Raw genomic sequence first — 108,556 nt, 5'->3', positions numbered from 1 at the left:
TAAATATTTAAAAATGAAAATGTCTTGTTGATGTTAGAGGAGAATAGCCAGAGCACTTTGAGTTGATATAAAGGCAACATTAATTCGAATAACCACTTGCTTTACCCCAAGGTATGTATAGGGGCATGTGTTAATGTACATTGGCAGAAAATCACTTTAGGTGTAAATTCCTATATTTTATGGAAAATAAATTCGTGAATAGAATATAGTGTGGAGCTACTACTATTAGTTATGTTATGCTCCGACTTTCCTTATTAGAATATCCAAACGTGTACTTTGAATGTTCTTAGTTCTTGATTTTAGAATGGTTCATCAATTACTATCTATTATCTCTTAACTCACTTTACACAAAAGGGACGAATAAGTAAATCCAAGTCTTCTCATACATTTCTCAAAATAATTAAAGGAACGCTTTTAAACAGAGTATAGCATCAAGTTAATTTAATTTCTGGGATATTGATCTCAGTTAAGCAGCAGAGAGGGTTTATTAATGATATTAACAACAGGTGCCAATGAGACAACCCCACCAGAAAAACAGGAATGGTTTTATAGGTGGAGGCTACTGACATTTTTCCCTTCTCATTTTTGCTGTGTCTCCCAGCACACCCTCAAGAGCATGGAGTACTCCAGGAGACAGGCAGATACTGGAGGAGAGCTGAACAGAGCTGTAGAAGAGCCTTAAACCATTAGCAGGACAAGTATTTGCTCCTTTGTGGAAGGAGGAACAGGATGAGCTCAGAGCCCTACAAAATGACCTCCAGCAGGTCACAGGTGTGAAGATTTCTGACCAAACAATTAGAAGTAGAATTCATGAGGCTTGGGGGTCACACATTCCTCTAGAGGGCCTTGTGCTCACTGCCCAGCACCGAGGAGCTGGATTATCTTTTGCCATATACCAGAAGTGGCATCTCCACCACTGGCACCCTGTGCTTTTCACACATGTGAGAAGTTTCACACTGAGCACATGTGACAGACATGATCGGCTCTGAAGAAGTGTCATGCTGCTCCTAACATTGTTCAGCACGACTGGTTTGGTGGTGGTCTGGGGAGGCATATCTATGGAGGGACGCACACACATCTGCAGGCTTGGCAACGGCACCCTGACTGGCATTGGGTATCGAGATGAAATTCTTGGACCCATTGTTAAACCCTGTGCTGGTGCAGTGAGTATCGGGTTCCTCCTGTTCCTCAGTTGGGTCCTCCCCTCATGTGATGAGAATATGCAAACGGTTCCTGGAGGATGCAGAAATTAATACTATTGATTGGCCCCTGAGCTTGGCTTACCTAAATCTAGCAAACACCTCTGGGATATTCAACACTACTTAACACTGCCAGTGTGTACCTCAGGACACCATCCGTCATGTCATTAGGAGCATGCCCCAACATTGTCAGGTTTGAAGTAACAGTAAGTGGGGACCATACAACCTACTGAATATCATTTTGTGTTCCTACAATGAAATTTTGGCAAAATGGGCTCGTTTCTTCACCTTGATTTTCAGGTGATCTTTGAATTACGCCCTTTGTAGGTTGATCATTTTAATTTCCATCAAACAATGCGGCTTCCTTTCATTCCATAACAAGTTATCCTGTCCATGTCACTGTAGATATCCAGCATGATTTTTTCCCTATTGAGATCTGATGTGTTTTCAAAGTGTCCCTTTAATTTTTTGAGCAGCGTAGTTGTACCAGCACGAGGCACCAACACTAAGCGTACACACTGTGCTTTTCTTACCTGTAAAATTACAATTGAAATAGAGTTCCTGTTTGTTGTGTTAGAGATGAAAACAAAAATGCAGGTTTTCACTGTAGCTGAGACATTAGCTGAATCATTTTGTTGCTTTTCAAGCCTCTCAGTTAGTTTTAGCTCCTGTAGGTCAAGGCAATTTTATCGAGAAGCTTACGTCATCAGAATAAAAAATGACTCATAGCAGAATTGAGGTAAGTCAGAGGTATTATTGATGCATTTTTCCCTAGAGTGGAAAAGAACACTAGCAATGCCACCGTTAATTAAAAATCAAGAGAGTGATGGTTGTATAAAAATACAACATAGATGTTTTTACACTGAAGCACAGAGGGAGCATATCGCAAAGAAGATGGTCAAACCTCTACATCATCACTAGATACATAATAATTTCCTTTTTGTTGCTGATACATTTGCTGTATATTAGTTTTACATGTTTAATATGGAGTTCGTCTTTTTGTTACTCAGCCAACATTAGCGGATCTGTAAGATCCACTGCATTATTGGCTTATTAAATCAATAAAGTCATACTAATTTATTTACGAATACTTAACAGATGTTTGCTTTATCCCAGTTTGATGCATTATATATTCTATATATATGGTTAATATCAGGAATTCCCATCTGATAAAATGTAATTTAAAGTAAAACAATCATAACCATTACATGGTAAAAACAAACAGACAAACAAACAAAAAACGTTTATCTTGAATCAAGGTTTCTAAGTATTGATGCTTCTTTGAAATGAATTACAAAATTTACTGTACTCTTGAAAGTATAGACTGCATCAGCCCACTGAACAAATGCCTATTCAGCCTATAAAACACGGGGGGGGGGGGGGGGGGGGGGGGGGGGGGGGGGGGTTGGCTTATTTTGAAGCTGACTGATGGTCAGCCTCAAACTTGTCTGCAAAGTCAACGTCAGACTGAGTTGTTGGTGTAGCTCACTTGGTTCACCAGGTGACCTACAGTGCTGTTAAAAAGTATTTCCCAAACAATATATAAGGTTAAAGAAGAGCCATGAATGTTAAACTGCAAGTTGAGATTAGTTTGGATAAAAGTTGAAAGGTGTGAATAAAAATTTATAAATTAGGGAAAATTGGGATAGGCTCCAGCACCCCCCGACCCTGAAAAGGATAAGTGGAAGCGAATGGATGGATGGATGGTTGAGACTGGATGATTTATATCCTGGAACTAAAAGAGCCTTTCTAAGGACTTGGAAACAAGAACAGCTACAATAAATAATGAAACCAATACTTCATCAGATAGTCGTAAATATGAAACCATGTCCTAGTCACCCTTGCAGTGATGGTATTGTAAAATTGCTTTTGTGCTAGTCTGACGCACAAGCTGCAAAAATCAATCTCAGAAAGTTAGACCAAAGGTCATGCTCACTCTGTGGATAATTGGCATGGCCTTTACAGAGAGCCAGAGGAGGGTGATGAGGGTGCAGTTAAATTTGAGTGAATCAGTTTGATAGTGTTGCTGGTATCCATCCAGCACTTGGCCCCTGACATCAGACAGCCCGCTGACTCTTGTGGCACCTGCTGAAAACAATTATCAACTCTGTCAACAAGGAACATCCAATCACTCCAGTATTTTCCACAGCAAACACTGTCCTAGTTCTTCTGAAGATAAATATTTTTTAATCTATTGCCAAAAAAAATCTTGTTTACTGTGTGCATCACCATAGAAACACACGCCTTTTAAATTTCTGCTTCCGTCTTACCCTGAAAGTCACATCACACTTCCAAAGCAATATCAGGATCTCGAGAGGCTCTCAGTGTTTGATGCTTTTATCTGTGCTTTGAGAATGACATTTTATAAAGGAATGAGCTATACAGTGACCATGGGAAAGAATTGCGGATGACGCAGACACGGTTAACTGCTGGAGGATGATTGTGTGAACCTGAAAACTGATCTTACAGCTCGGCAGAGCATGTAGGTCAGCTGTGGTGCGATATAGAATAATGTATGACATCAAAAAAGGGAAAGAGGCCAGAGGCAGCACAATGACCTCCGGCTAAGCAACGAGAAACAGAAGTAAAGACACCATTCAAACTCAAAGTGACAGGCTGTTGCAGAGCTGCACTGAAGCTTTGAAATGGACTTCGTCTTGCTCCACTAGACCAAGAGAAAGAAGACTTACTCAACAGATAACAAGGAAATGGTTTTACTGAACTCCCAGACAAAAATGAAGTGGGAAAATGTATTAAACAGGACACCATTTGATTTTAAAATGCAGATTTTATTTTCTGCAGGGTCATTTCTTACTTGCAAATAAACAAGTTAGAGATCAACCAGTGGCTTCTATTGATTTTTTTCCTCACCTAAATGCCAGCCAAATAACACACACCACCCTCATTACTCTTAAAAGCTTGAAGGGTATAAACTAAAGCAAGAACAATTAACCCATGAGCAAATGCCAACTATTGTGGATTAATAGTTCAAACATTTTAAAGCCAGCCTAAAAGTACTGATGCCTTCATAAATTGTCTGTGTAATAAATATCACTTGATTTTGAACCATTAAGACGACATTTACAGGAGTGAAACATTTTAAGGTTTCATTACAAACACCTAGAGAACTTAATGCAATCCCAAAAGAGCTGCCGGTCTACAAACTAGGAATTTGTCATTAACATAAGCTAGGGCATGAATGTAACAGCCCAGTATACACCACAATGACGACTAATGCTAAAGCCATTGTTAATTCTGAAACCAGAGATCATAGCTAAGCCTTTGCATCAAATTGCATTAAACTTAATCTGTGGAAGTGGCCACTTCCACAGATTTAGTGTAATGCATTGATGCAATTTCAACACTGAATTTTGAGAACCTTTAGGAGAGTTTGGTTTGATTTTAATAGCAATTTCTTTCTGTTCTGCATTTCTGTTCCCGCCTGTATGTGTATGATTGGCCAAAGCTGTCACATGTTTTTAAAAACGTGGCTGGTAGAAGTTACAGAAGCTCAAATATCTCCCTTCATGTAGGGAGACGCATCCATGTTATGAACTATTGAAGTCTTTATTGTGTAACACCATAAACCGCGAAGAACCGAGGTTGTACACTGGAGAAAATTAGTTGCAGCTCAACTTTGGACAGGTGGACAAATTTACTCTGTACATATAACTGCCATTCCCCTTTTGTGTAACCAAACAAAAAGGCCAGGCTCTAAACTGCAACAGCTTAACCTCCATTGTACAGATCTGACAGCAGACACTCATCTTTGTGTTCAAAGTCTCATCCGCCTCCAAAACGACATGCTGTGTGCATCAGTTCTTACTCATGTGCAGTGCTTCGTTCATATTTAATGAGCGCCAACATGTTCAGCAAATGTCAACTGATGTGTGCACCCGAAGCAAGCACAAAAGATAGATGCAGGAGAAGAACAGCTGTTTGAGTGTGTTCACAATGAGATGCAATTAATATGACTAAACAAATCTTGGTCCTTCAGCACCTGCCACTGATGGGCTGACCTTCAGCAGTTCACCTAAACACTCAAGCACTTAGAATTCAAGCACCACTTTGAGGAAACTCACAACTATTTTTATTGGGTCAAAAGCCATGTTACAAAATAAGTGTTTCAGCTGAGACCTGCCGTCTCCAGAATAAGACTCAAAAGCTTGACATCCTAATCAATGTGTCAAGTTACACTGCTTTGAAATTTAAGTATTTTAATGTATACAATCTACATTCAAAAGGAAAAAGACCCATTGTCTAAACAAGAAAAAAACAACAACTTTGGTTTAACTTTGAAACAAAGTACTAACTTAACCAAAAAGCCTGGAAGCATCCTTGTTTAACCTTTTACTGGCGCAATCTCGTTCTTCTCCAGAGCCTGATGCTGTTTGATCCCAAACAGGTTACGCAGATTGACTTCTGGGTCAACATAGTGATGGATCTTGCGCTCATTGAAGAGGCCTGAGAGGTTCGTTTCCACCTTGGCACGTCTGGAGATTCGCATGCGCAGAGCAAATAGGTGACGCAGGTTTTCCTCCACGAGTGGCAGATTTTGTCCATTCAGGCGTTTCTGCCAGGTTTTCCTGGGTCGCTGCCGTTTCTGTTGAGTCAGAAAATTGAAATGAACTTGGTTTAACTCCACATATTAAACATGAATGAATTAGTGAACCCCCAGATTTAGACCTGAAGAATTTAAATTGTAACAGGTTTGCAGAGAAATATGTAGGTGCTTTAGTCTACTTCTACACCATTAGGTCTTACTTTCAGAGTGGTAGCATTTGGGTCATGGCGAAGTAGGTGTCTGGTCATACTCTCCTGCAGAATAAAAACAGTCACTACACAAGTTCCAAAAAAAATAAATTGCAAATCAAGTTTATTATTAAAGCTACTTTAAAACTGGATGTTATGTTTCACTGGCATCTCTTTTGATTTAAAGTAGGTACACATTTCCAGTTTCTTGCTAGAGACCTACCCGCATAGCAAACATGCGAGTACAGTCAGGGAAGGAACATCTGTATTTGAGCAGCTCAAGGTGCACCTTGCGAATATGGTGCTGCAGGTTAAAGGTTGTAGAAAAGTAAGCCTGGCAGTCATCTCTGGGACAGACCAGCACAGGCTTGTGGGAAGCATGCGTCCGCTTGTGCCTCCGCAAAGAATCCACTTTCTTAAACTCCTTCTTGCACACTTGGCATGTAAATGTGGCTGCAACATAAAAAAACAATTAACTGGGCCATCCTTTAACCAACAAAGCACTGAGCAGGGAAACAAAAACTATGTACTATGGTCAAATTCACCTGGGTGTTTAATCATGTGTTTCTGAAGTTTCCCCCAGGTATGTTCAAATACCTGGCAATTAGTATGAGGGCAGCGGTAACCTGCAGAGACCAGACAAATGAGATCATCCACCATCTCCCTTCTGGGCCATGTTTATTTTGTCTTCAATGCATGAAAAGGTTACACACAAAAGCATTCAACCCCATTTTAATGAAAAAACTGTACCGAGATTAAAGACGACAAGTCCCCACCAAGATTAAACCAACCTGCATGCTTCTTCTCGTGAGCTTTGCGGGCAATATGGGAGTCAAATGTGGCAGCGCATCCATCCTTCGAACATCTAAGTATCCCAGGAGTAAAGACAGAAGTAAAAATTAATCACAGACACCAACCCCACATAGGCATTGGCAGCTCATTCTGCAGGTATAAACGCTGATTAAAGCAGTAAAAGTATCATCTTTAATACAGACTCATTTGACAGCTTCAGCAATTTCTTTAAGTCACACAGTAGTGTCAGTATATGTTAAAGCAGAGCAAAATCTGAACTATATTTTATATGAATCCAAGCTATTACATGGACTTACTTGAACTTGGCAACCATTTCATGTTCCTTCAGGTGCATCTTAAACAATCTGCGCTTTTTGAAGGTCAGAGAGCAGTTTGGGTGTTTGCACTACAGGACGGGAATGCACAAGTGATTAAAATGACAAGGCTTGAAAACCGGTTTATCTCAAAAGTAAACGAAGCTGGTGCAAATTATGTAGTTTTGGTGCCATCTGGTGTATAAGTGTATATTCACACAAACCTTGAAGTACTTATTTTTGTCTCCATGGGCGAAGCGCACGTGTCTCTTCAATTTGCTTGCGTTAAAGAATGTCTTTGTACAGGTCACAAACTTGCATCTGCATGAATCAGAAACCAAAGTGAGACGACAGCTGAGAGAAGGAAAACCGTGTTTGAGTTACTTACTTGAATCGCTTCTCCCCGGTGTGCTCAAGCATGTGGCGCCGCAGGTGAGAGCTTCTGGAGAAGCGACGACCGCAGCCGGCAACTGCGCACTGGCACGGGCGCTGCACGCATTTGTCATAGTTGTAAAGTTACTGTTTCTTACTTTATTTTTCAGTTTAAAGGGTTTAGAAAGAAAGGCTTTGGCACTGCGTAATTGAATATTTTCCTTACCGCCCCGGTGTGCACAGTCTCATGCTCTTTGAGTTTCCACTGCCTGGTGAAAGTTGCGCCACACTCGCCATGAGAACAGCTGAACAACTCCAGCGGTTGACCGCAGACAGGTTTCCCAGCTCGCATGTCATTCATTTTTTTCTGATATCTGAAAGTTACTCTAACTACAGAACGTTATGAAAACCGAGCGGCTGTTCCCTACCAGTCTTATACTCTCTGGAAAGCTTTTAATTAGTTAACTGGCAGCGTCCTGACACCAGGCGATGAGTCACGCTTTACTATACTCTAAGAGAGAACCTGAAACCAATTAACTGCTAATTACCTCATTTTCCGCCACTTGGCCCAGCTGTAGTCACACAAACCTGGGCAAACCAGCACATCAATCAGCTCGTCACGTTGCTGTCCATGAGTGTTGCTATACTTTTTTTTTTCCTGAAGTGATACAATGACGGCTAAAGAAGACACATCAGAGATTAAAAACAGCAAACTGTGATGTTAAATTCTAATAAGGAGGCTATATTGTAAACATGCCTTCATGAAATTGGCTCATACTTAACAATAAGGATTCTTTCAACAACACCCCTTACTAACACTCCACGCTGAAGCTCTTCTTGATTACATAGGTAATCAGAGTTATACCTGTGGCAAGAGGTACCATGGGAAATATACACTCACTGCCCACTTTATTAAGCACATCTTGCTACCAGCAAGTTGGATCTTGTTTGTTTTTGTTTTTTGTTTGTTTTTTTTGCCTTTAGAGCATTCTTAATTCACCATGAGACAAATTCAACATGGTGCAGAAAAAAACTACCCAGAGATTTTGGTCCAAATTTATATGATAGCTTAACACAGTGGCTGGAAACTTGTCGGCTGCACACCCATGACACAGACCTCCAGTTCCACCACATCCCAAAGATTCTCTATTAGACTGAGATACAGTCACTGTGAAGGCCACTGGAGCACAGTGAACTCGTTGGTATGTTCAAGAAACCAGGTGACGGTGATTTAAGCTTTGTGGCACGGCACATTATTCTGCTGGAATCAACTATCAGAAATGTACATGAGTAAAAAGATGGACATGCTCAGCAATAATATTCAGGTAGGCTGTGGCATTTAAATGATATTCAGTTAGTATTAAAGAGCCAAGAAAATATCCCCCACGTCATTACACCACTAGCCTGAGGAAAGAACAGAGAATGAACAGAGGATTTTGAGTTGTTTACACATTTTGAATTTTAACAGTTGGATATTTAAGTTACTGTTGCCTTCATATCAGCTTGACACAGTCTGACCATTGTCTTCTGACATCTGGCATCAATGAGGCATTTTCACACAAAGAACTGCTTCTCATTGGATATTTTCTTTTTTTTTTTCCATTCTTTATAAACCCAGAAATGCCTGTGTGGGCAAATCTCAGCAGATCAGAAGTTTGCACCGGCCCATGTAGCACCAACAATCATGCCAAGTTGCCAAAATGCATTGAGTTGCTGCCATATGGTTGGATAATTTGCATTAATAAGTAGATGTGTGCTTAAAAAGTGGCCAGTGAGTGTATTTCTACTACGCTTCAGTACACCTGAAATGGGAATAGCTTTCCCATTTCTTCTTATTCCAGCTGAATGGACTCAGTTACAGAGAATTCAGCAATTAAAGCGCTGACTGTGATACAGCACAGTCCACACCAGAGGGTAGTGTGTCTCTATCACAGTTGGCTCTGCCATTCAGATTCATGCACAAACTGTAAAAGTATTAGGGTATTCCCATTTATTTACTTGTGTATGTCCTGCATTCTGAAACAAATGCCTTCTGTTTCTCAACACGTCCGTTGGATTTTTAATGAGAATCATTGTAGAAGCTGGTTGAGACTTTTCCCCTGTTTTAGCAGAAGGTGTTAGACAGCTTAACAAGACTTCAAACATTTATATGCTACAGAAGGAATCCCCCTTTATATAACACGTATGGGAGGTGTATAGTGATGGATGCTGATTTACTGTGATTCCACCTGTGCTTTTATTACTGTGACATATCAACATCGACTGTCTATAGTACAAGTTTTGATTCAGGACTGGCTGCTTGAGAAGAGTTGTCTCTGTCAAGCTCTGATATAAGAGGGTTCAAGATTGTGATTATTATACATTACTTACATTTAAGTGTAACCTGAAATCTTAAAAAAAATGGAATTCCTCATATCCTTTATATTCACCCTAAAACCAGTGTGACCACTGCATCCCTGCTCACAGAGCCACCTTTGCACTACTTGCAACTCAGCTGTCTTACTGCAGAATACTGCATCAGCACTATGTGACCACTTACCAGATCACAGTGAAGACTTTAGTGTTTGAATCAGAAAGCCAGCAGCAAAGTGCAGACTAAAGTCAGTGTCTGTTTAAAGTTTTAGAACTGCAATATTCTGGCAGCCATCATTTTTTATTTTATTTTATTTTATGATATTTTATTTTATTTTGGCAGGGCAGGAGCATCTTTAGCTTATGCTGCATTCCTCCTGATACTCCCACCTCCATCTCTTCCTGCTATTCCTCCTTCTCTGCTTGTCTCAAAGGGAGGTAAATGAAATATTCAGAGGGGGTGCCGGTGCAGTTTTTCTCCATTAGTTTGATGTATTATAGGATGGCTGCTGAGATTGGGCTGCACCAGGGAAGCTAAACCCAGCAGGTGAGAGACAGCAGAGAGACTGCAGGTTTCAGCGTCCATCTCCATTAGCGGCTTCTGATTAGGAGTCATAAGCAGTTAAACTCATACATCCCTTTGAACACAGCATGTTTTACTGATCACTGGGGCCAACAAAAGCTTTAGAGTTACTTTAGTCAACATGATCATGTAATGTTCTTGTAGGGACATTCACAGTGGTCAGTTGGAGTTTTTCATTTCACTGACAGCAGTGTGTTTGGGCAGTATGCTCTGTGTGATGCTTGATTCAAATAAAAAGACTTAATCAGTCCCTGATATTACACTTTAGTAGCAGTCGTGCATATTCACTTAGCCGCTCTGCTGTGGTTAAGTAAGTACTCAGTGGACCACATGTAACATTCATTTTTTTCCAGCATTAATATTACGTTTTCTTCTTTTGCTACATATTTCCAGACCTATAAGCTGAATGTAACACTGGCTCTTAAAGTGAAAACCAGCTTCTCATTACAAAAACAGTGATTTTTCTAAATGTTAAAACAGCAGGATGCATTCAAACAGGTTAAACATTTGGAGATCCCTGTGATTAAGTTTATTTTTATGGCATTTGGTATAACTTGCAGTGCTGAAATGAATAAAAATGAATCGTAAGAATATCTTGAACAGTTTGAGCTGTTTAAGGCAGAAACAAGGTGTGAACAGTATGGCCTCTGCTGTAGCCGGTTTGTCAGAGGGTGTCTTGGGTTCATAATGTCTCTCCTCGGTCGGGACCACTTTCATCCCCTATAGAGCTGTGATCTTCATGTCAACGCTTTCCCGGATACTCCTGATTAACTCCTTCATGTTCAGAAAATGAATGAACTGCCCATCCCTGATCCCCTTTCGAGCTTTTCTCCGGCTGGCGGGCTGTCGCATCCTCTTCTTGCGCAGAGCTGCATGGCAACGGGAGGAGGAGGCAGCTCGGGATGAAGGAGGGTACCAGCGTCCCACGTGTCCTCCTCACCGCAGACCCAACGCATTGCTCTTCGGTTTCCCATCCCTTCGTTTCCGCATACTGCAGATTCGCATATACACACACATACAACCTCATCCATACACCCATACGCACCCGCGCAGGCTTGCGGAGCTATGATTCCGCGGTGCGCACTCTCCCGTTCCACACTATTTCTAAACTGATCACTCTCTAGGCCTGTATCCATCATCTCCGACAAAGGCCTGTCACTTCTTTTTTTCATCATTCTGATATGCAAATCCAAATTCTCTGTAGCAGTGTTGACCGGAGCTGAGAGGGCGAGTGATAGAGAGGGGGAGAGATGAGAGGAGGCACATCGTCAGATGTTTAGTAGATTGATTTTGGATCCTCGCCATCATTTGTGTGATTTTTTTAGTCTTTTCTTCACTCCGTCTGCCGGGTTCGTGACATCCTGCGGCTCTCCATGCTGTAATCCGGGGGAATATGTGAAGATCATGCTGGCGGTGTGGTGCTTCACGGTCTTTGCTGCAGTGGGCGAGAGGCTTGCAGTCTCAGGTAAGAGAGAGAGAAGCGAGCGAGGGGGTTTGGATCGAGAGAGGGAGAACCCCTTTCGTTTCCTTTGCATCCACTCTTTTTTTCACCGTGAACAGCACTTTTCGAACCCCGGTGTAGGCTCGTAATTTTACTGTAGCGGGATCTCGGTGCCAAACAGCCCACTGGCCTGAAAGCACAATTTGCTGCATCAACACATTCCCACTGCAGCCTCATTACCTATAACGTATCCATAACCATTTCAGACGAGCATTTAGGAAGAAACATCTACAGCACTAGAATATAACTACATTTTATTGCCCTGGGATGACGATTTGTGAGCCTTTCATTTGTATACTCACAATATGCAGGCTTATATGAGCATCCCTATTGTAGATAATTTAAGTAATGACAAGTATTCTAATTATTTTCCATCAGAGCGTGCACATCTAGCTATATCCACTATTTTTATAAAATACTATTACGGATAAATAATGTTCACTGTTAAATTAGGTCACCAAACCGTGAGCTTACAGATGAAGACGCTCACAGGCTGATTTGTTTTAAATGTGCATTACTTTGTGCTTGTTTTTTATCCTTAAAGAAATCCCCGCTGCTCTGTTTGGGCAGGTTCACTTGTGTTGCTAACTTGCAGTGCCTAGTGGAAACACACTGTGAGAGTTTTCCTCTTGTATTACATACAGGTGTTGACAGGAACCTGGAGCAGGATGGAAGCATGTGGGACTGGTTTGCCCCAGTGGGCCGGGCGGAGAGTGGGGACACTGCAACCGAGATCATTTATCCAAAGCGCCTCGTACAGCAAATCAAGTCAGAAGAAGAAATGGCTCATGACTACTTGGGTACCAGGGTGAAGAATAGCACCGGGGACACCTTGGTGAGCTTACATCCTTAATTCTGTTTATTCCCATGCTGTAAAGGATCCCAGACAAGGTTTTAGGACCCTTCCTAAATAAAAGAAACTGATACATTTCACTCTAAATTGAACAAAAAGAAACTATTCCACGTGAGTAATGCATAAATACGTTTCAATGAGAACTTAAAAACATTTGCCCTGCACTAAAATCAATCATTTCCTGCATTTATCGAGGCATAAATGCAGGAAATCCTTGACCATTTCGACTGCAGATAACTGCATGCGTGTACAAGGGTGTGACAGCACCAGGACAGACTTTTATTTTGTTGGTGTCAACCTCCTTTTCCTCCCTGTCACTAAAACAGTGCAGTGCTCAGCTCCCCACTGCTCATGCGGCTCCTACACAGAGATAACAGCGCAGGGCGGTGTATTGCAGCAGCCTCTACTCCTTGCGATTTTGACCCATTTAGTCAGTGAAAATCCCTTTGAATGTGAAGTGAAGCAGCGTCCGGTGGGTGTTACCAAGAAGAGTTGTTGCTTGAAACTATTTTTCCCTTCCCTAAATTTAAGCTGTAACCTCTAGCAACAAGTTATGAAACAACACTTGGCTTTCTTAATACGCACTGCTCAAATGCTGGTTAATCAAAGAGCTGTTTAAATGCCGCGCGATATATGAAGCGACCACCATCTCCACAGGACAAAGGTAGACTCTCTTGAAATAGTCGCATCATCTGATAACTCGGATGCCACGCTGAGTCTCTGACTTCTTTATTATTCAGTAGTGTGTTGAAGTATGTCCCATTAATTATAGAACAGGCCTGTGTAAGAAGTGCTGGATGGTCCAAGAGGTCTGAGCACTCTCCCCCATCCACTGTCTCTCCCATTCTTTCTCTCTCTCTCTCTGACAGTATATTAGGCTCAGTACACACACCAGAGTCACATGCTTCAAGATTTGACTGAATACATATGCTATAATCTTGGGAAGAGATGGTGTCTTAAATAAGCATAACTATAATATGTTCATAAAATGGTTTTCCGTAGACAAGATTTCAAAAGTCTCAGCTGCCTCACTTGCTGTGTTTTGTTTTTTAAATATTTAAGATGCTCGGAATAAGAGACCAGATAAATTTAGAAGCAGTGGGGAGGGATGAGCTGAACTTGTTCTTTTTTTTCTGTCACATCACACTGTGTTCAAAAATAGATGAAGCAACATTTTGGCTGATTTGATTTATTTGGTTTTGCACATTGCGTTCATTTCGGCATAGCTTAAACTCTACAGATTATTAGATGAATATAGATTAGCATCTAGAATCAGATGTTCTCAAGGAAAAAGATAAAGGTATCATAAAGGTATAAAGTTATGGAGCAAGGCAGTTTGTGTGAGAGCAATGCTAGCATAAATCTTACAATGTGTTGTTTGAAGTGTTATTTTATGCAAGAATGTATATTGAACTTTAAGCAATTTACATTTCAGTATCCACAATGGCTTTAAAAGATCTGTAGCAGGTGGGGGCTGCTGGAGACGAAAATAATGATGTGACACAATTGAAGAGGAGTTTCTAAAAAGGACCTTTTAGTGTGATTGTTTCGGCTTTGAAACCAGCAACAATGAGAAAGCGACTGAGTGACAGATTCAGACAAATATGAACTTTTTTGATATTAAGTCTTTGTGATACCATCAGCAGCATCAGAGCAGCTACTTTGTCTTAAAAATAATGTCTTTCAGCCACGTCAAGAACAGTTAAATAGAAACAATCTAAAGCAGTAGAGCAGTGTTACTGTACAGGGACAGAGGTACCAAGCTGCAGCCTCTCCAAGACAATAGTAAGAAATCTGTTGTCTGTACTCAATGGAGGGAATAATTTCTGCATAGTGATGCGTTTTATTGTAAAAGCCCAGTGATTCACTGCAGCCGGTTCCTCCAGACTGAGTTCAAAGCCACGCTGGCACAGTCGAAGCTGCTGAAGAGACATACTGTTTGGTCCGCAGTAAATTTCACTCTCTCCTGCCCCTGCGGTGTCCTTACGTCCTCAAGCCTGGCAGCTGACCATCCGGGGACACAGCATGGCTGAATACATAGGAGTAACGCTTTCTCCTCTTCCTATCCTCCTGTGAAGACCTCCTCTATTTATCCTTATCACGAGACTCCAGCTTAGCTCCTAAACAGCCATAGCTCTGTGGAGTCAAGCTTGCCTGAAAGCTGGCAGCCAGTGCTGATCAATGCAGACTTTATAAATCATAATATCTCAGCTGCTGAGATGCTTTTAGACCTTACACTGTATTGATTTTGCTGAATTATTCATGAGACTTTTTCACAACCCTTCTGTGGCTTTCACAGAGTGACACATCTAACCACAATTGTTTTGTTACACTTTGTTACACACTGTCAAATCCATCTCTCTAGCGTTTTTTTCTTTTTTCTTCTTTCAGCCTGTCCACTTGGCCCAGAGCTGTTTCCAAGTAGAAGCCTTTGGACGCACCTTCACTTTAGACCTGGAATTAAATCAGTTAGTATTACCCTGTAAATTCATCAGATCTGCTTTTTTTTTTTGCACATTTTGTATCAGTGGGTGCTCTTAATTTACTGCAGCTGTTCTAATTAGCATTTCCCCACACTTAAGCAAATGCACTTAGCGCCTCTATTATGTTTCATGTCAAGATGGGGAACACCAAATAAATTTGTGGGGAGAACAGACAGCAGAAAAAAATCCCAGTTTATTATTATTATTATTATTTCTGACTAGAAAGGATGCTGTTGCAAGTATTTATAATATCTTATCTCTCTTTGCAGCCATCTTCTGTCTTCAGATTATGTAGAACGGCACTTTAACCAGGATGGCAGTCCCTTTCAGTCTGTGGTAAGGTTTTCTGCATAAGGTGGGATGCTCACATGATTTCAGTGCATGAACGTGATTCAAAGCAGCATTATCAGCATATTAAAGAGAGTGACCAGAGCAGCAGTGCAACACTCACTTAAAGTTTTGCTTCCTCCTGACAATCCTGAACTGATATAGATCAGATTATATAACAAAATCCTTCGGCTCAAACTGTATTTATTTTTATTATTCTTATTTTAGAAGTAAAACACACTTTTTAAGCCATCTTTTTTAAAATTATTGTGCTGATGTTTTCTACTATTTGATCACAACCTCGTGCTTTTATCTATTTATGGAAAGTGCATTTCGTCCTCCCTGCTTTAGAAGTAAGCTCGTGAACATTACCGGTCTGCACATATGTGGGTTTGCCTATCAGTACGTATGCATGCCTCTCTGCTTTTCTCAGACTGCTGAGAAAGAAAGGAAGTGATCGCCCGTGGTGTAAAATCACAAGCCCACGGAGAGAATCGTCGAGCGAACGTGGAAACGGGATAAAACCTTGACATCTAACGATGAGCTGTGTGCTTGTCAGGAGGGACCAGTGGAATGTGACTGCATTGTGCAAGCCAGGAGGGATGGCTAATGTTTGTTTTTTTTCTTCGCTTTTTCGTGGACAAATGTGCCACTCACTGCCCCCAGCACCCACCCACCCACTCAGCCAGCTCTCACATCCCCACCCACAATCATTTCGAACTCTCCTTCGGTCCTCCTGACCAATCACAAGCCTGTTTCCATAGCAACCAGTTAGCTCAGCAGTGTCATTAAGTTCTTGGCAGCGAAGAGAATGAAAGAAGACCGAAAGGGAGGGAAGAGCAGATCTGGAATGAGAGGAGGAGGAGGGGGATATATGGAGTAAAATGCCAGTTAATACAAAAGCAAGATGAGCTTTGGGATTGGGGAGGAGTAATTCTGGGGGTGTATGTGTGTTCACAGGCAGTCAGATTGTGCCTGGAGTGGTGAAAAGAGAGAAGGGGCGTGCAGGGTTGAGGCTGGAGACCTGTGGTTAGACCAGATTGTCCCTCAGCTGGATGGAGGCTTCATGTGATGATGCCGCTTCTTCTGGACATAGCAGGCGTGATGCATTCAGGGCAGCACTTAACCAGAGTGATCCCTGTGATTAAAATACTTTCAAGTTCAAAGGCATTGTTTCCCTGAGCTGCTGTTGTGAGGTCAAAGCGCCCTGCTGAAATCAATTTAATCCAGGTGAATCAATGGTTCTCACATTTCCCGCTGGTTCTCTTCACCGCTTTAACCTTGCAAAGCAGCGTCAGTGCTACATGACAAGAGCAGATTCCTCTTTGGGTTTTTTTGCGTTTAGTCGCAGCCTGTTTGCTGTACAGTTACTCCACATTAAATTTTAAGAAATAACTGTGTGGGCAATGTTAGTGTTGATTTATTGAAGAGGTCCTTGGGCATGGTGTACTTCCAGCTCTATTGTCAGTAGAGTAAAGGAGTGGAGAACACGATACAAGTAGGTCATAAACTGTGCCACTAACATCTTAAAACAGGAAAGCACGGAGAGGTTTTTCCTCACTTCTCACCTATTGTGATATCAAATGATCTATGAAATTGTCCCTATGAAGCTGAGAGTGTGTCAGCAGAGGTTATTGTACTAAGCAGTGGTTCTTTGTCCTCACAGGGAGGGGAACACTGCTACTATCAGGGAAGGTTAAGAGGTTTACCAGAGTCCTGGGCAGCTGTCTCCACATGCCATGGCTTGTGGTGAGTTTGACAGTAGACCTTGTCTGTAACTTCAAATACTAACTCCCTGTGTGTTACAAATTAGCCTCCCAAACTCACCCTTTATTCTTCATCTTGTTGGTGGTTCTCAGTGGCATGTTCTCTGATGGCTTCTTCTCTTACGGTATTGAGCCCTTTCACAATGACAGCAATCAGGTAAATGACCTGTGACTATAATACAGATTTTTATAGTTAAACATTTTTGTTTTAGGTCCTAATCTTAATATTTTCACTTTAGTATGATGGTGCTCACCTAATACGCAGGATGCCTGATATCAGACTTCCGGCCCATTGTCCAGGTATAAAGCCACACTTATCTTACATTCATGACACATTTGACTTCATTTAGGAAAGAACCTATGCCAAGCGCAATTTTTCAAAAGTCTGAAAATAAATGTCACTTTTTGATTCACAGAAGCTGCTCAAAAGCAGCCATTTTCAAAAATACAAAATCATTTCATAAAAATAGATCAAATCAAATTCATAAGAAATGGATAAATAAGCTGGGTATAATTAAATAATAAGAATAATTTTAAATATATTACATTCACAGTGTTCAAAAGGGAACCTGTTTTGTTCCTTTCCAACCTTGTTGTTATGTTAAATTGCAGAGAGTAGCTTTGTATCATTCAAAGTTTGTGAAATAAGCATTTTTAGCTCCCTTCCTCCAGCCTTGAAGTCAACCTTCTTCTGATTGGCTGCCATTCCTGAACAGTAGTTGGGTCATAGCCCGAACGTCCTGGTTTGGATGACCACATTTGGCATATTTGCTCTCAGTGACATCACACAGAGCCAAGTGTAGAGAAAACATCTAAACTGAGCATTTAGAGTAGTCAGACACAGAGCTTTTGGTTCATAGGAACTCTCTGCGTATTATTTGAAAAATTTGCAATGTTTAACATTATTATTTGCTCTTGTAACAGTACATATGTTTCAGAAAATGAGTAAAATTATAACAGGTCACCTTAAAGATTCGATTTTTCATTGTTTAAAGCCAACTTGAGCTAATAATTTTCTGTCCTCTATCTTCCTTAAAAAGTAATATTTCCCTCTAACTGCCTGCAGCTCTGCTTTTTTATGTGTCCAGACTGTACAGAGGACAGTGAGTGGGATGGCAGAGGAGGTGATGGTGATGATGATGACAGACCGGACCAAGTGAGGGAGCAGCAGGCGTCTGGGGGTCTGCGACGGTCCAAGCGAAGTGTTCGCAAGCCCTCTGTGCAGACTGAGACCAAATATATTGAGCTGATGGTGGTCAATGACAATGATATGGTGAGTGCTAAAGGTTCTTGGTAGCCTGATGACTGTAGTGTGTACTGCTTAACCACATACCCCATGGTTTGTCCAGTACTTCTCCTTATTTATTGTCTAAAATTTCAGTGCCACAATCAATAAGGACATAAAATCTCCCCAAAATTACAAATGTACTTGTACAGAGAGGAGCAGTACCTAAATATCACCAGGATTTGCATGGCTAACAGTAAACAAGAATAGCTGCAAATGCTTGTCTGATAGCAGTTTGTGAGTAAAAAATAGCAAGTTAAAAGATAAATCAAATACAGAGCCCAGTAACAAGTAGAAATATACATTTTATCATCATAATATCAGCATTTAAATTAATACCTTTTTTTAGTGGCCAGCTCAACAAAGAAGGATGACACACTGCCACTTGCAGAGCAGTGACCAGGTGTTCTGCAGTATGGCTAATCCCACTCAGCTCCACTCAGGAAACGCAAACAGAACCCACATAGAGCAACCCCTCAAGAGGGCCTGGGGCTGTCACATATTGCTAGTTGTACACAAACATATGAGCTTTTATTTTTATATAGCAACAAAGCTGCCAGAGGCCAGGCAGTCCAGTTTCATTAGCTCCAAGCTTACACTGACATCAGAATATGTTAGGACTGGACAGTGTACAGGTGTTCATATGCTAGTTGAACGTTTCTTAAAGGAATACAGACAAAGCAATGGATATGCAATAAGAAAAAAACTGTGACAGACTGACCTCCTTTGACAGGTAAGGATGGATAAGAGTCATGGTAAAACTATAAACATGAAGAGGCAGAGAGACTACAAACCTAGAAAACTAAATTAAAGAGAAATATCTGGCAGAATAGATGATATAGAGTGTAATCAAGGAAGTGGAAATAGGTGCATAATGAGACACAGGTGTAGACAATCAAGACAATCAAAAGGGGAACAAAAGACTCACAGGAAGACACAACAGATAACCCACTGCTGAAGTAAAACAGGGAACAAACTGAAAGGCACAGACAAACTACTAGGTACAGAGCTGATGCAAACTTACACTGAACAGAATGCAGAAAGAACATTGGGGGAACACACAAGTAACACACTGATGAAACTACAAGTCAAATACAACAGATTTCATTGTTAAGCAAAAAGCAATATTTGCATTTCATTTAATTAACCGAAACTTTGCCACTTCAGTTGACATTGGTCATGCAAGAAGTACATTGAAACATTCCATGTAACTCATTCCTTATATCACTTGGTCAGTACAAGTAAATCAAATTACATGTCTGATTGTGTATTTGTGTGTAGCAGAGCTGATGTGATCCATCTCTTAAGCCATCTGTGCGTCTTTTCCTCTACAGTTTGTACAGCTGCGTCGCTCAAGCAGCCAAACCAAGAACTTTGCCAAAGCTGTGGTCAACACGGCGGATACGGTAAGTGATCGGTTTGCAGGAAATTAATCCTCCTACTGCTAAACTCTGCCTTCTCACTTCGCCACCTGTCAATAAACACGTGTGTGTGTGGGAATGATCTGTCCCAGATGACACTTACAAAAAATCAGACCAAAACACCAAATGAAGCAGTGCACTGATGGGCATTTTGTGGTCCTCAGATCTATCAGGAACAGCTCAACACAAGGATTGTACTGGTCGCCATGGAGACCTGGACCTCTAAAAATATGATGCCAGTAGTGGAAGACCCATTGACAACGCTGCAAAACTTCATGAAGTACAGGAAGGACAACATCAGAGAGCAGAGTGATGTAGTCCATCTTTTCTCGTAAGACCGTCAAAATAAATAAATAAAATTTTAATGGGAACTAAAGCTTATGTGATGTCTGGACTTGCAACTTTGGCTTTCCTGTGCTCACAGAGGGCGTAACTTTCATAGTAGCCGTAGTGGGACAGCCTACACAGGAGGGGTGTGCTCTCCAACAAGAGGAGGAGGAATTAACGAGGTAAGGAAAATATAACATGATTATAATTTTCTATTACACAGATAGGGTTTATTATAAATTTTAACCTAAAATGAGTAATCCATCCATCCATCAGTTTTCTTAATAGCTTATCCATTTGATGGCCACTAAAGGTTATCTCAGCTATCATAGCGCGAGAGGTGTGGTGCTAACTACTGTATTACTGTGAATCTCTAATTGGACTTATAATATAAATTGAAATTTAGTTGTAAAGCCAAATTTTAAGTTTTTATGTATTTTTGTTGTAATATTAAAATCAAATCATCAATAAGTAGGACTAAGTTCTCTGATTTAAAACATAGCTGAAAATAATTTATATGAAGCATATATTTTCAAGTAGGTACAGCAAAAAAAGTTGCGAGACTGAACCTGCTCAGTGACTGGGGCTATTCTTTGTGCAGTTTTCATGCTCTACTCATGCTTATGTGGGATTCCTGTGGGTGCCCAGGTTTCCTCCCTCAGTCTAAAGATATCTGTGTTTGATTATCAGGCGATTCTAAATTGATTGTGTGGAGGTGAAAGTTGGCTGTGTCTCTGTGTTGGACTGGCAGCCTGTCCAGGCAGAGGGACCAGGTGTCCCAGCACAGCAGTTTTATCCTGTTTGTAAGTCGTAGAATCAGCACTGAGGCAGAGACGAGCTACTGCATAAGTTAGATGAGTGTAAGTATTCTAGGGTCTGTTGAAAAGTGAAGGACTAGTGGAACAGGAGACTGTTGCAGTAGAGAGAGGACAGAGGGAAAGTGAAGCTGTCAGTTTACTGGTCACTATAAGTTCCTACCCTCATATATAGCTAACAAGCTTTGGGTTGTGACCAAAAGAAATAGATCACAGACATAAGCAGCAGAACTGCAAGTATCTGTGTTCTCTTTTAGAGATAGCACGAGGACCTCAGCCATTTGGGAGGGACTCAGAGCAGAGGCACTATTCCTCCAAATTCAAAGAGCCAGTTGAGGTGGTTTGGGCATCTGGATAGGATGCTTGTTCAGTGCTTCCTAAGTGACGTGTTTTGTGCAAAAGCGTGTAACTATTGCAGTTTGTACTGTGCATTAAATGCAGGAGTTGTACACGGGGCCACAGGCAACAATGATTTCCTTTGTCATTTTGTGGTGGATAAGCTCAGTCTCTCACAAACGTGCTCCTGTGATTAGCCAGCACGTCATAGAGTGGGTGGGAGGTATTGTCCAGCATTGTCCTTGTCTTGGACAACATCCGCCTCTCCGGCAACACCTTAAGGGAGTCCAGCTCCATTCCCACAACATTAGTGGCCTTACCAATCAGTTGTTTTGAGTCTGTTGGCATCTGCCACTGCTGAGATTCCTGCCTCCACAACACAGATGTAAATGACAGGGGGAGGATGGATGGATGGATGGATGGATGGATGGATGGATGGATAAACTCAACTTATGTGACTCACAATAAATATGTGTCGCAAAATATGTGTCCCCACTTCACAGCAAACTTTTACATGCATTCCATGTGAATTTGTTTCAGTATGGAAATGTAGGTGCGATGGCCATCACTTTGTGCCAGAGTCTTGGCCAGAACATTGGGATGAGGTGGAACAATGCACGTAACTCTGCAGGTAAGATAGAAGAAAAGCTTTATTTACAGGGAACTGTAAACCCAGCACTGGAGTGAATAGATTAACAAAGTAAGAGAGCAACATTGGTGCTGGTAGGATTAAGGCAGTGGGGGTGGAGGTGTTAGTGTCCCTGTCCAGCAGTTCTCTTCTGTAATTATACTCCTTCATTAGGTGATTAGTCACCTGCTTCCAAGAAGGAGGAGGTGGTGGTTAAAGCATCCTTGCCACTAAAGAATAGGCTCTATAACCATCAGTTGTATTTTTCAATGCCAAACACATAGATCTATACTGTATCTCTTATCTTTATTTGTTATGAGTACAAGTTCATAATGTCTTGCAGCAGCATTTAAAGCGTCACAGCTTAAGTTATAAATGAAGATCAGTGCATTATTTTATTCCTTTAGTTTATGTCTGTCATCTTTGCCGTTCTTCACAGGAGACTGCAAATGCCCAGATGCCTGGGTGGGATGCATCATGGAAGACACAGGGTAAAATCCCTTTAAGCTACAGTTTTGTCTTACTAATTTCCCTGACTTAAAAAATGAAACACCTGTAACAGAGAGAAACTTTAAATTTTACTGTCTTTCGATTAGTCAAGCCAGTGATAATCACCGATGCATTTGATGCTTTGTGCAAATTTGCTGAAACATAAGACATCAGTGTGCCGGTCACCGTGTAAGAATTACAAATGGTGAATTGAAAGTATTTACTACATGAGTGATTTGGATTTAGCTCCCCTTGCCAGATGGAACAATAAAGATTTCAATTATTCATTTGAGTAATATCTTACTACAGATGGTAACATTTCTGTCAGATTGCGACGTGATGGCACAGACACCCACAATGGATCTGGCATTCCTTACTGACAGAAAAGTATCATGCTGTTTTTATTTTATTTCCTTGTCATGTAGTGTCTTGATCTTCCTTTGTGTTTTTTTGTCATCACAGATTCCATCTGCCCAGAAAGTTTTCTCGCTGCAGCGTTGACGAGTACATCCAGTTCTTGCTCCAGGGAGGTGGCAGCTGCCTGTTCAACAAGCCCAACAAGGTGAGGGCCATGTGGATATGTGGCCTGTGAAATCTTTTTTTAAATCAAAATACATATTTAATTCGGAGTCGCACATTATTTTTTTGCTTTAATCCTTTGAATAACCTTTACTTAATCTTTTACCTTTGTCTCTTTTAGCTCTTGGACCCTCCTGAGTGTGGGAACGGGTTTGTGGAGCCAGGAGAAGAGTGTGATTGTGGATCCCAGCTGGTAAGTAGCTGGCTAGACTGGTTAACCTACTGGAAACAGGTAGCGTCTCCACATCATGTCTATGTATGGGCCCCAAATGGTGTCTTGTTTTCTGGAACTCAGCTGTTTTCATGTCTGTGGTGGCAGGAATGTGCCCGTAGGGGAGGAGCCTGCTGTAAAAAGTGCACCCTTACCCATGATGCCATGTGCAGTAACGGACTCTGCTGCAGTGGCTGCAAGGTGAGCAGCCCTGTATTACAAAGAGCCTGAAAAGTAAATTAAACTGACTGAGTGAAATTTGAACATCAGGTTTACTTTGTCAGAGCATTTATAGTATTTTTCTCCTTTATATGTTATCAAAACTTCTGAAATTTAAAAGATTCAGAAAGTCTTAATTTATGCTGGTGCGGTGACAAGAACAAGAAGTGTGTCATGTTTCTTATGACTCACAACATTTTCAGACTTCTCAGCCTGTATGGTTGCGCGGCATGCATTAAAAATCACCCATATGACAACTGATTGACATGTTTGTCTGATGCCTTTTTTTTTTCTCTGATGCGTGTTAGTATGAGCAGAGAGGCGTGGTGTGTCGACAGGCTGTGAATGACTGTGACATCCCGGAAACTTGCACTGGAGACTCTAGCGAGGTAGCACTCTCTGTACACAACACTGAAAACTGTAAGATCACATAAAACGGCTTCCAGTTCATGATGTACTTTCCTACTTTTGCAGTGCCCTCATAATGTCCACAAGCTAGATGGATACATGTGTGATAATAGTCAGGTAAGAGATGGTTTTGGCTGTTTTCTAATATGCAGTTGAGTTTGTGGTACACTAATTAGCACTGTTTCACCCCTTTAGGGACGATGTTACAGTGGACGATGTAGGACACGTGATGGACAATGCAAGGGGCTCTGGGGCTATAGTATGTGTTAAACACATCCACAGCATCTCTTCCAGCATATGACATTTTTATTTTACTAGTTTAGTCTGATTCTGATAGTTAAAATATGAATATGTATATTTGTTTGTTTTTTCCATCTCAGATTCAGCAGACAGGTTTTGTTATGAGAAGCTGAACGCTGAGGGGACAGAAAAAGGAAATTGTGGCCCCGGTCCTGATGGCCAAGGCTGGCTCCAGTGCAACAAGCCGTAAGTGGCAAATTCCCGATTCTCTTTTTTGGTTTTCTTGCACTGTATGTTAGCATTTTCCTTATTATTGCACGGTCTGAATTTCAAGTGTCTCTTGAATGGTGGCCTTATTTTAAGATTTTCCACCAATTTCACTGAAAAGATTCAAAAGATTCAAACATAAAGAAAAGTGAGGAAAAATGGGCACATGCAATGCTGCCGGTATGGTCATCCCAAGACAACAAGCAGCTGGACAGTGTCCAGAGAGACAACAAAAAAGGCTCCACAGAGCCTGACCCTTCCAGACATCCTGAAAATAGCAAAAGTTCGAAAATTAGAGGGATTCACACACCCCCAAAAAATCCACCCTGGCTGTGGCTCAGGAGATAGTCTTCCACTAATTAAAAGGTCTGTGATTCAATCTCTGAATCATTCAGTCCTCAAAGGGTCCTTGTGTGCAATCTCAACCAATTTACTGATGCATCAATCAGGAAGTCATTCATAAAGTTCTGTAAGGATGGAATAAAAACTCTGTCTATATGTGTATGAATGTGAAAGAGTCACCTGCTCATTCTAGGCGTGACCTGAACATAATCCTCAGTTGGCCTGTCAGTAAGGAAAAATAAAACTTCTATAAATGTATAGAAATCTATAATACATTTATGAATTGCACTGTTGGTGAAATGTCATGTTCCTTTTTTCTTATTGCATCGGCTTCTTTTAGAGATGTTTTATGCGGGTTCCTGTTCTGTGCTAATGTGACAATGAAGCCAAAGTTTGGAGACCTCCAAGGTGAAGTGACCAGCTTCACCCTCTATCACCAGAACAAGTACTTGGACTGCAGGTAGTCACATTAAATTCATCCAATCAGTCACAAAGGCTGTTGTCCATTAGTATCCCTTGGTGTTGTAATTCTAACTCTGTCCTATCTATCTCTCATGTTTGGATGCTTCAATTAGGGGTGGCCATGCTCTGCTAGAGGACGGCACAGACCTGGGCTATGTGGAGGATGGCACTCCATGTGGTCCCAACATGATGTGTTTGGAGAGACGCTGCCTCCCTGTGGCTGCATTCAACCTCAGCACATGCCCAGGATCCAACTTCGGACGCATTTGTTCTGACCATGGGGTAAAAGAAAAAAAGACAAAGCTAATATCTTCTCATTTTAGAGTGACACTGTCGATTTTTTTCAGTCTAAATTTGAATGAAAAATTAATGTTTTTTTATGTGAACTTTAACTGTTTCAACACCCTTTTAAGCATCACACATAGGACCTGCTTGAAGAACAGGCTTACGTTGATTATGTTGATCAATACCAAATCATTTTAATGTTCTTATATTCAACTGCCCCGTCTTTCTCTTAGCAGATAGCTAATTGGGCCTCTCTCCCATCAAATCTCTTGCAGACCTGCAGTAATGAAGTGAAGTGTATCTGTGATAGGGACTACACCGGGAAGGACTGCAGTGTCTTCGATCCCATCCCTGAGCCCACGGTCGCAACAGGCCCAGAGAAGAAAGGTCCATAGCAACTCTCACCCTGTCCATGTCTCTCTTTCTGTCTGCCTCTCACATCCCCCTCATAGTCTCTACCCATCATCCCTTTAGCTTCTTCATGTACTGAAGTCGACTACCTCACATTGGACAAAAAGGATAGTTTACCTGAATATTGTGAGGAAGTTAATTTTTAGACCACACAGTGTTATCCTTCCTGCTGAGTCTTGGTTTCAATGTTGGAAGATTGTGTGGGTGTGTTGAGACACATTTATCCATTAGAGCATGTGTATGTAGTGAATGTGTGTGTGTGGTGGTACTGTGTGCTTTGCAGGCACTGCGATTTTCAAGTGTCTTCCTTACTTTCTTGCAGTCTGCCAATGACACAGAGCAATTGAGCAGCTGCTGCTCTTATAGAGCCAAAAAAGCCAAAGCCACCCTGAGCAGGAGGGTGTCCAGCTGAAAGAGCAGGAGAGGTGGAATGAGAACAAAGTAATAAAACACTCTCTCCTTTGTATTTTTGTTACTGTTGTCTTCCTGACTTCCCTCGCTCACCCGCCTGTTCTCCCATCTCCACCCCATGGGCTGGTTACTTCCTCTTTCCCTGCATCTCTCTTTCTGTCTGCAGGTATCTTGCCATCTTTCTCTCTCTCTTTCTCCCTCTCTCTAGTTGATGTTGTTGATGTACAGTGTTGATGCTGTCTTCTGACGTGTGTTTTTTAGTGGTGTTGTTTTGTTTCTGCCCCTCCTCTTCCTCCTCCTCCTCCTCCTCCTCCGCACCCTTCCTTCCCTCCTCCTTCCTCTGCGCAGGTCCAAGTGGCACCAATATCATTATAGGGTCCATCGCAGGTGCTATTCTCCTGGCAGCTATAGTCCTAGGGGGAACAGGATGGGGATTTAAGTAAGAGTTCTGGCATGCCTTTCTGTACCTGTCTGCTTCTACCTAAAGGACGTCCCCGCCCCTCCCACTCTCACGTTTATGAACTAGATGCCCATTTGCAACTCACTGCCCAGCCCAGGGGAGGGGAAATGGGGAGTCAAGTCTGAGACGTGCTAATGCTTGAACCGCTTTTGGCTTTTAAGATCCATACAAAACACAACTACGCTGTAATCAACTCTGAGCTCCATCCTGCACCTTTCCTCCCTCTCCATCCTCTTTCCAGACCCATTTTTTTAGTAATGACAGGGCAAGACATGTTTTTTGCCAGGAACCACTACAGCCCTTTTCTCAAGTCTACTAGAACAGACCTGACTTACCCTACTGGTGCCACATTTTCCCCCACCTGTTTACTCTCCATGTAAAGACTAAAAACGTTTTTGTTTTGTTTTTTTGACACTGGGTTTACCTAAGCATTCATTTTGTCATATACTCTTACGTTGGTGCTTTTAAACACCTGCATTATCCCTTTTCTCTGTAGGCAGCATCCTAACCTCAAATGCCCTTGCTGAAGTGCTCCTTCCGCACTATTCCACCTATGCATGCTTGCTATTATGCACTACTTATGGTCTGACCTAAAAGGACTACTGCTGCTCTAATAGACAGTCAGTATATATGATATATGATGTATATGATAATTCTTTGATATATAGACAACAGTAAATTAAGAAGCAATAAGTGATTCTTAGTTTATAGAATGCAGTCAGTCCTTTTGGGGCCAGAAGTGTCTGTGCATGTGTGCATGTGTGCATGAGCCATAAGCAAAGTTTTCTCTTCCTAATCATACTGCTGGCTTACTGGGTAATATTATCAGGCATAGCTGTGGCAGACTTCTGTAGACCTGCTGCATGTGATGTGATCACTACAATGTGATGAAGATTTAGGGAAGGACTGGTAGATGAATAATGGATTGAGTCATTGTTTGAGTCATGATGGAGCTAATTCTGACTTGACTTGAGGCAGTTTGACAAGAAGGAAACTCATTTTTTTTTAAAATCCTTAAGTCCACTCTAAGTTGTGTTTACTTGCTTTGCTACTTACTTTGCTTTTTACATAGAATTATAACTTGCAAAGCACATTAATTCTTATTTGTGTGTCATGAGTTCTTCATTTCTTTTATCAATACTGACTTAAGTATCTCCACATTTTGTCTTCTCTCCTGGCGTTCTCATGGGATGCAGGAACATTCGAAGAGGAAGGTATAATATATCACCATGTAATCTGTACACAGAGCTGCATCCTAAAAATATCCCACTATCTCATCCCAAACTCACTCCGCATGGCTGCTGACACAGTAATCCACCATCTGAAAATCATCTCCACAGAACTTATTCAATCCTTTCCATTTCAGTTCTCTCCTTTTTAAAAAAAAATTTAAAAATACTTTAGATCATTCCTATTACACCAGCTACAAAACAGTAAAGCAAAATAGCTTCTCTCATCGTCATCTCCTATCACCTATATCAGCATATCTATATTAATAAGTGCTTAATTTTCACTTGTCTTTCAGATCTGGTGGAGGATAAGATCTGTCTGTCTTTCTGTCTCTGTGTCCTGTCCACTTCTGTCTTCCTCCTCGCACTGTGTCATTTCACGTTGAAGAAGAGGGGAACAAAAAAAAAATAGGTCTTCCACTACTGTCCCACAATATCTCCAAAACCTCTTCCGAGCATCGTTTCCTCCACGATCGCGTCTGCTCCTTTCGTCTGTCCTCCTGGGACCTGTGGAGCTCCTCTCACCATACCAGCCAAATCATACTCATGTGGCTGCTGCCAGCAGGCCACTGAGGATTACGTCCAGGCCACGCCTAGAGCAAGCAGGTGGCTCTCCCTGTGGGAGACACCGGGGTCTTCCTCCAGTCCAGTGGCTATACGAATGTGCTTTGGTGTCTGTGTACCTCTTCTCACGTCTCGGACAGTCTGATCAAGAACATATCAAAGGTGGACCAAATGAGACACGTCTTTCCAATGCCTGCCTGCACATAAACTAACCCGGCCGTCACTTGAGTAAATGCTGGACTAGCACACACAGACTGAAATAACATAACAGGGGCTGTATTGTTTCCTTTTTTTCTTTAAGGAAACAGACCTAAGATACAGTTCCTCCGAGGTCCAGACGTTGACAAGGTGCATCTTAAAATGGACAGAAATTAGTTTTTAATCTACAACATTTGGCAACGTTGAGATAACTTTAACAAAAAGAACACTGTTGTTAGCATGTTTTCCAAAGAAAAGGTGAGTAAGGACTGACTGATCGTAGAAGCTGTTTGTTCTGGATTGCAGTTTGAGTCTTAACTTGAGGCATCCTACCTGCCCACCAATCTCCCACACCCTCAAGTTTTCAGGTACAAAAAAAGGAAGCTAGGTGTTGTGGTTTTGGGATCATTAAAAAAAATATCATATATATGAAGCAGCAGAGACCGTAACTTAGTGTTTTCGATGACAGACCGACCAACATACATTCCACAATATCTGTCTGTGCGTGTTCACCACTTTTGGGCCCAAAGTTTGTACGCTTAGGAAGTTTACTATGTCTGTCTGCTCAGGAGTGAATGTATGGGTGTAAGAGGTTTTTAAAGAAAGTAAGAATGTGTGTGTTTACATTAATGTTATGGGGCAGTTGTGTCTGTGTACACCTGAACATTCCTCCCATCACTGGTTTTTACCTCTAGCAGATCATCTCTTTCTACAACCTGTTGTGCGCTGCAGCCACGCACCCTAAAGGCAGCACAGAAAGAATTCAACATGCCATGTATCTACAAAAAAAAATGAGCACTAGCCAACTGTATGCACACCTATTTGTAAATATGTGCAAGATATACTGAATGTTAAATGCAATGTATGAAGATTTATTTAAAACTATGCTTAAAAATAATTTATCTGTTTGAGAAAATTTATAGCTATCCATCTCCTGACACGCCCTGCCTCTGCAAATCTCTCCTGTAGACAAAGCTGTCCATGCATCTTTAAATGTGGCCAAAAAAAAAAAAAAAAAGCTACGCTTGCCATCTCATCATTTCTCTTGTAGTTCTAACTACCACTGAAATGAAATGCCATGAGTCTTTTGTACATTTGTTGATAGCCCTGATCCCTGGGTGAACGCCTCAGCCCAGAAACTTTGTAAATGAGATTAAAGAGATCTGGTTCGGGGTCCAGAATGCAGCTTGTCTGATGGCGTATGCGGTCAGTTTGGTTTGTTTTGAGCTTTGCACTATGGCTAATGCACTATTGTTATTAATACAATATATACAGAGTGGATATCAAATGCAATCGGGAAGAAGAAGGAAGAAAATGAGATGCGTCTTACCCCATATTTTTAGAGACTATCTTTTTTGAAATTAATCAATGAAAAGGAATGAAATCAAGACTGCAAATGGATTAAAATGAAGGGAAAATAAAATATTAAAACACGAAGCCAGAACTCTTACTCTCGCATGTCACTGTTGGTATTTCACAGCTTTAATCGATGGTTAGACTTTCTGCTTTTTTCTGGTTCTTAATTTTTTTTAAATATAATGATTATATGAAACTATCGTAAGAAGGTAGAAAAGAATCATGCAAAACATTGCGTAAATTATATGGCATTAAAGCTTTTATCAGAGCTATTTACACTACTGTGCAGAAGTCTGAAATCGCTCATTTCTTTATATTTTGTGCACGAGGCAGACTTTCTCCTAATTTTTGTTGAAGTTTTCTTGAGCAACAGTTTTCCAGGATTTCTGATGGATTTCAAACTTTGGCTTTGGGCAATACCTTAAAAAAAAAAAAGTCATATGCTTAAAAAACTGACACCTCATCAGAAATGATCTCAGTGGAACAGTGACTGTCAAGAAGCCAAAATAAAGGAAGGGAAACTGGCAGAAAAGACTGAGGTATGCCAGGTTACACAAGAACTGGACTGAAAATCAGTAACAACAGGTCTGAGTGATGAATTCAAATTTGAAGTTTTTCCCTCAAATTATTACCAATGTGCACAGAGGAGGTCAAGAGAGATAGAGTCATCTGTAAAACACGGTGGAGGCTTTGTCAAGGTTTATTGCTGCATTTCAGCCAGTGGTGTTGGGGATCTTGTCAAAACTGATGGAATTACAATGGAAGAAAAATGCCATCAGACTTTGATCCATCATTTAATACCATCTGGAAAGAGCTTAATTGTTTAACAGAGATCCCAAACACACTGCCAATGTAGTAAAAGCCTACCTAAATAGAAAAAACACAGAGTAGGAAACTACCAGATATGCACCAGGCTCCTCATGCCTGGTGCTTAACGGTTTCAAAGCTCCAAAGAAGAGCTTTGAATGTCCTTTGAGAACTATTTCTGAACACTACTTAAATAAATTATAAGAAAGTTCAGGATGTGCTGAAGAAAACCATGATCGTATAGAAAATATGTTTTTACACTCCATTTCTTTGCCTTTGCATGTTTAAATAAATTGCTCCTCTTTCCCATTTTACTAACACAAACTGAATAAATGAGGGGTGGCTCGAGACTTTTGCACGTTACTCTACATGGAGGGCAAAGTGGGTGAACCATGCAGCAAGAGCTTTGTGCTATATGGTGATTATTTATCTCAGGTTCATGAGCGCAACTACATCCCAAACACTTGCCTTCCTGTTGTACATCTAAAAATGCCCCACACATCTTGCTTTCATGCTCCGCTGTTGTCCCCAGAGTCGCCACAGATCTTCAATGAGATTTTTTTTCATTTGCTTTTGTGGTTTGGGTCCTTGCTAAATAAGATTAACTGCCTTTTTATAGGGTAAATCCCATGTTATAATATAAACTGGATGCTTACATTTTTTCAAGAGACCAGGTCGACCTCTACATTGTCTTTTTTTTTTTTTTTTTTTTAAATCAAGCGTCAAATACATTTGCAATATAAAAACATTATTTTTAAACCTTAAATTTAATTTATCAAACATCTTCACCATATTAATCAAACTTGGTTCCACAATAAATTGATTAGAGTAGTAATGTAATCAAAATAGTTTTTACAATGCAAGTATATTTGAGCTTATTAAAGTAGTTATTTTTAAAAAATGTATGATTCCAATCAAAAAGAACACATTAAATTATTTTAATTAAAAGCATCTTATTACCAATATCTTATTGGTGGATGACAAATAACAACATAAAAGCCCCATGTCAGCATTGTTATATCACACCTCACAGCTTTCATTAAATAACAGTAAATAAAAACTGTAGAAAAGTCATTGGCAAATATCAGCATTGAGACCAATGATTGATTAGTCTTTCATACTGATCATCATGATGGGTAATTGTGTCCATTTAATAACCAACTAAGTTAAAATTAAAACAGAGCCCCCCGGTAAGATAAACCATGACAAGAAGCATGGGTTGAGTTAATGTAACTTGGATGAAATTTGATATCCTGCAGTAAGAGGGCCCTAAACACACAGGGTGCTTCTCACTCTGGGAGATTAGGGGGAGAGAAAAAGCTCACATAACAAAGTGAAAAAATCCAAATATATTCATGATTTTTCCCTGATAACAAAAGTAGCTTTCTATTTTGTTACCGTGCATATTTAAGATTTGTTCTCACCTCACAAACGTCATTTACTCATGGCTGTGCATGCACTAACAAGGCTGTGAATTTTAATCTTGTCAAAAAAACAGAAAAAAAGAAATCCCCACAATCAATCACCAGGGGGGCTCTGTGTTTTTGGTTTTTTTGCATAATACTGATAGGAATCTAGATGTTTGTCTGTAGATGGTTCATCATTTTTTGGGCATGTTTTCATGGGAGGTGGGACAGAGTTGGATGTGAAAATGTTCTGCTCGAAGATAAAGACAGATGTCAGTCTATGACTTCTCCAGTGTCCCACTTAGTTTTGGGTTCCTGCCACCAATCAGCCAGGAGGGACTCCTCATAATCCCCCATACCCTCAAACTCAGTGTCAGGATGGTTTGAGCGAGAGGTGGTCATTTCTTCTGGACTTACAACTTCCTAAAATGTAAAAGAGAAAAACAAAACAAATTAACAGAAAACTCTTTAATGAGGCTACATTCACACTGTTGCGTTTGAAAACGCATTGTTTTCTCTCCGTTTTGGCCTCCCGTCCACACTTTCCCCGAAGGAAAACGCTCTCGAAAACGAATACATTTGAAGACGGTGCTTTAGCGTCACAGTGCGGACAGCGAAAACGGAGACTTTCGAAAACGATGACGCATTTTAGTCATGTGATACAGTCATGTGACCAATTAAACTAAGGTAGCGGAGTTGTTTTGTTTGCTCTCAATTTTGACAGCCCTATTAAAGATTAATATCAGTTTGTACATGCTTCAGATAGCTTTTCTTCAAATTCTTTAATTCTCACTCGCTTTTGCAAAAAACTTGGTGCTTTTCCTCGACATTTTGCTGCAACGTTTCAATGAGCTGGAAAGTAAATAAACGGCAGACAGAAATGAGGCAGGCTGAATCTTCTTGTGTTTCACGCATGTGCAGTAATGGAACTTAAGCGTTTTCGGCCCTTTCAATGTGGATGCACAACTCTGTGAAAACGACTGAAAACACTAGTGTGGACGCGGAGTGTTTTCAGATGAAAAGGCCATTTTCAAATCTATCTGGGCTAGTGTGGACGTAGCCTTACTTACAGTACTATTCAGAGATTCACTGACACATTCTTCTTCTTATGTCTGTAAATCTGTCAACTTTTGCACCCTGTAATTCAGCCTGAACTTTCACAGTCCTCCTTTCCCCTTCTCAGGTCCAGGCAGTGTGAAGCTGGGAGGAGCCGGCCTGAGTTAAATGGATGTGGCACAGTCTCAGTGGCCAACACCTCCAAGCCACATACCACACACTGCTGCCGGAAGACAACCCCCTCCACCCCTTCTTCCGCAGCCTTCACCCCTGTTTCTCCCTTTCATCCTCTGATTTATTTTCCTTTGTGTTCTCTACATTTAGTTTGTTGGTTAATTCCCCCAAAGTAAAGGTCTACACTCCTAAAGAAGATATGAAGTTTGCATTTTGAAAAACAATAACAGTAAACCCCAGCTGGATCCTCCAAGTCAAAGACTTATTTTTATCCTCTGTAGTCCTGCAGAGAGTTTGGATTTTATCTGCTGAGGTTTTCAGGCATCTGCGTCTGATACCTCAGCCACTGTTCCAGCACAAAGGGGACCGGTGGAATTTTGTTTTTGTTGTTAAAAGAAAAAAAAAACATCTCAGAGATAATTATCTCTGCAAGCTTAGTCAGATATGATCATCGTAGCTGTATACCAGTAGCTGGATTATAACAAAGGATTTCTTTGTAGTTTAGATGAACATTTATAGTTACTGTTTTTGTAAGAAAATGTCAAATTGGTATAGAAGTCAGACTGTAAGCGTTCAGTGTTTTCCTAATGGACATTTAAAACAATACATATTTAGAGTCTCAAACTGGACTATCCCTAACTTGTAAATTAAGTGCATTGCCACTGTAGCAGCATATAAAAAGATTGGCATAGCCACTGTGACGTCACCCATTGGTTTGTAAAGTGTGGTTTTGAAGCGTCGCACTGATGTTTGGGCTTCTAGCCATCTTGGCTTCTTGAAACCAAAAGTCATGAGAGAGTGTTGGATCTGACCGGCAAACTGAAGTTACTGAGGAAATAAATAAATCTTTTCCCAGTCTTTGCCTAAAATAGGTTTTAAAGGCTTTCCCCCTCTATAAGCTATATTACTATGTATGAACAACATTTGGTAGCGTATATTCATCCAAGTCTTTACAATTCTAATGTAGAGGAATGTGCTGAAACTATTGTGAACCTCCACTGTGTGTGTGCTTGATTGAGACATTTCCTGTTGGAGCTGTTGATTGACTTGGTCCTTGTTCGGCATTTTCAGTGAGAATTATTTTTGCACCATGTCTCTCTCTTATAATATTTCAGACTGCAGTCTATCTATCAAAATGATCATCATTTTGTATTAGATAAGGTTTGAAACCAGCAATAAGTAACATAAACTCATTGGCAAAAGATTTTGTTATAGCTTGTCCTCTGCTAAATTGGTGCCACAGTTCGGTTTGTTTAATGCTGCTAATTAAATGCCATATTGTATAAAGATTAGTCCTTCAGATAATTTTTTTTTCTTTCTTTAAAGGAATTAATGTAATTTCCGTTGACGCTTAAGCTCAAGCCCTCATGCTGTCTAAAAACAGTGCGCCATTAGTCAACATCAGCCTTTGAGCCAAGTGTAGAAACATACCTCATCGTCTGTTTGCAGGTAGCTCAGAGCAAACTCCAGCATTTCTTTCTGTTTGGTCGTCTGGTTAAAGTACCTCAGTGCCTCCTGGAAAAGTTAAAGGGACATCAGCTTTTGTGTAAGCTCAAGCAACCAGTGGGAACAAACAAACAGTTTTACAACACAGAGCTGAATGACAAATTTGGCTAGCTGGTTTTTTGTTTACTGGCTTTTTTCCTCTAAGTTTAGAAGCCTTCATGTGTTTACAGCAGCACTACATGTATTTAAAACCAGGATGCAAAGAACTTTACAGGCTAGACCAGCTTCAGATGGGTCTAGCCCATAAACTGCACTGCAGCTGCTGCCAATTTTACACCCTGCAGAAAAGACAGGAAAACATATCTGCCGTACACAACTATACAAGTTTCTAATTACCACCCTGAAATTGTGTTAATGTTCACGCCGTGACCGCTTCATGCTACCATTTTCCTGCTTTGCAATATGCACCGCCTGCTGCTTCCAAACAATCCAGTCTGCATGAGCTGCAGCTAAACCGCTCAAGTCCTGGAAGAGCCGATGAATGAAGACTGGTACAGTTTTTGTTTTACTCACAGGCCGAGGTTCAAAATCATTATCGTTGAGGCCCCACTGCTCCCGGTAGAAGCGATAATACGCCACATTTTGTTGCATCACCTGGTCTTTGGGGTCGAACAGCATGTAACTTGCTGCACACGGAGCAGCGTTCTTTACATCATTTACTGGAAACAAAGTAATACATGTTTTAAAAAACCCATTATATTACACAGATCTCTGCAAAACAAAGCCAAAGTCTTGGTAATAGTTCTTACATTTATAATAAGAAAACTGGAGGTAGTGATACATAGTAGCTACAAACTTCTCCACAAAGAAGCCTCCAACGCTGGGTGTCAGGTTCTCCTCGCATTTAAATTTACATTTCAGAGCATTTATATAGAGATCTGATGGAAGCAAGAAGGAGAAAATGTTATTTTGCCTCAAATAATCTGAATTTAGACTGCTCCTGAATGACTCTCCTCTTACCCGCCATGCTGGGATAGAAATCTTTGAACTCCACAATCTCATATGAGCTGTCACAGCCAGCTAAACAGAGGTTGTATACTTCAAAGTACTGTGTGATGGCCTGCTCCATGTTTCTAGCACTGTTGCTGAAGTCTCCGTTGTTGTAGAGCGTCACACTTTTCAAGAAAACACTCTGTGTAGTAAAGAGATTCATTTTAAAAAAAAAAACAAAAAAAAAACCATAGAACTCAAACATCAGACCTCTCATTGGTGCAATACGACAGTGCTTAGGGTACAAACTTCATATGGCTGCTCCTCGTGATCAATGAGATATTCCTCCACGTCAAACAGTGTCTTGTAGTAGTTCATGTTCTTTGTTAAGAGGACATCATCTGGGTTCTTCTTCAGGAAAGTGTGAGTTGCAGCCACTGCCTTCTCCAGGTTGTTAAGCTGAGGGAGAATGTAACACATGGCACTGGAGTTACAGGAAGATACTTTTTTTTTTACTTTTAAGGTAAACGTTTTTAAAAGAGGACATGTCAGAGCACATCATTTCTTGAGAAGTCAGTAAACAGCTGATAGATGCAGTGGTTGGAAACTAAGTGATAATATCAGATATCACACACCAGAGTCAGGTAAAAGATCTGGACAGATGTTCGTGGAAGTGGGTCGGTATACCCTGTTAGTTTGAAGTATAATAAAAGGTATCATTTTGGGGGAGGGTTAATCAACAATAAATAAATATGCAGAATAATCTCTGAGTGAAAGAGGGGGGCACAGCAGATATTCTGCTTTTAGGATTCAGAGTTAAAGGGTTTCTGATGATGTACGTTCAATTAATTTCCCCCACAGCATGGATGTTGTTAGTGTGGAGGCAATTTAATGACCAAGCATACTTTTTACGCGAAAGATCTTGCCGACTAAGTACCCCCACCCCCCCATCACTCTGACAGAAGAATAGGGGGATTGTTTTTAGGGGAACACTGGAAGAGACGTGGCACATGCTCAACTGCTGCTTGGCCAGCAGGAGGGCGCACAGCAAAGTAGTGGCGAAATTACACTCCACAGCTAACCCACTAGAAATTTCCTCTCGGTAAGTAAAACGAGCCAGCCTGTCTAGAGAAGCCAACTGCAGACGCTTTTGTTGAATGAATGCTCCCGTTACGCGTAAGATATTCTTGTGATATGCCGTGCTTAAGTACTGCACCAACTTTGCATTACACTCCCAGAGTCCCAGTGAACTCACTTCCACACTTAGTCTCACCTGGAAGTATGCATACTGTATGTAACGATAAGGTATCCTTTTCTCGAAAGTTTCCAATAAATCTCTCCGTGGATATGTGAGCTTAAACACTGGAAAATCTGCCTTGCACTTTTTAAGGCAAGCAGCTCTCAGCAGGATGTGGCGCATGACGCGGAGGCTGGTATCCTCGAACAGGGTGTCGTTGTCCCGGCTGACGGAGCTGCAGTTGCTGCAGCAGAAAGCCTCGCTGTCCCGGAGGAGCCGGTGGAGCCGCAGGCTCAGCTCCAGGAACTTGATAGTTTCTGCCCAGTTTTGCGCTCCGTATTGCTCCATCGCGTAGTTGTACGCGGATTCCAGCGGCATGATGTCCTTCTGAGGGAAACTTTTAAAGCTGTACTTCTCATACTGAGCGTCCACCGGCGCAAAAATAACGAAGAAGAAGGCCAGGAACAAGCTTCTCGTGAGCATCTTTACCTTCACAGGCTCCCTCAGCCGTCTGTCAGTGCTTTGAATGGCTCAGGAGACCTCCTTCTTTACTTTAACAGGGATCGTTCATGTCTGTGATACCTGTAAAAAACACGGGACGAAAACGCGAACATCTAGTCAAGATTTTCAGAATAAAAGCTTTAATGAGCGTTCATCAAAATAAATAAATAAATATTGATCTCTTGTCTTCTGCTCATTCTGTACAGTATTTACTTCTAAAAGATGGCATCGGTCATACATATTCGTTTAAGATAAATAATATAGAACACAGTACGTGTGTGCATATTATTTTTATAGTTAGTCTCATTTTTAAAAAAATTAAACAATTTAAACAACATGACAATTAATGTTTTTGTGCGTAAAAGCTACTGGAAGGCTGCATTTTTAGAATGTCTGGATTAACCTGCTTTTCTTAGTTTAAAAGTGTGGTTGTGAAATTAATATTAATTGTTATAAATATCATTAAGAAACATCCGGTTCGCTACAAGTTGGAGTATTTTTCGTTTATTTAAAATTCCAAAATATAACGGTTTTAAAAAATATAAGGTTTTAAATGCAGCTTGGCAGTCGGTAAAATGCAATCTTGGCAATTACCTTGAAAATAGAGCTCAGTACTTCCGGTATATTTCTTGTTAATTCTGGGGGGCTTGACACAGACGTCACAGAATGAGTTGGGAAGAAAAGGGTCAATGTTTTCCACATAAAACGCAGAAGATGCAAACAAACCAGATGTAATATTACTTTAATCGTTTTTTTTTTTAATTTACATGAATATTTATCAATGTTCATACGAAGTGTCTTATGAGTTGAAGATTCTTGATTTCTGCTGACATTTCGAGCAAATGGACAAGCTGAGACTAGTGAGGTTAAAAATCCATGCGCATAGTTGACACATGACTTGTGGGCATATTTGAACTCCGTGTCTGCAATATTTCAAAATCTTTGCAGTTACCATTAGAAGCCCTTCGGGGTGTCTGGATGAGATGGTTATTAGGATGCAATAACTATTTAAACCGTAGAAGACTCCTTGCATGAGCCTGCCTCCCTGAAATGTGCCACCAGATGATACGGGATTACAAATTCAGGCTCGTTTCATTTGTGAGCTGAAATCATAGAGCCGGGCCTTTTGGGACAGGCATTACACGTTTGCAAGATTCCATTAGAAAGGGGGTGGGGGCCCCGGGGCCACTCCCCCTCCTGCTCCTCTCTGGAGTACAGGACCAGAAAGATACGACAAGCAAGCCTGAAGGAGATGGGATAAGGCCGGAAGTGTGTTTAGTTTTCCATCCACATTAAAAAATATAAAGTATTATTAATGAGAAATAAATTATGTATGTGTCTCAGATCGTGCGCTGTGCTGCATTCAGGGTTGGAACACACGGTGCCACTTAACAGCCAGACCGCATATCTGGAAGTTTCTACACTTGGCAAACAATCTTATTTTTTCAGTTTTCACACACTTTCATAATGTTCTACCGTTCACATTATACATCTGTAATGTTAATGACAAATAGGGTGACCTAGGGTCCCACTTTAAGCGGAAGTGTCCCTTTTCCTGGCTAACACTTATCTCTCAAAGCAGATGTGGTTATTTATCCATACTTCCCTATTGATACCCGAAGATGATAACCAGACATGAGTGTAAGAAGTATATAGGAAGGCTGCATTCAGATAAAATCAAGTATATTTGTACTTTACATGCTAAATATTTCAAATCTGTATAGTTTATGTACAATAATATTATTATTATCATAATTATTATTATTTATGTCACACAAAGTAAGTTAGACTTACAGGGGGAAAAAAGTTGAAATAAGCATTATCAACTTTTATATTGAATATTAAAGTGTCTTTTTTTTTCTCTGTTTGGAGGACTATTATTTTGAAATCCCTTACCGGAAGTCATCTATGTCATTTAAACGAGCTTCACGGCCAGACCAGCGTCAACTTTTTGCTGCTGTATCGGTTCCACATCTTGAACCACATCACCGGCGGGCAGACGGGCTCTCACTCTACTGAGCAGCTTTTCAAATGGATTTATTGGCATGTTTTCAGCTTTTACTTCTGTCGCACTTATTGACTGTGAACTGTAGCCCCGGTCCGTTACTCGACGTTGTCGTGGATCGTTATGACATTCCGAAAGTTTGTCCTCGAGAAGTGGAAATAGAAGATTTTGTTCGTTATCATTTCAACGGTACCTTCTTTGAAGACGGGAAAAAGTTTGACTCCAGGTGAAGTTACAGCGAAATGTCAGTTAGTTTAGCTTCAGAATGAGCTAACTAGCGCTAATTGTTAGTATAGAAAAGGACTACAGTTCCCACGAACTGCTTGTAACGTTAGCTTTCAATGAAATTATGGTTACTGTGTGATTAAAAATGGTTCACTGTGCAGTAAGGGCAATGCTTACACAGTAAAAAAGTTATTACAGTAAGCACAGAAGTAAAGAAAGCTAACACGCATTTTATTTGTTCTTTTAATGGATTTTTCTTCACATATGTTTACTGCAGCAGTGATGACTGCAAACGTGTCAGTAGCATCTCAGCTTCAGCAGAGGTGAAGCTGAGAAAATCACAGCAATTATTTGCCGTGATTTAGTATCTACACGGGTTAGTTTCGGGCAGTTAGTAGATGGCATACCTCCCTTGCATTCCATTCCCTTGAAAAATAAAATAAAATTAATTAATTAAAAAAATCACAACCCATTTTTATTTTGTTCACGCTGTTTTTCACTCTCATCTCCATCACCGCCTCTGCAGCTATGATCGAGGCAAAGCTTTCATCAGCCAGGTCGGCCTGGGCAGACTCATCGCAGGGATGGACCGGGGTCTGCTGGGCATGTGTGTCAACGAGCGCAGGAGGGTCACAGTCCCTCCACATCTGGCCTATGGAAGCATAGGAACAGGTGCAGAGGAGCACAGCAGTGACGGCACTTTACTGGTGGCATTATGTGGGCTGACTTGTGACACTCTGATCTCTATCTCTGTTCAGGTGGTATAATCCCTCCTGATGCTGTGCTGGTTTACGATGTCCTTCTGCTGGATATCTGGAACGAAAAGGACAAGGTTGAGATCCGCACTCTCGACAAACCTGCGAGCTGCAGGCGAACAACTGCAGCATCAGATTTTGTCCGTTACCACTACAACGGCACTCTGCTCTCTGGTGAACTCTTTGACTCCAGGTGAGAGGGCAAAAGTTTCATTAGAAGCTGAAAAGCATCTCTTTGTTTGTTTCTTTGATTATCAGGAACTTTGAACTGTCAACTCTTTATTTAGTTACTCGAGGAATGCCACCTATGACACCTACCTGGGCCAGGGTGACCTCATTAAAGGCATGGACGAGGGTCTTCTGGGCATGTGTATTGGGGAAAGACGCCTCATTATCGTCCCACCCTTCCTGGCATACGGAGAGAATGGCTACGGTAATAACTACTATTAAGATGTCTTTGGCTAGTGTGGCATTTCTTTTAATTCACCTGTTGACAACCTCAAAATGTAACCTCTTATTAATAATCATAGTGACCTGTTTCGTTTCTTTTAAAGGGTTAAGTTTAAAACTTCATATGTTTTCTGCATGTTTATCTGCATATCACATTCAAATATCAGTATTTTTATATATATTTCTGATTTTGCGTGTAGGATTTGGTGTGCTAACGTTCAGAGAAATTGTCAGAGGACATTTATGAGTGTCTTTATGATGACTGATTGATTGATGATTGTTTACTAGTATATTCACAAGCTGTACAGCTTTTCCTCCTGTTAGAGACTTCCCCTATGGCTATTCATACTACACCAGTAATTATGTAATAGATAAACAATGAACTTACAGGAAAAGTAACTGTTTTTTCACCATCTACTAAATTTCTGGGTTGTTTGTTTTGTTTTGTTTTTTTACAATGGGTTCATTGTTCACATTTTCTAAAAAAAAAAAACATGCTTTTGTTAGAAAATGTGAACAATGCAACTAAGCAACTCATTTTGCACATTTATTTCTTACAATTTAAAGCCCAACGAGTAGTGCTGACAGAAAAACTGAGATGTGCTGTTGAGATTGCACTTCTTATATTAAGATGTCACGGGAAATAAATGTTTAGTTAAACTTATTTTCAGTGACTGAAAGGCGAGTATCAGTAGTCTGGCCCACTTAAGATCAATATTTTCTATATGTGACCCACGATGTGAAATCAGTTTGACATTCCTGCTCTAGTACAAGGAAAATAAAGCATCAGAAAGATTGAAAGTTGATCCTAAAACTTTGGGCGTACTTTAAAAAATGGAGACCAGGATGTGTGTAGGGACAAAATTTTGTTACAGTAAAATCCATTACTTTGACTTTTACTGGATGGCCTTCCTTGCTGTCTTATTTGGTGTTTGCGCTGGGCAAAGCTTCAATATGGATACTTTCAAATTCAATTGGCTGTCTTGCTGGTAACCAGTGTTGGCCACAGATATGTGTCCTCTCATTTTCGATGTGGAGTGTAAATGCTTGTGGGTTTGGATTTCCTAAGCGCTGAGTGCAGTAACAGAGGCTAAGCTAGCTGCAGGATAGTTATTCAATCTCTTTTACTGTCTTGTACTGTCTAAATTGCACTGTCTTATTTTATATTTATTTTCAAAAATTGTGAGTGAGGATGTTTTAGAGTTGTCTTAATAATCATTTAACAAACCTCAGTTGAATCGGAGTAGATAAAAAAGGATTTAGGTGGTCACTTGTTCAATGAGTTTTAATTTTTTTTTTAATAACTTTCTTTCATGAACATGCTTCTTTCCTCCCAACAGGAACCATGATCCCTCCTCAGGCCACGCTGGTATTCGAGGTGCTGATAGTTGATGTCTTTAACCCCAAGGATGATGTAATCGTGGAGGCAAAGGAAGTGCCTAAAGGCTGCACGCGCACAACAGTGACTGGAGATTACATCCGCTACCACTACAATGGCACATTTCAGGATGGCACACTCTTTGACTCGAGGTACACTTGAGAGTTTTTTTGTTTGTTTGTTTGTTTTTTCATTTTTAGAAAGTAAATAAGCTATCATCCAAATAAGCTTCTTTCAAGCTCTCTCTCACTCTCCTTTGACAGCTATCAGCGAAATAGCACCTACAACACTTACATCGGTATGGGATACGTGATCCAAGGGATGGACAAAGCCCTGCAGGGGCTGTGCATAGGAGAGAAAAGGAGGGTCGTAATTCCTCCTCACTTAGCGTATGGTGAAAAAGGAGTCGGTGAGTTTGATGTCTGCAAATAGGAGGTTTTAAAGTGTTGTCTGAGTGAGCGCATCAGAGGTGGGAAGTAGTGATATACAAATACTTAGTGTACTTAACTAGAATTTTTAGGTATCTGTACTTTAATTATTTTTCAGAAAACTTTTTACTTTTACTCCCAACATTTTCACACAAATATGTGTACTTTCTGCTCCTTACATTTTCAAAGTAGACTCGTTACTTTAGGTTTAAGGAATTTGAGTGGAGTTATTCCATGTCCCTGTGTGCATTCAAACATCAAAGTGATTTGAGCCTAAAAAGTTACATATGTAAGGCAATAGTGTATCTAATGGTATATCAGTCACCAGGGGGTATCGCATACAACAAGATGAGGTAAAACCATGTAATTTATTAATAATCTATAGCATCACAGTCAGGTTAAAGTAGGCCAGTGTTTTTGGCACATCACCGGAACGAGTGTAGATGTTCTGTAGTCATGGTACTTCAGCATCTAGCTAGCTCTACAGAAAAAGGGCAACTGAATACCATCTAGTATAAAGACAGTGTAAAAAGTATACTGTCAGTGTAAGGGATGGAAATCAGCGAAGTTAGCTTGTGAAATGTTGGGTTACAGCTTGTTGAATTCAGTTGTGTAAATCAAACAAAGAGCAGCAGCAGTAGAAGTCAGCTGATCACAGTCTGTACACAAAGAAAATCTGCTGGAGCCCAAAATAGAAATTATTGTAATTCTTTTCCCCACGTTGAACCACTACAATCAATCTTAGCATTCCCACATCTGCTGAATCCCATGTTAATCCTGACTGTGCTCATTTCCCTGTTAAGCTGTGGAGGCAAAGTCATCGTCTACAATGTATGCAACAAAAAAAATAGTGCTTTTCTTCTTAAATGCTCGTGTTCTGCATAACTGATTCAAGCTGAGTACAATTTTTAGAATTACAGTTCAGACTGAAATAAAGTTTGTATTCTCATTTATTAATTGTTTTATTATATTACTATAGCACGAGGTTCAGTTAGTTTTGCACAACAATAGCTCATAGAAACATCCTCAAAAGAGTTACTTTTTACTTGTTTAGTTTGAATACATTTCAGGTCCTGTACTATTTCAATTTACTTGAGTAAAGAAGTTGAATCAGTACTTCAACTTTTATCAAAGTATTTTTAACGCATGCGTCTGTACTTCTATGTGTATAAATGTCATGTTTCTTGTTTTGTTTTTTCATTTTATCTTGTAGGAGACTTCATTCCTGGATCTGCTGTGCTCGTCTTTGACATTCACGTCATTGATTTCCACAACCCAAAAGATCCAGTCAATATCAAAGTTACCCATAAGCCTCAGGAGTGTAACATGAGAAGTGAAGCTGACGATTTGATTCAGTACCGCTACAATTGCTCCTTGATGGACGGCACCCTGCTGTACACCTCGTGAGCGCCCTCTGCTGTTCACTCTGCTACACTGCACCCTCCACCTCATGCATGTAATCATTGCTGGCTCTTTGTCTGACAGATTTCCGTGGGCCTCGAATTCATACCATCTTTGTCTTTATGACAAAAGCATGTATGCTTGCATGGCTCCAGGTTTTTTTTTTTCTTTCCTAAATGTTCTCTGTTAAAAATAGTTATGAATCACTTTGCAGGGACCAGTATGATTCACTTTCTATCACTACTCTGGGAGCAAATAATGTGATCCTGGGTCTGGAGGAAGGTTTAAGAGGCATGTGTGTAGGCGAGAGGAGAGAAGTGGTCATCCCTCCCCACTTTGGCCATGGTGAAAATGAAGGTCAGTCATCAAGAAACTCAGATACAGTATTTATTTATTTTTTGTTCTTTTTCATGTAATTTTCCTCTTCTTTAATGGCATCTCCAGCCGGAGGAGTTCCAAGGAGTGCAGTGCTCTTCTTTGAGTTGGAGTTGGTGGAGCTTCAGAAGGGTGTACCTGAAGGCTACATGTTTGTGTGGGTCGGGGATGGCCCTGATCCCCTCTTTCCTGCTATGGACCTTGATGGAGACAAACAGGTCCCCCTTGAGGAGGTAAAAAGAGAAGCTAAAATGACTTTTTTTCCTTCTAATTTTTTTTTTTTTAAATAAAGGAACATTGCTGCACACAGTAAAAATGTTTTATAACTTAGACACTCCTCCAATATTCTCCAGTTTTCAGTCTTCATCAGGCTCCAGGTTCAAGGAGGCAAAGGTCGTCTTCGGCCGGGGATTGATGCCGACAGCATTATTAAGGACATGTTTGATAATCAAGACCGTAATAAAGATGGCAAGATCGTAGAAGATGAACTGACGGTTACAGAGGATGACGTGTCCAAACAAGCAAGAGATGAGCTATAAAGAGGACATCTACGTGTTTCACTGGTGATTAAGTACAGGCGTGCAATGGCTGAGGTAACGCTGTTGTTTTAGTGTGTTGTGGAACAGCTCTGAATTTTTCAGGACTCATTTCTCATCTACTGGGCCTTTTCACTTCAGACAACTCGCCCTGTAGTTGGAAAAATTGTATTTTCCATACAAAACATCTGTTTACCAAAACTCTGAACCCAAAGCAGCTATATGAGATTCAGCCATCATTAATAACTTTTACACCAGTGTTTTTATAACTGTGATGTGTCAAAAACATGGTCAGTATGTTGTGGCCAGAAGCGCTTTTAAAATGCTGATGGAAGAAAAAAGATCTGTAAGGAAGGCACATGTCATTTACCAAGAATCTGGGCAGGGCCCAACTTCCACAATAGTCCAGCTGTTACAAAAGTCATGTGATTTGCTGTTGATTTAGCAATTTAGATTTACCTTTGGTCCTTCATCTTAATATAAAAATGATTACAAAAAACACTAGTTGTACAGTATTGTTTGTGGCTGTGTACCAATGTACAATAAAATATTTTATAACAAAAAACCTTTGTGTGTTGTCAATGAGCTAAACTCAATTGGTCTGGCCTTGCACAACAGCCCCGGTGTCTCAGGCAAATGCACTGCCCACCTCTGTGTTTGTGTAGTTTTATTTCTGGCATAGCTGAAAATAAATAGGTAATTATTTTGGACAACAGGACAAATCATAAACTGTTATGCCACACCGTCAGCGGACGATTAGACCAACAAAGAAAATACTTTTTGAACATGCACAAGAGAATTGAAGAAGAGTGCAGGGTGGAGTGGCTGGAGATTGAGGTTGACGGTGATTTGTGACAGGAGGGCAGCAGCGAGAGTGTAGTGATGCCTGCCATCATGTACGGCTTGGAGACCCAGATGCCAAGTTATAAAGCAGAGACCTGTTAGAGAGGCAACGTTGAGATCCTCTGGACATATGGAGGAGGAGGATAGTGAATACATTTGACAAATGATGTTGAACACGAGGCTGCCAGGTACAAGGAAAATGGAAATGCCACAGAGGAGGTTCAAAAATGCAGTGAAGGAGGACGTGCAGAGGGTTGGCGTGACAGAGGAAGATGCCAGGGAATAGGGTAAGATAGAGGCAGCTGATCCACTGTGGTGACTCCTGAAGGGAGTGCCCAAAAGCAGCTTCATTTAAGGTTTTAGAAAGAACAGTAACACCACATTTCTGTTATGTGAAAAAAGTTAAAATTACAAATTGCTAAAAAAAAAAATATACAAAAATATTTTTCTAAAAGCAAAGTGTCAAACATCAAATAAAAATTGCAGTTGATTTTTTTAAAAGTCTGTTTTTAGATTAAAAGCAGGGGTGATAGACAGTGTTGAAAATTCTTCAGTGATTTTCAGTAACAATCCAGCTGAAAGTTTCTGGGCCAGCTTGGGCCTTCTCAGCTGATGGTCCCAGAATCTCCAATATCAAGTCAGTTTAATTACGGTCAGTCAGAAAACGTACAACTGCATTTGGGACGTCCAAGCTTTCATCCTTTATCAACACAATGTCATATGAGTCAACCCACTGTAAACCATTATTATGGCAACCAGCTCTTCTTAATACTTACTTTGAGTTAAGGGATGAGAGAGGTGAACAAGAGAGTGTAGGCAGGATGGAGTTGGTGGAGAAAAGTGTCAGGCGTGATTTGTGGCTGGTCATCATCGGAGTGAATGGATTAAACATAGTATTGAGACCTGCTATGATGTTATGTTTGGTAAGAGAAGTTTGGAGATGAAGTTAGAGAGGCAAAGTTGAGATGACGACCACTGTAATGACTCAAGGCAGAAGTCGAAGAAAGAAGCAGCAACATAATTTTTTTTTTCTTTTATTCCAGACTCAGATAGACAGAAAGCATCAGACCGTTCAGTGATTTAAAAACACTGAACCTAAAGTTTAAAATTTGTAGCAAAACATAACTACTTTATTAACTTTTTATTGTATTTCTTGCTAATATTCTCATAATTTCAATGTAATAGTTATTACAAATTACTGACTCTAAATATAGAAATATGTTTTCTATCTTTTCTTTCCCTGTTCCTAAATGTATTTACCGACAGGCCACCACAAGATGGCACTGCAGTGCTAAAAAACAGTGTCTGTTTTCAGATTACAATTCACCGAAAAGGTGCTTTTTTTGTAAGAGAATGGAAGTCGTTTTCAGAGCAAATACTAGGTCAAGTACCGCCATTTATGTCAAAGTTTGAACAGTAGACACACACATGCAGCTTTTAGGCTACAGCTATCAGCTGAGGTAGGTCCAATTACTCAGTGAGAAAGCGAATAACTGCATTTGGAACATCCAAGCTTTCATCCTTTATCAACACAATGTCATATGAGTCCAGGTATGATTGTTTCCTCTCCTCCACCTGTGGAAATTAAAAAATAGATAAGTATCAATTCGCTTTAGTGAACATAACTGCGTGCATGCTTTTTGCTTACCTTGTCATTAAGGAAGCCGATCTTGAGGATGTTCTCCATGTCCTGCACTCCATCAGCCATGTTCAGATCCCCTAGAGAGTCTCCTAGTAGTAGCACATTTGTCTGTGTGCGCAGCTCCTGGAAATGTCCGGTGTTGAGCAGCGCACCTTCCCTTTTATTGTAGATGTGAATCAGTTCTCCTTTGAAAGCCTTCAGCACCCCCTGTGCAAACAGATCAAGTCAAATTATTATTTAAATGCCTGAGTGGAGGTCAGGTTATAGTATGTGGTGTGGCTACTCACAGACTCATCAAAGTCCATGTAGTTGGAGATGACCTTGACATTAGGGTGGAAGACCTCAGTCTGGCGTATCACCTCTTCCAGGATGTCTCCTATTCCAGCAGAGAAGATGAGCAGGGGGATGCTGTGCTCATGCAGGTGGTCAAAGAAATCCTTGTAGCCGTCCCTGTTAAAAGACATGAAAAAGAATCCACATTAGCTGCATTACAAAAATGTTTTCAACATTCAAGAACTAAACAGATCTTCGGGGATGCTCATACCTCAGCTTGGCGTCAGAGTCCCTCACCGCCTTGGCTAACCCATCTTTCTTAATTTTCTGATTCACCAGCAGCTCGTGAGCCTTTGTCCACCTGAGATACAGTCGAGTTATTAAATACCCTTCCAACACTGTTAAACACAAGTCATAGCTCTGTGTACACACTCACCACTCCACCATAAGAGGCAGCTTCTCCTCTACTGACAGCGTAGTGTCGATCTCTATGGGGTAGTATTTGTCGAGCAGCCCCTGCAGCTGTAGAGGACATGACAGTGTTATAAAAACTGATCAGCAAATATCACAATTCTTCTAGAGTTGGCAAGTCTCACCACCACTCAGCAGCCATCTGGGCAATGCTTCTGGATAGTTATTTGGGGTGTTATTTTAAACCCCCTGCATGAATGAACAGGGAGCAAGCCTTCAGGTTCAATTCAATTATCACTACATACTTCACTTTTATTATTCATGTGCAAAGTTCTTTTTTGTCCCTGGCTCAGTCCGGAGTGTTGACCAGCTTACTCATGAAACACTAAACAAATGTTGTACTTACTCACCTTTTGGATACAGTAACTTTTATTTGACACAAGAAATACCAGAATGCCTGTATCTAATAATATCCATCATGTATTGGTCAAAAATAACCCTTTTTCCTTTCACGCCACATCCCTTAACTAGCTGTCAGTTTTAAAACCAATATTTCTGAATGCTCTCATCACACTCACAAACGATGAGCTTGCATCATAATTATTAAATATATATAGTTAGGTATAAAATGATGTTGTTAATCACTTAAACTTTGTAAAAGATACCATGAACATGTTATAGATGAGCTTATAAATCAAGAATAAAAATCGATATCTGCATTGATAAATGACATACTAAGGCGGATTAATTTCAGTAGTATTTTTAAGTACTTACTAATACCTTTCTAAAGCTTAACAGTCTGTCATGATTTTAAAGTGTTACCGTTTCTTCTTATTCTGTACTGTAAACCACTTTGTGACTTTTATTGTTGAAAAACACATTTTTAATGTGCAGCATGTTTTCCTGATAATATTTACACAAAACTGATTAACAGGCATAGTCTAGGTTGTGGACTGCATGCTTCCATTTCTCCCACCACACAACAATTTGGGAGAAAACTCCTCATCATACTTTAATATATAATGCTGCTTTGAAGTGGACACTGTACTAAAACATGCAGTGTTAATATAAAAGCACTATAAAAAAATATTCAATCGTAAACTAGAAGTTTTGCCTACCTTTTTTTTGCAATCACTGGAGATGACATCACTCCTCTCAAGAATATCTGCAAATACACAAAATGACAGTCATGTGTCTTTCAGCCAAAACCTTTTATATGCATGGCGACCTCAAACTACAAACAGCTGACAAATAAAAACATTTTAAAGACCCTGAATTGTGGTCTGTGAAACGTATAAAAATACTGAGTAGGCTCAAATAATTCTAATTTTATATGAAGATAGAAAGAGGGAAAAAAAGCTAATTGAGTTCTACATTTAGATCTACGGGAAATGCACCAGTATATATATATGACTTTAGCATAAGCATTTTTTCTATTATTAACCATGAGTCAGTGCCTGATCGAGTCTACTATTACTGACCAAGGACATATGTGGTAGGGATCACAAGACCAACCTACCCTACATCCTGATCCAGACTTACCCTAAACTTCACCTTCAATTTATCCAATATAGGCTTGATTCCGTTCCATTAAAAATCTCATCATCCACTAACTAGGTTAAGTGGCCTGAGGTTTTCAAACCCCTCACTACAAAGATGAATGCACAAAGATGAATGCACAAAGATGAATTCAGTGGTGTAATAAGTGTAGATATGGTGGTATTATCTTTCATTCTCAACATGTGTTCAAATGCATGTGTGGCGTACACACCAAGAGAATTGTACATATCTGAATAAAAAGCTATGGGGGGCTTTTTGCTGGCATGGCTTTTGTCCTCTTATCCTCTTATAATGACAAAAGTTCCACACCCTTTCTCTCTATTGTCTCCCAAGAAGAAGTCATCCATATTGGAAGAGGAATTACAGGCAGAGCTATGGCTTTCACAGTCACAAGATCTCTACCCAGCTGGAGACCTGCTGAAAACTGAGGCAAACAGTTTCTCACCATTTTAATGTTAATACCATGTCGTTAAATGCAAACAGTCCCCTGTAGAGGCTTTTTATTCTCTCCATTCCTTATCACCACTTTGGCTTGGAAGGTGTTAACCTTGATTTTGTCACCTGTCTAGACTCTTTCACATCTGGTCTTTTATCACTATTGTATCTCTAAATACTGGTACCCCCATGGTCATTCACCAGGCTTTTGTGTCTATTCTTCTCCTTATGTAAATAGAGAAACCTCCACTTGTTTCTGTTACCCCCTCTGTTCTGTTCCCTTTCCCTGGAGTTTCCTGCAGAAAAGTCTTTAAGAAAAACAAAACAGTCTCCCCCCTTTTCAAATAAAGATTTCGCTTCTGAATCTCAGACTAAAGCTAAACTTTTCCATTACTTTGTAAACTTTCCCATTTCCAAGTGCTGCTTAGTTTACAAAGTAAACTTTTCCATTGGAAAAGTTTTCCATTGGAAAAGTTTAGCATGCAATGAATAATGTCCATTTGTTGTTTAAGGCTTGATAATTCAGATTTATACCGTTGCTAGATCCTCTTTAAAAAATACAAGAAATCTTGTGTCTCAATATTTTACTTTCTCTTTGACCATTTGACTGAAATCCGCAGTTGCCCACAGTTAAGCCAGAGAGGTCCAGTATACAGCATACATATATACATATATATATATATATATATATATATATATACATATATATATATATATATATATATATATATATATATATATATATATATATATATAGATATATATATAAAGACATTATTTCAGTTTGTCATTTAATTTATTTAGTTGATATATGTTTTTAATAGAATTCTCAAGCATTTGTGTTTTCTTGTTTTTATGAAAGGTCATCTAATACATTTGGTAAGCACTGCAAACTGTGTGTCTGAGATCACGTGGGGAATAGAATGGAAAAGATAGAGTAATGCCGATAGTATGTTCATTTGGATTCATCAATCTGAGTCCCAATTAAATGCTTACTTAGTTTGCATTAGTTTGCTTAGAGGAAGTTCCTCATTCGGTCCTGATCACCATTTTACTTTGGAATGTGTGAACCTTGAGCTTGTTACTTGTCTAGAGCCTTTCACCCTTTGTAATTGTTGTCTGAGTCTTTAGATATCCCATGGAGCTGCCTGACAATCTTCAACACCTTTTGTCTCATCTTTTGTTCTTGATATGTAAATGTTGCCCTCCAGTGGTTTTTATTGCACCACCCTTGCTTGGAAACCGTGTGTATAAAGAGCATTCTTTTAGAAGGTTTTGTGTTTGTAAACCCACTGTATGTCAGTGTAGTTCATAAACACACTACCCCTGCAAATGCAGGGTAACAGAACATTCGAGTTATTATATATAGTTTGTTGTACTTTGAGTGTACTCACTATGACAAGTGGGGCATCTTTTCCCATTGTATTCAAATCTTGTAAGGGTCATGTCAAAATCTGAGATCACCTGGATCAAAAACGAGATAAAAATCATGAAAGAAATAATATTCTATTTTCTTACAGGGGTGAATATGTTTATAAGAGGAGTGAGTGATGTGGATACCTGCAGGGTTTTGGAGCCAGCCTTCTGCATGGACTGCAGGATCTCTTGTACCCTGTCACGGTCCTTCATGTGCAGCTTGGAGAACTTTTCAATCTGTGCAGGCAGAATATATGTTGATGAGACAGATGGTGAGGTGAAGTCCAGGTGCTGATTATAGCATGTGTAAAGCTCAGAGTTTGGCTAAATTTAATTGACAGTAGTGCGATAAACACCAGTCCAGCAGGATAGGTGCTAAAATCAGGTTTTTAATCTCCTGACTGGTGAGTATCAAACACGGACAACGCTGCGGGATTAATGCTGACTCTGCAGTTCTCACATGAACAAAAGCATTCAGAGGAGAAAGCAGTAGCATGTTAACACTAAATTCCTTAGCCATAGACTTTCTCTGGCTTTAGCTAGCTGGGAAAAAAAACTAACCAGTATAGAAGTATGCTTGAAGGATTTGTGAAAAAACATACATTTTTAAGCTGTATTTTCAATGAATTAACTCTTTTTAAAATGTGTTTTATTTTAAACAAAACGAAGTATATATAATTGAAATATGTCAAATACTAAATAAATAGATAAGTCGGAAATACACGAGGCAGACAAGAGTCCTTGTATTTGAAATTAAACTTGTGTGTTCATAACTTCCTGTGCACCTGCTTAAGCCCCATACTGTATTATTAGGAGGAGGAGCCAAGGGTAGAATGAGAATTAACAATAAATGAATGAAAAACAAATGACATAAAAAAAGATCATTACAAAAACAAAACAAACAAACATAACGAAACGAAAGTCTTACACTCCTCGCCACATGCCACATAACCAGTGGGGGGTTAGAATGGGTACTCATATTGGTAGTGTTTGGGATTGGTTTTTCACAGTTTGCAGTCATATACTTTAACTCTCATGATCATCCTGTTTGGATTTCAGTCTGATTTTATTCTCTATCCTAAGCTTAGCTGGACTGTGAGACTCTCGACCGACGGTCACAGCGTTGAATGTCTTTGTGTAATATTTCAATTAGCGAGAGTCTGGTATCAAATGCGGAAACGTTATTTTCTATTGATAAGTGGGTATCGCTCACCTTTTGGAAGAAAATCTCGAATGGTGTCAATTCAGAACTGTCCTTTTCTGTCATTTTTGGTGAATCATTACGAGGTCTTTTGGACTTTTGTGTTTGACTGGCAGTTTTACGTTTGGTAGGTTGACGTTTGTTCTTGTTTTTCCTCATGGTGAAAATTCGGTGTAAAAAGACGCCAATGAAGTCTTCCTATTCACCCAGGTCAGTAAATGGTGGAGATTCCAGGATTTTGAAGAGAGACTAGTCTTATAAGTAGATCAGAAGTTTTGTTTAGGTTCTAGCTAGTGTATGCCGCCATGTTCAATCTCACAAAGTCTCACGAGAGTTGCGTTCACAGGTACATCCTCACGAAAAATCCGTTAAGTCTGATTTTTTTTAAAGCCTCCTATCGTGAGCTGTCAGTATACGCTTATTATTTATTCTACACGGCAACAGCAGATCTGTTTCGTCTTGAATTCCTTTGCTATTTTTTGTTTTTCTAACACAACATCACAGCTGTCCGCGATATCGCATTGCCTTTGACAGAAAGAGCATGCGCGTTCTAAGAGGCTACGTTCCCACGCTGCAACGTGAAAGAGCAATGCAGAAGATTCTAATGATGCCTGCTCATAATTTCATCAACGTTAAACTGTTCGGCAAATGAAGGATTTCTGTTTCATATTCAATAGATGAGACATGACTTCTGCAACTGGTCAGTGTTTTACGCACTGCTTCTTTACAGATAAACTACACAATACATTTTAAAAATAATCACGCGTTTATTCTCAGTTTACTATCTTCAGAATAATTTTACTGGTATAGTAATAGAGTAAGTTGTGGCATATACTTTAGCTGCTCCAAGGATAACATCAGAGTCTGAGTTAAAACTATATTCATATTCTAATAAATTATCAGAGAGGTGATGTTAATAGATAAGTGTGAACTGGAGAAAAAGTACAACCTCTGAAAAGAGGGCAGAAAAACAAAGAGTGCCTTAAAGAAGATTTCTGCCAGCTATTTTTGTACAAATGTAACTGAACCTCATGCCAAGTAATAAAGGGATAACATGAATTCAAGGAAATATGAACTGAAATATGAAATATGATTATATCTCAGTTATATTAATCATCCTCCCATTCTCAACTAGAGCATCATGCTCTAAATAATTCATAAATAACATGCCTGTTTGCTTGTTGTTGTTTTGCATTTTTCATCTCTACATCAGTCATATGAAGTAAGCGCTGTTGATGAATACACTATTAAACTGAAATCAGTTTGTTGTGGGTAAAGCCTGTGGTGACGTGAAATAGTCAGTAAATATAAGGAGTAGAAAGTACAAAGGAATTAGAAGAAAATAAAAGTCTAAATGTATTCCATGTCCAGCAGAATTTTAATACTGCTTTACTGTTAACAGCATCACATTCTGCTAAAATCAATTGGTTTCTGTTTTGTGAATAAATTATTTAAGGCATCCTAAATAGAATAAAATGGGAATACACACTACACAAAACACCGACAGTTGCAGAGGTCTTGTCTGATGTATTGAACATGAAACAGGTGACTTACGAGTTGATTTAGTCCAGATGCTGGTGTCACAGGTTAATCTGGTTGGACTGTCACACAGCCCAATCACATCCCCTCCATCTAGTGCAGATAATATAAAGTATATGCTTTAGTTGTAGTGCCGACCATTCTCAAATCAAATGATAGTTTGTGGGGAGAATAATGATGACAATAACGTTTTCCAAACAGTATATGAACAGGCATCGGCGCGGGCACCAGCTAAGCTAGCACGCTTTTTTTATTATCCAAAATAAATTAAAACAGACTGTTGCGTCGTGTTAAAAAATCAAAAGGCAAATAAATGCATTTGTAAAGACGAAATATTTATAGATTTTCCCGGTTGGTCGTTAGTAGCTCCTAAAGAAGTGTACGACACATCTGTTTGACTGTCACCAGCGAATCTGAAACACCACTTAATCTGAAACACCAGTATTGTCGTTACTGTCGAGATTTTTGGTGACTATTTTACGTGGTAAATAGTTAATGTTAAACAAGACTGAAATATGAACTTCACTACGTGTTATTAAAATGGTTATAATATTGCGAATTAAATAGCACAGTGACAGAGTTTCAAGGGTGTAACTTCTTTTTGAAACCAAGCAAAAAAAATTACCAGTAATTTAACATAGTGTTAGAATATTCATGCTACATGATTGAACAGTTTTCCTTTCATAAATGATGTGATTTCCCCTCTTAAAATGCCAAGAAAAACCAATACTGTAATGTTTCCCACATTTAGCTCTCTGTCAACTAAAATAACTGACTTTTGGACTGTACACAATCCAGTAATGCAATGCAAGCAAATGTCTTACAAAACAACTTTAATTTCAAGAGATGACATTAGCATTTCATACATCCAAGGACACAAAGTGTTGACTATCACATGCAAAGCAAATTACATAGCTTATTTCAGTTAATATTTGCAGTGCCATTTATGTTAGGTCATAAAGTGGAAATGAATATCATTTCTCCGCTCCGTAACCCTATACTGCTATAATTAGCGCTGCTTGAATGGGAATTTCTGAATGTCAGTCACAACACATTCATAAAACAATCCCTTTTGTTTTAAAGTTTTATTCCTTGTTTTTCTCATTTCTACGTCTCTTTGGCGGGTAAAAGGAGTCTTCCGATAGACAGAACTCCAATATACACCAAACTTTTACAAGACATTTAATGTTGGAAACTAATCCACCAGCAATGATAACATTGTTGTTTCCAAGAAGATTAAATCTCACTGACTCCAAGACAGCTAAAACAAAGCCTTTGCAATATACAATCAGCTCGTCTGATATGAAATTAACAAAACAAGTCAAAGTGCAATGGCAACTTTTTAAAGACTTTAGAAGTTAAAGAGTGGCGTTCCACAGAAGCTTTTCCCATTCTTTGCAGAGTGATAACCAAGCCCTACACATCCTCCCACACTCATACACAAAGATTAAATATGTCTTTGTTGAATGAATGGGAATGCACTGGGCAATAGATAACCAAAGTGCAAAAAAAGGAATGATTAAGCTGCTGCTGCTGATTGGTCCTTAATGCAGTTGCAGAGCAGATTGTTTCAATGTTAGCTTACTCAAAGGAATGATTTCATTGCATCTTATCACATATTTTGGGATATTACGGTCCTCTCATCTTTTCACCTCGTCGGAAACTTGGAGAAACATTACTATTGTTACATGAGCAAGAAAAGTCACACAAATATATAACTGTCTACAACTAGTCTACAGGATTTTATGATTAACAACCTCCTCGTGTTAATTCATATTTAGTTTTTGTGCCTGTACAGTAACAAGCAAAGCCGTAGTAACAGAGCAGTTAAGATACAAGGGGTTTGGACCGATTGTCACAGTGTTACAATGGAATGAGAGTTCATTAAGAATGCAGGAATGCAATTATTACTAATGCCACGTTGTCTTCCAGTACAATAAAGGAATGTAAAATATCCATAGAAATGTATACATATACAGCTTTTATACTATTTACGTATAAAGAGATAAACAGCCTCTTTATCAACATAAATGGCTAACAGATATTTAGTTGTTGGCTGCACTATAACACTCTTATTCACATATTTATAATCACATCCCTCCTCACAGACCACCAGCAGGACAGCACACACCTGCCCACATATTTCATGGCTTTCCACAAATGAGCCAATAACACAAACACAGCATGAAAGCTGATGACACACAGTTCAGATTAATGAAATCCAGGACGAGAGCAACAGGACCTGCTTTAGTGAATGACTCAAGGTAGAGGACAATGGTAGCTGCATTGAAATTGGGGTTTGCAGGAAATCTTCGGACAAACTCACAGTGGACAGTTCAACACTCTATCTGCGACTGGAGCTGCCGGCGCAGGGTGAGAGTGCGCCGGTGAAGCTGTTGCATCTGCTGCATGCGATCTCGCTGGCGGGCAAGGTTCTGGGGCATGGGGTACCGCTGGCAGCCGTACAGGAAGCGGTACGGGATGCGGACGTGGCAGGCAGTAGCTCGACAACGAGGCTGAGGCATGGGTGGCAGCAGCATCCATCGCTTCCTCTCGGCGCAGTAACGATAGGCCTCCTTGCGATACTGCTTGTCTACATCGTCGCTGTTCTTCCAGCCCCCGATGATGAAAACATCCTCATCAAAGTGGCAGATTGCAGCACCCTCAATGCTGGTTACCTCTGGTGGAAGGCTTTCTAGGATCTCATCAGAGATGCGCACACTAATCTTCTGCCTGGCAACCTCATCCCGAACTGTGTAGCTTTTAGGACAGCAGGAGGCTGTGTGGTAGAAGTTAGTGGATGCCACAGCCATCTGGAAGATACAGTAGTTGTCAATAAGAGGCAGGGAGTCAACATCCTGCCACTGGCGACTCTCTGTGTCATAACGAGTGGTCACCGTCTTCAATCCGTCATCATTATCTGTATCGACGGGTGTGCGTGCTGTGACATAAACATAGCGGTCCTCCACACTCACTGCCTTCACGTCTCGCAGGATTTTGGGAGCAGATTCCAGATTGTGCCATTTGTCCTGCTCTGGCTCATACACACTGACATCCTTGAAACCCGGGCTGAAGTTGCCATGGCCACCAATGCTGTATAAGATATCCTTAATGCAAGTCAGGCCAAAGGAGTGCTTGCGTGTGGTCAAGTTGCTCACCTGCTCCCAGGTGTTACGATTAGGGTTGTAACGTTCCACAGTCTTAGCGAAGCCTGGCTCCATAGAACCAGCTACATAGACGTGGGACTCTGTGGCAGCGATGGCGTGGCCATCCAGATGGTTATGGATGTGAGGCAGATTGACCCAACGGTCCTCATAAATAAAGTAGCCCACACATTCGCTAAGGTAGTCGCCTCCCTCCGAAACTCCACCTACTACCATGATAACGTCCATATTTTGACCAAAGCGAGGCTGAAAGGAGGCCATGTGCGAAGACCAGAACTCCATATCAGCCGACTTGAGGTTTTCAAATCTAATAGCATGGCCCTCTACTGCCTCCGACACCAGCCGCAGGCAGGCCTCGTTGGATGCCACCAGTCGTTCATTTTTCACCACTCTGGTCAGGTAGGTGGGCTTGATCTGGGGTAGCCTCAGGAGACGAAACAGCTCTTCAAAATAGCGGCTTCTCTCCTCTGGGTTCTTCTGCACCCACTTCACCACAGCCTCAAAAAGCACTTCCTCAGAATCCACGGTTATCTCTGCATCTGATAGCCAGTCACGCACCAGGTGAAAGGGGAGCGTGTAGAACTCCTCATCCTGGATAACCTTGTGGAAGTTGCGGCGGATCATGTCTGCAGCCCGCAGAGCCAGCTGGTCCAGGGTGTACATGTGAGCCAAGCTGTGGACGGCCACACAGTTGGTCAGACTCAGCTTCTTCTTAAGGAACTCTCCACAGAAATCTTTCAGCTGCAGCAGCAGGAACCTGACAAAGTAAACAAAGGAAATACAGTAAAGATTAGACAATAAAATTTCCTGCCAACTACATAACAGCATTCTGTTTACTCTTCTTTCTGCAAGCAGTGCGCAAAAACAATACTTCTACGGAAGGCCCAATGCATAGCATGCATAGTTAATTCATCTTTCTGAAAGAAAAAAGAAAAGATGCGAAATTAAACTGATCATACCTATCAGCCAGCTCCAGAACTTCATGCACATTGCAGGTACTGACGCGTATTTCTCCCGTATACATATATTGGATAACACTCTCCACCGTCTCGGGGTCCGGCCCCAGCTCTGAGCTCCACTCCTTCATCTCCACCCGTCCGGACAAGGACTCGGAAAACTGTCCCCCCAGCAGTGGGGTGAAGTAGTCGGTGGCCGCAGCCAGGACAGACCTGTGGGCTGAAAACTCACAGCTCTGGAGGCTGCCCATTGCCGCCCCGCTGCTGAAGGCCAGCGTCACGTCGCAGAATAAGCCCTGCTTCCTCTGTTCGTTCTGCCGCCGCGAAAGCTCCGAGCAGTGGGAAGACGAGGTGAATTCCTCGGCCTCTTCCGCGTCTCCGTCTCCAGCAAGCGCACTGGGCGTGCTGGTGCCGCTGCTACCGCTGCTCCTGGTGGAGTCCTCCGGGTTGGGTGCCGCCGCTGCCATTCTACTGCCAGCACTGGAGATGAGCAGTGGTGGGAAATGAAGTAAACTAGCTAAGGAACGGGGGAGACATATAAGCGGAGAACAATGAAGTGCGTTTCGTATTCGTTGCGTCACTTCCGGGGCGAAAAGGGGAGGGTTTACTTTTAAAAAGCCGCTTCAAATCACCCCTTTTTTCAGGTTTTAGTTTAATTTTAGAAGAAAAGACCTTAGTTTAAAATAAAAAAAGAGGTTATTTTTATTGTTAGTTTTAGCGTTCTGGTCTGTGCAGCACATGATAGCATTTAACACACAGGACACAATGGATAAATTTTGGCCTTTTTTTTAAACATGTACTGTCATACATTAAGTTTAAAGTGTTGTTTTTGCGCGGCTTTTTTTGTAAATAAACAGAGTCACTGACATGCGCACTGAGTAAAAGGCGTTCCTACCTGTCTACACATGGACAGGAAAACATAATTGTTTTCAGTCTGCAGGCTCAGAGCAAGCACGCTGTAAATACACCAAATATGTATGTAATCACTTTAACATCGTTCGTTCGCAGTGGATATGAAAGCCGTTCAATGCATTTATCTGAAACAAAAACGTCCCCGTCTAATAATGTCTCTGTGATTTGAGAATTACATCTAAAGGCGAAACAATTAACTCTCAGCAGGGCAAAGCAAGTAAACTCGCAGTGATTATACAGGACAGTAAGATACCTAATTCACTCAAATGCACAGTGACGCTACCTTGTTATTAAGTCATGATGTAACTGCGTTGGTCTCACGATACGTCGAGACGTTCATAACCCTGTCTACACGTGATTTAAAAAACTTTTTTTTTCTTTTTTTCGCTTTTGTGTAATATTTTACTAAATAATTGGGAGAATTCAGCCGTTGTCCAGTCAGTGGCTTCCGAATGTCCTAAATTACACGTTTACCTTTGAGGGAAAAGTCCATGTAATGTCACCCAGAACACATTAGTCTCAACAGCTTAAAAACAGAAGGATACTAGGCTTCTTTAAGTTTAGATGTTAAGGTTTTCACAAAAGGTAAAGAAGTCGGGTTCCTTTCTTTTTTAGCTCTTAAGTCTAAAGAAGAAAACGATCCCCATTCCTGAAGGAGATACTAATCCCGTGGGGTTCTGGCGCCCCCTTGTGAATAAAGACAAACACATGCATTGATACATTTTAATGATTACATTTTAATGTACTTAATTATACCGTTATCAACATACAACAAATCAGTACACAGGAACACTTAGCTCACACTCAAAGATAAAAAACATAAAACATGAAGACACTGAAAACACGTTTCTGGTTTCTCACAGATTTGATACACTTTTTAACCACAACTGCATAATGGATAACACTGGCGATGCCTGCCACATATAGATACCCTTTTGGACCTTGTTTTTTTTTTTTTTCTAAAGAAGTTCAGTCATTCTGAAAAGATTTTCACACCAGGCATGAAACAACCTTCAAAACTGCACTCAGAAGAATTAAAAATCAGAATGAATAAAAACCATACCTCATTAATTATACAAAAATAATACATTTTATTTAACCCCAATTGTGCTGGCTCAAAGATATTTTTATTAATAATTTAGCTTTTTGTTACTAACTGTGTCTCATTTATCATATGCAATGGCAGCCTCTTAAATAACCAGGTAAGAGGAAAAACAAAAAAAAAACAAAAAAACCCCCCCACTAATTACATATTTGTTGTTCTTATGACTAATAACATTATCTGACCATTTTAATGCTTTCAAAAAATACTCCCTCATATTGTACCAGCTGGGAGAGAACATTTCCTGCACACTGCAAATGGCAGTACCTGCTAGGTATGACTCATAAAAATGGTCCCATCACCCACAGTAAGCAGACTACAAGCATCACTCATTACTACTGTATCAAAGGCAATACAGAAAATGCAAATTATAACATTCTTGTACCATTTGGTTAGTTAAGTATTAATTCATATGTACACAAATACAGATCTGATGTACAGTATGTTCTGATATTATATAGGAATTATTGCACTACATGTTCACTTCTTGTAGTAAACGGCACAGTGAAGAGAGCAGCACAGAAACATGAAACACTGTCGCACAGACACACATGCTACTTTAATATATTGATGTATTATTTGGGGGTAAACAACAGTACTTCTCTAGTCATCAGTAACTTTCTGTTTACTTCCTCCACTGTATACCTCATCCGATTGCTCTCCAAAACACATTTTAAGATGGAAGGTTCACAGTTTAGCAGGTTATATATTAATCATGTGAGCAGCGCTGACAGGTTTCCAGAACTAAATTCTTTCCACCACTTGGCATTTACAGCTATATTAATCGTAACATCTTCCCTATGTTATGGCACTGATTTGAGATGATGTCACAGTATGTGCAGGGGTACTAATGGCAGGGTGAGGGACCAAACAGCTGCTGCTGCTATATGGTTTAGTCCCTCTGATTACATAGACATGTGCTCTGGGAGTACATAGGAGATGTCATCCCAAGGGTGGCGATACAGACCCTGTTTCAGCCTCTTCTGATCCAGGTAGTGTCCTTAAGGAGATATATAAAAGAAAGACTGGTTATCATACAAAGTAGAAGTGTTTGCTGTCTTGCAGACATTGCCATGCACGCAGATAACTCACCAATGAATCCCATACTGCGACCCAAGACAAAGATGCCATTCAGAGCACCAATTTCCACAAACTCATCTGCTTCATCCCTGTGAATGTGTGGTAGACAGGGAAAGGGGCTTTTTAATAATATAGACATGCTTCTGTCACATAATCCCAACAAGTTTCAGCACATCTTCCTAAGTAATCATTTTTATTAAAAAGCCTGGAAGAAAAACTATGCTATCCCTTAATTCTAGTTAAAGTGCCATTCTTAAGAGAAACCTGGTTTAAACTTTAAAGAGAAACTGGCTCACCGTGTAAATCCACCACAAGTCCTGAGCAAATCCACAAAAGCCACACCAATGAAGCCATCCACATTCAGGATCAAGTTGGGTTTCTTGGTAACACAAGTACAGCATAAAATCATTACAAGTGGACTTTTCATACCCTTCATTAATTTCCCTCTCTCCCTCTATATATAGACATTATTACAATAAGAAATACTCATATTAAACATGATAAGAGTTTCAAATAATGACGTTAGAATATAATCTGTGTTAGCCAAACGCTTAGACGGCTCTAAACATTCAGCTTCAGTTTTTTCTGCTCTTTGCTGGATACAGATGTGAAAAACAGGTGATATCCCAAATTTCATTGATTATGGAGGCAGCCAATGAGACGAAGCTCCGCTTAAAGTGATTGTGACGTTAAAAGTGAAGAGAAGCTAAAATCACTTGTTTCAGACAGACGATGAACTGGCAGCACCAAGGCCCTGGATGATAAAGATTATTTTGAACTGAATTATGCAAAGCTACTTTGGTAGAGTCCAACAATTTGGAGCTGGAAATAATTAGAATAAGTCCCCTATAATGTAAGAAATTAGTTTTTTCCAAAAGCTATTCCAAGCTTACCTTAGAGGTGGTGATTTTCTCTACTTCCAGAGCATAGTCCAGCAGCTGTGTGGAAGGAAAGTGCTGCTTCACAAAGTCCTTTAAGATCTGGACTCTCATGTCTGGATTGTTAATCTGAAAAGCACAGACAATTCAATTTCAACATCTCTTCTCCCCAGTCAAAATTGCTGTCTTCCTCTATCAGTATTAGCTCATGATCTAAGAATTATTAGATATGGTGCACATCTATATTTCTTGTATTTTTAAATACTTAGTTTAGCCAGAATAACACGATGCTGTATCAGATGCTCACACGCTAAGTAGCCATGGTACTCACCGACTTGACTCTGTGTCCAATGCCCATGATCAGCTTGCCATCCTTCTTCATCTTGTTCACAAATTCCATGGGCAGCATGCCGCTATCAAATGCTTTGCTGAACTGCTTTGCTGCAGCATCCAAAGCGCCTCCAAAACGGTCACCCTAAAAAAAATTAAAAAAAAAACATTACAGGAAGAAAGACATAGATTACATTTAGGTGGTTGAGTTTTATAGCTATATAAATCAAGTAAATAGATCAAAGACAGGTGTGGGTGTCTTACAATGGTGAGAAGGCCTGAGGTGAGGCTGGAGATGAGGTCTTTGCCAGCTCGGGCACATACAATAGTGTTATGTGCACCAGAAACAGCAGGGCCGTGATCCGCAGTCACCATTAGACACATTTCGATGAACTGGCAGGCATACCTGGGCAACCTGCATACAAAGATGATGAAATATCATAAAAAGGTTGCATAGTTCAAAGATTTTTCCGGAGCTATTTATGGCTGAGTTACAAGCCTGACCTCCTCTGGAACCAAAGCAGCCCCAGAGTGCCTCCGAGACCTATTTCTGACTTGAAGACCTCAGTGATGGGCATGCCAGCATAAATGAGCTCCTGACCTCTCTCGTCACAGATACTGGTCATGAAAGAAGCTGGCTTACGGATCAGACCGAGCTCCTGAAAGGCAAAAACAATGAGAAAAATGAAAAACAACTGCCATCACACCCTTTAAAAGCTCTGCTCTTAAAAAGTTATTCTTTCTGGCATACTCACTCTTGCCCACGAGTAATCCATTGGTACAGTGGGAGGAGGCAACTCTTCAGCTGGCTGAATAACTCCCTTCGCAACAAGGTCATCATATACAGAGCTGCAAAATTAAAAATAACACAAAAATTAATTACATTTAGATCAAGAATCGCTGCATAAGAATATTAACCCTCCCCCTCATGAACATGCACTGACTTGATGATATCCCCAAGCTCATCAAAGCTTTTAGGGACAAATGCACCAGCTTCCTTCAGAGCTTTGTTCTTAGCTACTGCTGTCTCAGAGGCCTGGTTGGCACAAGCTCCTGCGTGGCCAAACTGAACCTGAACACATTGTGTAACACATTGAAGAACACAATTAAAGCGACAATTAATTTCTGGAATGTCTCATTACTCATCTGTTTAATATGCATCAAACACTAAATCTGCCCTCTTACCTCTGAGGAGAACATAGTGGCACAGGTGCCAATACACCAGCACACAACTGGCTTTGTGATTCTGCCCTGTTTGATAGCTTGGCAGATCTTGTATTCTTCTGTGCCACCAATCTGTTACAAGGGCACAGACAGTCAAAAATTAGCAGCCAACAACAGTTTAAAGCTCCGAGCACCAGTGTGTGATCATTTACTCCTCACCTCTCCCAGTACGACAATCATCTTTACTCCAGGAGTGTCTTGGTAGCGCAGCACATGGTCCGTAAACACAGAGGCTGGGTATCTGAAGAAGAATTATGAATTATGTCCCAGCTCACACCACATTTAAATGCAGAGCCAAAAAGCACATACGTACCTATCCCCACCGATGGCCACACCTTCAAATACACCATCAGTGGTGCGGGAGATTATATTGTTAAGTTCATTGGACATGCCGCCTGATCGGGACACATAGGCCACGCTTCCTGGGCGATACAGCTTGGAGGCGAGGATGTTATCCAGCATGCCTCCCGTGTTCCCGATCTTGAAACAGCCTGGCTTGATTCCTCCAACCTAGACAAAACAAAACAAAAGGTGGTTTACTTAAATTAAACAACAACAAAACAGAAAGACCTGGTAAATTCTCATTAGAGGTGAAGAAAAACTAACAGTTGCTGGTCCAATGATTGTGACACCCTTCTCATCTGCTGTCTTGATAAGCTTCCTAGTGTGGGCTTCAGGGATTCCCTCAGCAATGATGGCAATGGTGCGAATCTGAAGACAAACAAAGAGAAATGCTTAACTGTGAAGCCCTTATTAAAGTTTTTATAGGCCACAGATGCTGCAGCTGGGTACCTGTGGGTACTGCATGGTCTCTATGGTGCTATCAAAGGCTGAGCGCAAAGAGGCAAAGTTGATGAGCACATCTACATCTGGATGCTTCTTCATGGCATCGCTCATGTTCTTATACACAGGGAGGAGGATCTCTTTATGTCCCCAGTAGAACTTCTGTTTGTGGTCTCCACTGGAAGGCAGCCAACAAGAAACGCATATAAGAAACAGTAAAAACAGTACAGTACTCTCAGAGGTTCTTACAGTTATATTACAGCAAACGGGCATTACACTGAGAGCAGACACAAGCTAAAGAGGACAGGCGCAGCATACATACGTGAATGGGTAGACCATAGCTGCAACAGATGGCTCAGCTCTGGAGCAGATATAGTCAAAGTCCAGCATGCCCTGTACTGCACGAGTCTGCATGCCCCACACTATCGACTTTGTGTGTTTAGTGAAGAGGGTAGTTGCCTTTCCTACAGAGAAAGGAAAACTCTTAGATACTGGTGGCACTGTTAGCAGTGTTTAAATAAAATTGGACATAAAAAAAAAAAGAAAATCGATATGTGAGTCCTTGTATTAAAACACTGTAACCTCCATTTTCTCCCAGAGTTTGGAAAATATGAAAATGAAATTTGAAAGTGGAAGCATGGAAATAGTTTTTGCAGAAACCTATTGCTGACCACAGAGGGCGCTATAATACCTATAGTGAACTGTGCAGACATACAACGCCTCTACCTACTATCCAGTGATGGATGCAAGCAGGGCTGGACTGGGACAAAAAATCGGCCCGGGCATTTTGACTAGAGACCGGCCCACCAAAAATGTGACGTCATTCAGGGGTAAAACCGCAAAGGATTCTGGGAACTTGTGGCAAGAGGTACTAGCGCATGCAGGCTTTCAATTGAGCTCAGTTACACAGCGATAAAAAGAAACACAAAAAATGGCAAGAAGCTGTTGTATTATTAACTGCAATAGCCGGTGTTGTGCCAAAAACTGATTGCTGGTATTTAAATTGCTATGAGTAACTTGTTGGGCTATAATATGTGAAACATATGTCAAATGCATCCCTCATGGATGACATGAAGTCATCTCTCCATCTCTCTCTGCTGCTCTTCTGTCTCCTCTGTCACAGACTTCTCCACTTTAGATGATAAATCAGCCTGGTGCAACATGTAAGGATTGGCACAATTTGTTAAGATTTTGAGGAGTTTGAGAAACTAACCTGAAGCATAAAATAAAATTTACTATCAGTAACTTCATAGCACCCGCCCAGCAGTATATAAACTCCATCATGCTAGCTAGTACGCAGTACCAGTTATTCTAAGCGCCTGTAAAAAGTCAGCACAACGAAAACAAACTACAACTAAACTTGGTTTATATCTGACACAGACAGCAGGTCATAACTTCTTGCCTGAAGTTCAGTTCCTCTGCCACTATGACCGGCAGCCGCCTCGGTCTCTCCTCCTCTTGCCTCCCCTTTCCCTTATCCACCTGCTGGCCTCCACCACTTGCTGATGTTGCTAAATCTGTGGAAGCTATGCCATAGCTACCGCCAAACAATTCAGTTATTTTTACACATTTGGCAGCGTCTGCCTGAAGGGCTCGTTTCTTTTTGACCCTAATTTTTTCTGCACCTTCTTTCCTTTTTTTGTTCTCCATTTTCTTTAGTTCGTCTAAAGGTTGCTAAACAAGGGGGAGGGTGCATCCGACCTCCTCGGCTGTAATTGGTCCAGCCCAGAGTCGATCATGACCAACTGGCCAATCCAACACCTTTCATTATTTATACCCTTCCAAAAAAAAAAAAAATAAATAAATCGATCGGCCCATAAAAACAAAAAATCGCCAGCGGCCCACCGGGCAAATGCCCGGTATGCCCGATGGCCAGTCCAGCTATGGATGCAAGTATGACAAACAGAAAGGTTTTGGCATTTATTGTGTAGTCTCATGGTCGGGGTGTTTCTCACCAACGGGGGCTCCAGTTTTAGGCTTCTTTGCTGGTGAACTCTCAACTTTGCCTTTGTTTTCAGAGAAAGAAGCAGTCCTGCTGGACGCTGGCGTCTAGAAAGTATTAAAAAAAGAAGAAGAAAAAAGTAACTTTTTTTCCCCTCGCATATCTAAAAAAAAAAAAACGTTTCTCAGTAAGGACAGCCTAGTTGGGACAGCTTTAGCTGTGATAGCTGTGATAAATGGTAGAGCCGCTGGATAAGTTGAGATCACGTGCACTTGATGTGCATGTGTCCTGGAAATCTATTAAAAATAGTTTTTGTTGATGACCCCAGTTTCCTAGTACTTCACATTTATTCACACCAATTCCCAGTAGGACAATTCATATTTCATTTCACTTTGTTCTTCTGTTGTAGCGCACATCTGAAGCAAAGACAAACAGGCATGCACACACACGCACTTCCTTTGCTGAAATCTTGCACTGCACATTTTTAATGGATGCCTCGAGCGGCGCGCTACAACCTTGCACTTCCAACTGCAGACTCACGACTAAAGCAGCCCACAGATCCCTGCAATGCTCTTTATATAAGAGCATTGCAGGGAACTGTGTAATCTGGTTCACTATGAGGACAAGATAATAGTGACTGAAACAGAGGCTGTGGCATGCAACCTACATTTGAGGGAACTGACTGATGTAAATACACTTCACAGTGAATTGCAAGAATATCTCGATGGTTTATCAGGCCAGTGCGCGTCATACCGATGTGCTGCTGTTGGAGTTGAGGAGGAAGTTGGCAGTGTGGGCAGCAATAGGAGGCAAGTTGGCAATTGGCCTGTGGCCCAGCGCCATGCCAACAATGGCAGTCATGTGGGTTTCTGTGCCAAAGACATGAATTGGGATGCCAGTGGTCTTTCCTGTGGAGAAAGGTCCAGAGTCGAATTAACTGTGGTGTGTAACAGCTGGCAGGTGCTTAGTCTCAAGACTACATTGATAGATTACAATATGAAGCCTAAATTTATAACATATCAGGAAAAACATACCAACTTCTCCCATCACTCTTAGACCTTCCTGGTAGTTGGGGCCTCCACGCCGCACAAAAATAGTGACCTCATGCTCCTTCAGTGGCTCCTGATAATCTCTGATAGCCCGAACAATTCCCTTTGTCCAAAATGACAGAGATGCTCAATTAACACATGACATTAAATAAGAAATATTGATATATTAACACCATGCAAACAAAATGCACACTGTACCTTAAATGTTGCTGCAACATTTGTGAAGTTTGCAATGCTTCCTCCGATGATCAAAACCTTCCCTGGAACACATTAATATGGAAATAATTTCATATAGAAATAATATTGTTAATAATAAAAAAGAAAGAAAGTAAGTAAGAAAGTTTACACAATTCCCACCATCAGAGTGCTTTTCTCTCGTCATCAAAGATAGGATGGTCTTGGCATAATCATAGGTCTGCTGTTCACTCGGTGCTCCAGAATACTCTCCATAATTGGCCAGCTCGTTAACCCCACCAAGATCACAGATTGTGTCACTGAGGGTGTTTCATATTAGTAAAGAGATAGAATAGAGAGAAGAAACAGATCAACAAAAGCAACCACAGCTCTGTTTTTCTTATATGGGGCATTTTCAGCTGCAACAATAAACACAACTTCAGGAAAAACAGACCTCCAGAACACATCCCCTTTATTCATTTAATACTGCACTGTAAACAGATACAACAACTTAACAGTGCACAGGGGAAATAATTAGTCACGCCTGATGGGTCTGCAAGTCCCACTCTACACCCCCGACAGACGGCAGAGCAAGTGAGGCACCGCTCTTTCTTCCAGACTCTCAGTAAAACAGCAACATCTAGGAATCCAATTTAGCTGGCAGCTGAATGGGCAGAGTCTAAACTGCTGCACTATCAGTATCCCTACTGCATCTCTGGCATTCTCCCCTAATACTAAACCCAATTATGCACAGAGGAATGAATTTAATGGTGATCAATACTAGAGATTGTTTAGTCTTGAGAGCCATGGATTCTAGTGTGTATGTTAGCACTATGACTGAGTACCTGTACACCACTGAGGCACCGCCGCCTGCCACCATGGTCCAGATTCTGCCTCGAGGATTAAGGAGAGTGAGTTTGAGGCTGGCTCCACTCTTAGCATCAAGGTCTGCAATATAGGCCTCCTACAAAAGGAAAAGGAAGAAAAGAAGTACGGGCACTGTTAAATATTGCCTTAATCAGAGACGGACCTTTTACAAGCATCTCACTACATAGTTGTAATTTGTCCTTTGCCTGCCCTGTAACATTAAAGGGGCCATTAATTAGAAATACTGTATAGATATTGACAGCGACAGAGGATGTGATGCACATCAGTGGTTGTTTGTGACAGTCAGGTCCACAGCTGGTGGCTGAGAGTAAAAAAAGCTCCCAATCAAAGGCACCTGCTGTCCCTCATCTCCACTTCGACTCGCAGCAGCCCAATTAGACCGGGCCGTCTGCTACACAGACAGACAGTCTGTCTCAAACCAGCTCCCACATGTTTCACCCAAAAACAGACAAAAAAACAACCATCCTGTAAACAAATGAAAAAGAAAAAACCCAGCCCTTTTCCATTTACAAGCTTACGAGTTAATATTTAACTACATTAAATATTAAGTTCTGTCAGTGTCATTCAAAAGTACAATAATCAGTCTTATTCATCTTCTAATTATTGAAACAATCTTTCATGTTATAGGTCTTTCATTTATTATAAATATAGCTCCCACAACAAATAAAGCAGAACATTTCATGCATCTATGGGGTAAATTTATTTATTTTCTCCAAATCGTTATGCACATGTTGCAGCCCAGGCAATCTTTTCTGGAGACACGTTTCCTCTCCAAAGTGAGACCTACAGTATTTTTACGTGTGAATATGTTTGACGATACCACTGTTTCTAAATAATTATACAGGAGCTAACCTGTTTAAACCCATTTAAAAAAAAAATACAATTTATTCTTCAGGTTAAAAACAGGTTTACAGGATCCATCGCAGTTAACACTATCCCCTTCTTCTTACCTTTAAAGTACTGAGGAAGGCCATCACAAGAGGTCTAGGACATTTTAATTAACTGAAACAGTGCCATTATTTTAGTTTGGGAAGGCACAATTTATGAAATGATGAAGGTGATGGATGTTCTACTGTACCTCTGATAAAAAGCTAATGAGCAATAATAAGAAACAGTCTCAAGAGGTCACAATTATAAGTCTGATGCATCTCTACCTCTGTCCCTCTAGACCTCCCCTCACCTCGGGATAAGCCTCCCTGCCGAACGGTGGAGGAAACTCCACATCTCCCCACTTGGCCTTGCAGATGTAATCAGCTGTTGCGTCGATCTTAGCGGCCATGTCCAGCACATAAACTCCATCTTTTGTGACCACTAAAAGGGGAGATGTCAAGATGTAATGTTAAAACGTATACTCCAGCATGCTAGTATAAACTAGAAATAATCTTGTAATTAAACACACACCACAATCATATAAATCAGATACAGATTTAAGTTCTTACATTCCCACATTATTGTGACATGCAGTCATTGAAGCTGTATAGCAAATGATTAGTTTGATTTAATTAAGTATGATTAATGTGCTTTAATACACATTAAGACACTACACTGTATTCTAAATGATGGCACCCACATTTGGTTTATATTGTTTTGTCATTGATTTATATAAGATACATTAATTATTTATTTCCTCGGTTTTCTTGTGTTACTTGTCTGTTGATGCACTCCGCCTTATTTTGAACAAAGGAGGAGGCTAAGGGTGAAGGTGTTTTAAATGCCAACCAATTGAACGTAACCATCTGCTGAGACCACATTAAGGGAATGTGGTTTCTTTACATTAAATTTACTTTTTAGTCCCTGTGGTTTCCACTGCTAGTCATGGTGGATAGTTCCCCCTCCCTGAGCTTGGTTCTGTCTTTTAAAAGGGGGTTTTTTCCTTCCCACTGTTGCCAAGTGTTTGCTCATAGGGGGTATCTGATTGTTGGGGTTTTCCCTGCATTATTGTAGGGTCTTTACCTTACCATGTAAAGTGCCATAAGACGCTGTTGTTGTGATTTGGGGTTACTTAAATAAAACTGAGTTGAACTGAATTTGGTTAGGTCTGTTTGATTAAGGTCTTCTTTCGTTAAGTATTATTTTCAAGATTTGTTCATCTGACATCTTTTGTGGGCTCACCTATGTCTAAAAATAGCCTGTTTTCATGATAGAGCATTTTTCCATATAATTTGTCTTTTCTGGATATAATAAAACCCACATTTAAAAAAAAACAGTGATTATACATCCTTTAACTTACACCACATCAACAGGAAAAACTACCAGAGGGCATGTACTGGTTACTAATTACATCTTTGCAAACACATGCTGCCTTCATCAAACAGAAAGTGCATGTATTATTTAATGTTTTTCCCCCCTCTGTGTCAAAAATGTGTGTTTCATGATGATTTTTTTGTGATGCTTTCCTCTCTAATTTCCTTTTGATGTCCCCTTTCCAATTTTACAACCTGATAACATATTAATAAGCTGGTGCAAGAATAAAGTGTAGATGCTATAACAGTAGCCTGTTCAGATATAGTTTGAGATGTTATTGTGGACTTGAGAAAATCAAAGAAAAAAAAAAACCCTACCCAGAGGGTTGATCTCCAGATATGTGAAGAACAGGTCTTCATACAGGTTGAAAAGTCCAACAATGAAACTGGCCAAGATGCTGCAGAAAAAGAGAGAGAGAGAAACAATAAGTTCAGTGTATAAAAGCCTGATTTTTGGATTGGTTGCAGCAGTGCCTGAATTAAATGGAGATGTCTGGATGCCGTGATGCATAATACAAGACAATCACATTAGAAATAGGGGGGGAAAATTAAATACATGAAAAATCCACTGATATAAAACAAATTGCTGGCTACAAATCTTGGGCTAGCTCAAGCTCTTAGTCACTTACTTGAGTGTAATAGCTTGAAAGACTAGCTTTGAAGAAAAAAAGTTGCCAACTAAATACACTACAGCCAATTTATTATGAAGAAAAATTCCCTAGAGTTGTCACTGACGCCTTGTTTCCCCCAGTATAATAAGGTTTTATTATTATTATTATATTAGTGGTGACTCATGTCTTATAAATCTATTCTATGAAGCATGACTGATACAAGCCACAGAATGTTTAGATAAGGAAGGACTACAAAGTATAAATATGAGTGCATGACTTTACCCTTTGCCACAGACAGTATAATTAAATGACAGACACAGGCTGCCAGGTGTAAAATCTGAAACAAATGGGGAAGTGCTCGAAACCTCATTTAATCTAATCTGCAAGATGTTCATCTTGTAAATCATAGTCCTACTTATAATAAACAAGACAGTCAAGCAGGATAGAGAAAAAGAGGGCAATTAATTATTAGCCATTCAAAAAGAGAGGAGAAAACACTGCACTGCCCTTCCCATGGACTTTGTATTGCATGAAGGTGCAGTGTGGTGGAAGTCACAACCAACAGAAGTAAGCTGAGGAAGCAAACAGCTGTGCTTTTTGCAAAATCACAAACAGGATAAAACAGAAAAGGAAAACTCCTTTATACTGACATTAATTATACTTAGTTTTTACACATTGCATTTTAAAGGTATAGAATTTGCATCATGGATGACTGTATGATCTATTTATGTGGTGATTTTATTATGTTTAAAAAAATTCTTAACTAATTAGATCATCTTGATAGCAAAATATAATTAGGAATAGGGTGCTAAAATTATCCTTTGATAGTGAAATTTATTTGTGGTCACAAGCTTGTGAATCAATAGTGAAACAGAGTTCTAGAGCTGGGTTGCATATTGTGAAGCCAGCTGTTTTTCCCTCCTGTGCTCTGTCTCCATGCTTGTGATACAGATGCATGGGTCATTCATGTTATTTCAGTCAGATCCACCTGTGGCAAATCATAAAAGATGGCAGATGTGAGGGAGAAAATGAGACTGGGCCCATCTGTTATATACAGTACAGTCTATGATCTTTGCCTAGGTAGACTCTGATTCCCATGAGTCCCTTTAGTATGCTTATGACACACAGCAATGAAAACTTTGCAAAAGGACTCATCTATGTGAATCCATCTCTTTTTGAATATCAAAATCTCCATGACAAAAAAATGTAAAACCTGCAAAACATTCACATGCAAAGCACAGTTTCTATGGTCTGTATTCAATTTCTTGAATTGAATCTAACTATTTTTATCTTTAATCTGCAAAACAAATTATCCTCTGCATATTAACAATAATGCTATAAATATACACAACAGGAGCTGCATGCAAACAATCTAATTTGCCTTCTCCATCACATGTCAAAACAGAGAAGTGAGAGGTTGCTGTAGGGGAGGCAGTGCTTTGCTCTCCTCTCCTGTCTGTCAGTTCTGCAGGCAGCTCTGAGCCTCTGTACCCGTATTAGCCTTTTGTCAGGTCGTCGAGTGGCCCGTGGGGGGAAAAGAATGACCGAAACCCCAAGTGACTCAGCTTCTCATGTCTGCTAGCTAAATGCAGGTTTTGTTTTGAGTCCAGAGTGTGAGGAAAAAAAGTGTTTGTGGGGGTGAGGAGGTGAGCTGGGGCTGGCAGAGTGATTTCTGGGATGGCTTCTTCAATGTCAGCCAAGACAGTGAGACGGCCAGAATCTGCCATCACAAGAGCAATGCTGAAGAGATGGATAAGAGGGTTTGGCGGAGGGTCAGCCACTGTATCCTTCCCATCAAAATAAGTGGACGTGTTCTGAATGTGGCTGTAGCGTTTAAAAAAAGAAAAAAAAAAGGCTGGGAGGTGGAGGCTGATCGAAGAAAGGCAAAGCCAAGGAGGGAGTTTGTCATTTGTCTAATGGGCAAATGGAAACCCTCTGCCCGTGTACTGCTCCCCCCACATTTACTGCCAATATTAAAGTGCTCTCTCCAGCTTAATTTATTTGCTGCTCCTCCCTGTTGGTCAGTAGTTCCTTCTATTTTTAGCAGTTTAGTGATGAATACATCAATGTTTGGGTGACAGGGTGTATTAATGAACATAAAATTGTTAATAAAATATTATTTTGCAATGTTTTTATTCAGTAATGTTGTCTTTTTTAATATGAGAAGGTCTATAAATGTTTAATTGTTCTCTTGTTTAAGTGCACATACTGTTTTGTGGGGACTTACTACGAAATAAGGTAAAGGCTTCCTGTAAAAAACAATTTAATCATGTAAAAGGTGTATTAGTTTTTAAACAGGTTTCACAAAGATGCTGCTTATTCTGTGAGGATGAGACTGTGTAAAGGCAATATACAATATTACTCCTGCAAGAGAACATATTTAGTCTTCCTTAAAGGCTAAATATGCAGAAACTGACAGAGTACACAATAACAGAAACCCCAGTCTAGTCTGTAATATGCAAAAAAAAATGCAAATTCTAACTAATGCTGAGTTTCATGCTCATTTTCATAAACTGTACATACTGTGTCCACTCCCAGTCTTTGTCTACCCTGCACACATCAAGATTCTGCACATGCACTCCCTTTACCATTTCTATCCCACTTACACTTTCTTGTCATTGGGGACATGAGTCAGCAGGTCTTTCTTCACCAGGTCTTCACTGATCTTTTCATCCACCTTAATTAGTAGCTTCTGTGCCTTGGCGTCGACGTCTCCTACATCCACCCCGCCCTCGTGGTGAAACAGCACATAGTCCCCTTCTCGAGTGGCGTATATGCACACATAGAATTCTTCCTCCTGACCAATGGATAAAGTTTACAAATCTGTCCATTATATTTCTTGAATACTTTAAATATTTGATTTAGCATCTGTAGTAATACGATATGAATAGGCTAAGATATAAAGAAGGTAGGAATTTATTTTACCTGCTTATGTGGGACAAATGGCTCAATGAGGAAGTTTTTGAGAACACCCTTGGCTTTTCCCACCTGCAAGTCATTAACACAATAATAATCTTCTTAGGGAGCACCAATTAAAAAAATAAATAAATAAAAAATAATTATATATATATACAGTGGGGCAAAAAAGTATTTAGTCAGCCACCGATTGTGCAAGTTCCCCCACTTAAAATGATGACAGAGGTCAGTAATTTGCACCAGAGGTACACTTCAACTGTGAGAGACAGAATGTGAAAAAAAAATCCATGAATACACATGGTAGGATTTGTAAAGAATTTATTCGTAAATCAGGGTGGAAAATAAGTATTTGGTCACCTCAAACAAGGAAAATCTCTGGCTCTCACAGACCTGTAACGTCTTCTGTAAGAAGCTTTTCTGTCCCCCACTCGTTACCTGTATGAATGGCACCTGTTTGAACTCATCATCTGTATAAAATACACCCGTCCACAGCCTCAAACAGTCAGACTCCAAACTCCGCCATGGCCAAGACCAAAGAGCTTTCGAAGGACACCAGGAAAAGTATTGTAGACCTGCACCAGACTGGGACGAGTGAATCTACAATAGGCAAGCAGCTTGGTGTGAAAAAATCAACTGTGGGAGCAATCATCAGAAAATGGAAGACATACAAGACCACTGATAATCTCCCTCGATCTGGGGCTCCACGCAAGATCTCATTCCGTGGGGTCAAAATGATCATGAGAACGGTGAGCAAAGATCCCAGAACCACACGGGGGACCTGGTGAATGACCTGCAGAGAGCTGGGACCAAAGTAACAAAGGTCACCATCAGTAACACACTACAACGGCAGGGAATCAAATCCCGCAGTGCCAGACGTGTTCCGCTGCTGAAGCCAGTGCATGTCCAGGCCCGTCTGAAGTTTGCCAGAGAGCACATGGATGATACAGCAGAGGATTGGGAGAATGTCATGTGGTCAGATGAAACCAAAGTAGAACTTTTTGGTATAAACTCAACTCGTCGTGTTTGGAGGAAGAAGAATACTGAGTTGCATCCCAAGAACACCATACCTACTGTGAAGCATGGAGGTGGAAACATCATGCTATGGGGCTGTTTTTCTGCCAAGGGGACAGGACGACTGATCCGTGTTAAGGACAGAATGAATGGGGCCATGTATCGTGAGATTTTGAGCCAGAACCTCCTTCCATCAGTGAGAACTTTGAAGATGAAACGAGGCTGGGTCTTCCAACATGACAATGATCCAAAACACACCGCCCGGGCAACAAAGGAGTGGCTCCGTAAGAAGCATTTGAAAGTCCTGGAGTGGCCTAGCCAGTCTCCAGACCTCAACCCCATAGAAAATCTGTGGCGGGAGTTGAAAGTCCATGTTGCTCGGCGACAGCCCCAAAACATCACTGCTCTCGAGAAGATCTGCATGGAGGAATGGGCCAAAATACCAGCTACTGTGTGTGCAAACCTGGTAAAGACCTATAGTAAACGTTTGACCTCTGTTATTGCCAACAAAGGTTATGTTACAAAGTATTGAGTTGTATTTTTGTTATTGACCAAATACTTATTTTCCACCCTGATTTACGAATAAATTCTTTACAAATCCTACCATGTGGATTCATGGATTTTTTTTTCACATTCTGTCTCTCACAGTTGAAGTGTACCTCTGGTGCAAATTACTGACCTCTGTCATCATTTTAAGTGGGGGAACTTGCACAATCGGTGGCTGACTAAATACTTTTTTGCCCCACTGTGTATGTATATATATATATATATATATATATATATATATATATATATATATATATATATATATATATATATATATATATATATATATATATATATATATATATATATATATAATTATTGTGTGGGAGCAGCTCACATGGGTTAAAACACATTATAGCATGGTCTATATCTATCTATTATGGAAAACAACAGATGTTTAATTACTGCCTAATTCCAATTTAAAGATAAATTTACTGTGGGAGAAGCAGACATATATGTACATGAAATTAAAAATGATAAAGTGCAGAAATAGCACTGTGAATGAAGGAACTGACATTTTAAATGACAAAAAAGGAAATGCTCTCATGTAGAACTGCAGGCATAGAGTGCTAACACAGCCACAGCTCATTCAGTAAAAGCTGTCACTGTTCTTCTGTTAAAGGCCAACAGGCGCAACGCAACCAGGGACCGGCTGAGAGCAACCAGCCGTGGAGGAAAGAAAAAAAAATACATATAATAAGGGTGAAAGCTGCCATTTTCAAGGGGAGAAATAAAAAGAAAAGATTGATGACAGTAGTGAAAATGATTGAAAAACTCACAGTAGCTTATACTCAGATAAATAAAGTGGCAAATATGAAACAGGCTGATAAAGAAAAATAGAAAGCAATGCCTTTATAGAATGTCATATTGTACCTGAATTTTTCAACCTAACCACTTATGTCACTATTACCCCACAAAACATTAAATACTAACTGAAAAAACTGAAGACGTGTGGGCAAGCAAAGTGTGAGCATCATAAAGGAAGTGACAGGATATATTTATTTAGAAGTGATGTTGAGGAAGTTAATCTAGTATGGGTGTTGTTCCTGTAAACAGCACCACTTACTTTTTCATTGAAATAGAGTCAGAGAGGAAGACAAGCATCAGAAAATATGAGATCAGAAGAGTTAATGTTAAAATGCCCGCGGGAGGGCGAACAGCGTAGATGTCTAAGTCTGTGGATGTGATAACAAACAACGAAATGACATGGGAGCTTCAAATTGATACCATAGATTTATCCACTAAAAATCTCAGACAAGTTGGAATCTAAGTGACCTTGAACTAAAGAGCAGAGGTCAAAGGTCAGGTTTGATAAAACGTTGTGAATGCGTTAATGTAATAACAAGGAGACGTAGGATTCTGAAATCGATGCTATAGCTGTTTCTACAGTAGGATGCTGAGGGGTAGCACTGGTCAGTGCCAGTATTTTAATAATATGCATTCACTGTGTGCATTTTGAGGGCAAAAGAAGTAAATGACATATGAATAAAATATACATGTTTGTACTAGTGAAGGTAATTTATCTGCAAAATTACTTCATCCAGTTAAAATGATTACTCTACTGAATTACACTTCTCCTCGGGAGAGGACAATAAAGATGACATGGCCCAGCAAACTGAAACACTGCACAGACCATCAACAGAGCAGCAGTGGCTGCAAGTAGTAATATATAGTAATTCTACCTCTCGGCTGATTCCAAACAAACGATGTTTTCTACATAGCCAAATTGTGTGCTAACTACCTCACACCGCTGTGTCTGGGGTCCGAAAGAAAAAAATTAAAATGATATACCTTGCGGCAGTTGTGAAGTGCTGAGGAAAATACCGTGTGTCTGATGGGGTGATTTTATATAGGTGGATTTGGTTTCAGTTGACCTCTGACATGCAGAGATAAAGAGCAGGTTGTAAAGAAAAAGGTGGAAACTATAGAGGTACAGTTAGGGGTGTGCGCCTTTCTATGTGAACGTTAGGGTGCGTGTCCTCGGATGCTCTTGTTAAGGAAACAACCTTTATTGTTGGGGGGGCTGGCAAAAAACCAGTGCAGGTATATTACTACTGCTGCATTTATTCGTATTTACAGCCAGTAGCACTGCTGACACTGTCACCTAATTTGCAAGAAGATATGCAGTTTCAGTGCTACACACACTCTTCTTCAGTGCTTTATGAACCAACCCAGTCTCTCCGTAACTCACTTCTGGGTTTATGAGGCAAAGCGGCGTCTCAGTGCTATGTTGATGGAGTGAGTGTTTCTTCAGTGGCAGCACTTGCCTCAGCTGACTGGATTGATTTAATACCAGCAGGCTAGCAATGAAGTCAATAACAAACTGGGCAGCTGTTTAGGCAAACGTGCATCAGGGGAGGAATAAACATAAACCAGGCACATGCAAGGAAAACTGGGAAGGAGGGTAAGAGAAAGGGGAAAGAAGAAGGGAAAAAAAGGGGAAAAGAAAAACACTGGGATAATATTGACTGGAGGACGGTTCAGCAAAATGCACGCTCTCAAGCAGAAGGGTGGGTGGAGGGAGTTGCCTGAGAGACAGCAGAGAGGCAGAGGGTGGATGACGTACTGTGGTTTCTTTCATAAGGCGGGGTTTGAGCCACTCTTTGACGCCATTTAGGTCCAGGTTGACGCCAACCAGACCCAGCTTGCCTCGTCTCTTGATGAGCTGGTCCGGCTTCACCACCAGTCTCTGAAGGAGGAAGGGAAAAAATATTATCAGCAAACTTTGAATGAATTCATCAAATTGACCTTTTCAGTTTGAAAAGCTAAGTCTAAAGTAAATGTTCTAATTTAATCTGTAGTCATTCTGCTTTTACACTAGTATGTAAATATTACTTTAAAGGAGCAAATTTAAAATATTAAAGCTGGAGAGGTTTCTAGAGGTAACACTTAATGCATTTTAACAGCATAAATATGAGATTTGACACCAGTGCAATGGTAAAAATGACCCCCAAAAAAAAAACCAAAATCTGATTCTTAATCATCCATCCATCGTCATCCGCTTTGTCCGGGGTCGGGTCGCGGGGGCACCTTGAATCGCCACCTTATCGTGGTGGAGGGGTTTGTGTGTCCCAGGGATCCCAGGGGCTATGTTGTCTGGGGGCTTTTGCCCCCTGGTAGGGTCTCCCATGGCAAATTGGCCCTGGGTGAGGGACCAGACAAAGAGCGATTCATAAGACCCTTATGAAAAGGACACCGAGGGAACAGTTTACCCTGCCCGGGATAGGGTCACCGGGGCCCCGCCCTGGAGCCAGGCCCGGGGAGGGTGCCCGAGGGCGAGCGTCTGGTGGCCGGGCCTTAGTCCATGGGGCCTGGCCGGGCACAGCCCGAAGAGGAGACATGGGCCCATCCTCCCGCAGGCCCACCACCCGCAGGAGGCGCCATAGGGGTCGGGTGCATTGTGTGTGTGTGTGATTCTTAACCAATCCTTTTGAAATTTCCAGCTTCAGTGCAACTATTTCATTATAAAGTATATAGTAAAAGTACTGAGCCACATACCCATTACCTACGGGAGCTGCTCAACACCCATGCCACGAACCTGCCGGCGCAGGTTTTGTGTTGATTTTAATAACAGGAGGTTTGGAAGTCTGCACTTATCGAGCTAAGCACCTTGTGTGGTGGCAGGTGTGCAAAAACAGGATGGAGTCTGATGTCTGAATCTGACTGAGTCTGATGTCGCCTATCTTTATGCCATCTCAAGTTTATTCAGTGCAATTTTTACTTTTATCAATCTTCCAAAAAAAAAAGAAAAAGAAAAAAAGAAAAAGAAAAAGAAAGATGTAATCTTTGCCTTCTGGGAATTATAATTTATGAATCATGAATTTTATGATGCTTTCTACATCTATTAAACAGTAGAATGCATAATCACTGCATTAATTGGCAGAGTAATGGTAAAATCTGGGGCTGTTATTTGCAGTCCTGAATGAATTCTGCTTTCAGTGTAAGCCAAATGTTTCAAAGTGAATTAATGAATGGAAAAGGCATGGATAGGGGCCGACATATTCATGTTGCAGTGATAAAACACACACTGTTTTCCTCAGTTCATTTTATTTCAGACCACAAGACTGCAGGTATGTTTTTTATAGGATTGCTAAACAATTCCTTACTGCTCTGGAAATCCCAAGTATTTAGTACCTGAACGATGAGGTGCCATGTATTTGAGAAATTATCTCTCATCTACCAACCATCCCATACGATGCAATTGAAAAATTACATAAAACCCCTACTGGCATCACCCAGTTCCTCTTACTTCAGATGAAAAGAATGACTTATGACAATGGAGCCATTACTATCTGGGTGCTTGCCAGTGAGCAAATGAGGAGAGGGCTGAGGGTGAACCTTAATGCAATTTCTGAATCAATTCTGCAGCAGGACACATCACTGTGGATCTGCCCTAAGCATCCTCCTAATACCTTCCAGATAAAATCCATCAGCAGAGAGGGAGGCAAACAGAGAATGACATTTCATCGAGCAAGATGAGCAACAGAGTAATTAAATCAACTGATATGATAGCTGTCTATGTATGTAACAGAAGAGCAAACTGGAAGCCTGGAGAACCTGTGCAAAAATGCAAAACCCAGCTCAACATTTGGCTTCTGGTGGTGCAAATATGAATTTTTTCTACGTCTTCTTTTTTTCTTGTGCTTTTACTTTGCCCAATTTCCACCAAGTATGGAACAGAACTGATGGTTTCCTCCTCTGTCTGTGATTTCAGCTAACAAGCACCAAGAGAGCGCTCAGCTGCCAGCCTAAGTAATCGTGCCTATAAAGAGGATATCCTTTTCCACAAGCAAAAGAGACTGTGCTTTGGAGATCAATGGTCTATAAATTAGAGACATAACAAGATGACTGTTCAGTCAGCTAAATAAAATATTACTTCACCATCCACATATATTACCGCCCTAAATGTTTCTCCTGCCTCACCTCTGTGAGCAGCCATGGGTGCTCCTGAGCCAGTCGGTCAAAGTTGGTCTCAGGTGTCACGTTTGCATAGCGGAACCTGTTCTGGATGGCCGCTGATGTGCAGATGTACTTGTAGAGGAACTCCTTTCCCGTCTGCTCAGAGATGGCTTTGGCTGACATGACTGCTCGGGTGAGACAAACAGAGAGAGATGTATGAGGAGATATGCAGATGAGAAGTAAGGGTTGATACAGAAAAGCAAACATGTGGTGGATAGAAACAAAACTAAGCACAAGATGTTACATTGAAGCATGCTTTTTTTTTTGGGGGGGGGGGGGGGGGGGGGGGGGGGTTGTTTTTTTTTAAACTAAAAAATTATGCAAGAGTTCCCTAATGCACTGCTGTGCTCCCAGAACTGTCAAGAAATGGTCTGCTAACAAGATGACTGAAAGACAGCTCAGCGGTTTATATTCAGTGTGAGTAATAACAGACATACTTAACGGTAAAGCAATAAGAAACATGGTTAGAGGCACTATCAGGCCTTCTATCCTTCTGGACAATCACATATGAGGTTTGTTTCAACCTGACAGGACACGAACAGTAAAGCCAACCCTAATGTGATTAGTATGGGTTTGTTTCATCTGCACACTAATGAAGTCATGGGCAGTTAGTTATTTGCTCAACAACCGGATCCACACAAAAGCTCCAGCAGAGCAGGAGGAGAAATGACTAAATAAACTCACCTCACAAATTTACAGTTGCAAGATGAATTATATGATGATTATAAACAATAAATATGCAGCACAGATAAGAAATAATCTTTGGATGCAGGACCTGCTTTCCTTTACTGACAAAATGTGACGGAAGTAAAGTAAGAAATTCAGGCATCTGTAATAACATCTGTAAAATTTTACTGCTAAAGGGTGGGGCGTGAACTTTACACTTTTGCCGCATGTTTCACTCAGTGAGGTCATCTCCACTGGAGTCAACAGAGGTCAAAACAGGACATCAGTGTTTGAGTTTTATAAGCAGCCTATTATGCACAGACACATCTGATTTCATAATACCAAGACCACAGCAAAGTAAATATGCTGATATGAACAGTCATGAACAGCTTCAGGACTTAAAAATGAGAGAAATAATGTAGAAGCAGCAAAAATATAAGGAAACTAGTACTTCTGCAGCATCACCGAACCCATCTCCGATGACAGCTGTTCATTTTTAAACAGGAGAAAATCTCACACTGAAGACTTGCATTTTTCTTTGCATACTGTGCAGAACATCTTGCAGAAGCACGGCATTAGATCTTAGCTTTTTTTTCTTTTTAGGTTCAACTTCAACTTACTGAAATTATGACCATTTCCATTTCGAACTTGTTAGACATTTCAGTTTTACTGAGAAAATCTACGTATGTGCCTTCTTACCATCATTTCTTGGTGTCCATTAGATCTGATCTGTTTTAAGATCATTGAAGTTTTTAGTTTTTTAAATTTAATTTTTTATTTAAGCATTGTTATTTTAACTGCATGCCTTCACTTGTGTTTATGTCATACACTTCTGATACACTGACTGATGTAGTTGACCCTCCAACAGTGTGTTGGTAAACTGATGACGCTCTGGATTCTCCATGTAACCTTTCAGGGATGGAGTACCTGCTCAGTCTGTTGCTATAAGAGATTTAATAAGCTGAAAGCTCTGACGTCTGCTCGCAGTTCTCTGCGTGCTACACTGCGGACCTGGCAGCTATTTCTTTAACGGATTAATGGGACTGTCATGGAGCTTTCTCATTATTGATCACTGCTGTCTCTGAGTCACAACAGCACCGAGTCCAGACCAGCAAATGTGGTTCAAGCAAAGCTCATCGGGGGTCACATACATCATCTCATTTCTCTGTTGCACCTGACCTGTCAAAGGTGTTAAATATCACTGATCCACAGAAACACTGGTTCAGATTACACACTATAACCTAAATTAATAACAAAGGGTGATGGATGCCTGGGGAAGGGAGAACTGAAGCAAAATAAAAAGCCGTTATAAAAGAATGCAATCCAATATCAAAATTGGAGGTCATTGTATAATTTTTAGCTTTCATTATAACCCCACTAACTATTACAACAAAATCTTCCTGACACAGTTAAAGGACCGAGTTACTGATTGAGTCACACATCCCTCAGTGGAAGGATTTGGTCAGTCTGGTTCATTCATTTACAAACCGGTCAGACAGCCTCGCAGTTATCCGGCAAACATCCACATCACTACTCACTAAAGTCTTACTCAAACTTACTAAAAACCAGGATGTAGGAAAAGTACAAGTTAAACGTGGTTTACGGACTGACTAGTTTAACTTCTCTTATCAGACAGAGAGAGAAAACAATAGACAAATAGTTAAAGGAAGTTAGAAAGAAAAACCACAGACACGTTTTTAAGTAACAAAGTGGCGTATTTTACCTTGTTTTTTGTTTTTATGTCGTCAGCAGCTGTATAAGTTTGTTATGGTCTGATGGGTGAATTTCCTCGGCAGTGTTGCTCCACTCTTGCCGCCTGCGGTGACCACTGGTGCGGGAGAACGAGGTTCCCAGTCAGTTTTGTCTCCATCGCCTATCTGCTGACAGGCTTAGCTGATGTTTCCTGGGCTCTGATTGGCTCTTTCCATAACGTACACTTTTGCTGCCTTCATGAACAGTAAGAAATATTACAACTAAGTTACGGAAGACACACTCGAGGCAAATAAACTGGTAACACTGTATATGTAATTTAATTTTAATACATAATTTTTAATGCTTATCTTTTTGCTTCTGTAGCTATAGCTTTGATATTAAACGTTTTTAGCCCACGTGCGCATCTTTCCTACATTATTGTCTTTATTGATGGATGTGTGAGTGGGCAGTTTTATTCATACTGCGCTTGAAGATAATCAGACAATTAAATAATACATTTATAATAACATTTTAAAATATGAAGCATCGACAGAGATTAACCTTACACAGGAAAAGCAGGCATACTAGAAACAATAAGAGGAAAGATTTCTGGGAGCACTTGAAGCTATCAATGGTTTTCTCACAAACCTGGCAGAGAACGAAAACAGTGCGATCGTGCACCCCTGACGTTGATTGGTTGTCATTGTTCTTTATCTACCCTGAGCCAATGAGGAAGTCACTTGATCCAACACACAACCAGCACATCCAGTCTTGCACAGAAAATGAACTAAGAGGTCAACTTTATGACATATAGAGCACCGGGTTATGGCCGAGTTTACCCATCCATGGTCAGTTATTTTTAGCTCAAAAGGTGCAGTGAAGGGTAAGCGCACTTTAGATAGCGGCATGGGAAAAAAGGAAAAAAAAAAAAAAAAATCAATACAGCCTGGGGGGTGGGGGGGGGGGGGGGTAGAGGTGGAACCAGAAGTAGTATTTGTATTGTAACAGTATGCACAACTAATGGATTTTTTTTTTTTTTTTTTAAACTAATGGGGTAATAGAAGGATAGATGAAATATCACACTATATTAGAACATGTTAACCATGTCAGCTTATAAATGCAGATTACATCTGAGCACTTGCTTCATCACGTGAAATACTTTTGGCAGCCATCATGTCTATGAAGAAGTTTGAAACATGTATACTGTGCCAGATTCTTGTGCAAGGTACACCGATGTTCAGACAAGTATTGCAAGCCAATCTGTGATTGTAATGTTTCATATCTTCTTGCAGTATTTGCAAAGTATTAAAGCTAGTTCTTGAACGTTAAATGACAAGCTATTAATGGTTTGCAGGCAACACTTTACCACAAACAAAAACAAAGTGTAATGGCAGCATGGGGCAACCAACAGCACCCTCTGCTGGAGTGCTCAACTACAAGCACTGTGAGAAAACGACCATCTGGAGATAATGACTTTTTCAGTTTGCATGCATGGAACCAGAGTAACTAGACAGATTACTGGAGCAAAGCATGTTCTTTTTATTAAGTGTACAAAACAAGTGCAAAAATAGTGATTCATAAGAGCGACACAAAGTAGGACTTGCCCTTCAGAAGGTTCCATCACAGGATACAAATTGTAATTCAATGCATGAAGTGCTTTTTGTAGAGAATGAATGAGTATTGCGCAGTACAAAAAAGAAAATTGCAACACATGGACTTTGATTCACAGCATTTGATAAGTACTAAGTGCAAGCTGCAGAAACAAAATGCCATCAGCATTCTCCCTCTCAAACTATGCACAGTGCAAAGATTCTTACTAGGAAGGTTCTCTAAAAATGACATTCAATCTAATACACTTATTCAAATACGCAACTTTGGCCCATATGTTATTGTCACTATTACTTCCTAGGCTGCGCAAACACACAGAAATGACACTACTACGTCAAAGGAAAGACAAATTCTGTTAAAGTGGCAGAGCTACTCTTAGCAGGTCAGTAATGTGTAAATACGTCATAGCATGCAATGAAAGTACCTAGTTTATCACAGCTGAGTATAGTGAGAAACACTGATGTAGACAGGAAATCTAGAAAGAAGTGATAAGTGGAGCTGAAGGAGGGCAGACTATGTAAAACTGCAGCTAACAAGACCTCAAACAGCCAGGTACTGCAACCTCTGGCACTGATCTGTAAAAGAAAATACTGAACCGTGTTAACAAGCCTAATGGGATTGAAGGCATCTTGGGTTGTGGTGCAAATCAATGGTAAAAAAGGCACACAACTTGTGGATTTAGGATGGCTATAAGTGAAACCCCAAACTAACACACAAACTTTGCACAGAAGAAGCCCAAGTTTAATTCCAGTCATCCTAGCTCACACATCCCATGTTTGCCATTTACAAGATCATACACTTTGGCTTCTTTTTCTTCTCGTGGTCTTTTTTGGTCGGCTCAGGTTCCTTGCACCCGTAGAAGCTGGAGAAGCAGGCTGGTGCACTAATTGGCTCTCTGAGGTTGAGCAGCCACTTTCCCGTACCGTAATAGGTCAGCGTGCCGAGCTCCATCTCTTCAACTTGCTCCCCCTGCTGGCCTTCCTGCTGCAGGGTCAAGATTTCCAGCAGATCGATGCCCGTCTGAACGGGCTCGACACCCTCTGCGCAGCCCAGAGTGACATGGGCGCGGCTTCCCAGAGGCAGTGAGGCAGCTGCGGGGACCGACTCCACCTGCTTTTCAGCATCAGCATCAGCTGGCCACAACTGAAGCTGTTCCTCAGTGAGAGACACTCTGGCACCAAATGTGCGAGGGGTTACAAAGAGGGCACCAAGTGACAGATTGAAGATGGAACCATAGGAATCTTTTACAGCCTAGAGAAGAGGAAATATAAAAAGAGATCAAATTAAATGAAATTATGGTTAGTATTCAATGTTAGTTCAGCAATTACAAGTAAATGAATAATGCTTTCATTTCTGGGAAAATTGAATTGTTTCTTGCCTGTTTCTCTGCATATTCTTTGGCACCCTCAGCTTTTCCATAGTTACAGAATTTCGTAGTGCAATGGAGAATTCCTGTTGGTTGAAAGTACTGCTCAAGGTCCACCTCCTCAGCTTTTCCTGAAACTGTTTATGACAAAAAAGGAAAAGAAAGAAATAAGTTTTCACCCCTAATTAAGAGAGTTCAGTTACTTGGTAATAAAAATTAGACACTCACAGTCAATCAAATGTTTCTTGAAGGCCTCCAAGGTGTCCAGTGTTTTCAGGAAGTCCATTGACGTGCATTTAATCTTGTCCTGGATAGAGGACAGAAGGAACCAGCCAAAGTAAAGAGGAAGGGACACTTCTTCAAGTGGTCCTTTCATGGCTGCCAGATGGGCTTCCTCTAGGCCACGCTTGGTCTTCTTGGTCAGCTGTCCAAGATCTCTGTTCCATTCAGTTTTTGGCTCCAAGAAGATAGCAACAAGATTGTTCTCCTCGGCAATCTCTCCTAGACGGGCCAGGCGATCCTGGGTGTGGTTGGTGTCGTCTACCACTATCAGCACAGAGGAAGAGTTTCCGTCTGTGCAACGAGCAACTACAGCTTCATCCAGTGCTTTGTAGCCCTCTGCATTAGATTCTGGTTTTTCAGGTTTAACACCATGGTCATCAGCACTAATGACGGTGCAGTGGTCTTTGTAGGTGTCGGCTATGGCACGTGCCAAAAAGGTTTTACCGCTCCCTGGAAGGCCTCTAAGGACAACAAGGGTACGAGAGATTCGGAGGGCATCTTTGGTCTGCTCCTGTTCTAAAAAGGCAAAAGACAGAGAGCCAGAAGCTGGGACGATATCCTCTTCTTTTTGAGGCTCCGACTCAGGGCTCACATTTCCAACTTCTGCTGAAGCCTCAGTCTTTAGCATTTCAGCTTCTGCTGGCTTTTCTGAAGAAGTGTCAGACACCACAACAGTCTCTTCTGGTTTGGCTTCTTCCTTCTCCTTAGGCTTAGCTCCGGAGTCACCTTCAGCCTCAGTATCCATTGCTTTTTGCAGTTCTCCCACAGACTCAGCTTGTTCCTTCTCTTTTGGGCCCGGTGGCTGTGTATCTACTGGCTGCTGTGTCATGGCCGAGTCAGGTAATGTTTGCACTTTTATTTCTGGAACAGATTCGGCCGCTTTCTCTGGCGCTGGTTCAGGGGCGCTCTCTGCCAGGGGCGTTTGCAAAGCCAAAGATTCTGGGTTGTTCTCTGGCTGCTGTTCAGAGATTTTCTTTTCAGATGACTCTTCTGGTTGCTGTGACGCTGCTGCGCCAGGCACCGAGTCTGCATCAGCTTTTTCTGTGGGCATCGCCACCTTGTCTGTCACACTCAGCGCCTCCATTTCTTTCACGACCTCGCTTTCCTGACCATGTACTGCCATCTTCCCAGTTGCTTCCTCAGCAGCTGGTGACTTCTCAAGCTCTGTGGATTCCACTGGCGTCTCCACAGCTGCTTTTTCCACTGCAGTCTCCGCTTGCTGTGGAGTCTCTGACGCACCTAAAACCTCACCACTCTTCTCAGTATCCATTTCTGGTTCAAAGTCCAACTTTAAACACCACCATGTACCTTAAACATACAATCAGAAGACAAATAGTTTTATCAATTTACTGAATTCAGGAAAGGAAAGGCTCACTAAGGATATTAAATTCATTTATCACTTTTAAAACGGATCTAGCACATTAGCCTAACTTAAAAATTTAAGACCAGGTTACATTTTGGGATTTCCAGAAGTGTATCAGACAGAAAAATAATCAATTCCAGTTAAAACAAACAAAAAACAAAAACACCCCACTTTAACTACAACTGACGATGCAAATGTGCAGCAAACATATTTGAAAAAGGAACTCCTAGTCTTTTTTTCCCCCCATAACTGTCACTTCTGAAGTCTTTTGATGGTCATCAATTTAAACAGTGCTGCAAGAATTGCAATCAGAATGTCTTAAGGGGAAGTTACACAATATTGAAAATTTGCAGAGGCTGTATTATACTCCTCTCCCCTAAATCAGTAACACACACACTATTTTACATCTGCAGAAGGTGGGGAGAAAAAAAGAAAATTCTGGCATGCAAATAACTTGAGCTTTAATGTTCATTTTTGGAGACGGAGGGGGTTTTGCAGCTTTGTGCACATAGAAGAAGTGAAAGAAGAATGCCGTCTTCTTCTCCTCCCCCTTTTACGTGAATTCCTATTCATCTGGTAAAACCACAAAAATCTCCAGTTCACTGGTAAATTGAGGGAAAGCACTGTATTAAAACCTTGCATATGCGCCACAGCTTGCCAGCAAAAAACAAGACAAAGGGCAATAAAGAAAATGGGGCATCGCGGAAGTGTAGTTACTTCATAGTGTAACCGTATGGCAAGCTCTGACCAAATATTAAAGCGTTGCTAAACGCTGGATTTAACAGATAGGGTGAAACTACGACGTGTCATTGGGGAGAAGGGGGAAGCTCTCACGAAACAATGTGGCAACAAAGCCAAGCTGGCCGTCGTTAATCCCGGTGTTTTCCAGTTTAGAAAAAAAAAAAAAAAAACCCTAAATGCACAGCAATCGAAACCAGAGACACAAAGAGGGGCAACAAGAACAGAAAAAAAAATGGGTTCGTCTTTATCTCATACACAATAATCAGTAAATGACGATAATTCTCATTTTGTTGATTAAATAAAGTTTGAATTACATTAAAGACACCACGCTAACTATTTCTTTTAACCAAATCTATGAGATAGCCTCCAGAGGACCTTAAATACCGTTTTAAACAAAGGAAATCGATGGGAGTTTGGCGATTAGCCTGCATTTTACTATCAGCACATTGTGGCTAGGCGGGGAGTGGCGTGCACCTACCGTTAGCAGCCCAGACAAAACCAATTTAATCTGGCAGTCAGTAGAAATTAGCTGGACCATCAGCAGGCGTAACGCCACGACTCGACAACTTTAACACGCAGGGTGTAAACAAGTCGACGCGTGTTACTGGGCCAATTTTTTTTTAAGGTAGTTCGGGAAAACAAAAGCGTTGAAGCAAGCAGTTCAAAAGAGTTTTGTTCGCTAAAACGTCCGCTTACCAGTTATGTCGCTGCTGTGGAGCTGGTCGTGGCTGCCGCTGACCACGCGTTTCTCTCTGAATACAATGACAACGCAATCCTGAGCACAGACGGGTACCCGCCCCACTCTTCAAGGGGTGGAAGGCGGAAAAAAAAAAAAAAAAAAAGTAAATCCCGGGAACGCGCATCTGGGCGTGGTCAAGGACACGCCCCTATAGACCGGAAGTCTTTTGTGGAAGCTGTACCTTTAATCTAATCTTTATTTTATCGGTTATTTTTCTTTTTTCCAGTGTATTTGCATTGATTTCAGGAGAAGCTCGTGAATGGAACTAAAACTACAGACAAAATAGTATTAATAGATGCTGATATTAACATAATAGAGCATCTGCTGTTTAATTAGTTATACTCCCCATTTTATAAAATGAATGGCAGTTAAAATATTAATGACAATTAGAACCTTGTAGACATATTTTAATCTATAGCAGTTATATAGGCTTTAATATATCTCTTGTAATTCCTATTTATATTTGATACCTCATTTGTAGTTTCTTATCCATATTGTTACAGCTCTCTGTTCCATTTTACGTATATTTTGTTCACATTGGGTCAGTGGAAAAGCCATTGTTTAAACCTGTACACAATGCAAAGTTGACAGTAAGGCTGAATCTCACTTTGCAAAGTATTATGTTTTCAGGCACAAATACTTTTGTCCTAATCACGAATAAAGGTGTTTATAAAACATATCCTCCTTTTAACCTACCCTCAGACTAAATTAAATTATACAGATATCAACAACAGTATAAGTAAAAGAAAGGGAAGTAATTTTCCGTTGTCACAACCACTACCAAACAAAAGTCACACAAGAGTCACAGAGTCAAGAGAGGAAAAAAAACAGATATCCAAATTTTAAAAAGGCAAACAGGTTTCTAGTATATCTTAGTTTGCATATACAGGTAATATTATGCAAACATTTTATGTGGTTAAAATTCAAAGGGCACTACACACACTGTCACTTATATCACAACAATTGTGTTTCAGTAAAAAAAAAGTTTGCATAAACACTTGGGTACGTGACAGTAACACAACTTCTCTTTAATGGAAAAACATCTTATTAAAACTTCAGTAAAATAAAGGTTCTGTGAAGAAACTATGAACTGTAAGCAGGCTGTGTTTCTATCAATGGGAAATTTGCAAGAAGCAGTCATCTGTTTGCAAATCACACAGTGCACGCCTTGTAATAGGGGTACTAGGAAGGTGAAATAAGGAAGTTCTCTATAATAAGTTAATCTCTATATATGGAAGCTCTAAGGTAATACTGATTAATGGGACTTAATGGTTGCCAGGTTTCAGTATTTATATCAGTAAACAGAACTTTGTATATCAAGTGACACATTTTCCAGATAACATTTCAGTTTGTCATGGAACTTGCACAGAACAAAAATATGGGCTCAGCAATTACATCATGACTGTACCTGAATATATTCATTTAAAAAAAAAAAAAGAAGAGTTTTTCAGAACTACTATAATTCTGCATAAGCTTTAAGAATTATAGCTTTAGTAAAAATGCTACAGAAAATGTCGGTATGCATTGTTCTTCTGAACATCCGAAATTCAAGTTTTAAGCATCTCCCATAAACACTTTTATTCCACAACGAATCACTGTTCATAAAACGGATATATTTTACAACTCTGAATATGATCTTCTCATTTGATTAAGTTACTGCTTTATTGCTGTGTTCCATATAGGTGTGTAAATGAACGCACGCACACACACACACACACACACACACACACACACACACACACACACACACACACACACACACACACACACACACACACACACACACACACACACAAAATGAGTCTTTCTTCTTCTTTTCCTCAACCATTCTGACTGAAGGGGTTCCTCATTGTGTTAGGTGTTGCTTTGCTTCATGAAGGGCCTGAAAACAAATGAGAAATGTCAGGACTGAAAAAACGTACGTAAAAAGGAAAACAAAAGAATGTATACAACAAAGAAGCACGAACCTTCTCAATAGCATCCATGGCAGAATCATCTTCTAGAAGTTTGGCATAGGACAAAGCTCTTTCAAAGTGGGTGACACAAGATTCATAGTTTCCAAGCTTCACTGATATAAAAGAGTAAACTGGGATCAGGTTAAAGAACTGTGCAACAGTATGACTGATTCAAACACACTGTGGTTTAAGAAGTAAAGTATTAAAGTTGCGTGTCTCTGTTTTGTTAATATAAAGTGATGCATCATAAATAAATAACCAATTACATTCTGACTGTGCAACCAAAACATTGGCATTCAACTGCCACTTCTTATCGGCGATTCCATCAGCAGCAGCTACTGAACGGACGCCATAATCTCGAGCTTCTTCGTGGTGATCGAGCTTCAGGTAACACAAACCGATCTCATGTAACAACCATGTCTTCTCCAAATCACTGCAAACCAGCGGAAGCTTCTTTTCCCAGCTTATAAACAAAATGGAATAAAAAGGATTAAATAAATGTGTCAGAAATAAACATAGTTTTTGGATGAATTCAAGTGCAGGTATTATTTGATTATTTACTTACACTTGAATGGCCTCTGCAAACTCTTCATTTCGAACATAGACTCGGCCAATGTTGTCCAGAGCTCTGGACAGTGCTCCTGGGAGCTTGCTGTAGGTAAAAAAAAAAAAAGATTTCTTAATGTTTAATAATAATAATAATAATAATAGTGATTAAAAAATATTTATAGGAACCTTTCAAGACACTCAGGGACACATAACTGTATGTATAAAAAATGGAAAAATTGTAGAATTAAAATTCAATACTACAGAATCAAAGAGAATAAGCGAGCTTAAAAGGATGTATTTTAATGCTGGTTTTAATAATAGGAAGAAAATCAATATTGTGAGTGTGCTACAGGAGAGATTTCTAAAGATGAGAGGTCCACTCGGCTGAAAGCTCTAAAATCCATGGTAGTCAGACGAGTAGGTGGTATAATGAAAGAAAAAGAGGAGGAGGATCTCAAGGTATAGCAAGGAGTAGCAATGTGCAGAAGACCAGAGAGATATGGTTGTGCGAGATTATGGAGAGACTTGAAAGTAAGAAGCTAAATCTTAAAATGAATGCAATACTTTACAAGAAGCCAGTGAAGCTGCTGACGGTCAATAGTAATATGTTCTATAGAACTGGTTCTGGTCTATGAAGAAGTTTGTGTGGTGGATTTAATCTCTCGTCCAAATATGTAGTTTTACTCCTATTCTGCCTTTCTTCTCACCACTGTTTGGCCAACTCCAGGTCTTTCTGATGATGCTCCAATGCTTTGTCCATGTTTCCCAGGTCAACTAAAGCATTGCCAATGCAACTGTGCAAGGTGCCCAAAACCTCTTTTTTATTAGGAACCTCTTTCTCAGACCACCTCTGCACCATCTTCATGACTTCTTCTGCCTTCTTCAGAGTGCCTTCTGCATTTCCGGACATAAACTCTGGGATGACAAAGAGGACAGTGAGAATTTTTAAACTGAAAGTAAAAGAGAGAATCAAGGTCTATGTTTATCCAGAATGCTATCTTGCCTCTGTCAATTTCATCCAGGCTTTTCAGCAGAAATCCAGAAGAGAGTGCGCTATTACGGCGCTTTGTACATTTCTCTTGCATGAACTTCTGCCTCATTTCTTGTGCAGAAGTAGGCTTCTCCTGGTGCCAAAATTCAGTGCAAGTGTCAAGGTAAGACAGACATCTCTGAATGATGTCCTTCACCTTCTCCCCACTCTTTGTTGTACCTTCTATCAAGTCTGCAAATCATTACATAACAGCTATTAATATTATTCAACAAGAATGAAACAGATATAGTTGTTTTTTTTAAGTAAACATTTTGAACAGTATATGCTAGGTGACAGTTAGATACATAGAAACATACAGTGTGTGTAAATTTGAACAAATAGCAAATTACCTTCATCTTTCATCAGATTTTCTAGATATTTCTTGTCACTATAAAACTCGCCCAGAAGTTGTTTGGTTGTCTTTTCACTCTTTGGGGTTTTCTCAGTCTTCTGATTTTTCTTCTTTGTGAGATTCTGGATAGCTGCAATTGGTTTGGCCCTCTTAACAGTTCAGAAACATAACATAACACTGTGCATCAGAAGACAGGTCAGGCTAAACATTGCATACAGAAAACTGCAGGGGTTTTGGGGGGATTGAGACAAGACACATAATTGAAGCAATGACTCAGCCTTGTTCTACAGAATACATACAGGTGGTGATAGGATTTGAGTGTGCATGGATTTAACTGTTTATGTAACATTTTCAGTCTCTTTCAGTGGGAGAAATGTTTCATTGTTCATCCAAGTGACTTCTTCAGACATGGATTTACCTACCTGGATGATTAAGCATGCATCAAGACAACTGTTCATTGGATTCATAGCAAGAGGGAAGAAATCTTTCTATTGTCTAGCAGTTTTGATATACAGCGAGCTGTAGTGCCTTCCTGCAACGAATCCTGGCTAAATGACAAATACTGTCATTTTTATTGTTATTTCCCTTGTACCGTTAGAACAGCTCTGCCTCTAAGCCTGCATGTTAAATACATTGCTCAAATAAAAATTAAGGGAACTTGTATCAGGAGAAAGGCTGTTAAAGAGAGCTGCACCAGTATTTTTTTCCTTGGTGCAAGGAGGAACAGGAGGAGCACTGCCACAGCCCTACAAAAAGACCTCCAGAAGGCTAATCATTCATGCTGCTCTGACCAAACTGCTCCACACTCTGGTAACTGTGTTGGGAGACAAAGAAAACGTCATTGCAATGGCACATTGAATAGATGTGCCATCCTAGATACACATCTAGTTTCATCCTAGTTACCAGCTGCAAAGACTTTTGGAGGTTTCCTTGGTCTTACCTCTCCAATGCACCAAAGCACGATTCACATTGGTTTAAGCATCCCAGCTGGTAAGATGATGTCCCTTAAGTTTAACTGAGTTTGTGCTGTACTGTGATAATTGTGACTTACCTCAGTGGGGTTGTTTTTATTATTATTATTTACTGAAGATATATGCACCAAAGACTCACCTCACCACCTATGTTGAGAAATGACAGGTCTCCTTTAATCTCCAATTTCACATTGGAAGGACCTAAAAGATGGCAAAGAACAAGCGGCTCATATTTTAGGTAAGGAGATGTGAGATGATTGCAACACTATTAACAAGACACTTACTGCCAACAGAGTTTTCTATGGCCTCCTGTGCTTTCTGGATACCCAGTCTGAACTCCTGCATTTGTGGACGTAGTTTATGGCCTCTGTGGTAAAACACCAGGGCAAATTCAAATTCTCCCATGTAGTATAAAGCTTCTGCCTTCAGGTACAAACCCTAAAATGGTGATTCAAAACAAATGTATACAATAGGCACTGAACCTTTAGCGGGGATATAAAGATACATTTTACTCATTTTCTATCATGACAGCAGAAAAACATTTACCTCAAAAAACGAGTTGTCTCTTTTAAGTGAAGCTTCTGCATCTCTCAAAGCGTTGTCAAACCCTCCCATCTTCAGGTAACATCTGGACCGAGCAACAAAGCACTGCTTGTCACTAGGCTTTAAAGCCAGTGCCTAAACAAAGAAAAGAAGTGAGCCATTTCTAGAGTGCTTAAAAAAATCAGAGAAAAGGTAACGACACTTAACACTTACCTCTGTGAAGCTGTCTATAGCTTTTTTATACTCTCCTGCCTGGTACATCCATTTCCCATCGGCCATTAAAGTTGCGAATACGCCCTTAGATTGCTGGTCTTCGAGGTCTGCGTCGATGTTTGCCATTTTTGGCCACTTTTAAACTTTCTTTCCGTCAACTTGAAGCCAGTTTAACTCGTATAAACTTTAGCCCAACGCATCGATCCACGTTTAGCTGGTATCCTAGCAACACCAACAAACGAATCGCGAGGAAGCAGCGCCCTCTGCTGCTCATCTCCTGCAGTACACCAACCTCCACGCTACTTTTTTCTTAAAATTCCGAAACAAAACAAAGATATAAACCTATTTTAGAAGCCTCTTTATGACTGTGATATTTTCCCCACTCTATGGTTCACATTTTACTCACTCCAGTTCTTTTTTGGCAACTTAAAATATTTTTAAAGTTTTAATTTCTGCTGCCCTCTTGGTCAGATCTCTTTTGAAAAAGACATTTTTAATGTCCGTGAAATTTTACTAGAACAAATAAGACATATAAAAGTCACTTTCCCCAATAACTGTTTGCAGCTCTATTCACGAGATACATCATTCTTTTCTGGCAAATACAGGACATCACTTTTTTGGCATGATACCAGATTGCAGGACTCACTCCCACAGCAATCTGTAAAACCACACGGTATCTTTATGCAATACTTCTAAACTAATGATTCCAAACAAAAGAAAGATATCAATCTAGGGGAAACCCAGAGGAGGCCAACTTTATTGTCATGGCTGGTACTTTTCCAGGGAAAAGAGTGGATGGTCTCACTCTCACCATAAAGAGCAAAAACAATCAGAGCAAAATGAGGACACTCTTCATACTCAAGTGCACCAATGGACTAATGGGGAAATGATTAAACATTCCTACGTTTCAATCATCACACAGCACCTGAACATTTTGGACAACAGCAAACAGATTTCACTTTATGTGGAGCAATAAAGTTGTCACTTTTGCTCGATGCCTCCACCTTGCATTGAATAAAATTAGACAGCTTCAATGTCAAATAACCTCTACTGTATACTGTAATCGATTTGAGCTTAAAATGCCATGCAGATCTAGCAAACCAATCATCTTCCTGAGGTTTTTTGGTTATTTTTTTTCCCAACGTAGTGTTCATGGTGGGTGCCTCTTTCAATCTTAGGAGAAGAGCATCTTCATCTTACGCTGACGTTTATATCAGACAGCAAATTTACAATAAATATACATTATGACGATAAAAAAATGGAAAAAAAGAAACTCAACTATTATCACAAATCAACACTTTACATTCCAGTAAAATGTACAATGCAGCAATCTGTGAATGGCAACATCAAATGTGAAACAACAGAAGGGACGGAGACTTTGCTGACAACAAAACCAGCACGGCCGTCTCCTCTGCCGCCTTTCTAGTGTGCTTCGGCTGAATTACATGCGTAGGTCTAGACTCCAGCTGTTGTCAACTTAAAAAAGAAGATTGAGTGCTCCCAAAGGCTTATGACAAGGAGGCAGTTTTCAGTGCGAATTCGTAGCAGCCAACTGTCTGTGTGACAGATTCGTCAAAAAAAAAAAAAAAAAAAAAAAAAAACGGGGATGGTGCAGCTTGCTCAGTGATTTCCATCACAAATCACTGAGCAAGTTATTAACTGTCATGCAGAGAATACCCCCCCTCAGCAGTAAGTTGAGATGAGCAGGATAATAGCTTGCTCGAGAGTTTTCCCCAGGATGGCACTTCCTGCATGGATCCCTAAAAGCTCTAATATAATAGCTGTGCAATCTTTCCTATTTGAAAAATCCAGACTATTTGGACCAGTGTTGTTAGCCATTACCGACTTTCAAGTTTGTTTAATTCTGGAAGGAAGAAAACTAAATCCAAAACCAGTAAAACTACCAACTCAGTTTGAGCCAACTTGGTGTCCTTTGCTAGACGGGCATTTGCTGCATTGGGTTGCATTCATTCAGTCAATGGCATATACAGGAAACTGACTTGCAAATCAGTCAGTTATTAAATACAGATGATGGGTTGTGGGGTTGACATTGTTGGAAAGTCCTGATGTAGTAACTGTTTAGGTAGTCGACTCTTCCAATTAACCAAACTGGAAGAAGAAATTTCCAGGTCCAGATGCTGAAAATAATAAAAAAAACAAAACCATTAGCGCATTTAGGATATTCTCAGATTGTGGGACTCCTTCCAAATGGCTGGCAGAGGGACAGATTTTTACTTTCAAACAGAACATATGTTACCTTCGAAACTAAAACCCCCTGGACCTCCAAAGAATGCCTTGAAAATGTTGTTGGCATCAAAATCTGGAAAGAAAGAAAACACAAGAAGCGACATGAACACAGAACTATCTGGCTGAATTTTCTCGTATCATTTCAATCTGATCATCCTTGAGACCTCACACACTGAAGTCGGCCCATATGCTCACCTCCCATGTTCATGCCGTCATCCTCTAGATCCTGTCCGGTGTCGTAGCGAGACTTTTTCTTTGCGTCAGAAAGCACGCTGAAAGCTTCGCCCACTTCCTTAAACTTCTTTTCCTCTTCCTTCTGTACCTCAGCACTAGCTCCACTGTGACGGTCTAAAGGGAGGGGGAAAAATGAAAGCAGTATTATATTTGGTAATTTAAATCAAAGTCCTTCTAGAAGCAAATCTCACAGCTCAGCTGCCATACCAAAAATCACCCATGTCACTTATTTAGGCAGTTATTTTGAAGGATTATCTAAACTGATTTTCATTTCAAATGTCTGAATAAAGATAAGATTAAAAAAAAAAAACAGTTCCCTAATATAATGTTTTAAAATATCTTTTCACTGGAAATTATATGGCCATATTTGCTGCAGAAAAACTTCCCCCTACAATTCAGGACTCTTCATTGATGTGATGTTTAGTTCTCTTTTTACGTAGAAATCAAGCACCTGGGTGATGTAAAAGTGCCCGTTTGCGGTAAGCTTTCTTGATCTCCTCTTCTGTTGCGTTCTTATCCACCCCGAGGATTTTGTAGTAATCTTTCCGTTTGCTTTTCTTCAGTTCCAGCTGGGAATTCTTCAGGAGTTGCTTGTGTTCTAGGTAATAAAGTCAAAAACACACAGCATGTAGATTAGTAAGCATTGCATTAAAAACAGTTATGTAATGTCTCTAAAGTGGCAACTTAATACTAGTCCAAAGGTGCCAATATGTGGAAAAGGAGCACTGTGAGGTGGTAATATCTGCTCTGCCCCCACCTTTTGTCTTCTCTGTCTGGTAAACCTTTTCATAGTCCCGCACTGCCTCTTCGTACTGCTCCGTGTCCATGTAGCTGCAGGACACCAAGCACAAGTCTTTCAGTCAATTCGTTACTCAATTTGAACTATAAAATACAAAAGTGTCGGTAAAAAAGTGAAGCTTCTGCTTAAAGAAACCAAATGACATACAAGTTGGTCTGTCTACTAACAACAAAGTAAAATCTTCGGCATACCACTGTGCTCTCCTTAAATAGGCCTTGATGTAGGTCTCATCCAGTTTGATGGCCTTCGTGCAGTCTTCAATGGCCTGTTCTAGTTTCTTGAGCTTTCAAAGAAAAAGAAAATGTGAACATGTGAGGCAAAGAGACAGGAAAAGGTAGTGACCTGTGGTGTCTGTATGCCTACAATTGACATATTTTAATGAAACTAATGTTATGTCTTACCTTTGATCCGACTGTAGCTCTATTACAGTACAGCTTGGCATTTGTCTTGATGTTATTAGGGTCTATTGTTAGCGCCTCAGAGTACAGCTCACATGCTGCCTCATAGTTTCCCTCCTTGAATGCCTTGTTTCCTTCCTCCTTCTTGGCTTTTAGCGCTTTGGCATTCTGGGTAGAAAATTCATACAGCAGCTTTAAAAGCTCCTCTGAGCTAACTGAAACCTCAAGCAGACTGGTGAAGGAGATTTTTTTCCCCCTGCTAAATTTGTGTTAGCTGTTAGCTACTGAGTTACTCACTCTGCACGCAAGCCGAGCCTTGTCGTGGTCAGGAGCCATACGCAGGGCCTGGACAAAGAACTGCACAGCCTTATCAATGCAGTCCTCATAGTACAGACAAAGACCACGCACGTACAGAGCGTCCGCGTTAGTGGAGTCCATTCGAAGAATATCACTGGATACAAACAGATAATTACAGGCAAAGTGCAATTAAAAAGAATAAATCACATTAAAAAATGTACTGTTACACCATCTTCAAAGGAGAAGTTCATTTCTGAAAACTCAACTGTTTAATGTATTGCAGACAACCTAGTAAAGATCAGAAGAGTCAAATCATGACAATCGCTGTTCCCACTATTCAGAACATATAGTAAGCACTACATATAAACACAACAAGGAATCTTCATGTTCAAGGCAAACTGGAGTGATTAAATTTAAGGATCCGTGCCCTGACCAGCTGTGATTTTTCATCCTGACAGTTCTTCAACCTGCATGGAAATCACTGCTTGCACATTTCAGTGGCCCTGTCTGAGAAAGGCATACTGTTTTGTTGTACTTCATGTTAGGGCAACTACATACCTCAGTGACTTTTCCCCCATTATATCCCTTTGACAATAATGTCAAAAAATAAATAAATCTTTTCAAGTGTGCATTCTTACCTGGCTACAGACTGAGCCTCGGGGTATCGCCCCAGCAGGGCTAAACACTCTGCTTTTAGTATCTTGAACTTGTGACAAGCGGAGGCAGAATCCAAGGCACGGTCCATGCAAAAGACAACCTAAACACAAGCAGATACCTGCAGTACGTGATGCTTGACTTGGCAGGTATTTATGACATAATACACCTCACAAATAACACACCTCACAAATAAAACACACACACACAAAACAAAAAAACAACTAAAACTGTATCTAATGAGTAGCTTACCATCCTGAAATCTCTCTTCTCAAATCCAATCTCTGCCATTCTCTCATATTCAAGGATAGATTCTGCATTCTTCACCTGCCAAAGGAATTTATGATATTCAGTAACCATGAGGAAGAACTTCAGTGCTTCTCAGAAACTGCTAGTCTCTTGAGTGCCATGCTTATTAAATCCAGGTCAGAATAAGTACAAGTGATTGTGAACTACTACTACTGGATTTCCATTCAAACCTTTTTTTGCTCTTTATTTTCACTGGCTTGGCCAAAGCCAATTTAATAGTGGATAATCATGTCCAAGTTGTTAGGTCATGCTCTCTGCAACTGAGGCCAACTCACCTCCTGCTGGGCCTGGCTGTTGTCTGACTCCAGCTCTAGAACTCTCTGGAAACAGCGGCTGGCAGCCATAGCATTCCCAAGCAACAGGTGGCACTTGCCCTCTCGCAGATGGCCCTGTAAGTAAAAGATTTACAGTTCACAGCCTAAAGTGATAATACCCTGTAATGACCAACATCATTAAAAACATATGACTGCCTCTAAAATATTTATCTGTTATGTAATATATTACTAGACTACAACCAACAACAGTGCTGGAGCTTATGTGTTTATTGGCCTTGTAATACTACAGATATAGACCACTGGTGACTTATACAAGATCTGCAATAAACAAAAGCTTTTACAGTCTATGTGAAAATCTGTATTGCTCTAAAGCCATTGCTTGTTAGAAATATTTACAAAGGAAAATCCTCACTACTATCTATATATCTATATATATATATATATATGAATGGAATTTCTTTAATTCTTCAACCCACCTTGATGAAGGTGTTGTCTAGTCGTACTGCTTGCTGGCAATCCTCTAGAGCGTCTCTATACCGGCACAACATCATTAGTGTCGCTGCCCGATTTCCATAGTAACTTGCATTCTTTGGGCACATATCTGTTATGTTAAATTAAGAAAATTTTATTAATATTCTACCAGGGACATGTTGGATGCAAATGTTAAAATTCTCGTCCACATGAGAAATTAGCATAGCTTCTATCCACAGAAATATATACTGAAATTGTTTAGAAAGAATTACCAATGGCCTTGGTGTAATAATTGAATGCTTCTGCATAATCCTTCTTGACATAAAAAGCATTGCCTTGTTCTTTGAAGCTCTCTGCTTCCCTGTGTAGAAATGGGCAAAAAGAAAGAAATCAAATAAAGCTTGCAGGCAAATCTAAAACAAGTGAGAAGAGAAAAACACATGACAGGTGGTAAGATAAGTAGAGGTAGACTTGCTGAATTGTTTCTTGACTAGAGGTAGGTAATTACTTTTTTTCATATTCATGTTTTCGAGTAAAGAAAGAATGACACAATGTGCATTTGACAGTTTGCTGGACTGAGTTAGCTAAACATAGAACAAGTCAAACTAGCAGGACAGAGTGCACGTATTCCCAGCCAACACGCAGCAATGAGACTGAGCCAGGAACATATGACACCATCCTGAAGGGCTACTGCCGTTACTTTTTTTGGAGGCCTGTCATACTTCACATCACGAACACTCATTAACTGAATGGTGCCATTAAGTAATTAGCCAGCTTTGGTCATCTCTGGGATGTGAAAGCAAAACTCTTAACTCCGATCAACTTTCACACTTAACGATTAACCACCAACTTACATACGTTACTGTGAACGAAACCCAGAAATCCAACACAAGGGCTAGCTAAAGTGGAAGGCAACCGAGCTAGATGCTTTCCAGGGCCAAATTTAGCTAAACTGTTAGCGGTAGCGCGCTGGTAAGCTCTCATGTTGCGACAAGAAAATTAACACGACGGGGGCTTTTGAGCACACATATCAATAAAAGACTTTGATATACGCGTTTTTCATTCGCTGACAACATAGCTGTAATTTCCACCACCTTTCTAATTCTTCATCGCTGAGCAGTTCCATGTCAGGGTCCATGTTCACAGCATCACAGCTCTCCGTCGCCATTTTGCCGTCAATGAGAAAGGCGGGGCTACATACTGCAGTCGTTACGTACAACATAAACAGGAAGTAGCACATTTGGGAAGGTAAGCGTTTTCTCAAGCGAAATTATGACAATTAGCAAATAAATGTCGGCAAAATAACCAGAAGTATCAGCGTGTGTATTTTTGAAGACACGTTTTTACTAGCATTTGTCATATACAGGCAACATTAATGGCTGGTTTTGTGATATAGTGGTTTTGTGTCTTCCCGAAGCTAATGCTAAGCTATTTTCTGTACAAACGTCTCCAAATTAGCTATCGTTTGCGACGCAAAAACTTAAAATAACTATGTCAGATAAAAGGGGTTTTTTTTGCCAGTGGGCTCTTCTAACTTGTAAGTTAGCTAGTGTGCATAGTAGCACAGTTTATCTACAAAGGAAACCAAATAAGGCGTACTGTGTTGTTGTGTTTTGCATTGTTTCTAAGTAATGGCTTTGATCAATTGGGTAGTTTTTGTTTTTTGTTTCTTCTGTCCTAAACAGATTTTCGGACTGGAGAGTGAGAAACCGTCATGGGTAAAAGCTGTAAAGTGGTGGTTTGTGGTCAAGCCGCAGTAGGAAAAACGGCTGTGTTAGAACAACTACTGTATGCCAATCATGTTGCAGGTATGTCGCTTCCCTACATTATCATATATTACCTCAATGAGTCAAATGATGTATGGTCAATGTGGTTTATCCCCGAGTGATCGCAGCAAAGCATAATATAATTTGTTGTCGACTTGCAGTAGTGTTGATGTTATTGAGTGAGTATTCTCTCTGTCGTCCATTAGTTATTTATAACTAATGTGACAGTATGTAATCGTAACTGAAATCGTGATTAAAACGTAGCAAAATTGATTTGGTGCTATATAAAGTTTAAATGAATTAACTCAACGCTTGGTGAGTTAACAGTATATAACAGTTGTATTAAAAGTTTATAACATCTAAGACTCGCATGTTGTCATCTTAATATTTGTGCAGCATATCACATCATTTGTGTCCACCTTTGTTTATTTCTTGGTAGGTTCAGAGCCAATGGAGACCCTTGAGGATATCTATATTGGCTCCATAGAAACTGACCGTGGCACACGAGAGCAGGTGCGCTTCTATGACACCCGTGGACTCCGGGATGGGATGGAGTTTCCCCGACATTACTACACTTTTGCTGATGGCTTCGTACTAGTCTACAGCATTGATAGTAAAGAGTCCTTTAAACGAATGGAGGCCCTTAAGAAAGACATTGATCGCCACAGAGACAAGAAAGAGGTAAGCAGTAAATACAATTAATGTGTATAGTGAGGGCATGGGTTTTGATTGGTACACCTCACAGTTACTTGTTCTGTTCTAGTAATTTCAGAATAGAAGAAGTTATGTTTATTAAAAACCTCATAAAGATTCTGCTCAAAGTGTGGCTCATCTAATATATGTGATATCTAATATATCACTATTTTTTAATAAATAGATATACATAAAAAGGTTTAGTATAGGTGGTGTAGTGATTAGCACGGTTGCTTCACAGTAAGGAGGTCTTAGGTTTTAATCCACCAGCCTTTCTGTGTGACTGTCTGCCCATCTTTGCTTGGGTTCTTTCTGGGTTGTCTAGTTTCCCACAGTCCAAAGACATGCATGAGTTAGGTTAATTGGTGATTCTAAATTGCCATTATGTGTAAATGTGAGTGTGACTGGTTGTTTATCTCTCTATTTGCCTTGCGTTAAACTGAGGGCCTGTCCAGGCTGTCCCCTAAATTGGATAAGGGAAAGAAAATGGATGGATAAAAACAGTACAATATAGAATACATAAAGCTGCAGAATATTCTGCACCAGTATGCAGAATGCATTGTTATTTAATATTGTAACATTAGTTGTCAGGCTTTAGTCATTGTTGTAGCCTTGCTTTGGGGGTCATGTTTCATTAATGTGCACTTAAAGAGGGATGACAAGCCTTTATAAATTCATGACACAGCAGTTCGAGAGCTTTTTGGGTCTGATACAGGTCTCTGGGATATTAAAGAAGCAAGCAAGCCAGAGATGCCAGATATTGATTCATCTGCCCTATGTCCTGGGATGATATTTCTAAATTATTAATTTGAATATTGTTTCCTCCCAGTCATATTTAATTTTCACCAGACAATCTGCTGTATCTGAAGCCACAGCAGCTGTCATGAAGCACAATGTGAAGAGTTGTACAGTGACTAATGTGGAACTAACTTGATAATCTGATCTATAGGTAACCATTGTTGTGCTGGGTAATAAACTGGACAAGCAGGAAGAGAGGAGAGTTGACTTGAACGTGGCCCAGAATTGGGCGAAGAATGAGAAGGTGCGTCTGTGGGAGGTGTCTGTAGTGGACCGACGTACACTCATTGAACCCTTTGTCTACCTCGCCAGCAAAATGACCCAGCCACAGAGCAAGTCCACTTTCCCTCTCAGCCGCAATAAGAATAAGGGCAGTGGTTCAACAGATAGCTAAAATATCCGAAACAGCTTTTGAAAGGGGAGGCATGTTAAAGGAAACCCTGTTTTATTAAAACATATATATTTTATCAACATGAAGGATTGACTTAGTAAAAATTTGAGAAGGCAGAGAAATTATGTTGAGAAGGAAGGCAGGATGATTGTATGGATCTTTGTAAACAGAGAGCACTGTTAATATTAATAAAACACCTGCATTTCATATTTGTTAAAAACAAAATTCTTAACTAATTATGATTTTTGTAAATTCTTTATGTCTCTGTCATCTGTATATGTATCACATTTCCCGTTCTCAAATAATTCCCATTTTTTCCAGGTAGAAAAATGTTCAAACTGTTTCACCTGCATTGATAAACATGTGCGATAGACTGTGTGATTTAGAGCTACATACTGTAGCTCTTGATCTACTGACAATCATCATTTTGATCTCAGTTTATATTTGAGATTCCAGAGATTTAAGCTATCATAGTCACTTGAGGCTCACTGTAATGATGACGAAGGACCTTACACATAGTTTGTACACTGGCTACTTTTTTTTTTCTTTCGGTAAACCTGTGCACTAAATGTATACACGGACTGAACCAAAAATGGCAGCAGTTTCAAATGTTACCCAATAACTGCATCACACAAATGCTGAATATCATATTGGAAAAGGAATGATGACTGAAAGGGTTTCATAGATGCATTATTTATATTGTACATAAACTGTCCTGTCTGTTGATGTGGAGATTTGTTACACCTTACACGTTTGTTGCTGAGATTTACTGTTTAATATTGTCACGTGAATCACTCAGATTCTTTATCACATTTAGCTTTCTGTACGGGTGTGATGAGTCTGACTACAAGATGGTCAGATGATATTTCAGTGTTTCTGCAGGCTGAAGTGCTACTTTTTCTTGTTGCATGTAAAAGAGAACACTCGATTTAGTTAAATTCCATTTCAATGTCAACACGATTCATTCGTCACTGATGAAATCGGTGTATTGGGTTTTTTTTTCTTCTGGGGTGTAAAGTAGAACCTATCACTGGACTGGTGTAGCATGAAGTCATGTATGAGCAGCTTTTAATGTTAGTTTCACTAAAATGGGGAAATGTGAAAATTTGTCAGTTCCAGGGTCTGTCAACACTATATCATGCAGCTTTTTTTTCTTGTGAAGATTAACCTTTATGTATAAATATCCTGAAAATGTGCTTTTTTGAGATGTTTGCATGTTTTGTAAACAGATTAAAGCCTTTGACTGTGCCTAATTAGAATTTGTGGTTGTGGGTTAGGTAATTCAACATAGAACAGGTGTCATTCTATTTTTCTGTTTGCTATTTTCTGCACCATTCTTCTTATTTCTACTTTTCTATTTACAAAATTGTGTCAGTAAGATGTAAAACTCAAAAAACAGAAGCTGGAATTGAAGACTGAAGATTTAATCTGATTTAGAAATTTTGAGTAAAAGCAACCTCTGCTGTCACTTATTTTATTGCAGAAGTCTCTGATCTTGTGGTTAAACAGGATTTTTCACATGGTTTTGTAAAAAGACCCTACTTTCATTTGACTTTCAACTGTAGCTAATCGATTATCACAAGTCACATCTAATATCAGTTAAAACATGTTTGTTGTCTTCACACGCTTGAAAATAGACTCATGGCATTTGAAGGACCACGAGTGATGTGGGTGGCACTCCACAACAGTCCCAGTTTCTCATGTGGCCCCTTAGGAAAATTAATTGCCCACGCCTTTAAGATGTTTCACCTCTAATTGGAGTCCTTTAGGTTACATGAGTGTGGGTTGAAACGCCTCTCGAGAGTGCCTTAGAGCTGGTGGACTTAAATGTGAGTGACAGGGTGGGTCAATGATTATCAATGTGACTGTGGGCTTTTAGAACTGGAGAGACTTTTTAGATGAGAGGTGAGCCTGCTTGGAGAAGCTTAAAAAATGCAGCTCCCTTCAACTCAAGCACTTAAGACCAGAGATGGGCAGTAACGCGTTACTGTAATCTGATTACTTTTTCAAATAATGAGTAAAGTAAGGGATTACTATTGCAAAAACGGTAATTAGATTACCGTTACTTTCCCGTAGAAACGCTGCGTTACTAAAACCGTGATTTTTGCGAGAATGTCTCACGACAGTGATGTAAGCGAGTGCGTCGTTAGTGACAACAGCTGTGTGCAGATCAACAATGGATCATATATCGATTGTGGGAGAGAGTATGAGCGTGCAGCGTTTAAAGCGTGGAAGTATTGACCTTACTTTGAGTTTGATTCCATAAAAAGTGACAAAAACATTAGTGTCCATCGTGCGTGGGAAGAAAACTTCTTTTTACAGCGAAAAAACCCCTTCCAAGCAAGCACCGAGTGCGCAATGACGTAATGGGAAACTCACAGAGAAACTCGCGGATTCTTCAACTGACCGTGGCACACCTGCACCAGGGTAAACCTCCGCCTACCGCAGTTCTGCTTTACAGGTGAAAATAGAGCAACAGGACCGCTGAGTCTTTGACTTTATTTATTTTCTGCTGTGTTTTACTTGCATCTATTTGAAAGAGTGAGTGTAAACACAAAAAATATTTTATTTTATGTGCTGGAATGTGCAGAAAATAGGTTTAAATGTTAAACTAATTTATTCAAGTCAGAGAATGTTGCATATAATTAAAATTTTGCTTGATGCATAAAGTTAAAAGATTAAAACTGATAAAACAAGTTTTTATCAAAAGGTACCTCTCCATTTGATTACATTTTGTATGATGGATTATGTAGAAAAAGTAGAATTGGGCTGAAAGATCTATGCTTTATCACCTCTTCAGGTTGTAAATCGTGTTTTTAAAAAGTAACTAAGTAATTAATTACTTTTGAAAATAAGTAATCAGTAAAGTAACGGGATTACTTTTTTGGGGAAGTAATCAGTAATTAGTTACTGATTACTTTTTTCAAGTAACTTGACCAACACTGCTTAAGACCGCCACGACTTGCATGAATGAGAACCTACATAGACCAACGTACCATTGAAATCAGCGACTGTGCAGTCCTTGATTGACACTTAAACCCCCACGGATCGCCATTTGGCGTTTTCTACCTTTAAAACCCGGAGAGCAGCCAAATGGCTTTTAGCTAGGCTTTAGCTTCAGCCAAGTGGAAGCTATATTTTATCATTCATATGTATATTGGGTCATTATCTGGGAATTCTGGAGGGAGGGGAGTGGGGGTGTGTGATTGAGGGCGTGGGGGAGCTGCTAAAAGCTGTGCACTTCCTTTTGTGTTTCATCTTGATGCATTCTCAATCATCCAGGGAAATAAATCTCCAAAAGTCACCAACTTGGAGTGTTTCAGTTTGCCATCTTAGGGAGAAATCAACACACATGGGTGTATGTCCTTTGTTGCTCAGATTTATTGATAAAAACAGTACAAAAAACCAACCATTTGTACACATATTTACAAATAATAATAAAAAGTGAGTGAGTACAAACAATTCAACATTTTCAGCAATCACTCACAATCCTGGCACTGCCATGGTATCTGTAGTCTGCATTTACCACATGTGTATCTGTTGCAGTGAACACATCGCACAGTGGCATGATTGTTCTTGCAGTTGTGTTTGACCTGACACGTGGCTCTTTTTCCAGGGCTAGGTGTGGAGGGTTGTGTCCGAAGCAACTGTTCTTTTCT

General features: G+C 40.3%; 11 protein-coding genes and 1 long non-coding RNA gene across 18 annotated transcripts; 3 read left to right on the top strand and 9 right to left on the bottom strand.

Moving 5' to 3' along the window:
- Positions 1-5,266: 5,266 nt before the first annotated feature.
- Positions 5,267-7,924, bottom strand: 42sp43 (P43 5S RNA-binding protein). 2 transcript variants are annotated; one of them, XM_004552312.5, is made up of 9 exons: positions 7,656-7,924; positions 7,446-7,546; positions 7,282-7,378; positions 7,061-7,149; positions 6,743-6,816; positions 6,497-6,577; positions 6,175-6,404; positions 5,964-6,017; positions 5,267-5,802 (listed from the first exon to the last, which is right to left on the bottom strand). In XM_004552312.5, the coding sequence occupies exons 1-9, from the start codon at positions 7,788-7,790 to the stop codon at positions 5,542-5,544; spliced, it is 1,122 nt and encodes a 373-aa protein (XP_004552369.2). In that variant the 5' UTR covers positions 7,791-7,924; the 3' UTR covers positions 5,267-5,541. The 2 variants fall into 2 exon arrangements, with proteins under 2 accessions (XP_004552369.2, XP_076739475.1); XM_076883360.1 differs by having other exon boundaries at positions 6,241-6,404.
- Positions 7,925-11,259: 3,335 nt separating this feature from the next.
- LOC101486702 (disintegrin and metalloproteinase domain-containing protein 11) lies at positions 11,260-30,325 on the top strand. 3 transcript variants are annotated; one of them, XR_013098395.1, is made up of 26 exons: positions 11,260-11,829; positions 12,510-12,700; positions 15,110-15,186; positions 15,471-15,537; positions 17,195-17,277; positions 17,388-17,451; positions 17,534-17,594; positions 18,383-18,567; positions 19,914-19,985; positions 20,165-20,331; positions 20,425-20,509; positions 22,019-22,109; positions 22,546-22,597; positions 23,058-23,157; positions 23,296-23,367; positions 23,494-23,586; positions 23,913-23,993; positions 24,079-24,129; positions 24,208-24,271; positions 24,393-24,498; positions 25,202-25,321; positions 25,437-25,605; positions 25,884-25,995; positions 26,342-26,460; positions 28,087-28,104; positions 28,416-28,478. XR_013098395.1 is itself a non-coding variant. In XM_004552311.6 (26 exons), exons 1-26 carry the CDS (start codon positions 11,637-11,639, stop codon positions 28,429-28,431), a joined length of 2,481 nt encoding a protein of 826 aa, XP_004552368.3. In that variant the 5' UTR covers positions 11,260-11,636; the 3' UTR covers positions 28,432-30,325. The 3 variants fall into 3 exon arrangements, 1 of the variants encoding a protein (XP_004552368.3); XR_013098394.1 differs by lacking the exon at positions 28,416-28,478 and adding an exon at positions 26,779-26,869; XM_004552311.6 differs by lacking the exon at positions 26,342-26,460 and adding an exon at positions 26,779-26,869 and having other exon boundaries at positions 28,416-30,325.
- On the bottom strand, positions 18,267-19,374 carry LOC143418399 (uncharacterized). The gene is made up of 3 exons (XR_013098396.1): positions 19,301-19,374; positions 18,919-19,084; positions 18,267-18,520 (listed from the first exon to the last, which is right to left on the bottom strand). It is a non-coding gene; the product is annotated as an uncharacterized LOC143418399 (long non-coding RNA).
- Positions 30,326-31,968: 1,643 nt separating the features above from the next.
- p3h4 (prolyl 3-hydroxylase family member 4 (inactive)) lies at positions 31,969-37,955 on the bottom strand. Its single transcript, XM_004552308.3, has 7 exons — positions 37,390-37,955; positions 36,426-36,575; positions 36,147-36,318; positions 35,936-36,064; positions 35,700-35,845; positions 35,112-35,195; positions 31,969-32,873 (listed from the first exon to the last, which is right to left on the bottom strand). The coding sequence occupies exons 1-7, from the start codon at positions 37,834-37,836 to the stop codon at positions 32,724-32,726; spliced, it is 1,278 nt and encodes a 425-aa protein (XP_004552365.1). The 5' UTR covers positions 37,837-37,955; the 3' UTR covers positions 31,969-32,723.
- Positions 37,956-39,726: 1,771 nt separating this feature from the next.
- Positions 39,727-45,972, top strand: LOC101486214 (FKBP prolyl isomerase 10). Its single transcript, XM_004552310.3, has 10 exons — positions 39,727-40,085; positions 40,611-40,756; positions 40,843-41,032; positions 41,127-41,272; positions 42,630-42,819; positions 42,931-43,076; positions 44,309-44,498; positions 44,711-44,853; positions 44,941-45,104; positions 45,225-45,972. Exons 1-10 carry the CDS (start codon positions 39,886-39,888, stop codon positions 45,408-45,410), a joined length of 1,701 nt encoding a protein of 566 aa, XP_004552367.1. The 5' UTR covers positions 39,727-39,885; the 3' UTR covers positions 45,411-45,972.
- Positions 45,973-47,268: 1,296 nt separating this feature from the next.
- Positions 47,269-53,714, bottom strand: LOC101485631 (cytosolic 5'-nucleotidase 3). Its single transcript, XM_004552307.3, has 9 exons — positions 53,201-53,714; positions 52,132-52,224; positions 51,966-52,035; positions 49,695-49,741; positions 48,602-48,687; positions 48,437-48,526; positions 48,180-48,342; positions 47,899-48,099; positions 47,269-47,825 (listed from the first exon to the last, which is right to left on the bottom strand). Exons 1-9 carry the CDS (start codon positions 53,345-53,347, stop codon positions 47,721-47,723), a joined length of 1,002 nt encoding a protein of 333 aa, XP_004552364.1. The 5' UTR covers positions 53,348-53,714; the 3' UTR covers positions 47,269-47,720.
- A 1,829-nt stretch (positions 53,715-55,543) lies between these two features.
- Positions 55,544-59,417, bottom strand: LOC101485359 (kelch-like protein 11). Its single transcript, XM_004552306.3, has 2 exons — positions 58,851-59,417; positions 55,544-58,648 (listed from the first exon to the last, which is right to left on the bottom strand). The coding sequence occupies exons 1-2, from the start codon at positions 59,312-59,314 to the stop codon at positions 57,064-57,066; spliced, it is 2,049 nt and encodes a 682-aa protein (XP_004552363.1). The 5' UTR covers positions 59,315-59,417; the 3' UTR covers positions 55,544-57,063.
- Positions 59,418-60,476: 1,059 nt separating this feature from the next.
- aclya (ATP citrate lyase a) lies at positions 60,477-84,030 on the bottom strand. The gene is made up of 28 exons (XM_004552305.3): positions 83,885-84,030; positions 81,460-81,620; positions 79,103-79,225; positions 74,989-75,051; positions 74,670-74,860; positions 71,771-71,850; positions 70,390-70,520; positions 69,167-69,285; positions 68,505-68,641; positions 68,346-68,407; positions 68,133-68,250; positions 67,852-68,006; positions 67,112-67,205; positions 65,479-65,620; positions 65,166-65,334; positions 64,980-65,084; positions 64,687-64,883; positions 64,533-64,614; positions 64,335-64,445; positions 64,094-64,221; positions 63,905-63,998; positions 63,654-63,808; positions 63,414-63,564; positions 63,151-63,294; positions 62,835-62,948; positions 62,238-62,320; positions 61,954-62,030; positions 60,477-61,861 (listed from the first exon to the last, which is right to left on the bottom strand). The coding sequence occupies exons 2-28, from the start codon at positions 81,616-81,618 to the stop codon at positions 61,767-61,769; spliced, it is 3,279 nt and encodes a 1,092-aa protein (XP_004552362.1). The 5' UTR covers positions 81,619-81,620; positions 83,885-84,030; the 3' UTR covers positions 60,477-61,766.
- A 1,338-nt stretch (positions 84,031-85,368) lies between these two features.
- On the bottom strand, positions 85,369-90,046 carry cnp (2'',3''-cyclic nucleotide 3'' phosphodiesterase). Its single transcript, XM_004552304.6, has 4 exons — positions 89,910-90,046; positions 87,056-88,417; positions 86,840-86,964; positions 85,369-86,712 (listed from the first exon to the last, which is right to left on the bottom strand). Exons 2-4 carry the CDS (start codon positions 88,377-88,379, stop codon positions 86,245-86,247), a joined length of 1,917 nt encoding a protein of 638 aa, XP_004552361.1. The 5' UTR covers positions 88,380-88,417; positions 89,910-90,046; the 3' UTR covers positions 85,369-86,244.
- Positions 90,047-90,955: 909 nt separating this feature from the next.
- odad4 (outer dynein arm docking complex subunit 4) lies at positions 90,956-95,820 on the bottom strand. 3 transcript variants are annotated; one of them, XR_013098393.1, is made up of 12 exons: positions 95,566-95,820; positions 95,356-95,487; positions 95,094-95,247; positions 94,949-95,010; positions 93,837-93,987; positions 93,460-93,678; positions 93,164-93,371; positions 92,473-92,559; positions 92,174-92,370; positions 91,920-92,020; positions 91,748-91,834; positions 90,956-91,673 (listed from the first exon to the last, which is right to left on the bottom strand). XR_013098393.1 is itself a non-coding variant. In XM_004552302.5 (11 exons), exons 1-11 carry the CDS (start codon positions 95,689-95,691, stop codon positions 91,799-91,801), a joined length of 1,473 nt encoding a protein of 490 aa, XP_004552359.3. In that variant the 5' UTR covers positions 95,692-95,819; the 3' UTR covers positions 90,956-91,798. The 3 variants fall into 3 exon arrangements, 2 of the variants coding, with proteins under 2 accessions (XP_004552359.3, XP_004552360.3); XM_004552302.5 differs by having other exon boundaries at positions 90,956-91,834; positions 95,566-95,819; XM_004552303.6 differs by having other exon boundaries at positions 90,956-91,834; positions 95,094-95,176; positions 95,566-95,704.
- A 475-nt stretch (positions 95,821-96,295) lies between these two features.
- Positions 96,296-102,471, bottom strand: dnajc7 (DnaJ (Hsp40) homolog, subfamily C, member 7). The gene is made up of 14 exons (XM_004552299.5): positions 102,344-102,471; positions 101,522-101,610; positions 101,255-101,379; positions 100,779-100,892; positions 100,447-100,521; positions 100,179-100,297; positions 99,541-99,694; positions 99,247-99,411; positions 99,037-99,128; positions 98,804-98,877; positions 98,498-98,644; positions 98,008-98,160; positions 97,823-97,885; positions 96,296-97,703 (listed from the first exon to the last, which is right to left on the bottom strand). Exons 1-14 carry the CDS (start codon positions 102,469-102,471, stop codon positions 97,666-97,668), a joined length of 1,536 nt encoding a protein of 511 aa, XP_004552356.3. The 3' UTR covers positions 96,296-97,665.
- On the top strand, positions 102,360-106,145 carry nkiras2 (NFKB inhibitor interacting Ras-like 2). 2 transcript variants are annotated; one of them, XM_004552301.6, is made up of 4 exons: positions 102,360-102,497; positions 102,935-103,057; positions 103,455-103,696; positions 104,658-106,145. In XM_004552301.6, the coding sequence occupies exons 2-4, from the start codon at positions 102,964-102,966 to the stop codon at positions 104,898-104,900; spliced, it is 579 nt and encodes a 192-aa protein (XP_004552358.1). In that variant the 5' UTR covers positions 102,360-102,497; positions 102,935-102,963; the 3' UTR covers positions 104,901-106,145. The 2 variants fall into 2 exon arrangements, with proteins under 2 accessions (XP_004552358.1, XP_076739474.1); XM_076883359.1 differs by having other exon boundaries at positions 102,470-102,497; positions 102,903-103,057.
- Positions 106,146-108,556: the final 2,411 nt, after the last annotated feature.

Source organism: Maylandia zebra, linkage group LG4 (genome assembly GCF_041146795.1).
Source record: "Maylandia zebra isolate NMK-2024a linkage group LG4, Mzebra_GT3a, whole genome shotgun sequence".
In the NCBI taxonomy this organism is placed as follows: domain Eukaryota; kingdom Metazoa; phylum Chordata; class Actinopteri; order Cichliformes; family Cichlidae; genus Maylandia; species Maylandia zebra.
This window is presented reverse-complemented; position numbering and strand designations above follow the sequence as displayed.

What these genes read in the sequence shown, in the direction of transcription:
- nkiras2 (XM_004552301.6), top strand. Translation starts at nt 102,964, where the DNA reads ATGGGTAAAAGCTGTAAAGTGGTGGTTTGTGGTCAAGCCGCAGTAGGA. An exon ending in GTATGCCAATCATGTTGCAG is followed by an intron (nt 103,058 to 103,454) that starts GTATGTCGCTTC and finishes ATTTCTTGGTAG; the next exon opens with GTTCAGAGCCAATGGAGACC. An exon ending in GCCACAGAGACAAGAAAGAG is followed by an intron (nt 103,697 to 104,657) that starts GTAAGCAGTAAA and finishes TCTGATCTATAG; the next exon opens with GTAACCATTGTTGTGCTGGG.
- cnp (XM_004552304.6), bottom strand. Translation starts at nt 88,379, where the DNA reads ATGGATACTGAGAAGAGTGGTGAGGTTTTAGGTGCGTCAGAGACTCCA. An exon ending in CAAGAAACATTTGATTGACT is followed by an intron (nt 86,965 to 87,055) that starts GTGAGTGTCTAA and finishes TGTCATAAACAG; the next exon opens with TTTCAGGAAAAGCTGAGGAG. An exon ending in AAGAATATGCAGAGAAACAG is followed by an intron (nt 86,713 to 86,839) that starts GCAAGAAACAAT and finishes CCTCTTCTCTAG; the next exon opens with GCTGTAAAAGATTCCTATGG.
- LOC101485631 (XM_004552307.3), bottom strand. Translation starts at nt 53,347, where the DNA reads ATGAGGAAAAACAAGAACAAACGTCAACCTACCAAACGTAAAACTGCC. An exon ending in TCGAGATTTTCTTCCAAAAG is followed by an intron (nt 52,225 to 53,200) that starts GTGAGCGATACC and finishes CTGCCTGCACAG; the next exon opens with ATTGAAAAGTTCTCCAAGCT. An exon ending in CTGGCTCCAAAACCCTGCAG is followed by an intron (nt 52,036 to 52,131) that starts GTATCCACATCA and finishes TTTTTGATCCAG; the next exon opens with GTGATCTCAGATTTTGACAT.
- 42sp43 (XM_004552312.5), bottom strand. Translation starts at nt 7,790, where the DNA reads ATGAATGACATGCGAGCTGGGAAACCTGTCTGCGGTCAACCGCTGGAG. An exon ending in TCACGAGAAGAAGCATGCAG is followed by an intron (nt 6,578 to 6,742) that starts GTTGGTTTAATC and finishes TGGTCTCTGCAG; the next exon opens with GTTACCGCTGCCCTCATACT. An exon ending in ACACATGATTAAACACCCAG is followed by an intron (nt 6,405 to 6,496) that starts GTGAATTTGACC and finishes TTTATGTTGCAG; the next exon opens with CCACATTTACATGCCAAGTG.
- LOC101486702 (XM_004552311.6), top strand. Translation starts at nt 11,637, where the DNA reads ATGTTTAGTAGATTGATTTTGGATCCTCGCCATCATTTGTGTGATTTT. An exon ending in ACTTCCGGCCCATTGTCCAG is followed by an intron (nt 17,595 to 18,382) that starts GTATAAAGCCAC and finishes TTATGTGTCCAG; the next exon opens with ACTGTACAGAGGACAGTGAG. An exon ending in TGTTCAACAAGCCCAACAAG is followed by an intron (nt 23,158 to 23,295) that starts GTGAGGGCCATG and finishes TGTCTCTTTTAG; the next exon opens with CTCTTGGACCCTCCTGAGTG.
- p3h4 (XM_004552308.3), bottom strand. Translation starts at nt 37,836, where the DNA reads ATGCTCACGAGAAGCTTGTTCCTGGCCTTCTTCTTCGTTATTTTTGCG. An exon ending in TACAGTATGCATACTTCCAG is followed by an intron (nt 36,576 to 37,389) that starts GTGAGACTAAGT and finishes ATTCTCCCTCAG; the next exon opens with CTTAACAACCTGGAGAAGGC. An exon ending in ACCTGCAAACAGACGATGAG is followed by an intron (nt 32,874 to 35,111) that starts GTATGTTTCTAC and finishes TTTACATTTTAG; the next exon opens with GAAGTTGTAAGTCCAGAAGA.
- odad4 (XM_004552302.5), bottom strand. Translation starts at nt 95,691, where the DNA reads ATGGCAAACATCGACGCAGACCTCGAAGACCAGCAATCTAAGGGCGTA. An exon ending in CTATAGACAGCTTCACAGAG is followed by an intron (nt 95,488 to 95,565) that starts GTAAGTGTTAAG and finishes TTCTTTGTTTAG; the next exon opens with GCACTGGCTTTAAAGCCTAG. An exon ending in CATAGAAAACTCTGTTGGCA is followed by an intron (nt 95,011 to 95,093) that starts GTAAGTGTCTTG and finishes GCCATCTTTTAG; the next exon opens with GTCCTTCCAATGTGAAATTG.
- aclya (XM_004552305.3), bottom strand. Translation starts at nt 81,618, where the DNA reads ATGTCAGCCAAAGCCATCTCTGAGCAGACGGGAAAGGAGTTCCTCTAC. An exon ending in GCTATGGTCTACCCATTCAC is followed by an intron (nt 65,335 to 65,478) that starts GTATGTATGCTG and finishes GCTGCCTTCCAG; the next exon opens with TGGAGACCACAAACAGAAGT. An exon ending in CTGCTTTGGTTCCAGAGGAG is followed by an intron (nt 63,565 to 63,653) that starts GTCAGGCTTGTA and finishes CTTTGTATGCAG; the next exon opens with GTTGCCCAGGTATGCCTGCC.
- dnajc7 (XM_004552299.5), bottom strand. Translation starts at nt 102,471, where the DNA reads ATGTTGTACGTAACGACTGCAGTATGTAGCCCCGCCTTTCTCATTGAC. An exon ending in AGAAGAGAGATTTCAGGATG is followed by an intron (nt 100,298 to 100,446) that starts GTAAGCTACTCA and finishes GCTTGTGTTTAG; the next exon opens with GTTGTCTTTTGCATGGACCG. An exon ending in GAGCTACAGTCGGATCAAAG is followed by an intron (nt 99,129 to 99,246) that starts GTAAGACATAAC and finishes TTTCTTTGAAAG; the next exon opens with CTCAAGAAACTAGAACAGGC.
- LOC101486214 (XM_004552310.3), top strand. Translation starts at nt 39,886, where the DNA reads ATGGATTTATTGGCATGTTTTCAGCTTTTACTTCTGTCGCACTTATTG. An exon ending in GGGAAAAAGTTTGACTCCAG is followed by an intron (nt 40,086 to 40,610) that starts GTGAAGTTACAG and finishes CCGCCTCTGCAG; the next exon opens with CTATGATCGAGGCAAAGCTT. An exon ending in GGCACCCTGCTGTACACCTC is followed by an intron (nt 44,499 to 44,710) that starts GTGAGCGCCCTC and finishes ATCACTTTGCAG; the next exon opens with GGACCAGTATGATTCACTTT.
- LOC101485359 (XM_004552306.3), bottom strand. Translation starts at nt 59,314, where the DNA reads ATGGCAGCGGCGGCACCCAACCCGGAGGACTCCACCAGGAGCAGCGGT. An exon ending in GTTCTGGAGCTGGCTGATAG is followed by an intron (nt 58,649 to 58,850) that starts GTATGATCAGTT and finishes TTACTTTGTCAG; the next exon opens with GTTCCTGCTGCTGCAGCTGA.